The sequence below is a fragment of the Coregonus lavaretus genome (genome assembly GCF_964263955.1).
Source record: "Coregonus lavaretus genome assembly, chromosome: 39".
NCBI classification, from domain to species: Eukaryota; Metazoa; Chordata; class Actinopteri; order Salmoniformes; family Salmonidae; genus Coregonus; species Coregonus lavaretus.
Window position 1 is genome coordinate 29,982,116 of NC_140026.1, and position 129,708 is coordinate 30,111,823.

The 129,708-nt window shown below is 43.1% G+C and overlaps 1 protein-coding gene and 1 pseudogene across 2 annotated transcripts; both read right to left on the reverse strand.

Annotated features, from left to right (window-relative positions):
• Window positions 1-49,352: 49,352 nt before the first annotated feature.
• On the reverse strand, window positions 49,353-75,020 carry LOC311112820 (uncharacterized protein; the record flags this gene model as incomplete). Its single annotated transcript, XM_084155954.1, has 9 exons — window positions 49,353-50,595; window positions 59,216-59,395; window positions 60,113-60,936; window positions 61,133-62,202; window positions 62,309-62,377; window positions 62,671-62,866; window positions 70,943-71,027; window positions 72,609-72,718; window positions 74,929-75,020. The coding sequence occupies 9 exons, from the start codon at window positions 75,018-75,020 to the stop codon at window positions 50,345-50,347; spliced, it is 2,877 nt and encodes a 958-aa protein (XP_084012080.1). The 3' UTR covers window positions 49,353-50,344.
• Window positions 75,021-80,791: 5,771 nt separating this feature from the next.
• On the reverse strand, window positions 80,792-99,285 carry LOC311113012 (annotated as a pseudogene). The gene is made up of 4 exons: window positions 99,259-99,285; window positions 98,454-98,701; window positions 93,523-93,749; window positions 80,792-80,930 (listed from the first exon to the last, which is right to left on the reverse strand). The product of its transcript is annotated as an uncharacterized misc_RNA (transcript).
• Window positions 99,286-129,708: the final 30,423 nt, after the last annotated feature.

The window sequence follows — 129,708 nt, forward strand, 5'->3', positions numbered from 1 at the left end:
GAGATGTATGAGGCAAAAGAGATGGCAAATAGGTCTGGCTGCACAACCAATTGGCAAACGTACTGAAAATTGAGAAATCATGTGACTAAACTGAATAAAAAGAAGAAGAAACTACACTATGAAACAAAGATAATTACACAAAGAATGATATTAAAAAGCTTTGGAGCACCTTAAATTAAATTTTGGGAAAAAAGGCAAACTCCGCTCCATCATTCATTGAATCAGATGGCTCATTCATCACAAAACCCACTGATATTGCCAACTACTTTAATAATTTTTTCATTGGCAAGATTAGCAAACTTCGCTCAACAATGACAAGCCGCCGTGGTCTGACAACTTGGATGGAAAATTATTTAGGATAATAGCGGACGATATTATCACTCCTATTTGCCATATCTTCAATTTAAGCCAACTAGAAAGTGTGTGCCCTCAGGCCTGGAGGGAAGCAAAAGTTATTCCCCTACCTAAGAATAGTAAAGCCCCTTTAACTGGCTCAAATAGCCTACCAATCAGCCAGTTACCAACCCTTAGTAAACTTCTGAAAAAAATTGTTTTGGACCAGATAAAATGAAATTTCACAGTAAACAAATTGACAACAGACTTTCAGCACACTTATAGGGAAGGACATTCAACAAGCACAGCACTTACACAAATGACTGATGATTGACAGAGAAATTGATGATAAAAATATAATGAAATAGTACCCGCAAAACACCAGTCTCAACGTCAACAGTGAAGAGGCGACTCCGGGATGCTGACCTTCTAGGCAGAGTTGCAAAGAAAAAGCCAGATATCAGACTGGCCAATAAAAAGAAAAGATGGGCTGTCTGAGATATGGCTTTTTCTTTGCATCTCTGCCTAGAAGGTCAGCATCCCGGAGTCGCCTCTTCACTGTTGACGTTGAGACTGGTGTTTTGCGGGTACTATTTAATGAAGCTGCCAGTTGAGGACCTGTGAGACGCCTGTTTCTCAAAATAGACACTCTAACGTATTTGTCCTCTTGCTCAGTTGTGCACCGGGGCCTCCCACTCCTCTTTCTATTCTGGTTAGAGCCAGTTCACGCTGTTCTGTGAAGGGAGTAGTACACAGCGTTGTACGAGATTGTTATGATGAGTTTCTAGGGTATCAAGTGATTAAGAATGTAAGGATATATTTAGACACTTTGTAGAAAGTTAATGCAAATGTTTTATTAGTCGGTACCGGGTTCGATACAACAAGGACAGAGCTTTGCCTCTTGCTATTTCGAACTGACTCGAACAAAGATCCACTCTCCCTTATATACCCTCGGTTACCATTTCCTTCACATACATCTGGTAAACCTCCATGGGCACTCCCTTTCTTAGATGTTATTACCCTTTACCCCAAGTCAGTATATCCTGTCCATCAATCATGCTATCATAAACATCAGTAATCTCCTTTGACATAAGGAATGCAGACTTTGTGTCACCAAACCACTTATCTACTAACTCTAACCTGGTCCACACGATGGCATGACATCATTACAGAGATCTTCAGTTACTTGGCAATTTCTCCCATGGAATAGCCCTCATTTCTCAGAACAAGAATAGACTGACGAGTTTCAGAAGAAAGTTATTTGTTTCTGGCCATTTTGAGCCTGTAATCGAACCACAATTACTGATGCTCCAGATACTCAACTAGTCTCAAGAAGGCCAGTTTTATTGCTTCTTTAATCAGCACAACAGTTTTCAGCTGTGCTAACATAATTGCAAAAGGGTTTTCTAATGATCAATTAGCATTTTAAAATGATAAACTTGGATTAGCAAACACAACGTGCCATTGGAACACAGAACTGATGGTTGCTGATAATGGGCCTCTGTACGCCTATGTAGATATTCCATAAAAAACAGCAGTTTCCAGCTACAATAGCCATTTACAACATTAACAATGTCTACACTGTATTTCAGATCAATTTGATGTTATTTTAATGGACAAAAAAAAAAGACATTTCTAAGTGACCCCAAACTTTTGAATGGTGGTGTATATGTGGTAGTAGAGGCCTGAGGGCACACATTTAATATGTTGTGAAATCTGTTATGAATGTATTGTAATGTTTTTGTAATGCCTTAATTTTGCTCGACCCCAGGAAGAGTAGCTGCTGCCTGTTTTTTGTTTTTAATAAATGTGCAATCATTTCTAAAAACCTGCTTTCGCTTTGTCATTATGGGGTATTGTGTGTAGATTGATGAGGAAATAAATTAATTTAATCCATTTTAGAATAAGGCTGTAACGTAACACAATGTGGAAAAGGGAAAACTACTGAATACTTTCTGAATGCACTGTATATCGCTGCGATGTGGCCCTTTCCTGCAGTCAATGACCAAAAGCGCCCTTTTTGGCCTCATGGGTCGATTGTTATTAATATTTTTCATAATTAATAAAGTTTAGTTTTTGTCACAACGAAAATCCAGTTTTTCTATGTCAAACAGTTTTGTTATATTTCATTATTCTGTGATGTATATAAAGTTTAATATTGGGATGCAAATTCAAAATATAATAATTTTCAACTCTTCACTGAGTTTACCAAACATTAGGAACACCTTCCTAATATTGAGTTGCACCCCCACCTTTTGCCCTCAGAACCGCTTCAATTCGTCAGAGCATGGACTTTACAAGGTGCCGAAAGTGTTCCAAAGGGATGCTGGCCCATGTTGACTCCAATGCTTCCCACAGTTGTGTCAAGTACTTTAAAGAAAGTATCACTGCCTCCTTCTCACAAATGATCCAAAAAATATAAAAATTAAATAAAGTTGGTTCAACACAGTGGCGGGTCATTTTGACCCTAGGACAACGGGAGGGTTAAGGCCAGAGACATCTCTACCTCTGGTAAAGCACAAATCTGAATATTACCGGAAATTTTCTCGATCATCTTTGATATTACTGAGGCATTGTGGCATTAGATAGCTAGCAATACATATTATTCTGTATGTAAATCCAAGATACTCCATTTAGTATGATACTTTATGTTATGTTTCATATGATATGTATTAATTTGTGGATGTCCCTCACCCATTTCGTATGATATGTTACGAATTACAATGTGTATTATATGTTACGAATTTGCAAAATGTACAATATTACAAATTTGCAAAACATACAATATGTTATGAATTTGCTAAATGTATGATATGTTACGAATTCTTGCTAGGTGGCTAACATTAGCTAGCTGGCTTAACATTAGCTAGGCTAGGGGTTAGGGTTAGGGTTAAAGTTATGGTTAAGTTTAGGAGTTAGGTTAAAGGGTTATACTTATGAGGAAGGGTTAGCTAACATGCTAAGTAGCTAAAAAGTAGTAAGTAACTGAAAAGTTGCTAATTAGCTAAAATGCTAAAGTTGTCAGTGATGAGATTTGAATTCGCAACATTTGGGTTGCTAGACGTTCTCGTTATACGACCAACCACCCTATTTCAGTTTTTGCCTTAAGTAACCATATGTGTTATGTAATCATACCAAACGTAACATATCATACTAATTTCAGCGATTTTCGTTTACTCTATTACGTTGAGTCTATGAAACCAGGCTGAGCATTACTGGGTTGCTTCTATGCCTAGCATAGCCAGTCAGAAAATACATTGACAGCTTATAGTTGGTTGGCTAGCTAGCTACATTACAGTAACATTATTCCAGAAAACGTGATTATTTATATAACCTTGTGGCTAAATTAGTACAAATGTTACCTTTTCTGTAGCGTCTGTTAAGTGTTGGGGTCCGCCATCTTGACAGAGAAGAGACTATCGATAGTTGATTATAATTCCTGGAGGGGGAAAAGAGTCGTGGTTGATTATTGAAGTCTGGATTAACCAATTCTATGTATATACTGCCCTCTGCTGTATTACTTTGGTGGTGCGATACAGACAGATTCAGACTTTTCAGCTTGGTCAGAGAGAAATACCACCACCTGTGGCTTTATTTTACTGCAATCACCAAGTTTTTAGATTTCCTGCAGTCTGCAGAGCATCAATTATGGATCAGAATGTAAAACATAACTCTGCAGCTGCGGTAAAGTTAGCTTTATATTAAAGATTCAGACTTTGCTCGTCAATACCTCTTCAACAGAACATGCCAGGATGATATAAATGACATATTCTGAAACAGCTGATGATAATGAACCCCTTGTTTTCTGTTTTCCATTCCATTTTCAAAAAGTGACTTTACAGGTATTTCAATGGCAGATTTAACGCGTACTCGCAGTTTAGGGACATTCTTCTAAACTTCAATAGCTTTGCAACCACATGACATAAAACTCTCAAATCACCTGTAATATGTTCAGGGACCTCTTCTCTCGAATCAGGCAATTTCTTTTGTATTTTCTGACTTTGGCGATTTTCTATCAATTTAACTTGACTTTACATTCAAAATACTTCCTAAAAACTTCAATAACTTTAAGACGTTTATGAATACAACCAACTGTTGGTTCAGGGACCTCATCCCACCAATCACTAACTTTTTCAAACAGAAATGTGCATCCTGTAGCACTAACTCCAAAAAGTTTTGGGACACTGTAAAGTCCATGGAGAATAAGAATAAGAGCACCTCCTCCGAGCTGCCCACTGCACTGAGGCTAGGAAACACTATCACCACCGATAAATCTACAATAGTCGAGAATTTCAACAAGCATTTTGCTACAGCTGGCCATGCTTTCCACCTGGATACCACTACCCCGGCCACCAGCTCTGCACCCTCCGCTGCAACTCGATAATAGACAGTACTGTGCAGCCGTCTTCATCGACCTGGCCAAGGCTTTCGACTCTGTCAACCACCGCATTCTTATTGGCAGACTAAATAGCCTTGGTTTCTCAAATGACTGCCTCGCCTGGTTCACCAACTACTTCTCAGATAGAGTTCAATGTGTCAAATCGGAGGGCCTGTTGTCTGGACCTATGGCAGTCTCTATGGGGGTGCCACAGGGTTCAATTCTTGGGCCGACTCTTTTCGCCGTGTATATCAATGATGTCGCTCTTGCTGCTGGTGACTCTCAGATCCACCTCTACGCAGACGACACCATTTTGTATACATCTGGCCCTTCATTGGACACTGTGTTAACAAACCTCCAAACGAGCTTCAATGCCATACAACACTCCTTCAGTAGCCTCCAACTGCTCTTAAATCCTAGTAAAACTAAATGCATGCTCTTCAATCGGACGCTGCTGGCACCCGCCCACCCGACTAGAATCACTACTCTCAACAGGTCTGACCTAGAGTATGTGGACACTACAAATACCTAGGTGTCTGGTTAGACTGTAAACTCTCCTTCGAGACTCACATTAAGAATCTCCAATCCAAAGTTAAATCTAGAATCGGCTTCCTATTTCGCAACAAAGCCTCCTTCACTCATGCTGCCAAACACGCCCTCGTAAAACTGACTATCCTACCGATCCTTGACTTTGGCGATGTCATTTACAAAATAGCCTCCAACACTCTACTCAGCAAATTGGATGTAGTCTATCGCAGTGCCATCCGTTTTGTCACCAAAGCCCCATATACTACCCACCACTGTGACCTGTACGCTCTTGTTGGCTGGTCCTCACTACATATTCGTCGCCAAACCCGCTGGCTCCAGGCCATCTATAAATCACTGCTAGGCAAATCCCGCCTTATCTTAGCTCATTGGTCACCATAGCAACACCCACCCGTAGTATGCGCTCCAGCAGGTATATCTCACTGGTCATCCCCAAAGCCAACACCTCCTTTGGCCGCCATTCCTTCCAGTTCTCTGCTGCCAATGACTGGAACGAATTGCAAAAATCTCTGAAGCTGGAGACTCTTATCTCCCTCACTAACTTTAAGCATCAGTTGTCAGAGCACCTTACCGATCACTGCACCTGTACACAGCCCATCTGAAATTAGCCCACCCAACTACCTCATCCCCATATTGTTATTTATTTTGCTCATTTGCACCCCAGTATCTCTATTTGCACATCATCTCTTGCACATCTATCATTCCAGTGTTAATACTAATTGTAATTATTTTGCACTATAGCCTATTTATTGCCTTACCTCCATAACTTGCTACATTTGCACACACTGTATATATATTTTCTGTTGAATTTTTGACTTTATGTTTTGTTTTATCCCATATGTAACTCTGTGTTGTTGTTTTTATCGCACTGCTTTGCTTTATCTTGGCCAGGTCGCAGTTGTAAATGAGAACTTGTTCTCAACTGGCTTACCTGGTTAAATAAAGGTGAAAAAATAAAATATATATAAATAAATCACTGGATATTAATTTTGTATTTTTTTACTTTGTTTATTTCTTATGAATTTTTATTAATTTAACATAAGTAATACATCCTTAAAACTTAATTAGCTTCAACCCAATATGACTTTCATGAATACAACTAACTGTTATTTGGTTTCAGAGACCTCATCCTTCCAATCCACTGCAATTCCTTTTCGGCTTTTTTACTCTGTGTAGTTTTTATCAATGTTAACTGTATTTACGTGACAAATACTTTCTTAAAACTTCAATTAATTCCATCCTATATCACTTTTATAAATGAACATTTGACAGGGACCAGCTTTTGCTCCACTGGACATTTTAGAGCAGTGTGTGTGTGACCATTACCCAGAACTAAACATCATGAAACTCCTGACAAATTGGTGAAAGCCTATGATCTATCAGTGGGTAAAATAAAAATTCCCCATTATTGAACTTCTAAGTGGTCGGTCTGAGAAATCAGGAAATTGTGTAGGAACACGTCATAGCTACAGTGCCTTCAGAAAGTATTCACACCCCTTGACTTTTTCCACATTTTGTTGTGTTACAGCCTACAATGTCAGTGGAATTATGTTTTTAGAAATGTTTACAAATTAATAAAAAATGAAAAGCTGAAATGTCAATGAGTATTCAACCCTTTTGTTATGGCAAGCCTAAATAAGTTCAGGAGTAAAAATGTGCTTAACAAGTCACATAATAAGTAGCATGGACTCACTCTGTGTGCAATAATAGTGTTTAACATGATTTTGAAATGACTACCCAATCTCTGTATCTCACACATACAATTATCTGTAAGGTCCCTCAGTCGAGCAGTGCATTTCAAGCACAGATTCAACCACAAAGACCAGAGAGGTTTTCCAATGGTTCGCAGAGAAGGGCATCTATTGGTATTTGTATTTTGTATTTATTAAGGATCCCCATTAGCGGCTGCCAAGGCAGCAGCTACTCTTCCTGGGGTCCAGCAACATTAAGGCAGTTATATACAATACAAAATATTACATGACATTACATATCATAACACTTTTCACAAAACATTAAGTGTGTGCCCTAATTTACTACCACATACAGTATCTACAATACAAAATCCATGTATACGTGTGTGTAGAGTACGTGTGTTAGCATGTGTATGCGTGTGTCTGTGCCTGTGTGTGTGTCTTCACAGTACCCGCTGTTCAATAAGGTGTATTTTTATCTTTTTTTTTTTTGTATCTAATTCTACTGCTTGCATCACTTACCTGATGTAGAATAGAGTTCCATGTAGCCATGGCTCTATGTAGTACTGTGCACCTCTCATAGTCTGTTCTGGACTTGGGGATTGTGAAGAGACCTCTGGTGGCATGTCTTGTGGGGTATGCATGAGTGTCCGGTGCATTCAGCATGTCAATACTTCTTCCAAAAATAAGTAGTGATGTAGTCAATCTCTCCTCTACTTTGAGCCATGAGAGATTGACATGGATATTATTAATGTTAGCTCTTCGTGTACATTTTAGGGCCAGCCGTGCTGCCCTGTTCTGAGCCAATTGTAATTTTCCTAAGTCCCTCTTTGTGGCACCTGGTAGATGGGTAAAAAAAAAAAGCAGACAATGAATATCCCTTTGAGCATGGTGCAGTTATTAATTACAATGATACAGGCGCCTTTCCTAACTCAGTTGCTGGAGAGGAAGGAAACCGCTCAGGGATTTCACCATCAGGCCAATGGTGACTTTAAAACAGTTGGAGTTTAATGGCTGTGATAGGAGACAACTGAGGATGGATCAACAACATTATAGTTACTCCACAATACTAACAATAGTATTGTTTGCAATAAGGCACTAAAGTAATTCTGCATATAATTTGGCAAAGAAATAAACGTTTTGTCCTGAGTACAAAGTGTTATGTTTGGGGCAAATTCAACACAACACATCACTGAGTACCACTCTTCATATTTTCAAGCAATGTGGTGGCTGCATCATGTAATGGGTATGCTTGTCATCGGAAAGGACTAGGGAGTTTTTTAGGATCAAAATAAATGGAATAGAGTTAAGCACAGGCAAAATCCTAGAGGAAAACTTGGTTCAGTATGCTTTCCACCAGACAGTGGGAGACACCTTTCAGCAGGATAATTAACTAAAACACAAGACGACATTGAATGTTCCTGAGTGGCATAGTTAGTTTTGACTTAAATTGGCTTGAAAATCTATTACAAGACTTGAAAATGACTGACAAGCAATAATCAACAACCAACTTGACAGAGCTTGAAGAATTTGTTAACGAATAATGGGCAAATCATTACAAGCATTTCGCTACACATTTTTTTACATTTTAGTCATTTAGCAGACGCTCTTATCCAGAGCGACTTACAGTTAGTGAGTGCATACATTTTTCATACACCTGCAATAACATCTGCTAAATATGTGTATGTGACCAATAAAATAATTTGATTTGATGTTGTAAAATCTAGGTGTGCAAAGCTCTTAGAGACTTATCCAGAAAGACTCACAGCTGTAATCGCTGCCAAAGGTGATTCTAACATGTATTGACTACGGTGGTTGAATACTTTTCTAATCAAGATATAGTTGTTTTATTTTCCATCTTTTCTTTTTTTTTTACACATTTTATAATTTTTCTTCAACTTTGACATTAGTGTTTTGTGTAGATCGTTGACAAAAAATGACAATTATATCCATTTTAATCACACTTTGTTACACAACAAAATGTGTAAAAGGTCAAGGGGGGTGAATACTTCCTGAAGGCATTGTACATGGTTCTCGTCACTGGAGATAGGGTATAACACACTATCACATTTCATAACGCTTTTAAAACAATTACCTGCACTCCAAATGGCCAAATCAGCCAAGAGATGGTATGGGCATACTTGTATAGAACACATGCATCTGTTCATATCGTCATGACAAAGTATATATTTAGCTAAAATGTGCTCAATCTAAACAGTGTAGCAAATCATTCAGCTCAGTTTCGCCTTCAAGTACCATCTTGCAATGTGCCCAGTGTGTCTGTTGGAAACGTGGGAAAGGGCCGTTTTTGCCATAGCGAATCACTTTGCACTCGCTCTGGGCAGATATGAACTGCAAGTTGAATTCGTGAGATTGATAGTGCAGTTTGTTTAGGCGATTTTACAGCTAGCTAGCTACTTCACATGCTGATATTGACTTTGGTATTATTGTGTGTAGCTACTGTACATTTGCTAGCTAGCTACCTAGAAAGAGCATTACATTGTGGGTTTTGGTGTCGATTTGAGCTGCAACAGATATCCACAACGAGGTAACACTTTACATTAATTAATATGTAACTAAATAGTAATACATGTATTTCTAACATAGTAGTTACATGTAATTACTATGGAAATACTATGTAATTACACTGTAATTAGGGTTTAGCGATATAGGTTATTACACAAGTGGAACAAGGATATGTAATTACAAATCAGCTTGTTGGAGGTTATTCGTCATGTGTAATTACTCATGATTTATGTAATTACAAGATGTCTTGTTCCAAATGTAACTAACACTTTTGCAGTCTCCTGTGTAGCACCATGTTAACAATGCATCCTATTATGTAACCTTGTTACATGTAACTACATAAATCTCTACCACCAAAATAAGCTAGGCTAGGACTCTGTTAGCTGTTATAACAATGCACACCTTATCATTAACTACAGCTTCAGTTGTCTTATTTCCATATTATTTGGCTTAAAGGATGTACTGAATTAAATGTAAGAGCACTGTATTTACAAGGGATATGCATCTAACTATAATGTACCTACCCAGGAGCAAGCAACTTAATGTAAAGTGAAACACATAATGGTATTTAAGGGTTTATTTATCTGGCTTCAAAGGTGTAATGTAAGTGAAATGTTGTTCAAAATAATATAATGTATAATATTAATGTAGGTCCTCATGAGCAAACAGCTTAAAGTAAAGTGAAACACAGTAGGGTAAACCTTTTTATTACAATCATTGGGAAAATACCCTTCAATGTAGAGGAACTGTTGTTACAGCACCTATAAGTGTAATTACAATGTACGTTCAATGCAATTACATATTTCTCAGGGTATATCAAAATATCAGTTATTACAATGTTGATACAAAGAAAAGTATTGTAACTAAAATGTTTCTACACAGGAACAAGCAACTTAATGTAAAGTGAAACATCATGAATTACTCATGTAATTACTATGTAGTTACTATGTTACAACGATGGCAGACACCCAACACAGTACTTGTAGTTGTGATCAATGGGAATCCATCTCAATCTAGGAAAAACGTTGTTACAGCACCTTAAAAGTGTAATTACTATTTACTTTCAATATTATTAAATATTTCGCTGGGTATATCACAAGTATAAATATTACAATGTTGTTATAAAGAAAAGTATTGTAATTACAATGTTTCTACACAGGAACAAGCAACTTAATGTAAAGTGAAACACATTGTGAATTACTCAAGTAATTACTATGTAGTTACTATGTTACAATGATGGCAGACACCCTGTACGGTACTTGTAGTTATGATCAATGGGAATCCATCTCAATCTAGGAAAAACGTTGTTACAGCACCTTAAAAGTGTAATTACTATTTACTTTCAATATTATTAAATATTTCGCTGGGTATATCACAAGTTTAAATATTACAATGTTGTTATAAAGACAAGTATTTTAGATACAATGTTTTTACGCAGGTACAAGCAACTTAATGTAAATTCTGTGATTATCTTTCGTGGAACGTGTACAGCCGGGTTCTTCAATTCCGGTCCTGGAGGGCAGAAACACCTCTGTTTTTCATCCTCTCCTTCTAATCAGGGGCTAATTCAGACCTGGGACACCAGGTGAGTGCAATTAACTACCAGGTAGAAATAAAAAACAGAAGTGGTGTAAGGCACTGCATCGCAGTGCTAGCTGTGCCACTAGAGATCCTGGTTCGAATACAGACTCTGTCGTAGCCGGCCGTGACCGGGACTGGGGCGGCGCACAATTAGCCAGCGTCGTCCAGGGTAGGGGAGGGAATGGCAGGCAGGGATGTAGCTCAGTTGGTAGAGCATGGCGTTTGCAACGCCAGGGTTGTGGGTTCGATTCCCACGGGGGGCCAGTATGAAAATGTATGCACTCACTGAACTGTAAGTCACTCTGGATAAGAGCATCTGCTAAATGACTAAAATGTAAATGTAAAATAATACGTATGCAGAATAACAAGAGTGTTCTTGCTTTCAGCAAGCACATTAATAAGTACTGTATGCAGAATAACATAAGTGTGCTTGCTTTGAGCAAGCACAATTATTATAATACCTCCATGAGATTACCTAATTTCCTTTCTGCATGAATGCAGCCAAGCCAATCAGGCAGTAGTCTACACAGGCAGCACATTTCTGCCTAAATTTGATCATGAATGAATGCGTTTGCGTACCTGGGCCCGCCCAATCGTGATGTGAAATGACACATTCATGACTAGCTGGGTTCATGTCACATACACAGAGTCATATTTGCGTAATATGGCGTGAACAAAACCAAGACACTTAGGAAGATGTCATAAACCCTGTCTGAGGAAACAAGGTCAGAGGAATGATTTAACAGCTAGTAAGGTTTAGAGACACAGCTCTAGAGTTGAACTTGTAGCTATCATCATTATCATCAACTTAATTACGATCACTCTTATTGTATGTGAAAGTTCTCTGTCCCTTACTTTAAAACAAAACTTTAGATGCCATTAAACAACGCAGAGAAGGGAGAGAGTCTGACCCACTTGTCCTACAGTAAAGGGAGAAATTAAGAGAACATTCAGGCAAATGTCAGCCAACAGATGATTGGTTACAGTCATTATCGGTGACTGTCTGTGATATAAGCCACCTTCTCTTCTTTAATGACAAATTGGGTTGGCTTGACAGCAATTATGTTGGCAAAAACCCAGACATATGGAAACAGACTACTGACATAATCTTACCATACAACTGGTTAACAGTTTTGTGGAAGAAGTCCCGCTCTTCTTCCAAAGCCTCCATCTTGATCTTCATCTTCAGCATCTCAATTTTCATATTTTCAGTTCAGAGGGACTTGATACAGACACCAAAATTCAAACAAAGGGCATTCGTCAGAACTTTATAAGATATTCTACAGAACAATTGTTTAAAGATGTCATTAAACAATGCAAACACACTGACCAACAGAAGAGGCAGGACTTGGTTGTCCTAGGGACGGAGTCTGACCCCCTTGTCCTACAGGGAGAAACAAAGAAAACATTCAGGCTAATGTTAGCCAACAGATTACAGCAGGGATTCCCAACCACTAGGTCATGGACCAGCCTACCCTTTTTATAGTTAATAGCCTGGCTATTAACGATAAAACAGGTCAGATACCCATTATTTCCTCCGCAAAATTCAAAACACAAACAATCAAGATGGATCTAGGCCCTACCTAATAACACGTGTAAAACATGGATGAGCCGTTGGTCTGTATGGGTCGATCTGTGTTCACTGACCCGTAGTCAGTAATGTCCAAGCGCAACAGCACTACTTGTGTGCTGAACAGGTATTTTCCATGAACGGCCCTGCATGCTTATTACCTGTGTCGTAGGTTTAGTATGAATGGGTCTGACATGGGTTAAACCCACTTCAAATATACAGGGTAAAACCCTGGATCTTGGTGTGAAAGGGGTATAAGTATTTGCATGGGCTCCCACCACCCTCTCTGATCAATTCATTGTTGCCGCACTTCTGAACTGAAATATGAACTGAAGCTTACTTACAAAAGGTTCTACCTACTAGCTAGCACTTTGCAGTGTCAATATTACAGACTCGTCACATAAACAATATCAAAGAGCTAACAGAGTCTGGTGCTTTGGTCGGGTCAGAAATGTAACTTTCTCCCCCAAAAAATGGTATTGTTGTTTCTACTGGAAACAAAAATGATGATGAATCAAGCGAAACTTACCATCTATGGGAGGTATATCATCATCTATAGCAACCACAGCCTAACAACCGCTGTCAGCAAACTGGCTTATCCTGCTATGGCAACTATTAACATACCTTTTGCGTCTGTTACATTGTTAGCTAGATAATAACCCAAGTGAAGATAAATTATAATTTGCAAAATACAACTAGCTAGCTACTGTTGTTTCTGTAAACCAGTTAAATTCCAGCTGTGTCAATTAACATTAGCTAGCTGTGTTGCTAACGACAGGCTGGGACTGAGAATGAGATGGTCCCACAAAAGGCGCCTCATTTGCACTAAGATGCGTCACATGAAATCCACCGATTATCAAGACAAATTCAATTCAAAATTGTAACTACATTAATATCTTACTATTTATTTAACTTGGTTGTCCTTGGTCAACGTTGACTGTCATTGCACTTTTGTCCTCGAAGTCGTTCAACAACATGAGAACAAGTGACGTTACTACAATTGCCTGCATGTGGGTATTTCACGACAATTTCTAAAATTTCCAGCTGGATACAAATTTAAACTCTCAAAGCGCGCGCCCAAATCCAATACTATTTTTACCTGACCCAAGGATTTTGAATTGAACATGGCTCGTGTGCTAAGTGATATATTGTCGGCAAAAAACTACAGAAAAACAAAAAATAAGGTTATCAAATACCTCCAGAAGAAAGGCCTGCTTAAGAAATCTGTGAGGTGTCCTGTCTGTGGCCACAAGCAGAAAATTATCCGGCATGTGTGCAAAGATGGATACATATGGTAAGTTAATGTTACAACTGGTATTGTTTGGCCTAGAGAACTTTGGGAAAGTTTGAAATGAGGAGTACTGTACTGTAAGAAAAGTTTGAATATGTAAATGTACAGTGAATCTAACTTTCATCTTGAGCTGGTATGTAGCCTAGTTAGCAAGTCTCATAGGTTCTAGGCATGTACACTGCCAGGCTGGGCTGACATTGACCAGGGGAGGCTGGTGGGAGCAGCTATAGGAGGATGGGCTCATTATAATGGCTGGAATGGAATCAATGGAATGGAGTCAAACGTGGTTTCTTTGTTTGATACCATTGCATTTATTCCATTCCAGCCATTACAATGAGCCCGTCCTCCTATAGCTCCTCCCACCAGCCGACTCTGACATTAACCCATATTTTATTTCACTCTAGCCGGAACACATTTTTTAAAATGTTGCTATGAACATGCATTGAAGAGAATAATCTAAGCTTTCCAGTGGCCAGTGTCCTTCATAATTGTATATGTGCTGCTCGATAAATTTGATTTCCAGTCTTTCTACAAGGGCTAGTGCTCCTCTGTGTCCAGGCTGGATTCCAACTCTGGACACTCTGGACTGCAAGCCCATGTAGAGCGAGTGAAGAGCTTAGAAGGCCCCTACCTTTGGCCTGCAGCCTACCACTCAATACGTTTCATATCTGTCTGGAAAGCTTTTGTTCTCCTATTTCCAACAATGTGGATATATTCCTACTGCTACTGAAAAAGTTAAAATCAAATAAAATTGTATTGGTCACATACACGTGTTTAGCAGATGTTATTGCGGGTGTAGCAAAATGCTTGTGTTTCTAGCTCCAACAGTGCAGTATATCTAACAAGTAATATCTAACAATTTCACAACATATACCCAATACACACAAATCTAAGCAATGGAATTAAGAATATATAAATAAATATATGGACGAGCGATGTCAGAGCGGCATGGACTAAGATACAGTAGAATAGTATAAAATACAGTATATACATACGAGATGAGTAATGCAAGATATGTAAACATTATTAAAGTGACTAGTGTTCCATTTATTAAAGTGGCCAGTGATTTCTAATCTATGTATATAGGCAGCAGCCTCTAATGTGCTAGTGAAGGATATTTAACAGTCTCATGGCCTTGAGATAGAAGCTGTTTTTCAGTCTCTCGGTCCCAGCTTTGATATACCTGTACTGACTTCGCCTTCTGGATGATAGCGGGGTGAACAGGCAGTGGCTCGGGTGGTTGTTGTCCTTGATTATCTTTTTGGCCTTCCTGTGACATCGGGTGCTGTAGGTGTCCTGGAGGGCTGGTAGTTTGCCCCCGGTGATGCGTTGGGCAGACCGCACCACCCTCTGGAGAGTCCTGCGGTTGCGGGGCGGTGCAGTTGCCGTACCAGGCGGTGATACAGCCCGACAGGATGCTCTCAATTGTACATCTGGAAAAGTTTGTGAGGGTTTTAAGGGGCAAGCCACATTTCTTCAGCCTCCTGAGGTTGAAGAGGCGCTGTTGCACCTTCTTCACAACACTGTCTGTGTGGGTGTACCATTTCAGTTTGTCAATGATGTGTACGCCGAGGAACTTGAAGCTTTCTACCTTCTCCACTGCGGTCCCGACGATGTGGATAGGGGGGTGTTCCCTCTGCTGTTTCCTGAAGTCCACAATCATCTCCTTTGTTTTGTTGACGTTGCATGAGAGGTTATTTTCCTTTCTGTAGAAGTTCATAGATAATCATAGTAGAATGTAATTTAATGTAATAGAATTACTTAGCCAACGTTCCGTTTCATTATCACTTAGTGTCAGTCTCTAAAACACGCACCTGTGTCTGAGTCCTTGCAGGATTTGTCAAAAACAAGAGGAGGCATCATCAGACTCCCTCCTGCTCCATCCGGAAGGATTCAATGTTTAGCCATTCTCTGGTTCTACTCACAGATTGGGCAACATTTCTTCATCGGTAGGTTAATGAATTTGACACACTATGAAAGTTTTGGATAATGACAGAGATACTGATATGGATATAAAAAATAGAGTGCTTGCCCATTTCATATAGTGAATTATTTGATAAACACATCTCTGTGCTCTTGGACACAAAATCAGTGATGTTTCCTAGGATCATGTTTCGGGTCTTTCAACATTATACAACTTCACCCATCAGACCTTGGCTTGTGTCATAAGTGACATTATGCTAGTTCCCATGGATTTACTGATTCCATGCCATTCCAAGGCGTGACTAACCACTGGCACTTGTTCCTATCTTTCAGTACAATCGTGGAAGGATGGGGCCAATGTGGAGAAGACAGGGTTGGGTGTTTGAGATGATGGAGGTTAAACACAACAGACGGCGCACAGTTCTTAAAATGGTGGAAAACAGTTCACAGGAAACCTTAATCCCTATCATCAGACGAAATGTGCGAAGAGGTTCCACCATTCTGAGTGACTGCTGGAGAGCATATGACAGGTCTCTGAATAGGCTGGATTACAAATCACCAGACAGTCAACCACAGAAACAACTTTGTGGATCCTCACACAGGATGTCACACACAACACAATGAAAGAGCGTGGCAGACAATAAACGGGAAGGTCTGGAAGCTTAGGGGCAATCGGTCCAAAAAAAGTTGAAAGAAGCATCTCCATTTTATTGAGTGGATGTACTGGTTGGGTAAAGAAAATAAGAAAGGAGTACCTGCTCAACTCTTCAAAGACATCCGATTAGTATATCAGCGGTAAGATTTTCACTCTTAGCACGCACCCCCTAGAGAAAATGGAGCCGGGAGTACCCGGTGCCAGGTACTTTGCCACGTCAATTTAAATAGCGGTCAATAACGGCTCTTTAAATGCACACAACCCCTTCAAGCTCTATTTTGCTGAAAACAACAGAATCTCAACTTTTTATGTATACCAACCAATACGATGTCTTTGGAACTACGATACTACAGCAAATGAATGTGTTTCATTCTTTTGACAGGGTTATAAGGATGTTTTGTTGCTATCAGTGTTTTGTGGGTCACTCCACGTAAAACTGTTTGATATCATATGAAACGGGAGACTCTGGATTCCACTGCTTCCAAACATATCACTGTCTGATTAACAGGCTGTGGACCAACCCTCAAGAAAGTGTATTACCAAACTTCACCTACTACAATCAAAAACACCTTGTAACATAGTAACTACATATTAATTACATGAGTAAACAAAATGCGTTTCACTTTACATTAAGTTGCTTGTTCCTGTGTAGAAACATTGTATTTAGTATACTTTTCTTTATAACGACTTTATAATAATTTAACTTTTGATATACCCTGCAAAATATTTAATAATATTGAAAGTACATAGTAATTACACTTAAAGGTGCTGTAACAAAAATGTACCTAGATTGAGATGGATTCCCATTGATCACAACTACAAGTACTGTATTGGGTGTCTGCCATCCTTGTAACATAGTAACTACAGAGTACATTTACATTCATTTACATTTACATTTTAGTCATTTAGCAGACGCTCTTATCCAGAGCGACTTACAGTTAGTGGATACATATTTTTTTATACTGGCCCCCCGTGGGAATCGAACCCACAACCCTGGCGTTGCAAACGCCATGCTCTATCAACTGAGCTACATCCCTGCCGGCCATTCCCTCCCCTAGACGACGCTGGGCCAATTGTGCGCCGCCCATGAGTCTCCCGGTCGCGGCCGGCTGCGACAGAGCCTGGATTCAAACCAGGATCTCTAGTGGCACAGTTAGCACTGCGATGCAGTGCCTTAGACCACTGCGCCACTCAGGAGTACAAATTACTTGAGTAAATCACAATGTGTTTCACTTTACATTAAGTTGCTTGTTCCTGTGTAGAAACATTGTAATTACAATACTTTTCTTTATAACGACATTGTAAAAACTGAAATTGTATATATACCCTGCCAAATATTTAATAATATTGAAAGTACATAGTAATTACACTTAAAGGTGCTGTAACTACATTCTTCCTAGATTGAGATGGATTCCCATTGATCACAACTACAAGTACTGTATTGGGTGTCTGCCATCGTTGTAACATAGTAATAACTACATAGTAATTTCATGAGTAATTCATGACGTGTTTCACTTTACATTAAGTTGCTTGTTCCTGTGTAGATACATTGTAGTTACAATACTTGTCATTATAACATTGTAATAACTGACATTTTGATATATCCTGTGAAATATGTAATTGCATTGAAAGTACATTGTAATTACACTTATAGGTGCTGTAACAACAGTTCCTCTACATTGAAGGGTATTTTCCCAATGATTGTAATAAAAAGGTTTACCCTACTGTGTTTCACTTTACTTTAAGCTGCTTGCTAATGAGGACCTACATTAACATTATACATTATATTATTTTGAACAACATTTCACTTACATTACACCTTTGAAGCCAGATAAATAAACCCTTTAATACCTTTTCAAAGGCAGGTACATAGTATTTACAAAGGTTATACCATTATGTGTTTCACTTGACATTAAGTTGCTTGCTCCTGGGTAGGTACATTACAGTTACATGCATATCCATTGTAAATACATTGCTCTTACATATAATTCAGTACATCCTTTCAGCCCAATAATATGGAAATAAGCCTTGCTTACTTTGGTGACAGTGACTTATGTTGTTACATGTAACAAGGTTACATAATAGGATGCATTGTTAACATGGTGCTACACAGGAAACTGCAAAAGTGTAATTACAGAACATGTTAGTTACATTTGGAACAAGGCAACTTGTAATTACATACACATAAATCATGAGTAATTACATGTGGAATAACCTCCGACAAGCTGATTTGTAATTACATATCCTTGTTCCACTTGTGTAATAACCTATATCGCTAAACACTTATTACAGTGTAATTACATAGTATGTACATAGTAATTACATGTAACTACTGTGTTATAAATACATCTATTACTATTTAGTTACATATTAATGAATGTACACTTAAGGTAAAGTGTTACCATACACATGTTGCTACCAACCTTGTTATAATGACAAAATTAAAGATTTGTTCACAAACATTATTGTTTTCACATATTAGTGTTATTGAACACTTTTTAACACTGTTAATCATAGGAATTAGTGGTTTGGGGTGGATTATCCCTTTAAGAGACTCATAGTTACTCTCGCCCTTTATCCGTGCTTCATTACATTGAATGAGAGCACTCCAGAGGGCCAGGGAGGCTGGGCAGAGCCCCGGGGATGGGGACCCAATCCCCCCGGTGGCTGCCAGGGGGCTCCACTCCATCCAGCCAGCTCCCTGCCTCAGGGAAAGGGCCAGGGAGCGCTGGGGCCAGTCGTTTGTGGTGACAAGAGGCACGAGGGGTGTTGTACAAAACAAAGTCCCTGCTATGCCAAACAGCTCTGCCCCCCAGAAGGACAGTGTCACTCACCCAGTCACCCAGCCCCAGCTCTAGGCCTCAGCCCACATTTGCCTGGCTACCCAGAGTCCTTGCTCCGCCCAAACGCTACGCCACGCCCAAGGACATTAGTTTCTTCTCCGCAATGAATTTGGATCTGAGTCCCTCCCCTGATTTGGGGCCGTCTGATTGGCCCAGAAACCGATGGGTCGGGCCAGAGCCAAAACACACGTGGATAAAGCAGCGGTTTTAAAATTTGTCATAGGCCAACCTCCACAGAGGCTCCACAGAGGCTTCCTGCTCTGCCACCCTGAAGGCCAGTGTATGTCACTCACTCACCCAGTCAGTCACCGAGCCCCAGCTCTAGACCTCAGCCAGCCCTCCACACACCAGAGGTCCAGTTGGCCAAAAACATTAGGCACAGAGCCGCTAACCTCCACAGAGGCTGCCTGCTCTGCCAACCCTGAAGGACAGTGTCACTCATATACCTACTCACATGGGCCTTCTCCCTGGGTCCTACCTGACCTTCAGGTAGGCCCCCACTGACCTCTCCACCACTCAAGGCACCCCTGTGTCTGGACCTCATTGCTGCCTCACACTCCTTTTCTGGGGTTGGGTCCTTCTCTCTACCCTCTTTTCTCTCTCTTGTATTTTATTTTCTGTCGACGGACTAGGACAGTGCTAGTAACAGTAACAGATATTCCCCTAGTCAACAGACCACGCCGACACCTGAACGACTGGAGACGAAGGAAAGGTAACAGTGGCTTGACCACGGCCTGCCCTGACACCCCAGTCTACAAACCACCCCGGACCCCCCCCCCCCCCCCCCAGCATCCAGTACCAGCACCGTACCAGTTGCCTGAGGAGGAGACGACAGACTGCAGGCCTCAAGGCGAGTAGAAGCGCTGCCGTGGCTAGCCTTTACTCCCTCTATCCCCTGGCCTGTAGCACTCCTCCCCTGCTTCTTTTTCCATCTGCCCTCCTCAGGCCACCACCATACAGACCATGACCAGTGAATCACCAACCATCCGGAGCATTTTCACCAGGAGACACCAGACCAGATCAGATCAGATGCAGAGACCTCCACCACAACCAGGGTGCGGAGGAAGGAACCCCTTTAAAGATACCAACCTACGCCTGGAGCGAGCAGACCACAGAGGAGTGCCTCCATTGACCTCCGGGTCACAGTCTTTGAGGTGTGTCTACTCCCTCTGAGTTTGTCCTTCCTCCCCTGCAGGACTGGAGCAGACCAACGACCAGACAACAACAAGACCAGACCAGAGCCAACACCCTTCCAACCCTCCTTCTCCAAATCCCCCCCCCACCCCCACCTGAAGATGACTGGGATGAACCCAGGAGCGATGCTCCGCTATAACGCGGTGAGGCTGACACTATAGAACTGCCTTAATGTTGCTGGACCCCAGGAAGAGTAGCTGCTGCCTTGGCAGCTTATAATGGGGATCCTTAATAAATACAAATACAAATAATCCCCAATGAGGAGTCTGCCGAAAATGTAGCCACCAATTGCCATGGAGCAGCAGGAGCAGCAACAACAACAGCCAGATCAGAGATCCGCCTGGAATTCAGCAGGGCAGTTCTCCGTCCGACGTAAACTGCCTGGTGAAACCCCCAGGGGCACAGGAATAATACGAAACCATTTTAAAGATCACCCAGTTACTAGAACAGTTTTGTTTAAAATACAAAAATGTTAAAGATAAGGTCCCATTTAACAAGTTCACAGTAATTCCACTCTCAGACACAGAATCAAAAGTAGTTACAGTTCAATTCCACAGTGAAAGCATCCAAGAGTATGACATGTAAATTTGGTTACACCGTTTCGCCACCCTCAAGTCAGCGGCTAGGAGGGTCCTGGACGAAGACAACGTCTGGACTGGGGCATGGAAAGGACTGGTTCAGTTAATACCAGACCCAACAGGAGACCAACATCTCCCCAGTACCATCACGCTGGAGAACAATAGGGGCTCCGTCCACTACTACGGCATGCCCAAACTGTGCAGGAACTGCGGCCAACTGTGGCATCTGTTCGCAGCCTGCACAGTCATCACCTGCAGAATCTGTAAAGGGGACCATCACACCTTGGACTATACTTCCACACGACCCTGCAAACATGTAAAACTTGCCCCAATTCCTTCACCGGCAGGGCAAGGGCCAACGCCACCAACCCCAACCCCACTACCAAAGACGTCCCAGAAACGGCCCCCACCCCTGTCACCACCCAAGATGTTCCAGAAACGGCACCCAATACTGCCAGAGCCTCCAACAGCACCCACTTCCTGGCCACCTCCACCCCCCTCAAACCTCGGGCCAGAGGGGAGCTGGTTCCCAAGCCCACCCGCCGAAAGAACCCCCCCCCACCCCCCACTATCCTCTCACAATTCCTCTACTCCTCTGACAGTCAAGAAAAATAACCACAATGGCCAGAACACACAAAATCCAGACGACAGATGAAAAAATGAAAAACATAAGAATTTTCATGCAAAGTCAATTTAAATTGATAGAACATCACCAAAGTAAAAAAAATATACAAAAGTAATTGTCGTTGATTTGAGGGATGAGGTCCCTGAACTGATAACAGTTGTTTGTATTAAAACAAGTAATATGGGGTGGAAGCTATTGAAGTTTCAAGGATGTATTTTTCATGTAAGGTCAATTACAATTCATTAAAAAATCACCAGTCAAAAAATACTAATGTATTTTGCTGTTGATTGGAGGGATGAGGACCCTGAACCAATAACAGTTGGTTGTATTCATGAAAGTATTATGGGGTGGAAGCTATTGATGTTTTAAGAAAGTATCTTTAATGTATAGTACATTTTAATGGATTGAAAATCGCCAAAGTTAAAAAATACAAAAGTTGTTGGAGCCAGTTTCTATATTTCTTTGGTTATGCAAATATTTGTTTATTAGGTCATATTGCTCAATTTAGAATAACTTCATTTCATTTCTATTTAAGGTGTATACAGTACATTCATTTGGTTATGTGGTCTTATGATTTGAATGAGAACTGGCCAATTACGCCCTCTAGCCAGAATTTGTTAGAAGTACTCGCCCAGATAGGTTAATTGGGCATTTAGAGACAGGAAGGAAGGCCTGCTAGTTATGGCAAATGTTTGGGATACCAGGAAGGCATACATTTCTTTAACCACATACATCTTACCTTGGTCTTTTTAGTTTAAATGGAATATTGAAACCTTTGTTTACCTTGCACTTATCATTTTGGATTCTACAAGTAAAACGTTTTAAGTTTTATTCATCAAGCCATCAGATTCTTGACTTTTTTATGGGATTTTGGATGTGCGTCTCAAATCTTGCAACTGGTTTTCCCACGGCTATTCGAAAGTCGTTACATTTAAGTTAAAAAAATGCCATGGATTTAATGGAATTCCACACTTTATGGATTTATCAAGCCACTTGCTGCAAAGCAGCGCTGCCGACTAAAGAGACCGTGAGTACAATACCGGTATAATGTGCAAGCTAAGCTCTTTTGTGATTACTGGTTTGGAAATGTTTGACGCGTCTGTTTTGGAAACAAATGTCGCAAGCTATTCAACTGTTATTGGGTTTGTTAGGCGCTATTGAAAATGCACTGTTGATATTGAAGTGTGGAATTGAAAATTGTGAATGGAAATGTCGGGCACTCATTCTGAACCTCTGGATGAGAAAAAGTTGTTCAAGTTGATTGGCACCCGACGATGGAAACTCGGCTCGTTAACTAAGATAAATAATGCAATTCAAGAATTGATGGATGGTGGCAAAAATTATGAAGTTGTCAGTAGAAATGTTGTGTTCAATGGTTTATTGGCTGAGTTTATGGACCTGCATGTGGCTGTACATAACATGTTGCCCTTGATATGGAAGAAACACAACTAAAGGCAAAAAGAGAATTCTTGGAAATGGAAGCTGAGCTGGCTGCATCAGCTGCCAAAATGCAAGTTTTAAAGGAATGTGAAAAATCATTTCTTGCACAAGTAAGGAAAAGTTCAGTGGATGACAGTGAAAGAGAATGTGGTCAGCTTCAATCCAAAGTCTGAAGCATTCCATCGACTGTATGCACAAAACTCTCCTTCAACACCACAAGCAATGAGTGGCAAAAGAAACTGGACCGAACTTGACCACAACACCTCTGAGGCATTCATGCAAAGAATGGCATAAATCCCTGCATCAACATCACAGGGTTTACCTACTCCTACTGAGTACAGGATCCCAACAGGGAGACCAAGCCATGGTGCACCAAGGATGCATTCTGCAAGCAACATCATACAAGCGCAGCAGCCACAGCAGCAGTCACTAACACCCACAGATGACGCTAATGTGCAAGCAACTCAAAGTGCAGGTTCCAACCAGGCTAACGCTACTAGCCGACAAGCTGATGCTACCATGGTAATGCTACTAGCAATCAAGATGGTCTCACCAATGCTATCCAAAGACAGAATGACATCACTGAATTTCTGATAAAACAGCAACAGCTCTCTCTACTGCCAACAAGAGCTATACCAGTGTTCGATGGTGACCCACTTCTTTACAAGTCATTCATTAAAGCTTTCCAACAATGCAAAACTGACAACATGCAAGACAGGCTTTATTATTTAGAGCAATATACAACTGGCCAACCAAGAGAACTTGTTCATAGATGTTTTAACATGAATCCAGCAAGGGGATACAATGAAGCAAGGAAACAGCTTGAGTTCAACTTTGGCAATGAAATGAAAATAACTGCCGCCTATATGGAAAAAGCTCTGAGCTGGTCAGTCATTAAACCAGAAGATGGGAAGGCATTGCGTTCTTACGCACTGTTTTTGAGAGGCTGTTCTAACACAATAGAGGACATTAAGCACATGGAGGAGCTGGAAATTGTGTCCAGCTCTGCAACACTGAAAGAGGGGCACTACCACTTTAAGTTGCCCTTTCACATGAAAGATGTGAACATGCCCAACAATCGGCAGATGGCGGAGCATCAATCACTACTTCACCTCTTGAGAAAGTTCACAAAGAATGAAAGGGGGATTAAAGGACCAGGATTTCTCATTAGCCCAGAGTCACAGTGGCCAAAGTCTACAGAGGACATAGGTGTCATGTCTGCTGATGACCCTGAGGTGAGAAAAGATGTCCCTGTTTACAGCACAGTTGTGGATGGAGAGAAAAGCGCTACATGGAAACTCCTTGACCACTTCTCTCTTTGGTATGACCTGAATAGAGCAGTGGCATGGTTGTTAAAAGTGCTTCAAAGACTGTGTCAGGAAAGGAAAATGGCACAAAAGGCACTGTGGACAAGGTGACCACAGCAAGCAACATGTTGGGGATCACATGCATCAGTTTAAAGTAAAGCTGAGCACCCAGTCTCTCAGTGGATGACATGGCCTAGGCAGAGGAAGCAGTCGTACGCTTTATCCAAGAACACAGTTTTCCTGAGGAAATTGCTGCATTCAGCACAGGCACAGTTTGGTTAGACTTCATTGCGTATGTTATGGCTTTACTCCACCTGCTTTATTGTGGATACAGAGTTACCTGTCTAACAGAACACAGAGGGTGTTCTTTAATGGAAGCCTTTCCAACATAATCCAGGTAGAATCAGGAATTCCCCAGGGCAGCTGTCTAGGCCCCTTACTTTTTTCAAACTTTATTAATGACATGCCACTGGCTTTGAGTAAAGCCAGAGTGTCTATGTATGCGGATGACTCAACACTATACATGTCAGCTACTATAGCGACTGAAATGACTGCAACACTTAAAAGACTTGCAGTTAGTTTCAGAATGGGTGGCAAGGAATAAATTAATCCTAAATATTTATAAAACTAAAAGCATTGTATTTGGGACAAATACCTCAACTAAATCTTGTAATAAATAACGTGGATATTTAGCAATTTAAGGAAACTAAACTGCTTGGAGTAACCCTGGATTGTAAACTGTCATGGTCAAAACATATTGATACAACAGTAGCTAAGATGGGGAGAAGTATGTCCATAATAAAGCTCTACCTTCTTAACAGCACTATAATAAATCTCTACCTTCTTAACAGCACTATCAACAAGGCAGGTCCTACAGGCCCTAGTTTTGTCACACCTGGACTACTGTTTAGTCATGTGGTCAGGTGCCACAAAAAAGGACTTAGGAAAATTGCAATTGGCTCAGAACAGGGCAGCACGGCTGGCCCTTGGATGTACACAGAGAGCTAATATTCATAATATGCATGTCGATCTCTCCTGGCTCAAAGTGGAGGAGAGATTGACTTCATCACTACTTGTGTTTACGAGAGGTGTTGACATGTTGGGTGCACCGAGCAGTCTGTTTGAGCTACTGGCGCACAGCTTGGTCACCCATGTATACCCTACAAGACATGCCACCAGAGGTCTCTTCACAGTCCCCAAGTCCAGAACAGACTATGGGAGGCACACAGTACTACATAAAGCAATGACTACATGGAACTCTATTCCACATCAAGTAACTGATGCAAGTAGTAAAATTAGATTTAAAAAACAGATTTAAAAAAACACCTTATGGAACAGCTGGGATATAGGAGCAGACACATGCATACACACATGATAACATACGCACTATACACACACGTACACATGGATTTTTGTACTGTAGATATGTGGTAGTGGTGGAGTAGGGGCCCGAGGGCACACAGTGTGTTGTGAAATCTGTGAATGTATTGGAATGTTTTTTAAATTGTATGAACTGCCTTAATTTTGCTGGACCCCAGGAAGAGTAGCTGCTGCCTTGGCAGCAGCTAATGGGGATCCATAATACATACAAATACAAATACAGTTAAGAGAACCAGCCCCATATACAGACTGGATCCAGTAGGTGGTAGGCTAATCAGGTCTGCCATGCCTGAAGAAACAAAACACCCAGCCATTCTTCCCAAAGACGGCCACGTCTCAAAACTGATCCTTTGTCACATGAGCTGGTTGGCCAAAGAGGGAGAAATCATATGCTCTGCAGGCTGCGGAGCAGATACTGGGTTCTGCGTGCCAACTTTGCAGCAAGAACCATCATCCGAGAATGTCTGTCCTGTAGACGCAAACACGGAAAGGTAGGAGAGCAGAAAATGGCTGATCTTCCTATAGACAGAATTTCTCCAGATGTACCACCTTTCACTCATGTAGGCATCGACCACTTCAGACCTATTGAGGTTAAGAGAGGATAGACTAATGCAAAGAGGTATAGAGTGATATTCAGTGCTCATCGGCAGTTCATTTGTAGGAGAGGACAAGTGAAAGAGATCAGGTCAGACAATGGAACAAATTTTGTCAGCTCTAACCGTGCGCTAAGAGAAGCTCTGAAGGAGCTAAACCAATACAAAATTTGAAAGGCTCTGTTACAGGATGGCATAAAGTGGAGATTTAACCCTCCTCATGGAGCTCACCATAGCGGTGTGTGGGAATGGCTCATCCAGCAGGTAAAGAGTATTTTGCAATCTGTCATGAGTAGGGCTGTTGCGCTGACCATATTACTGCCACACTGGCAGTCATGAGTCATGACCGCAGTAAAATTCCACGTGATCGTTGAGTCACGGTAATCACCTTTTATGCACTCTGGAAATGCTTTGGTAGTACCCAACTTGCTAACTACCATCAGCTCCTAATGGCCTGGTACTCAGGGCTCTATTGTTCCTCTAACCACTTTCTGGTAGTGAGAAGTTCAGGATGCAAGAGTATGTTACACAGATGAAGATTTGATTAATTCCTTATTTAATGGTTACACAATATTGGATTCAATGACAGGGGGTACGGACATAGCCTCCTGCCATCTGAATGACTTCCATACAAAATCTCTGTTTATATAATGCCCTTCCAATCTACTTTTGTCCCACACAGTTGCTAACCATCATTGAGTGTCACTCATCCACCACCATATCATCCACCTACTTGGTATCGTGTGGCACCCTAGCCAGGCCATTCCGTCACGCACCCCTCCTGAGATTAGCAACAGTGGCCCCCAATCTATCTTGGCACACTGATATTCTGTCCCTAACCCGTGACACCAATACCACATGGCGTGACCTTGTCCTCTGTCCACATACAGCTTATGATTTCTACATACATTAATGAATTTTGTATCACAAATCACATTAAACACTTATCAAAACAGTAGGCCTATCTTACTTTTAAAACTCACCTCACTTTGATGATCACTTTGAAGAAAGAAGTTCAACAGCAGGTTGAAACAGTGTGGCTGTTTCAAAGCCTAACGCAACAAAATGGGCAACACTTTCTAAGGTGATGATTAATTCATAACACCAATAGCATACAGTGGGGAAAAAAGTATTTAGTCAGCCACCAATTGTGCAAGTTCTCCCACTTAAAAAGATGAGAGAGGCCTGTAATTTTCATCATAGGTACACGTCAACTATGACAGACAAAATGAGGGAAAAAAATCCAGAAAATCACATTGTAGGATTTTTAATGAATTTATTTGCAAATTATGGTGGAAAATAAGTATTTGGTCAATAACAAAAGTTCCTCAATACTTTGTTATATACCCTTTGTTGGCAATGACACAGGTCAAACTTTTTCTGTAAGTCTTCACAAGGTTTTCACACACTGTTGCTGGTATTTTGGCCCATTCCTCCATGCAGATCTCCTCTAGAGCAGTGATGTTTTGGGGCTGTCGCTGGGCAACACAGACTTTCAACTCCCTCCAAAGATTTTCTATGGGGTTGAGATCTGGGGACTGGCTAGGCCACTCCAGGACCTTGAAATGCTTCTTACGAAGCCACTCCTTCGTTGCCCGTGCGGTGTGTTTGGGATCATTGTCATGCTGAAAGACCCAGCCACGTTTCATCTTCAATGCCCTTGCTGATGGAAGGAGGTTTTCAATCAAAATCTCACGATACATGGCCCCATTCATTCTTTCCTTTACACGGATCAGTCGTTCTGGTCCCATTGCAGAAAAACAGCCCCAAAGCATGATGTTTCCACCCCCATGCTTCACAGTAGGTATGGTGTTCTTTGGATGCAACTCAGCATTCTTTGTCCTCCAAACACGACGAGTTGAGTTTTTACCAAAAAGTTCTATTTTGGTTTCATCTGACCATATGACATTCTCCCAATCCTCTTCTGGATCATCCAAATGCACTCTAGCAAACTTCAGACGGGCCTGGACATGTACTGGCTTAAGCAGGGGGACACGTCTGGCACTGCAGGATTTGAGTCCCTGGCGGCGTAGTGTGTTACTGATGGTAGGCTTTGTTACTTTGGTCCCAGCTCTCTGCAGGTCATTCACTAGGTCCCCCCGTGTGGTTCTGGGATTTTTGCTCACCATTCTTGTGATCATTTTGACCCAACGGGGTGAGATCTTGCGTGGAGCCCCAGATCGAGGGAGATTATCAGTGGTCTTGTATGTCTTCCATTTCCTAATAATTGCTCCCACAGTTGATTTCTTCAAACCAAGCTGCTTACCTATTGCAGATTCAGTCTTCCCAGCCTGGTGCAGGTCTACAATTTCGTTTCTGGTGTCCTTTGACAGCTCTTTGGTCTTGGCCATAGTGGAGTTTGGAGTGTGACTGTTTGAGGTTGTGGACAGGTGTCTTTTATACTGATAACAAGTTCAAACAGGTGCCATTAATACAGGTAACGAGTGGAGGACAGAGGAGCCTCTTAAAGAAGAAGTTACAGGTCTGTGAGAGCCAGAAATCTTGCTTGTTTGTAGGTGACCAAATACTTACTTTCCACCATAATTTGCAAATAAATTCATAAAAAATCCTACAATGTGATTTTCTGGATTTTCTTTTCTCAATTTGTCTGTCATAGTTGACGTGTACCTATGATGAAAATTACAGGCCTCTCTCATCTTTTTAAGTGGGAGAACTTGCACAATTGGTGGCTGACTAAATACTTTTTTCCCCCACTGTATTAGAGTTTATGCATAGGCTTATGAGACCAAGCCAGAAAAAAAAAACTGAATTTAAATTATGATTGTGCTGTTATACAATACATAGCCTACCGCATATTACGCATGGCAGAAAAACATTAAACAAAACTGATGTAAGATGTCTTTGGTACATAATTGGTCTAGCCTATACTCAAAAATTAAACAAATTAGAGTAATCGCATTTGTGTGTGATCTGTATTATTATGCATACTGGATACACTTATGCTATGCTCCAAAATGTATATCCATGAGTCTGGGAGAGAAGTATAGCCCAAGGCGATGCTTTTGGTTCATTGATTGTACAGGGTGACTTAAAGTTAGCCTAGAAATAGTGAATTTGTACAGCACTGACACACACACTTACCCCACCAGACATGCCAACAGGGGTCTTTTCACAGTCCCCAGTTCCAGAACAAATTCAAGGAAACGTACTGTATTATACAGAGCCATATAGTGCAAGTGTACAGCACACCTGGTTTCAAAAAACAAACAAAGCAACACCTCATGGCACAACGCCTCTCCCCCATGTGACCTACTTGTTGTGTATGTACTGACATGTATGTGTAACTGATAGACGCACACACACGCACTACATGTTCATGTTTTTAAATGTATGTAAATTGTGAAGTATTTTGTCTGTAGTGTCTTTTTCGTTATGTGTTGGACCCCAGTAAGACCAGCTATTGCCATTGGCGTCGGCTAATGGGGATCCTAATAAATAAAATCAAAAAATCTAATATGTATTTGACTTTGAATAGCCTAGTAATAGGGATTTGTTTTATTACATTTTACATTTGAGTCATTTAGCAGACGCTCTTATCCAGAGCGACTTACAGTTAGTGAGTGCATACATTTTCATACTGGTCCCCCGTGGGAAACGAACCCACAACCCTGGCGTTGCAAGCGCCATGCTCTACCAACTGAGCTACAGCTGCATCATCGAGAGCATCCTGACTGGTTGCATCACTGCCTGGTATGGCAACTGCTCGGCCTCCGACCCCAAGGCACCACAGAGAGTACCCAGACTATTTGCCCCTCTTTTACGCTGATGCTACTCTCTGTTTATTAACTATTTGTAGTCACTTTAACTCTACCCACATGTACATATTACCTCTTACCTCAACTAACCTGTGCCCCCGCACGTTGACTCTGTACCGGTACCCCCTGTATGTAGCCTCCCTACATTTTATTTTACTGCTCACTTATTTTTATTGAAAGGCTGGTCATGGCTCACATCAACACCATTATCCCAGAAACCCTAGACCCACTCTACTTTGCATACCGCCCCAACAGATCCACAGATGAGGCAATCTCTATTGCACTCCACACTGTCCTTTCTCACCTGGACAAAAGGAACACCTACGTGAGAATGCTAATCATTGACTACAGCTCAGCGTTCAATACCATAGTGTTCTCAAAGCTCATCACCAAGCTAAGGACCCTGGGACTAAACACCTCTCTCTGCAACTGGACTTCCTGACGGGCCGCCCCCAGGTGGTAAGGGTAGGTAACAACACATGCCACGCTGATCATCAACACGGGGGCCCCTCAGGGGTGCGTGCTCAGTCCCCTCCTGTACTCCCTGTTCACCCATGACTGCATGGCCAGGCACGAATCCAACACCATTATTAAGTTTGCCGACGACACAACAGTGGTAGGCCTGATTATCGACAATGATGAGACAGCCTATAGGGAGGTGGTCAGAGACCTGCCCGTGTGGGGCCAGGATAACAACCTCTCCCTCAACGTGATCAAGACAAAGGAGATGATTGTGGGAAAAAAGAGGACCGAGCACACCCCCATTCTCATTGACGGGGCTGTAGTGGAACAGGTTGAGAGCTTCAAGTTCCTTGGTGTCCATATCACCAACAAACTATCATGGTCCAAACACACCAAGACAGTCGTGAAGAGGGCACGACAAAGCCTATTCCCCCTCAGGAGACTGAAAATATTTGGCATGGGTCCTCAGATCCTCAAAAAGTTCTCCAGCTGCACCATCGAGAGCATCCTGACTGGTTGCATCACTATTTTTACTGTTATTTTACTGCTTTTATTTTTTACTTATCTATTGTTTACTTAACACTTATTTCTCTTAAAACTGCATTGTTGGTTAGGTCTTTGTAAGTAAGCATTTCACTGTAAGGTTTACACCGGTTGTATTCGGCGCATGTGACAAATAAAATCTGATCTGATTTGAATGATGGAACACTAGCAATTATTGTAGGATTACATGGATATAGATTTACCACATATGCATTTTTCTACAATTTGACGTTTTCGCTGCACCCGATCCTATAGCTGTACAGCAAATCAGAAATCTGTTTGCTAGCTATTTCAAATCAAATAAAATTTTATTTCCCACATGCGCCGAATACAACCTTACAGTGAAATGCTTACTTACAAGCCCTTAACCAACAATGCAGTTTTAAGAATTCAGTATAGACTTTATTACAAAGTAACAAGCAGAGCTGGTCCATGGAGCAACTGCCCATCCTGACTCGGAGCTCTCCTTTTACATAGTTTCATTCTTACACAACATACATAGTCACTCCTCTTCATGTAAATGATTGACGTCTTTTAGTTCCACGCCACTATTGTTTCCAGAGTGCTTTCTCTCAAGGCGGGGTTTCCCCTCCCCTTGGACTCTTAACTCAGTTATATTGGTGGCGTGATACTAGCAGTATCATAAAAAAATGATGAGTACATTCTTAAAGATGATTAGATTACAGGGTGTGCTGACTGTCGTTACTATCCAGGCATGCTTCTGGATTACAAAGTGTCATTCATGCTTTATTCTGTTTTTCCCTTCTCTCATACAAAAAGGTGTGGTTTCCCTTAAGCCCATAATGATTCTGTTATTCCATCTCAACATTTCATCATATACGTACTGGAAACTACCCATATATTCCCCCCCTTTGGGACTTACTATGTCGCAAATGAATATTTCTCTACTGTAAAAAGCACTCATAACATCATTCTGAATATGACACCCAAGATATGTGGCCCTCCCTCTCTTAACAACTATTTCAGTTTAAGTCTAAAACCTGTTAGAAGATTAAGGTCATGGTCTGTAGACTCTCGTAACCGAAAAACCCTATGTTAAGTATGTATTTAGATTAACAAATACTCAGAAGGTCTATAGTAATTTATAACTTTCTTAGTTCCAATTTATCCCACGACCGGGAGACCCATGGGGCGGCGCACAATTGGCCCAGCGTCGTCCAGGGTAGGGGAGGGAATGGCCGGCAGGGATGTAGCTCAGTTGGTAGAGCATGGTGTTTGCAACGCCAGGGTTGTGGGTTCGATTCCCATGGGGGGTATGAAAAAAGAAATAATAATAAAGTAAAAAAAAAGAAATGAAAATAAATTTGGAGAAAAAATACAATTGTATGCACTCACTAACTGTAAGTCGCTCTGGATAAGAGCATCTGCTAAATGACTTAAATGTAAAAATGTAAATGTAAAGATTAATGTAAGCATGTGCATATACTTATTCCTAGCCTTGTTATTTATTTAGCTCGTCTGGTAGGCTCGTCACTGGGCAGCTCGCGGCTGTTCTTCCCTTTGTAGTCTGTAATAGTTTGCAAGCCCTGCCACATCCGACGAGTGTCGGAGCCGGTGTAGTACGATTCAATCTTAGTCCTGTATTGACTCTTTGGCTGTTTGATGGTTCGTCGGAGGGCATAGCAGGATTTCTTATAAGCATCCTGGTTAGAGTCCCGCACCTTGAAAGCGGCAGCTCTACCCTTTAGCTCAGTGTCGATGTTGCCTGTAATCCATGGCTTCTGGTTGGGGTATGTACGTACGGTCACTGTGGGGACGATGTCATCGATGCACTTATTGATGAAGCCAGTGACTGATTTGGTGTACTCCTCAATGCCATCGTAAGAATCCCTGAACATATTCCAGTCTGTGCTAGCAAAACAGTCCTGTAGCTTAGCATCTACGTCATCTGACCACTTATTAACCGAGTCACTGGTGGTTCCTGCTTTAGTTTTTGCTTGTTAGCAGGAATCAGGAGGATAGAATTATGGTCAGATTTTCCAAATGGAGGGCGAGGGAGAGCTTTGTACGCGTCTCTGTGTGTGGAGTAAAGGTGATCTAGAGTTTTTTTTCCTCTGGTTGCACATTTAACATGCTGGTAGAAATTAGGTGGACCGGATTTAAGTTTCCCTGCATCAAAGTCCACAGGCCGCTAGGAGCACTGCCGCTGGATGAGCTTTTTCTGTTAGCTTAACCTTATACAGCTCATTGAGTGCAGTCTTAGTGCCAGCATCGGTTTGTGGTGGTAAATAGATAACTACGGAAAATATAGATAAACTCTCTTGATAAATAGTGTGGTCTACAGCTTATCATGAGATACTCTACATCAGGCAAGCAAAACCTTGAGACTTCCTTAGCATTAGATTTCGTGAACCAGCTGTTTACAAATATACACAGACCACCACCCCTTGTATTACCGGAGTCAGCCGGTGTAGCGTATATCCTGCCGATGTAGCGTATATCCCGCCAGCTGTATGTTATCCATGTCGTCGTTCAGCCACGACTCAGTGAAACATAAGATATTAGTTTTTAATGTCCCGTTGGTAGGATATCCGTGATCGTAGGGCGTCATTTTGTTTTCAAATGATTGTACGTCGGCTAATAGGACCGATGGCAGAGTACTTGCTCGCCGTAGGATCCTTACAAGGCACCCCGACCTACGTCCACGATATCTCCTTCTCATCCGAATGACGGGGATTTGGGCCTTATCGGGTGTCTGTACAATATCCTTTGCGTCTGACTCGTTGAAGAAAAAATCTTTGTCCAATACGAGGTGAGTATTCGCTGTCCTGATATCCAGAAGCCCTTTTTGGTCATGATGTGGAAAATTATCACTATACTTTATTAAAAATCAAAGTTCTTCCAGAGTTTTTGTAGAATCAAGATATACTTTATTACACAGAGTAACGTAAGCCGAGATGATCTGCAGAGCACCTCCCGTCTCCCTCTCAGCTCTCCGTTTATATAGTAATATTCACACGCATCCTAGTTTAGAGCCCCTCCCTCTGATTCCCCCACCATTATCTTCAGTTTCTCGCTCTCTACCGCTCCGCCCACTTCCTTAGTCTATGATAGCGGCTAAATTTGACTTCCCTTCAATTTAGAAACAATATTATTACAATCAATCAAGCCCTTGTCATTCACAAATAATCATGTTCAGTTTGAAACTCTGTTCAACCCCGGCTCTCCCTGGCTTGACCTAAAGATTGATTGTTGGACATGACAGGTCCACACTTAATCTTTCAAACATACCCAAAACCCACTCCTCTATTCCCTCCTGTCATGCTGTAATTACTCATGATTAGTCTAAACACTGTTCAACTCTGGTGCCGCTCTTTCCACTTTGTTTGAGGAGAGAGGCAAAAGGCCACAGTCTGGTTTCAGTCTCTGATAAGGTAGGACAGCCATGGATTAGGTAAGAGCGATCAATTCGACCCTAGGTCAGATCCCCACTTCACACACACAGTGAAATGAACCAATTCAACAGAGAATTCTGACCATATGTTTGTGATTAACTCCGTTTTATCTCATAGTCCACTAAAAAATTCCCATCAGTCATAAGAGACGGTGGCAGAAACATTATGTACAGAATAAATTACAAATAACAAGAAAAAACACACATAATGGCACAATTGGTTAGGGGGCCGTAAAACTGTGTTCACCCGACCTGTGTTGATTGACATTTTGCTGGTCCTATCAGAGGGCCGAGTGTGCGTTTCCCTAGCCAATCTGTTACATGTTATTTTTGCAAGGGAGACGCTGTGGCTACTCTCTCTGACTGTGTGGAGAGTAATCCATGGAATTTGTGACAAAACATTACAAAACCTAGCCTAATATTTCAAGTCATCAGTCTCAAGTGAAAGTCGAGTCATGAGGCTCCAAGTCAAGTCTCAAGTTATTTTATTTTCCATTGTCGAGTCTCAAGATATCAAAGTCATGTGACTCGAGTCCACAACTCCGGAGTCTGCTAAATAGCTAATCAAATGGGTACCCGGACTACCTGCATTGACCCTTTTTTGCACTGACTCTATGCATACAAACTGGACTCTACCAACACACTCACACATACTGACACCCCAGCACACACATACACCCACACACATAACACACACACACATGCATACTGATGCCACACACACACACTCACACTCAAACACATACACTGCTGCTACTGTCTATTATCTGTCCTGTTGCCTAGTCACTTTACCCCTACTATATGTACATACACTATATATATATATATATATATAGTGTAAGTATGTGGACACCCCTTCAAATTAGTGGATTAGGCTATTTCAGCCACACCCGTTGCTGACAGGTGTATAAAACTGAGCGCACAGCCATGCAATCTCCATAGACAAACATTGGCAGTCGAATGGCCTCACTGAAGATCTAAGTGACTTTCATCGTGGCACTGTCATTGGATGCCACCTTTCCAACAATTCAGTTCAAATTTCTGCCCTGCTAGAGCTGCCCCGGTCAACTGTAAGTGCTGTTATTGTGAAGTGGAAACGTCTAGGAGCAACAACAGCTCAGCCGTGAAGGGGTAGGCCACACAAGCTCACAGAACAGGGGCGCCGAGTGCTGAAGCGCGTAGCGCGTAAAAATTATCTGTTCCAAACTGCCTCTGGAAGCAACGTCAGCACAAGAACTGTTCGTCGGGAGCTTCATGAAATGGGTTCTCATGGCCGAGCAGCCGCACACAAGCCTAAGATCACCATGCGCAATGCCAAGTGTCGGCTGGAGTGGTGTAAAGCTCACTGGCATTGGACTCTGGAGCAGTGGAAATGCATTCTCTGGAGTGATGAATCACTCTTCACCTTCTGGCAGTTTGACAGACTGCCAGAATGGAAATCTTATCGATACAGCATACAATGACATTCTAGACGATTCTGTGCTTCCAATTTTGTGGCAACAGTTTGGGGAAGGCCTTTTCCTGTTTCAGCATGACAATGCCCCCGTGCACAAAGCGAGGTCCATACAGAAATGGTTTGTCGAGATCGGTGTGGAAGAACATGACTGGCCTGCACAGAGCCCTGACTTCAACCCCATCAAACACCTTTAGGATGAATTGGAACGCCAACTGCGAGCCAGGCCTAAAAGCCCAACATCAGTGCCCAACCTCACTAATGCTCTTGTGGCTGAATGGAAGCAAGTCCCCGCAGCTATGTTCCAACATCTAGTGGAAAGCCTTCCCAGAAGAGCGGAGGCTGTTATAGCAGCAAAAGCGGGGACCAACTCCATATTAATGCCCATGATTTTGGAATGAGATGTTCGACGAGCAGGTGTCCACATACTTTTGGTCATGTAGTGTAGCTACCTCAATTACCTCGGACTCCCGCACATCGACTCAGTACTGGTACTTCCTGTATGTCCAGAAAACCTGATTTAACACCATCAGTAAATACAGTGTTCTGTCCTTTAAAAACATTTTCAACCAGCTACACGCAGCCTGGTCCAGGCCAATTGATGAAAGCCTCTGAATAAGTAATGAGTGGTCCAGTGTTGAATGCTTTAGACACTACTGTTTTGATGTGTATATACAGTTGAAATACATCTTAGCCAAATACATTTAAACTCAGTTTTTCACAATTCCTGACATTTAATCCTAGTAAAAATTCCCTGTTTTAGATCAGTTAGGATCACCACTTTATTTTAAGAATGTGAAATGTCAGAATAATAGTAGAGAGAATGATTGATTTATTTAAGCTTTTATTTCTTTCATCAAATTCCCAGCGGGTCAGAAGTTTACAAACTCAATTAGTATATGGTAGCATTGCCTTTAAATTGTTTAACTTGGGTCTAACATTTCGGGTAGCCTTCCACAAGCTTGCCACAATAAGTTGGGTGAATTTTGGCCCATTCCTCCTGACGGAGCTGGTGTAACTGAGTCAGGTTTGTAGGCCTCCTTGCTCACACACACTTTTTCAGTTCTGCCCACACATTTTCTATAGGATTGAGGTCAGGGCTTTGTGATGGCCACTCCAATACCTTGACTTTGTTGTCCTTAAGCCATTTTGCCACAACTTTGGAAGTATGCTTGGGGTCATTGTCTATTTGGAAGATCCATTTGCGACCAAGCTTTTATTTCCTGACTGATGTCTTGAGATGTTGCTTCAATATATCCACATAATCTTCCTTCCTCATGATGCCATCTATTTTGTGAATTGCCCCAGTCCCTCCTGCAGCAAAGCACTCCCACAGCATGATGCTGCCACCCCCGTGCTTCACGGTTGGGATGGTGTTCTTCGGCTTGCAAGCCAACCCCTTTTTCCTCCAAACATAATGATGGTCAGTATGGCCAAACAGTTCTATTTTTGTTTCATCAGACCAGAGGACATTTCTCCAAAAAGTACGATCTTTGTCCCCATGTGCAGTTGCAAACCGTAGTCTGGCTTTTTTATGGCGGTTTTGGAGCAGTGGCTTCTTCCTTGCTGAGCGGCCTTTCAGGTTATGTCGATATAGGACTCGTTTTACTGTGGATATAGACACTTTTGTACCGGTTTCCTCCAGCATCTTCACAAGGTCCTTTGCTGTTGTTCTGGGATTGATTTGCACTTTTCGCACCAAAGTACGTTAATCTCTAGGAGACAGAACGCGTCTCTTTCCTGAGCGGTATGATGGCTGCGTGGTCCCATGGTGTTTATACTTGCGTACTATTGTTTGTACAGATGAACATGATACCTTCAGGCATTTGGAAATTGCTCCCAAGGATGAACCAGACTTGTGGAGGTCTACCATTTTTTTCTGAGGTCTTGTCTGATTTCTTTTGATTTTCCCATGATGTCAAGCAAAGAGGCACTGAGTTTGAAGGTAGGCCTTGAAATACATCCACAGGTACACCTCCAATTGACTCAAATGATGTCAATTAGCCTATCAGAAACTTCTAAAGCCATGACATCATTTTCTGTAATTTTCCAAGCTGTTTAAAGGTACAGTAAACTTAGTGTTTGTAAACTTCTGACCCACTGGAATTGTGATACAGTGAATTATAAGTGAAATAATCTGTAAACAATTGTTGGAAAAATTACTTGTGTCATGCACAAAGTAGATGTCCTAACTGACTTGCCAAAACTATAGTTTGTTAACAAGAAATTTGTGGAGTGGTTGAAAAACGAGTTTTAATGACTCCAACCTAAGTGTATGTAAAATTCCGACTTCAACTGTAGATATGTATAGTGTAATTGTTGTTTATTGATGTGTTGTTTATTGATGTTGGACAGGTCGTCATTGTAAATAAGAATGTGTTCTTAATTGACTTACCTGTATAAATAAAGGTGAAATAAAAAGACAGTTAAAAAAAGCACCGCACAGTCTCTTCTTTTGCAGTCAACTGGATGACCAGGGTCAATTAAATCACCATTTCTGTAAAATAAAAAGCCTGCTGAGATAAAATGCTGATTTAAAAGCATCACTTATCAAATATTTCTCAGTAATGATGCCAGTCTGACACAACTTGCTTAGGCAGGGAAGGAGAGCAATTTCCACGCTTCAGTGTATTAACTGTTTTCCAAGATTTAGACGGATCGACCGCAGAGTTTGAGATAGAACTTAGAAAGTAGCTAGATTTAGCTTTCTTGATTGAGGAAGTGAATATATTTCTCAATTGCCCGAAAACCTGCTAATCATTTACAGCTATTGTGTTCTTTGAAATACATATATTTTCCTATTCTAATGTTGCCCAAGACCTTCATAAACACAACCAAAATAAACATTTTCAGAGAGCATATATTAAATGTATTTTGTTAGATGTTGCAGTCTAAATGGCTGCTCATTGGCATAGTAAATGGGGGTAGCGAGGCCAAGCAGTTTAAGTGTTAAGCAGGGAAGGTTGGTGCGTAATGTCAATGCTTCAATAGATGTTAATATGGACTAGTTGAAGCAAAACTTTCAGGTTATGGGCCCAGCATGATTCTGCTGCGCCACTCTGCTTCCTATGTCTTCTTCGGAGGAAGGAGGCATTAATTGATTTGGCCTCATTTTGTGGCTTGCTCCTCAAGAAATGCTGGCGGCCATGACAGAAGCCCAACGTGAGTTGGCTTGGAGGTGTGGTTTGATGTGGGTGTTCCTTGGGTGTGTCCTTACCACCACCAAGACACACCCATCTGTCAGAACCTTTCCCACAGCCGTTTTCCCCCACTCAATCACAACAAACAAACCTACTGAAGGTTGAGTTCAATAACTACAGGCAGATGTATAGTGAGATGCCGGTGGGAGCTCCACACAGCCCCAGTGGCCTAATGGATAAGCTATCGATCTCCTACACCAGGGATTGTGGGTTAGAGTTCCATCTGGGGTGGCTGATAGCGCAGCAGCAAAAATTACTGCCTCGTCGCTTCTAGTGTTAATACCACCTTACTCTGCAGAAGACATAGGAAACTAGTCCATATCAATTGAAGCATTTTGACATTATGCACCAACCTTCTCTGCTTAATGCCTCCTCCTTCCTCCGCAGAAGACCTGGCAAGCAGCGGAAGCATGCTGGGCCCATAACCCAGAGGTTGTTGATCGAAACCATCCTCTGCTATCCAGTTGGCTTTTAGCTATGAAGTGCAAACAGGGATGAAATATGACTCATTTCATTGGCAGGTCTCAGCCCCTTCAAGTTTCCCTGCTTCTGTCAGTTCATATAGCCGGTCCCTATTTCACACAGGCCTAATGGATAGGGCACTGGCCTCCTAAGACGGGGATTGTGGGTTTGTATCCCATCCGGGGTGGCTGAAAGCAGAGTTTCAACATTCAAAGTTTATTCGCCATGTGCACAGGATAAAACAAAACAGTGACGTTCTTACCTTGTGAGCTCTTTTCTAACAATGCAATAATAATATAATTAAAATAACCACAAAATAACTAAGATATGTTTGGAATACAAGTGTATATACAGGTCAGTGCCAGTACCTTGTTCAGGTGGGTTTATACATAGAAAGTGACTGGTAGTAGGGTAAAAAGGGCTGAAACGTGACTGGTAGCAGGAATATATTAAAACTTATGGTAATGTATACATGTAAACAGGAGTAATAGTGACCCAGTAGCAGGATAAATACTAATGGCAATCAATGCACAGCAGTGTAATAAATCTAATCAATAATAATTTTTGTCGCAGCGTAGGTTGTGTCAAACTCATTTTGCCAGACGCCAGCCTCGGTCGTTTGATGGGGAGACCATAATTGGGTAGGTTTTATCTGACCTGTTCAAACTTCAACATAGTACCTGTTTGTGTGTCAGATATTACCTATCCTAACCGCCATTGGTAACAGAACAGTGACTATGTGTTCACAGAAACATGTATGGCGCCAGCACATGGAGACTTGCTAAATGATGTCCAGACTAACAGACAGGCTTGACAGACGGGCTTGATACTCTAAATGGAGTATGAGGTTAAAGTTAGGAAAAGGTTAGGCTTAGCTAAAATGCTACAGTTGTCAACAATCGACTCGTTGTGCAGCCCAATCAGCCACGCAAAACGGTCTTGAGTGGCAACAAATCTTTAGAAACTGGCTGATTCGCTTTCCAAACACCCACTTCTGTTAATCCTCCCACCATCCTCTGCTATCCAGTTGTCTTTTAGCTATGAAGTACAAACAGGGATGAAAGACTCATTTAATTTCATGCTGAATTTCACACAAGTTTCCCTGATTCTGTCAGTTAATATAGTCTGACTCTAGTTCACACAGCCATAATGGATAATGCACTGGCGCTACTTTATAATAATAATTAAAATATACCATTTAGCAGACGCTTTTATCCAAAGCGACTTAAAGTCTTGTGTGCATAAATTTTTTACGTATGGGTGGTCCCGGGGATCGAACCCACTACCCTGGCGTTACAAGCGCCATGCTCTACCAATTGAGCTACACGTTAGGCTGTCAACCATGTCCAAATCACCATGTCCATGTTTCAAAGCCAATCCTGTACTGTATATCTTCTCATTCATTGGAAGGAGGACACAGCCTATAGCGTAGCACCCCTCCTTCTTTCGAAAGATGGAGGGGTGCAACGCTATTGGTTGACTCAGCCAACCACCTGGAAAGAAAGAGCAACATCCAGAGAGTGCACGAATGAGACAGAACTGTTGCTAGCTAGCTAGCTAGCTAGCCAACCTTCTCCAACTTTCTCCTGGACTATCAGCTTTTCACAATGTTAAAAACATGAATTATACCGCAATGCTGATATTAACCAGAGCCAACTTGTTTTCCAACAGTAGAATTTAAATAGCAACCGCTAACTTGTGGCTATCAATAATTGCTGCTTAGCTTAGCTGCCTGGCAAGCTAGCATGGTAACGGTACAGTGAAGTTACAGTAGCTCTAGCATTCGTTTTCAAACTTTCAAAGTTGGTGAGATCTAAAATATAATGCAATCTACTAATGTTACTAAGGTTAAGTTATAGCCCATTTTAGTAAATGCTAGCTACATTTGTTAAAATAGCAAACATTAGCTAGATAGCTATGTAAACAGCTTGCAGTATGGTCACGCGTATAATTTGGTAACATTATAGCAGCATTCACTTTCAATGGGGGGAGATGTCAGAGTTAGTGTCACCTGATTTTCTTTGGACTTTTTTAGAAAGGTAGCTATATTATTATGCCGAGCTACACGTTAGGCTGTAAGTTAGATAATGCTCTGATATCCAGGGGACGAACTTTGTTATAAACATGTCTAGCCATAGCTAACATTTCCTATATACTGAACAAAAATATAAACAACATGCAACAATTTCAAAGATTTTGCTGAGTTACAGTTCATATAAGGAAATCAGTCAATTGAAATAAATTCATTAGGCCCTAATCTATGGATTTCACATAACTGGGCAGGGGTGCAGCCATGGGTGGGCCTGGGAGGGCATAGGCCCACCCACTTGGGAGCCAGGCCCAGCCAATCAGAATGCGTTTTTCCCTACTAAAGGGTTTTATTACAGACAGAAATACTCCTAAGCAAAGAAGACAGGAACCTTCCCGCTAGCCATTATTGGCTGAGATGAGTTTGGATTGGTCTGCCATGTAGCATGCTTCTGTCTATAACGTGAGCTGTTTGGTATGTGTTGACAGTCCTTTCTACTGCGCCGTTTTTGAAATATATATCGTTAGCCATCGAGAACTACAAAAGTCTAGCTACTTTTCTCAACAACATTGATGCCCTGAATTTAGCAGGCGCAATCGACAGATAAATTGGAAAAAGTGATGGGCTACTTTCTGCACACATCACGGTCAGTGTGAACCGGAGTGACTTGACACAACGCTGGCCTTAACAAGATGTAGCTACAAAAAAAAACTACAACGGGTAAGAGTCTAGCTACATTTTCAAATGTATAAGTTTCTAATTTTGTCAAAAAGTCATTTTTATTGCAAGTTAAAGCGTACTGTTAGCTAGCAAATGTTGGCTCGCTAGTTAACGTTACGTGTATGATCTGTGTAGTAATATTATAGAAATCAGAAATGCATTTGCATTGCTAGTTATAGCCTAATGTTAGCTAGTTAACATTGAACCTAGTTTGTTAGTTTTAGCTTCCTGCAGATTCATACTACAGCTATGACAATGTTTGAATTGGTAGTTTTATGAGTTGGGATTATGCCGGTTCATTGTTTAGCTAGCTAGCTACCTAGCTAGCTAGCTACATTTCTAAACAAAAGACTCCACTTCGGGCCGGATTATTACATGACCCATCAAATTAGTTCAATCTTGGTTTCATCAGACCAGATAATCTTGTTTCTCATGGTCTGAGAGTCTTTAGGTGCCTTTTGGCAAATTCTAAGCGGGCTGTCATGTGTCTTTTACTGAGGAGTGGCTTCTGTCTTGCCACACTACCATAAAGGCCTGATTGGTGGAGTGCTGCAGAGATGGTTTTCCTTCTGGAAGGTTCTCCCATCTCCACAGAGGAGCTCTGTCAGAGTGACCATCGGGTTCTTGGTCACCTCCCTAACAAAGGAAGGCTCCACCGATTGCTCAGTTTGGCTGGACAGCCAGCTCTAGGAAGAGTCTGGGTGGTTCCAAACTTCTTCCATTTAATAATGATGGAGACCACTGTGTTCTTGGGGACCTTCAATGCTGCAGACATTTTTTGGTACCCTTCCCCAGATCTGTGCCTCGACACAATCCTGTCTCGGAGGTCTACGGACAATTCCTTCGACCTCATGGCTTGGTTTTTACTCTGACATGCACTGTCAACTGTGGGACCTTATATAGAAAGGTGTGTGCCTTTCCAAATCATGTACAATCAATTGAATTTACCACAGGTGGACTCCAATCAAGACCAGATAATCTTGTTTCTCATGGTTTGAGAGTCCTTTGGGTGCCTTTTGGCAAACTCCAAGCGGGCTGTCGTGCCTTTTTCTGAGGAGTGGCTTCTGTCTGGCCACTCTACCATAAAGGCCTGATTGGTGGAGTGCTGCAGAAATGGTCTGAGAGTCCTTCTAGAAGGTTGTCCCATCTCCACAGAGAAACTCTGATGAAGCCAAGATTGAACTCTTTGGCCTGAATGCCAAGCGTCACATCTGGATGAAACCTGGCACCATCCCTACGGTGAAGCATGGTGGTGGCAGCATCATGCTGTGGGGATGTCTTTCAGCGGCAGGGACTGGGAGACTAGTCATGATCAAGGGAAAGATGAACGGAGCAAAGTACAGAGATCCTTGATGAAAACCTGCTCCAGAGCACTCAGGACCTCAGACTGGGGCGAAGGTTCACCTTCCAACAGGACAACAACCCTAAGCACACAGCCAAGACAACGCAGGAGTGGCTTTGGGACGAGTCTCTGAATGTCCTTGAGTGGCCCAGCCAGAGCCCAGACTTGAACCCGATCGAACATCTCTGGAGAGACCTGAAAATAGCTGTGGAGTGACGCTCCACATCCAACCTGACAGAGCTTGAGAGGATCTGCAGAGAAGAGTGGGAGAAACTCACCAAATACCGGTGTGCCAAGCTTGTAGCGTCATACCCAAGAAGACTCAAGGCTGTAATCGCTGCCAAAGGTGCTTCAACAAAGTACTGAGTAAAGGGTCTGAATCCTTATGTAAATGTAATTTGTTTTTTTATAAAAATGTGCAAACATTTCTAAAAACCAGTTTTTGCTTGGCCATTATAGGGTATTGTGTGTAGATTGATGAGGGGAAAAAAACAATGTAATCCATTTTAGAATAAGGCTGTAACTTAACACAATGTGGAAAAAGTCAAGGGGTCTGAATACTTTCCGAATGCACTGTATGTTTTATGTTACCATAGCGCAAAATCTCACTTTGCAATTGTGGTTAAGAAAACACTTCAAAATGTGGTACACTTTAATAAGTAGTATTTACAATATGTACAACAAAGCACAATAAGACCAACTTAATAACCACTACTATGTCCAATTGCATTGTTGATTAGTACGTATTTACATTTGTTACTAATAAGACCATATGATATTGTTGAATAAAAGAACAACAAAAAAGTTGTAAAAAAACGCATGATAAAACAATTTCAAGTATGAGTGCCATGTTTCATACTAGTTTGACTAAGACCGGGGTACAAAGGTACATGTGGACAAGTTCACTGGTGCGTCACGGTCCAATACTTTGATCAATACAGTTGACCATGATAGCAATGGTTGGGGTACACGCCAGTCCGTTATCAATATCAAACAGAAACTTTACAGTTCATAGGTGTCCCAGTCCATATTACATGTAGGCTAATTCTAGGGTGGATCTTATGGGTTAAAACCATAATGTTTCTTCCTCCATCTTTGTAAAGACAACCTAACATTCACGTTTCGTCTTCAGCTTTCAGTGGAGGGAGATGCTAGACTTCCATACATTCTCCAAACCTGAACTCACTCACTTTCTCAGTTCTTTCTCTGTCATGTCCCATCGCATTAAAATTGGTTGTTTAAAACTCACACTCTCTCCCGCACTTCTAGGACTTATGTTTCCTAATCCAGGGCCCATATCCATAAAGCGTCGCAGAGTAGAAAATTGGTCTTAAGTGCTGAGAATAGACATTTACACCTACTCTTATGGGGTCGTTCCATATGATTTCAATCACTTTCTGACCCTTTTGATTTGAATGAAACCTTCCATACATGCTTGCCCATGGTAGAAGTGGTCAGAAAGTGACTTTTTAGACCTGAATGCCAAAACATTCTGGAGAGAGGTGCTCAAAGTTGACCCATTCTGCATACCCCTCCATGAGACATTCATGTTATCACTGAAAAACATAAATGGTTGAATTTGATATCATTTGAAAGCTTATAAAAAAGGGTTGTCAAACTAATCATATCTTGAAAAATGTTAATAAAAAGAATGCATTTTTTTACCTTTAACATCAGTCATCTAAAAACACGTAAACTCTAGATTTTTTTCATGTTCATATATGTTGTTTCTTAGACACTATTTCCATCACAGTTGTTTGTGATGTGCCCATCGGTTGAGACCCAGAATGCTCTTGAATACAGGGTGGGTGTCTTGTTTTGCTGATAAAAGAACTAAAATGTCAATAAAATATACATTTAAACCACAAAGATGGTTCAAGGTCCCCACAGAGAATGTTGACTTGACTGGGAATCCTCCATAGGAAACATATTGAAATCATAGAAATATAATATAATAGACGTTGACATTCGACTATGGGTGGATTGGCGGACATCTTTCGGGTAGTAACTTGACCCAGCTAAATTGCAGTGGTCTGAAGGGATAGGTCCATTCTATGAATCCTGTTTATGATTGAAATGACACCCACCCTGTATTCAAGAGAATGATGTGTCTCAACCGATTATGTGCACAACACAAAGACCAAAGACAATGTAACAGGAGGGTCTAAGCTACAACATGTGAAAATTGAAAAAAATTCGGACTTTACCCATTATTAGATAATAGTTTACCCAAAATCCAGAAACTCCCAAGTGATTCCATACATTCAAACTAGTTCAGTGGAGTTTGCCCTTTCCCCTGCTCTCTCCCTGTAGTGCTATACTAAAACAGCGGCAAAAACGGGTCACGTGACTTGTGACGTTGCTGGATGCAGGCCTCGCTCTGCTCTCGGGGGAATCACTGCTACGTAGAAACTGCACGTTATGCCCTTACACAAGATTCTCTGGTCTGATGAAACCAAGATTGAACTCTTTGGCCTGTATACCAAGTGTCACGTCTGGAGGAAACCTGGCACCATCCCTACGGTGAAGCATTGTGGTGGCAGCATCATGCTGTGGGGATGTTTTTTAGCAGCAGGGACTGGGAGACTAGTCAGGATCGAGGCAAAGATGAACGGAGCAAAGTACAGAGAGATCCTTGATAAAAACCTGCTCCAGAGCGCTCAGGACCTCAGACTGGGGCGAAGGTTCATCTTCCAACAGGACAACGACCCTAAGCACACAGCCAAGACAACACAGGAGTGCCAAGCTTGTAGCGTCATACCCAAGACTCGATGCTGTAATCGCTGCCAAAGGTGCTTCAACAAAGTACTGAGTAAAGGGTCTGAATACTTATGAAAATGTCATATTTCAGTTTGTTTTGCAAATGTATTTTTAAAAAATCTATAAACCAGTTTTTGCTTTGTCATTATGGGGTATTGTGTGTAGATTGATGAGGAAACATTTAGAATAAGGCTGTAACGTCACAATGTGGAAAAAGTCAAGGGGTCTGAATACTTTCCAAAGGCACTGTATGATATATATATATATATATAATGATTATTTTTGTATTTACAGTGAGGGAAAAAAGTATTTGATCCCCAGCAGGGGATCAAATACTTTTTTCCCCTCACTGTATTATTTTTCATAATTTTTTTTGTACTCCAGACTCCGACATTGCTCGTCCTAATATTTATATATATTTTTATTACATTATTTTACTTTTTAAATGTGTGTATTGTTAGATATTCCTGCACTGTTTGAGCTAGGAACACAAGCATTTCGCTACACATGCAATAACATCTACCAAATATGTGTATGAAACCAATAAGATTTGATTTGTTATTGCACAGAGTGAGTCCAAGCAACTTATTATGTGACTTGTTGGCACATTTGTACTCCTGAACTTATTTAGGCTTGCCATGACAAAGGGGTTGAATATTTATTGACCCAAGACATTTCAGCTTTTCATTTGTAATTAATTTGTTAAAGCGGAATTATGTTTTAATTCTTTTTGGACATTATAGGGTATTGTGTTTAGGCCAGTAACAAAACATCTAAATGTAATCAATTCTAAATTCAGGCTGTAAAGTAACAACATTTGGAAAAAGTCAAGGGGACTAAATACTTTCTGAATGCACTGTATATATACACCTATATTTTAAGAAATTATCAAATAGTTTGGCAACCCTGTTTGTAAGCTTTCAAATGATATCAAACTCAACCGTTTATCTTTTTCAGTCATGAAGACATGGATGTCTTACGGTAGGGTGGGGTATGCAAAATGGGTCAAGTTTGAGCACCTCTCTCCAGAATGTTTTGGCATTCAGGTCCAAAAAGTAACTTTCTGACCACTTCTACCATGGGCAAACATGTATGGAAGGTTTCGTTCAAATCTAAAGGGGTGCAGAAATTGAATTTACAGTGGGGAGAAAAAGTATTTAGTCAGCCACCAATTGTGCAAGTTCTCCCACTTAAAAATATGAGAGAGGCCTGTAATTTTCATCATAGGTACACGTCAACTATGACAGACAAAATGAGGGAAAAAAATCCAGAAAATCACATTGTAGGATTTTTAATGAATGTTATTTGCAAATTATGGTGGAGAATAAGTATTTGGTCAATAACAAAAGTTTCTCAATACTTTGTTATATACCCTTTGTTGGCAATGACACAGGTCAAACGTTTTCTGTAAGTCTTCACAAGGTTTTCACACACTGTTGCTGGTATTTTGGCCCATTCCTCCATGCAGATCTCCTCTAGAGCAGTGATGTTTTGGGGCTGTCGCTGGGCAACACGGACTTTCAACTCCCTCCAAAGATTTTCTATGGGGTTGAGATCTGGAGACTGGCTAGGCCACTCCAGGACCTTGAATTGCTTCTTACGAAGCCACTCCTTCGTTGCCCGGGCGGTGTGTTTGGGATCATTGTCATGCTGAAAGACCCAGCCACGTTTCACCTTCAATGCCCTTGCTGATGGAAGGAGGTTTTCACTCAAAATCTCACGATACATGGCCCCATTCATTCTTTCCTTTACACGGATCAGTCGTCCTGGTCCCTTTGCAGAAAAACAGCCCCAAAGCATGATGTTTCCACCCCCATGCTTCACAGTAGGTATGGTGTTTTTTGGATGCAACTCAGCATTCTTTGTCCTCCAAACACGACAAGTTGAGTTTTTACCAAAAAGTTCTATTTTGGTTTCATCTGACCATATGACATTCTCCCAATCCTCTTCTGGATCATCCAAATGCACTCTAGCAAACTTCAGACGGGCCTGGACATGTACTGGCTTAAGCAGGGGGACACGTCTGGCACTGCAGGATTTGAGTCCCTGGCGGCGTAGTGTGTTACTGATGGTAGGCTTTGTTACTTTGGTCCCAGCTCTCTGCAGGTCATTCACTAGGTCCCCCCGTGTGGTTCTGGGATTGTTGCTCACCGTTCTTGTGATCATTTTGACCCCACGGGGTGAGATCTTGGTGGAGCCCCAGATCGAGGGAGATTATCAGTGGTCTTGTATGTCTTCCATTTCCTAATAATTGCTCCCACAGTTGATTTCTTCAAACCAAGCTGCTTACATATTGCAGATTCAGTCTTCCCAGCCTGGTGCAGGTCTACAATTTTGTTTCTGGTGTCCTTTGACAGCTCTTTGGTCTTGGCCATAGTGGAGTTTGGAGTGTGACTGTTTTAGGTTGTGGACAGGTGTCTTTTATACTGATAACAAGTTCAAACAGGTGCCATTAATACAGGTAACGAGTGGAGGACAGAGGAGCCTCTTAAAGAAGAAGTTACAGGTCTGTGAGAGCCAGAAATCTTGCTTGTTTGTAGGTGACCAAATACTTATTTTCCACCATAATTTGCAAATAAATTCATAAAAATCCTACAATGTGATTTTCTGGATTTTTTTTTCTAAATTTGTCTGTCATAGTTGACGTGTACCTATGATGAAAATTACAGGCCTCTCTCATCTTTTTAAGTGGGAGAACTTGCACAATTGGTGGCTGACTAAATACTTTTTTCCCCCACTGTCTATGGAACGACCGTATGGGTAAAAATAAAGGCTTTGCATGAAGCCTCTTTTGTTATAAGAGTCCCACTTAGTCGACAGAGGGGGGTCATAATAGTTTGTAGACCAAACCGTTCGGACGTTTGTGAGAAGACAGACTTCCGGGATGTCTCATGGCCTGACAAACACCGCTCTAACTCTGCCACCTTTCACTGCAAATGTGGAAGGGCGACATCGGCGGATGCAGTGGATTGAGACACAGCCTATGCAAAAAAAAACTCTGCTCTTTAGCGTAAAAAACTGACGGAATTTAATGGGTTTTTATTTATTATGCTAATTAATTTTTCAACTACCACCATATTTCATAAAAAATGAAAAAGTTATGCATGCCAACATATAAGGCAATAATTAAGAGAAGGCTGATCGTGTCAGGCGAAAATTATGTCAAACGCTTTTCCATTGCAACATACAGTCACATGTCTGAAGCGTGCTAAAGAGTTCACAGCTGGCAATGCCTCATAACGATTGATTATTCCCCATTATTTGCAACAATGTCAAAAAGCGGCATCACTATCTTTCCTTTGCGGTACCCCAAACTGTCGTGATTACCAGATAAGACACTGAGTTTGACTGAGCAGTGTCTTAACATCATCCTAAATCCTACTCTGAGCTGGGAGCTTTATTTTTCTTAAAATCAGGTTTTAACAGGATTCCTTGGGCCTTTTCTGAGACGCTTTGAGGATACGGCCCTGGGTCACAGGAGACATTTCAACTAATCTCAATTAATTATCTTTTTGACTCTTGATGAAGCCAACACTGCAGATATGGACTGATTATTGAATGCCTAGTCCCAGGTATGAGTCTTAAAAATGAAGTCAGAGGTCAGGTCAATTCAGTCGAAAACCAGTAGACTGCACTTACTTCGCCAGGACCAGAATCAGGTCACTCCAGATCGTAGAAGTCAGTTCTCGACCTCTCCCATATCTCACTCCCTCTCTCTCCCTCTCTAACTAACAGAGTGCCCCTTGTCCTGCACTCTCCTTCCTGCCTTGCTTCTTCAGTAGCTGAATGCGGTTGTGGCAGTAAAACTTGATGGCCCTCCAGTCGCGCTGGTTGCTGACCAGCAGGGGGCAGAGCTGCAAGCAGCGCTCACAGTCTGCCTTGGCTGGCACGCGGAGCTCCATGATGTTCCTCTTCAGGTGCGTCTCCACGGCGACGCGCTCCGCCTCTGACCAGGGCCGCTTCAGCACCCCACGCTTCCCTGGGAACACAGGACAGACTTATAAGTATCAATTACCCAATTCCAAATCCATCCCCAGAGCACCTAACCCCTAACCTATACAGTGCTTTCAGCAAGTATTCACACCCCTTGACTTTTTCCACATTTTGTTGTATTACAGCCTGAATATAAAATTGCTTACATTTAGATTTTTTGTCACTGGCCTAAACACAATACCACATAATGCGGAATTATGTTTTACAAAATGTTTACAAATTAATTACAAATGAAAAGCTGAAATGTCTTGTCAATAAATATTCAACCCCTTAGTTATGGCAAGCCTAAATAAGTTCAGGAGTACAAATGTGCCTAACAAGTCACATAATAAGTTGCATGGACTCACTGTGTGCAATAATAAATCAAATCTTATTGGTCGCATACACATATTTAGCAGATGTTATTGCAGGTGTAGCGAAATGCTTGTGTTCCTGGCTCCAACAGTGCAGGAATATCTAACAATACACACACATCAAAAAAGTAAAATAATGGAATTAAAAAATATTGAAATATTAGGACGAGCAATGTCGGAGTACAAAAAAATTGGAAAAAATGAATACAAAAATAAATAGACATCGGAAAGTATTCAGACCCCTTGACCTTTTGTTACGTTACAGCCTTATTCTAAAATTGATAAAATCGTTTTTTCCCTCAATCTACACACAATACCCCATAATGACAAAGCAAAACCCGTTTTTTAGAATTTTGTTAATTTATTTAAAATAAAGAAATATCACATTTACATAAGTACTCAGACCCTTTACTCAGTACTTTGTTGAAGCACGTTTGACAGCGATTACAGCATCAAGTCTTCTTGGGTATGACGCTACAAGCTTGGCACACCTGTACTTGGGGAGTTTCTCCCATTCTTCTCTGTAGATCCTCTCAAGCTCTGTCAGGTTGGATGGGAAGCATTGCTGCACAGCTATTTTCAGGTCTCTCCAGAGATGTTCGATCTCTCGGTCCCAGCTTTGATGTACCTGTACTGACCTTGCCTTCTGGATGGTGAACAGGCCGTGGCTTGGGTGGCTGAGGTCCTTGATGATCTTCTTGGCCTTCCTGTGACACCGGGTGCTGTAGATATCCTGGAGGGCATTGCCCTCCCGGTGATGCGTTGGGAAGACCGCACAACGCTCTGGGAAGACCGCACCACCCTCTGGAGAGCCCTGCGGTTGCGGACAGTGCAGTTGCCGTACCAGGCGGTGATACAACCCGACAGGATGCTCTCAAATGGTGCATATGTAAAAGTTTGTGAGGGTCTTAGGGGCCAAGCTGAATTTCTTCAGCCTCCTGAGGTTGAAGAGGCGCTGTTGCGCCTTCTTCACCACAATGTCTGTATGGGTGGACCATTTCAGATTGTCAGTGGAAGCTTTTCACCTACTCCACTGAGGCCCGTCGATCAGGCCTACCACTGTGTCGTCTGCAAACTTGATGATTGAGTTGGAGACGTGCATGGCCACGCAGTTATGGGTGAACATAGTAGAGGGGTCTGAGCATGCACCATTGTGGGGCCCCTGTGTTGAGGATCAGCATAGTCCAGGTGTTGTTGCCTACCTTTACCACCTGGGGGCAGCCCGTGAGGAAGTCCAGGATCCAGTTGCACAGAGCGTTGTTAAGAACCTTAATGATGAGCTTGGAGGGTACTATGGTGTACCAAGTGGCGTGGCGAGAAGCTGTCTCCGCACCACGTGCTCTCACCACTGGTGTCCCCCAGGGCTCAGTTCTAGGCCCTCTCCTTTTCTCCCTATACACCAAGTCACTTGGCTCTGTCATATCCTCACATGGCCTCTCCTATCATTGCTACGCTGACGATACACAACTAATCTTCTCCTTTCCCCCTTCTGATAACCAGGTGGCGAATCGCATTTCTGCATGTCTGGCAGACATATCAGTATGGATGACGGATCACCACCTCAAGCTGAACCCTGGCAAGACTGAGCTGCTCTTCCTCCCGGGGAAGGACTGCCCGTTCCATGATCTCGCCATCACGGTTGACAACTCCGTTGTGTCCTCCTCCCAGAGTGCGAAGAGCCTTGGCGTGACCCTGGACAACACCCTGTCGTTCTCCGCTAACATCAAGGCGGTGACCCGATCCTGCAGGTTCATGCTCTACAACATTCGGAGAGTACGACCCTGCCTTACACAGGAAGCGGCACAGGTCCTAATCCAGGCACTTGTCATCTCCCGTCTGGATTACTGCAACTCGCTGTTGGCTGGGCTCCCTGCCTGTGCCATTAAACCCCTACAACTCATCCAGAATGCCGCAGCCCGTCTGGTGTTCAACCTTCCCAAGTTCTCTCACGTCACCCCCCTCCTCCGCACACTCCACTGGCTTCCAGTTGAAGCTCGCATCCGTTACAAGACCATGGTGCTTGCCTATGGAGCAGTGAGGGGAACGGCACCTCCGTACCTTCAGGCTCTGATCAGTCCCTACACCCAAACGAGGGCATTGCGTTCATCCACCTCTGGCCTGCTGGCTCCCCTTCCTCTGCGGAAGCATAGTTCCCGCTCAGCCCAGTCAAAACTGTTCGCTGCTCTGGCACCCCAATGGTGGAACAAGCTCCCTCACGACGCCAGGACAGCGGAGTCACTCACCACCTTCCGGAGACATTTGAAACCCCACCTCTTTAAGGAATACCTGGGATAGGATAAAGTAATCCTTCAACCCCCCCCCCCAAAAAAATAAAAAAATAAATACATAAATTGTAAAGTGGTTATCCCACTGGCTATAGGGTGAATGCACCAATTTGTAAGTCGCTCTGGATAAGAGCGTCTGCTAAATGACGTAAATGTGCCCTTGAGCAAGGCACTTAACCCTAATTGCTCCTGTAAGTCGCTCTGGATAAGAGTGTCTGCTAAATGACTAAAATGTAAATGTAAATGTAAATGTGTTGAAGGCTGAGCTGTAGTCAATTAACAGCATTCTTACATAGGTAGTCCTCTTGTCCAGATGGGATAGGGCACTGCGATGGCGATTGTGACATCCGTGGATCTATTGGGGTGGTATATAGCAGTGGGTCTAGGCTGTCGGGTGAGGGATATGATCCTTAACTAACTTCTCAAAGCACTTCATGATGACAGAAGTGAGTGCTACGGGGCGATAGTCATTTAGTTCAGTTACCTTCACTTTCTTGGAACAGGAACAATTGTGGACATCTTGAATCAAGTGGGGACAACAGACAGGGATGGGGAGAGATGGAATATGTCCGTAAACACTCCAGCCAACTGGTCTGCGCATGCACTGAGGACGCGGCTAGGGATGCCGCCTGGGCCGGCAGGGTTAACACGCTTAAATGTCTTACTCACGTCGGCCACGGAGAACGAGAGGTCACAGTCCACGGGAGCAGTGGTGGCCCGCGTCGGCGGCACTGTTTTCCTCGAAGCAGGTGAATAAGGTGTTTAGCTTGTCCGGGAGCAAGACGTGGCAGGTTTTTCCTTTATAATCTGTGATTGTCTGGAGTCCCTGCCACATACTTCTCGTGACTGAGCCGTTGAATTGTGACTCCACTTTGTCTCTGTACTGATGTTTTGCCTGTTTGATTGCCTTATGAAGGGCATAACTGGACTGTTTGTACTCAACCATATTCTCAGTCACCTTGCCGTAGTTAAATGGGGTGGTTTGCGCTTTCAGTTTTGCGCGAATGCTGCCATCTACCCACAGATTTATGTTTGGATAGGTTTTCATAGTCACAGTGGGAACAACATCCCCTATACACTTCCTGATGAACTCAGTCACTGTGTCAGTGTATACATCAATGTTATTCTCAGAGGCATCCCAGTCCACGTGATCAAAACAATCTTGAAACATGGATTCCGATTGGTCAGACCACCATTGAACAATCCTTATTACGGGTACTTCCTTTTTGAGTTATTGCCTAATAGTGTTTAACATGATTTTTGAATGACTACCTCATCTCTGTAACCCATACATAAAATTATCTGTAAGGTCCCTCAGTCGAGGAAAGATAGTGATGACGCTCCAATGCCTTGCAAAGGAGGGCACCTATTGGTAGATTGGTCTAAATAAAAAAAAAGCTGACATTGAATATCCCTTTGAGCTTGGTGACGTAATTAATTAAACTTTGGATTGTGTGTCAATACACCCAGTCACTACAAAGATACAGGCATCCTTCCTAACTCAGTTGCCAGAGGGGGAAGAAAATGCTCAGGGATTTCACCATGAGGCTAACGTTGACTTTAAAACAGTTACAGTGTTTAATGGCTGTGACAGAAAACTGAGGACGGATCAACAACATTGTAGTTACTTCACAATACAGAATGAAAAGGAAGCCTGTACAGAATACAAATATTCCAAAACATGCATCCTGTTTGCAATAAGGCACTAAAGTAATACAGCAAAAAATGTGTCAAAGCAATTAACTTTTTGTCCTGAATACAAAGTGTTATGTTTGGGGCAAATCCAATACAACACATTACTGAGTACCACTCTCCATATTTTCAAATATAGTGGTGGCTGCATCATGTTATGGGTATGCTTGTACTCATTAAGGACTGGGGAGTTTTTCAGGATAAAAAACTAACGGAATGGAGCACAAAATCCTAGAGGAAAAGCTGGTTCAGTCTGCTTTCCACCAGACACTGAGAGAAGAAAACAACCCAAAACACAAGGCCAAATCTACAATGAAATGTCAATACATTCTCTAAAAACATGTTTTCACTTTGTCATTATGGGGTATTGTGTGTAGATGTGTGAGATTTTGAATTCAGGCTGTAACACAACAAAATATGTAATACACCAACGGGTATGAATACTTTCTGAAGGCACCGTATATAAATATTTTTAAGATCAGGGCCCGTATCCACAAAGCATATCAGAAAAGGTCCTGGGAATCCTGTTAAAACCCAGCTTAGAGTAGTTTCTAGGATGATGTTAAGACCTTGACCAGACAAACTCTGAGCCAGGAGTAAAATCAACTCAGCTGGTAATCAAAACAGTTTGAGGTACCACAAAGGAAAGATAGTGATGACGCTTCATTGACATTGTTGCAAATGATGGGGAATAACCAATCGCAATGAGGCATCGCCAGTTGTGAACTCTATAGCACGCTTCAGACAACCATGGTGAATATGACTGTACATCTTAATGTTGCAATGGTAAAACGTTTGATATACAGTAATTTCGCCTGACGATCACTTTTCTTAATTATCACCTAATACAGTGCCTTCGGAAAGTATTCAGCCCCAATACTTTTTCCACATTTTGTTACATAACAGCCTTATTCTAAAATGGATTAAAAAATAGCAATCTACACACAATACCCCATAATGACAAAGCGAAAGGGTCATTGTTTTGTGCAAAAAAACATAAAACAAAAACAGATACTTTATTTACATAATTATTCAGACCCTTTGCTATGAGACTCGAAATTGAGCTCAGGTGCATCCTGTTTCCATTGATCATCCTTGAGCTGTTTCTACAACTTGATTGGAGTCCACCTGTGGTAAATTCAATTGATTGGACATGATTTGAGAAGGCACACACCTGTCTATATAAGCTCCCACAGTTGACAGTGCAAGTCAGAGCAAAAACCAAGCCATGAGGTCGAAGGAATTGTCCGTAGAGCTCCAAGACAGGATTGTGTCGAGGCACAGATCTGGGGAAGGGTACCAAAACATTTCTGCAGCATTGAAGGCCCGCAATGGAAGAAGTTTGGAGCTACCAAGAGTCTTCCTAGAGCTGGCCGCCCGGCCAAACTAAGCAATCGGGGGAGAAGGGCCTTGGTCAGGGAGGTGACCAAAAACCCGATGATCACTCTGACAGAGCTCTAGAGTTCCTCTGTGGAGATGGGAGAACCGTACAGAAGGAAAATCATCTCGGCAGCACTACACCAATCAGGCCTTTATGGTAGAGTGGCCAGACGGAAGCCACTCCTCAGTAAAAGCCACATGACAGCCCGCTTGGAGTTTACCAAAAGGCACCTAAAGACTCTCAGACCATTAGAAACAAGATTCTCTGGTCTGATGAAACCAAGATTGAACTCTTTGGCCTGAATGCCAAGCATCACGTCTGGAGGAAACCTGGCACCATCCCTACGGTGAAGCATGGTGGTGGCAGCATCATGCTGTAGAGCGTCTGCTAAATGACGTAAATGTGCCCTTGAGCAAGGCACTTAACCCTAATTGCTCCTGTAAGTCGCTCTGGATAAGAGCGTCTGCTAAATGACTAAAATGTAATGTAAATGTAATGTCTTTCAGCGGCAGGGACTGGGAGACTAGACAGGATCGAGGCAAAAGATGAACAGAGCAAAGTACAGAGAGATCCTTGATGAAAACATGCTCCAGAGCGCTCAGGACCTTAGTCTGGGGCGAAGGTTCACCTTCCAACAGGACAATGACACTAAGCACACAGCCAAGACAACGCAGGAGTGGCTTTGGGACAAGTTTATGAATGTCCTTGAGTGTCCCAGCCAGAGCCCGGACTTGAACCCGATCGAACATCTCTGGACAGACCTGAAAATAGCTGTGCAATGACGCTCCCCATCCAACCTGACAGAGCTTGAGAGGATCTGCAGAGAAGAATGGGAGAAACTCCAAATACATTTACATTGACATTTTAGTCATTTAGCAGACGCTCTTATCCAGAGCGACTTACAGTTAGTGAGTACATACATTATTTTTCATAGTGGCCCCCCGTGAGAATTGAACCCACAACCCTGGCGTTGCAAACGCCATGCTCTACCAACTGAGCTACATCCCTGTCGGCCATTCCCTCCCCTACCCTGGACGACGCAGGGCCAATTATGCGCCACCCCATGGGTCTCCCGGTCGCGGCCGGCTACGACAGAGCCTACAGGTGTGCCAAGCTTGAAGCGTCATACCCAAGAAGACTCGAGGCTGTAATCACTGCCAAAGGTGCTTCAACAAAGTACTGAGAAAAGAGTCTGAATACTTATGTAAATGTGATATTTCCGGTAATTGTTTTATAAATTAGCAAAAATGGCTAAAAACCTGTTTTTGCTTTGTCAGTATGGTGTATTGTGTGTAGATATGAGGGGGGAAAAACTAATGTAATCAATTTTAGAATAAGGCTGTAACGTAACAAAATGTAGAAAAAGTCAAGGGGTCTGAATACTTTCCGAATGCACAGTATGTTTGCATGCATCATTTTTTTTTTGTTATGGTTGGTAAAAGCAGAATTTTGACAATATTACTGTTATATAAATTGCCTGATCTAGTCATATTTTTTAACAACGTGATAGTGCCCTCCAAAGGGATAACGTGAAATAACATCATGTAGGTAATTCAATAATTGAAAGAAAAACATGTTTTTTTGTTAGCTTATTTGTTATAAGTATTCAGGCATATCGTGTTAAATAAGCCTTGTGAAATAATTGTGAAAGGCACAAGAGACACTGTTGCATGTAGATTATTTATGGGTTGATCATAGAACAGGCAATATGTAAGTACAGGTCGGGATATAGACAGAGAGGAGTACAGACAGCAATGTTAACTTAGTTAACAATAACTATGATGAAAAATACTCAATCTTTTTCCTGACTAAAACTATTGACGATAACGAGATGCCCTGGGAAAAAAACTATAACTATTACAAAGATGTGAATTCCATGTGAGACTAATGGACATTTAATTTGACATGAAGCTCCTTTTCAATTGTTTTGTCCAACCATAAGCATGCATGCAGAATATTTAATGTAATCCTTTGGCAGAATTTACATCTTTCAGTTGCGTGGTCTGATTGAGCTGATCTGCCCGGCTCTCCCACACAGCTCCCAGGCAGTCACTTCAATCACTCGTCAATCTTTTGAACTGATGCGAAGCCAGGACACTTCACTTGTAACTAACCTCAATTATGTTTACTCTCTCACTTTCATGTAGGCTATTTTTGCTTTAATTACATTTACATTTAATCACATCAGAAGCTCAATTTTCTCATGTGCGCTGTTACTCATTCATCTGTGTTGCCGCTCTCGCACCAAGGTCCTCAAATGCGAGTTGCAGTTGCCTTTTTCCAATTGGAAAAGCGTATGCTATTTGTTGAATATTAGGAGTACAGTAATACTTGGAAAGCTCAAATTCTCCCCTTTTCAAGGAAACCACTTATTTACCCCCCTTGATGGTTATGATGGGGAGAAAATCAGAGCTGTAAATTGTTTAACGTGTAGCCAAGGCTTTATTGTCTATATGTTTAATTATGTCTGGCATGGGTTACAATCTGCCACAATATCAATGTTGCCAGCTAAGGTATACGAGGGGATAGTAGGCCTAGTTGGACAAGGCACATTATGGAATTTAGAGGTTGCCTAAATATTCATTATTTAATACACTATGTGACTAAAATGGCTATGACTAAAACTAGACATAAATTGTCCAGAGTTTTAGTCGACTGATAACAAAAACTAACGAAGGATGAAATGACCAACATTTCTAGATTTGAAAAATCGATAGGTATGAGGAAGTAATCGATTCGCTTGTTGAGTCCCTTGTTTTTCAAACTTGTCTGACGCTAGCACGCACTGGCTTGCACGGATGTAGCGCAATAACGGGCAATTGTGCAAAAACATTCACCCAAATACGCATGAATACATAAAGCGTTGGGTAGGCCAAACAATACAACGGTACATACCTGACTTGGGCTGGATGCTTCTCCTTTTGTGGCCACCAGGGAGCAGAGGGTTGACAGGGGAGGGAGGGGGTCCTTTCTTCTTGCGGGGGGGTCGACCTGGTCGCTTCGTCACCACCTCCACCTTCTCTGCCTCCCCGTTTGAGTCACCTGAGAAGGAGTCTGCAGAGTTCCCTGACATGACTGTTGGATAGGGATAGAAGAGGTAGAGGGCACTATAACACATATACAACATGCTTTGTTAATTCACCATCACCTGCCTTATACAATGCAAAGGGCTTGGTGACTCATGGCAAAGTTTTCCTCTGGCATTTACACACTTGTAATGAGCAAACCGTAACATATCACATAGTCCGTTAGCAATGTCTGTGAGAAGGACAGATTGTTGTACTGCAGGCAATGCAATCACAAGGTGCAGTATTTAGAGCTCCCATCTATTTAAAATGTTATGGTTAGTTTGCTCACAGCAGTATGTCATGGCGAGAGGAGAATCGCCCTTGTGTCACCTCCCTCAGTGTAAAGCCTCCCTTATTCATGCTTTATTAACAACTTACAACTAGTAAACATACCCCTAGTGAGCATGACGAGCATATTCTCCTATTAACAAAGCTATCAATTACTCTACTGCTGATCCATCTCAGAACCTCCTTGTTTCCTCCTCTCCTCCATCATCACAATGAGAGAAAATTGGGGAGATTAATAGTTCCCACCTAAATGCAATTCAACATTTCTCTTGTATTCTCTTCTGAAGGTAACCGGTGCAGGCTTTGCACTGGTGCAAACCCTTAATGAACAGAATGCCCCCAACTTTCTTTGATTAGGGATGGCGTTCTATCATGGATTAGTAGGGAGTGCTAGCTTCGTCATACCAGAGCCGAGTTCCCGGCAGTGTCTCCTTACCATCCAGCTCCAGACAAATGTGCTGCAGGCTCATCCCCCTGAACAGCACGCCCTCCTGCTCCCCATAAAGCACCACCCTGCCCACACGTCCAATCAGCGCAGGGTCTCGGCCTATCGTGGTGCAGCTCTGGGTCACATGGTACTCCCTCTGCAGGAAGTCTTCCAGGCGCTTGCCGGCCGCCCCGCCTGGCTGGCCCTGCCCTTCACCTTCCTCCAGGAGCAGTAGCTGGGTGAGGATGGCCACCTGCCGGCGCACCCGTGTCTGGGTCAGCGCCCCGGGGTTCTTGGCGCCGCTGGCCCGTGCCAGGTTGCGCAGCAGGTCGGTGCCCCGGAGCGGGGTGGCGGGCGAGTGGAAGGGCCGGGAGAAGACGTAGGGGCTGTGGGGGTCCACGCCCACGTTGGCAGAGGTATGAAGGAGCAGCTCCATGCAGGGCTCGCAGTGCGGGGGCAGGATGAGGGGCTGGATGCGCCCCCTTTTGCCCAGCACACCTGCCCGGGGGAGGTGGCAAAGGACCTGGCGCTCGAAGGGGGAGAGGATGGCCTCTAGGCCGGTGGTGGGGTTGTTGGCCAAGTTAGCCTGGGTCGGGCTCGGGGCGGTGGTGCGGTTGTGGTAGTCCTGGGTGGTGAGCTTGGCCACTTCACACTCACGGTGGCGGTTGTAGAGGATAAGTAGCGCCAGGCTGGAGTGGCAAAGGAGGCGCCAGGCCTCGGCCGAACTGGGGGAGCGAGACAGGGACAAGAAGGAGGAGTGCTGTTGCCGGCGGAGGTAGAGCACCAGGCAGGAGAGGGAGGAGAGGAGAGGGGGCATGTGATGTCTGTGGGAGCTAGAGAAAGTAAAAACAATGTCAAAAAATAATATTTTTACTTTGTCTTTATCACAACAATAATAATAATAATAATAATAGAATGGCAGAATATGCTGTCATTTCTCAAGCAGTTTCGATTCAGAACTTAATATTTCACATTTCAGTTAGGCCCGCCTTCTCTTTCCAATGCAGCTGAACCATATCCATCACATACCTAGCCATCTCTGCACTCTTATCCTCAGGACTCTCCTCTTCCCCGGCTACACTCAGCTCCAGCTCCTCACCCGGCTCTTCTTCCTCCGGCTCGGGGGTAGAAGGTGGAGGTATCTCTTCCTCCTTGCTCCTGACACACTCCTCCGTTTTCTGCTGCTCCTCCTCCTTCGCTCTCTTCGGCCTGCGGCCCCTCCTGGGTGGTGTGGGTGTGGGCAGACTTTTCACCGGCGCCACTGCAGGGGCGGAGCCTTGCTTTGGCGTCTGCACCGATAAGCTGGAGCCTTTCTTGGCCACGGCCGACTGAGCAGCCGAGGGCGGGGACAGTGAGAGCGAAAAGGAGACCGCCCCCGAGGAACTTCGAGTGGCCGGCGCATCCCTCTCTCTCTCCCTGGAGAAAAGAGGGGGAGGGGCGGGAACGGAGGATGAGGAGGGCTGGGGGGAGGCGAAGGTGTGGCCATGAGAGGAGCTGGTGGAGGACGGGTGAGGATGGGAGGAGGTAGAGGAGGAGTGTGTGTGGAGTGTGGCTAGATCCATGGCCGCCCTGACCTTTGGCTGGTTGGCATGGTGTTTCTCCAGGTGGCGCGCCAGTGAACGGTAGTGGCGGCCGCAGTAGGAACAGTGCTGCCGTCGGCTGACCGTAGCCCCGCTGGAGCTGCCGATGTTTATGTTGATGTTGTTGTTGATATTGGTGGTGGGGGGCGCCAGGGCCATGGCGGGCTGAGACTGGGTCGGGGAGGAGGTGGCGGCCAGTCGGGAGGAGGAGGACGAGCAGGGGTGGCCGGGTCCGGCCCTGGGGTTGGCAGCGCTGCTCTTCTTGGTGGTGACCGTGACAGCTATCTTGCGCTTCTTTCGGCGGCGGAGCATGCGGCCCCTCAGCTCCTCAATCTCTTCTTCTTCATCGTCGTCATCATCGTCATCGTCGTCGTCTTCCTCCTCATCTTCTTCTCGGTCCGAGTCGCTGGGCTCAGAGTGGGTGAGTGGGGAGGAGGAGGGGGAGAGGGACCAGGAGGGGGTGAGGTAGTCGGAGACGGAGAGAGACAGAGGGTGGGGGTGGGGGCCGGGCTCTTCCTCCTGTTTGGAGACAAACCCCAAAACAAGACAAAAATACCTTTGTAAATACCCTCAGTAACCAATTGATTAAATGAACTTGAGGTAGGGTCACAACCGTTTTGATTACCTTCTTAATGTTATTGTCTGGGTTAAAGCTGCAGTCAAACCCTCGCGAAGACACAGAGCTATGGAATCCCTAGAATATTCATAACACAACCAACAGGCTTCAATATGGATTCAGAGCATTTATATCTGAGTGCCACAACAATTACACTGGGCATTGCAATGTTTTTTTTAGAACAAGGAGACAACATGACATGTAACTAGTAATGCCTACAGATGAACAATGTCAATTTTGATGTGTATAAGGTTGCTGTTAGTCAGACGTCATGACCTCTAACAACACTCATTCACCGAGTATATTTAAGAATGGCTGAAATGGGTTTGCGATGAGGAAAGCTGGTGATGTTATCAGTGAGTCATAATCACCATGGCGTTCTCTCCCCAGTCCGTCAGGCTGTAGTCCACCGTTATCTCCTCCCCTTTGGCGATGTCGTGGATCGCTATAACGACCAGTCGCACCTGGCTTCCACAGTGCACCTCTCGGATTCTGCAGTTGGGCGGGGGGTGGAAGAGCACTGGCCCCCGGACCCCACTCGCCCCCTCCTCGCCCAGCTCCGACACACTGTACCGAGAAACACAATAACATTACATACCATCCACTCACCATTGGATTGGTGGTCACCAAGCCTGGTCCTGGAGAGATACACGGTGTGCCACCTTTTGCTCTACCCCAGCACTGACACACCGCATTTCACTGATCAAGGTCTTGGTGAGTTGTGGGCTATCCTACGTGAGCTTTGACTCAGTTTTTTTCACTTTAAAATGTATGCCAAACAAAAACCATTGATTTCAAAGTTTATCAAAACATACAATTATATGCAAAAGGACTAATTGTGACAATTTCCACAGAACATTTTTCTAAAACGAATTTAGTGGAAGAACTCTTTGGTAATGCAAACTTTGGTAATGGAATTCATGTAAAGTCTCCATCAGGTTTATGCGACCACGTTTCCAAAAACTCTTAAAATATCTGCTCCGAATTAAAATTCTAAGATGTCAGCAATTTTTTTGATCCCCATTAGTTGCTGCCAAGGCACCACACCACTACATATCCACAGCACAAAATGTACAATACTACCATACAATATTAAAATGTACATGTGTAGAGTGTGTGTGCTAGCGTGTGTGTAGGCGTGTGTGTGCCTGTGTGTCTCCTGTGCTGTATTGTACTGTGCTATCCAAACCTGCTCGTTGAACATCTCATTCCATAGGCATTAATATGGAGTTGGTCCCCCCTTTGCTGCTATAACAGCCTCCACTCTTCTGGAAAGGCATTCCACTAGATGTTGGAACATTGCTGCGGGGACTTGTTTCCATTCAGCCACAAGAGCATTAGTGAGGTCAGGCATTAATGTTGGACGATTAGGCCTGGCTCGCAGTCGGCGTTCCAATTCATCCCAAAGGTGTTCGAAGGGGTTTTTGTCAGGGCTCTGTGCAGGCCAGTCAAAATCTTCCACACCCATCTCGACAAACCATTTCTGTATGGATCTCGCTTTGTGCACGGGGGCATTGTCATGCTGAAACAGGAAAGGGCCTTCCCCAAACTGTTGCCACAAAGTTGGAAGCACAGAATCGTGTAGAATGTAATTGTATGCTGTAGCGTTAAGATTTCCCTCCACTGGAACGAAGGGGCCTAGCCACCAAACTTTACATTTGGCACTATGCATTCTGGCAGGTAGCGTTCTCCTGGCATATAGTCCTGTGTAGCTCAGTTGGTAGAGCATGGCGTTTGCAACGCCAGGGTTGTGGGTTCGATTCCCACGGGGGGCCAGTATGAAAATGTATGCACTCACTAACTGTAAGTCGCTCTGGATAAGAGCGTCTGCTAAATGACTAAAAATAAAAATCTGCCAAACCCAGATTTGTACGTCAGACTGCTAGATGGTGAAGCGTGATTAATCACTCCAGAGAATGCGTTTCCACTACTCCAGAGTCCGATGGCGGCGAGCTTTACACCACTCGAGCCGACGCTTGGCATTGCGCATGGTGATCTTAGGCTTGTGTGCGCGGCTGCTCGGCCATGGAAAAAAACATTTAATGAAGCTCCTGACGAACAGTTCTTGTGCTGACGTTGCTTCCAGAGGCAGTTTGGAACTCGGTAGTGAGTTTTGCAACCAAGGACAAACGATTTTTACTCGCTTCAGCACTCACCGATCCTGTTCTGTGAGTTTGTGTGGCCTACCACTTCGCGGCTGAGCCGTTGTTGCTCCTAGACGTTTCCACTTCACAATAACAGCACTTACAGTTGACCAGGGCAGCTCAAGCAGGGCAGAAATTTGACGAACTGACTTGTTGGAAAGGTGGCATCCTATGACGGTGCCACGTTGAAAGTCACTGAGCTCTTCAGTATGGCCATTCTACTGTGAATGTAAATTGACTCTTAGCATTCATTTGACACCCAATTTGATATGCTCCTATGAACTTGACGTTGGTTCTCATGGGTCCTTTGATGGAAATGCCATGTGCTAGTACTGCGCTTGAACAAAAGCTTGCACACCCTTCGAAGACTTAGTGACCACTGCAATAGGTTGAGCCTTACACTGCAGTCTCAATGCAAACAGAGAGCTCTATAAATGTTGTACATATTTTAGAGGCAGGTTGGCTTGTCTGGTTTGGCTAGCTAGCTAGCCAGCCAGCCGGCTAATGTTTACATTTAAAATATGCATCTCAGAACCGGCTGCTTCTTGATCAATGAGAACAGACTATATCATGGAAATGGAAGTTAGCTCGTAGTGAGGATGACTACCACGCTAGACTGGTGTGTGGTGGGGGTTTTTGCGCCATAGCAGCAGCAGCAGCAACAGAGGCATCACACAAGTGTTTGCTACACGTTAGTTGTGGAGGGGTACAAAGTCCAGGCTACAGAGAGGCTGAGCTGAGGACGACATCAGGGCCAGCAAACCAACTCCATCACCTTGCATCACAGGCTACAGAGATGCAGAGGATAACATCAGAGCCGACAAGACACCTGCATCATCACCATCATCTAACTCAGTTTAGGAGCCTGAGATCGCTGATCTACTGAGGGAGTCCTGCTCTATGGCTATGACAATGTCGTCCTTTGTTTTGTTATAATAATAATAATAATAATATGCCATTTAGCAGACGCTTTTATCCAAAGCGACTTACAGTCATGCGTGCATACATTTTTTGTGTATGGGTGGTCCCGGGGATCGAACCCACTACCTTGGCGTTACAAGCGCCGTGCTCTACCAGCTGAGCTACAGAGGACCACATAAGCAGGGGTTGGAACTGAAATACATTTTCAAATAATTTCATTCTGAACAGAACCATTTTTTTTTGTTCATTCCGTTCCACTGTTCCAACCTGCAAAATAAAGTTCTGAACTGGTTCGAACCCAAACAAAACGGTTTATATCATTCCTTTCTGTTCCTTTTTAAACTTCTGAAATATATATATTTTTGTACATTAGCTTGACAAAATAAAATTACTTCACCAATCAGTGTGGATAGAACAGCTTGCTAAGGAGTGGGCAAGCTCTTGTTTACATGCAACAGACAGACCAATGTAGGGCACGAGATGTGACTGCATTTTGCGGGTGGGGAGAGAGCGAGGATGAGGAGACTTGAAGAGCTGGGCATCTTGTTATGATATTCATTATCTAAATTACGCCCACAGAATTATACCTACGGAGGAGCAGCTTCTATGGAGAAACTTTGAATGTCTTTGAACTTCCCAGAGTTGGCTTAACATTGGACCAGAGCTAGCTAGCTAGCTAAAAAGCTTGTGTGTGCAGTGCGGCAACATAATTAAAAACACGTATTACCTTTTTGTAGTTCAGAAAGTATTCATACCCCTTGACTTTTTCCACATTTTGTTGTGTTACAGCCTGAATTCAAAATGGATTAAATCAACAACAAAAAATAGATCACCTCACAGCATGATGCTGCCACCACCATGCTTCACTGTTGGGATGGTGTTCTCTGGGTGATGAGAGGTGTTGGGTTTGCGCCAGACATAGCATTTTCCTTGATGGCCAAAAAGCACAATTATAGTCTCATATGACCAGAGTACCTTCTTCCATATGTTTGGGGAGTCTCCCACATGGCTTTTGGCGAACACCAAAGGTGTTTGCTTATTCTATTCTTTAAGCAATGGCTTTTTTTTGGCCACTCTTCCGTAAAGCCCAGCGGAGTGTACGACTTAAAGTGGTCCTACGAACAGATACTCCAATCTCCGCTGTGGAGCTTTGCAGCTCCTTCTGGGTTATCTTTGGTCTCTTTGTTGCCTCTCTGATTAATGCCCTCCTTGCCTGGTCCGTTGGTTTTGGTGGGCGGCCCTCTCTTGGCAGGTTTGTTGTGATGCCATATTCTTTCCATTGTTTAATAATGGATTTATTGGTGCTCCGTGGGATGTTCAAAGTTTTGGATATTTTTTTTATAACCAAACCCTGATCTGTACTTCTCCACAACTTTGTCCCTGACCTGTTTGGAGAGCTCCTTGGTCTTCATGGTGCCGCTTGCTTGGTGGTGCCCCTTGCTTAGTGGTGCTGCAGACTCTGGGGCCTTTCAGAACAGGTGTATATATACTGAGATCATGTGACAGATCATGTGACATTTAGATTGCACACAGGTGGACTTTATTTAACCAATTATGTGACTTCTGAAGGTAATTGGTTGCACCAGATCGTATTTAGGGGCTTCATAGCAAAGGGGGTGAATACATATGCACGCATCACTTTTCCGCTATTTATTTTTTTGTATGTCCATTACATGAAATCCAAATAAATTTAAAATTTAAATTACAGGTTGTAATGCAACAAAATAGGAAAAACGGCAAGGGGGATGAATACTTTTGCAAGGCACTGTACATGTAAAAATTACCTCGACTAACCTGCACATTGACTCGGTACCCCCTGTAAATAGCCTCGTTATTGTTATTTTATTTTTTACTTTAGTTTATTTAGTAAATATTTTCTTAACTCTATTTCTTGAACTGCATTGTTGGTTACAGGCTTTTAAGAAAGCATTTCACGGTAAGGTAACCTGTTGTATTCAGTGCATGTGACAAAATAAAATGTGATTTGATCTTATTTACATAAGTATTCACACCTCTGAGTCAATACTTTTTAGAAGCACCTTTGGCAGCGATTACAGCTGTTTCTGGGTAAGTCTAAGAGCTCTCCACACCGGATTGTGCAATATTTGGCTATTGTTATCTTCAAAATTCTTTAAGCTCTATCAAATTGGTTGTTGATTATTGCTAGAAAATCATTTTTCAGGTCTTGCCATAGATTTTCAAATACAGTTTTGACTTAAATGCAACTCGGCCACTCAGGAACATTCACTGTCTTTTTTCATAAGCAACTCCAGTGTAGATTTGGCCTTGCGTTTTAGGTTATTGTCCTGCTGAAAGGTGAATTAATCTACACTGTCTGGTGGATGATGCATGATGCAGCCACCGCTGTGCTTGAAAATATGGAGAGTGGTACTCAGTAATGTGTTGTATTGGATTTGCCCCAAACAAGACACTTTGTATTCAGGACAAATTTCATCTGCCAACAGGTGCCCTTCTTTGTGAGCCATTGGAAAACCTCCCTGTTCTTTGTGGTTGAATCTGTGTTGGAAATTCATTGCTCGACTAAGGGACCTTACAGATAATTGTATGTGTGGGGTACAGAGATAAGGTAGTCATCAAAAAAACAATTGTTTAACACTATTGTACACAGAGTGAATCCATGCAACTTACTTGTTAAGCAAATTTGTGCTCCTGACCTTATTTAGGCTTGCCATAATAAATGGGTTGAATACTTATCGACTCAAGACAATTCAGCTTTTAATTTTTTATAAAATTTGTAACAATTTTGAAAAACATTAATTCTACTTTGACATTATGGGGTATTGTGTGGGCAGTGACAAAAAAATCTCAATTTAAAAAACTTGCAATATGCAGAAATCGCTCCGCCATTTCCTGGTTGCTAAAATTCGACTAGTTCGCCTAATGTCAGTTTGTGTGACAAAACAAGCAATGTATAATGTAGAGAAACATTATACCATCTAAACCAGTGTGAAAAACCTTTCAATAACCAAAAATATTGTATTTCAGCTGTTTGAAGCTGGTGTACATTTTACATTTTCCTTTGAGTCATTTAGCAGACGCTCTTATCCAGAGCGACTTACAGTTAGTGAATGCATTATTATTATTAATTTTTTTATACTGGCGCCCTGTGGGAAACGAACCCACATCCCTGCCGGCCAAACCCTCCCCTACCTTGGACAACGCTGGACCAATTGTGCGCCGCCCATGGGTCTCCCGGTCGCGGCCGGCTGCGACAGAGCCTGGACTCGAACCAGGATCTCTAGTGGCACAGCTAGGGCCTTAGACCACTGCGCCACTCGGGAGTACAAAACCAAAAGTAAAAAAGAGGCAAAAACTCAACGCGGTGCATAGAAATAGCGTGCATAGAAAAGATCTACCACATCTTAGACTTGCTTTCAATGAGAATGACAGATCTATCACTCACATTTCTATTACTATGAGAATTTGTTCTGGTTGCCCAAAAAGTGACATATTGCAGCTACATATCCGTTTTTAATTCAGGCTGTAACACAAAATGTGGAAAAAGTCAAGGGGTGTAAATACTTTCTGAAGGCATTTTAATAAATCCAATGTGAAACGTGATAACTATAGTTTCTGTAACTAGCATTGAAAAATAATCCATTCTTCTCTGATTAAAAATCTCTCCCTAATTTCTGACTCACGCTTGTAATGTCAGTAGGCTACAGTAGCCTATGCTTCGGAGGTGGGCGGAGCAGGTAGCCTACACGCACAGACAAAGATTTCCAGCTGGCAGGCAGACACTGGAATAAGTTTGAGTGACAGAGTGAGGGCTTTGCATAGGCGCCTTGTAACGTTTTTTTGTGGGACTGAAAAAAGTCCCAGAACGTCAAATAACGTTATTAACCTGTTCCCATGCTTTTAAAATAACAGTTCTGTTCCGGAACAGTATGGATCACTTTCGTTCCCGGTTCTGATTATGTTCCCCCCCAAAAAAAATACTTACAAAAAATTAACCCCTGGTTATGTGTAACCCAAGTCTGTCTAGTAGGCTAGGTCTACTGTGTAGCCGAGGCCTACTACTGTATGTTTAAGTTTGTTAATTTTTAGAATGTATTTATACTGAACTAAATTATAAAACGCAACATGTAGTGTTCGTTGTTCCCATGTTTATGAGCCTAAATAAAAAATCCCTGAAATCTTCCATACACACAAAAAGCTTATTTCTCTCAAATTTTGTGCACAAATTTGTTTACATCCCTGTTAGTGATCATTTCTCCTTTGCCAAGATAATCCATTCATCTGACAGGTATAGCATATGAAGAAGCTGATTAAACAGCATGATCATTACACAGGTGCACCTTCTGCTGGGGACTGTAGAATGCCACTGTAAAATATGTAGTTTTGTCACACAACACAATGCTACAGATGTCTCAAGTTTTGAGGGAGCGTGCAATTGGCATGCTGACTCCAGGAGTGTCAACCAAAGCTATTGCCAGAGAATTAGCCGAAGTAAAGAAATTTGGCAGTACATCCAACCGGCTTCACAACCGCAGACCACGTGTAACCACGCCAGCCCAGGACCTCCACATCACGTCTGAGACCAGCCACCCGGACAGCTGATGAAATTGTGGGTTTGCACAATTGAACAATTTATGCACAAACTGTCAGAAACCGTCTCAGGGAAGCTCATCTGCATGCTCGTCGTCCTCACCAGGATCTTGATCTGACTACAGTTCGGCGTCGTAACCGACTTCAGTGGGCAAATGCTCACCTTCAATGGCCACTGGCACGCTGGAGAATTGTGCTCTTCGCAGATTAATCCCAGTTTCAACTGTACTGGGCAGATTGCATCGTTTGGGCGAACGGTTTGCTGATGTCAACGTTGTGAACATAGTGCCCCATTGTGGCGGTGAAGTTACAGTAAGGGCAGGCATAAGCTACGGGCAATGAATACAATTGCATTTTATCGATGGCAATTGAATGCACAGAGATACAGTGACGAGATCCTGAGGCCCATTGTCGTGCCATTCATCCACCGCCATCACCTCATGTTTCAGCATGATAATGCATGGCCTGTGTCGAAAGGATCTGTATACAATTCCTGGAAGCTGAAAATATCCAAGTTCTTCCATTGTCTGCATACTCACCAGACATGTCACCCATTGAGCATGTTTAGTATGCTCTGGATCGACATGTAAAACAGCGCGTTCCAGTTCACGCCAATATCCAGCAACTTCGCACAGCCATTGAAGAGGAGTGGGACAACATTCCACAATCAACAGCCTGATCAACACTTTGCGAAGGAGATGTGTCACACTGCATGAGGCAAATGCTGATCACACCAGATACTGACCGTTTTTTTGATCCACGCCCCTACCTTTTTTTAAAGGTATCTGTGACCAACAGATGCATATCTGTATTCCCAGTGGTGAAGTCCATATATTAGGGCCTAATAAATGTATTTAAATTGACTGATTTCCTTATTTGAACTGTAAACTCAGTAAAATCTTTGAAATTGTTGCATGTTGCCTTTATATTTATGTTTGACATTGGCTGTTTGTTTTAGAAGAATACATTTTTTAAAAGTGTAATTCAATAATCCTATTGTCTCTCTCACCAGAGCTGGGAGGGGTCAGCAAGGTAGTAAGGGCTTCCTGGTGGAGGCAGTCTGTCCTCCGCTCCCTCTGGGTACTGCTCACCACCTAGTAGAGTTACACACAGGTAAGAACAGAAGCACACATTTAACCAAATGTATACTTACACATACAGTGCCTTCAGAAAGTATTAATACCCCTTGACTTATCCCACATACTGTTGTGTTACAGCCTGAATTCAAAATTGATTAAAATAGTATTTTTTTCCCCTCACCCACATACCCATCTACACACAATACCCCATAATGACAAAGTGAAAACATGTTTAGACATTTTTGCACATTTATTGAAAATGAAATACAGAAATATCTAATATACATAAGTATTGACACGCCGAGTCAATACTTTGTAGAAGCACCTTTGGCAGCGATTACAGCTGTTAGTCCTTCTGGGTAAGTCTCTAAAAGCATTCCACACCTGGATTGTGCAACATTTGGCAATCATTCTTTTCAAAATTCTTCAAGCTCTGTCAAATTGGTTGTTGATTATTGCTAGACAACCATTGTTCAGGTCTTGCAATAGATTTCCAAGTAGATTTAAGTCAAAACTGTAAATTGGCCACTCAGGAACATTCAATGTATTTTTTGGTAAGCAACTCCAGTGTAGATTTGGCCTTCTGTTTAAGGTTATTGTCTTGTTGAAAGGAACCAGGTTTTCCTCTAGGATTTGGTCTGTGCTTAGCTCCATTCCATTAGTTTTGTATCCTGAAAAACTCCCCAGTGATTACAAGCATACCCATAACATGATGCAAACACCACTATGCTTAAATATATGGAGAGTGGTACTCAGTAATGTGTTGTTTTGGCTTTGCCACATGACTTTAGTGCCTTGTTGCAAACATGATGCATGTTTTGGAATATTTTTATTCTGTACGGGCTTCCTTCTTTTCACTCTGTCAATTAGGTTAGTATTGTGGAGTAACAACAATGTTGTTGATCCATCCCCAGTCTTCTCCTATCACAGCCATTAAACTCTGTAACTGATTTAAAGTCACCAATGGCCTCATGGTGAAATCCCTGAGTGGTTTCCTTCCTCTCCGGCAAATTAGTTAGAAAGGACGCCTGTATATTTGTAGTGACTGGGTGTATTGATACACCGTCCAAAGTGTATTTAATAACTTCACCATGTTCAAAGGGATATTCAATGTCTGCTTTATTTTAACCATCTACCAATATGTGCCCTTATTTGCAAGGCATTGGAAAACCTCCCTGGTCTTTTGGTTGAATCTGTGTTTGAAATTCACTGCTCGACTAAGGGACCTTACAGATAATTGTATGTGTGGGGTACAGAGATGAGGTAGTCATTCAACAATCATGTTAAACACTATTGTTGCACACAGAGTGAGTCCATGCAACTTGTGAAGCAAATGTTTACTCCTGAACGTATTTAGGTTTGCCATAACAAAGGGGTTGAATACTTATTGACTCAAGACATTCCAGCTTTACATTTTGTTATGAGTTTGTAAAAACATAATTCCTCTTTGACATTATGGGGTATTGTGTGTAGGCCAGTGACAAATCCAGGCTATAACACAACAACATTTGGAAAAAGTCAAGGGGTGTGAATACTTTCTGAAGGCACATGATAGGGTGTCTGTGTGTGTGTGTGTGTGTGTGTGTGTGTTTTTACCCGGACTGTAGCTGTGTTCAGACAGACTTTCCTCCTCTTCGTCCTCAGTCACGTAGGCCAGGTCACACACCTTCACGGGCGTACCCTTTCTTTTTCTCCCACACACCCGCCTACAATACACATGAGGGGTTCCTTTAGCCCTTGTTCATGACTTTCAGTTCCATTACACATAAGAGTCATTGGACGAAGGAGTCTTCTGCAAGGGGGAGTTTTGTTAAGTGCCCAAACGCTCAGTCTGAACATTAACACGCATCGCTTGCGGTACAGGTTTTGGGAGCATAAAGGTCCTTATCTTTCATATCAGCAATAAATAATAATAAATAAAGTTGCATTGATACACACCTTTTATAGGGTTAGTGTTCCCACATGGCCATATCTCCATGTTACAGCGCGTGTTTACGGCAGACAGATGGAAGACAGAGGGACCACCTGTGCTAATTAGCTACGTAGCATGCGCTGAACACCTGTGTGTAATGGAATAATGTCCCCAGAAACTTGTTGTCACTGAAAAATACTGTCGGCTGCAGACATTTCTGTTGTGCATGACAAGAATTACATTTCTAGATAAAGGTAGCGTTCTCTCCTGGCATCCGCCAAACCCAGATTCGTCTGTCGGACTGCCAGATGGTGAAGCGTGATTTATCACTCCAGAGAATGCGTTTCCACTGCTCCAGAGTCCAATGGTGGCAAGCTTTACACCACTTCAGCCGAAGCTTGGCAATGTGCATGGTGATCTTAGGCTTGTGTGTGGCTGCTCGGCCATGGAAACCCATTTCATGAAGCTCCTGACGAACAGTACTTGCGCTGACGTTGCTTCCAGAGGCAGTTTGGAACGCGGTAGTGAGTGTTGCAACCGAGGACAGATGATTTTTACGCGCTACACGCTTCAGCGGTCCCGTTCTGTGAGCTTGTGTGGCCTACCACTTCGCGGCTGAGCCGTTGTTGCTCATAGACATTTCCACTTCACAATAACAGCACTTACAGTTCTAGCAGGGCAGAAATGTTAAGAACTGACTTGTTGGAAAGATGGAATCCTGTGACGGTGCCACGTTGAAAGTCACTGAGCTCCTCAGTACGGGCCATTCTACTGACAATGGCTGTGTGCTCGATTTTATACACGTCAGCAACGGGTGTGGCTGAAATAGAGGAATCCACTACTTTGAAGGAGTGTCCACATACATTTGGCCATGTAAAGTAACTTGCATTTACATCTGCCACATTATGAATAGGCCATTTATTGCTATCAAACAACCCCAAGTAGGCCTACAGCCACTACCGTATCGAATAATTTAAATCACAGCAATGTTATTCTAATATTGTTTCTAAAGTTATATTCAAAAGGGCAATGAAATAGATATGGCATTAACAATTGGGGTGACAGACAAATGTTGAAATTATATTATATTGGATACTATCAACAAATTGAATCAAATCCATAAATGATCTAAATAATCTGATATCAAAGACAGAAAATAATAGCTTTATAATTATAATATATATATATATATATATATATTTGGAACAATGTTAAGATAGTGAAATAATTTACATTTTTTAAATAAATATTTGACAAACCCTAATAGCAGACCTATATAAATGCGCCCCACTCCACACACACCTGAGATACACATTTGCATCCCTCATTCGCTCTCTCTGATACAGTAGACAACAAGTCAGTCAGATCATCAACACAGTGAAAGTGATGCCTGAATGTAACTGGGGCTTTTCCCCAACATCAGTTTGAATAGAAATGATCTAGCTAGCTACCAAAACATCTGGTATGCAGATGTTGTTTTAATTATTAAATATGCACAAATAATAAGCCATCAAGGAATAATGCATCTCGCTAGTTAGCTAACATTAGTTATCAGAATCATGTAAGGCTATCCTAAATACAATTAAATCTAGTTAGCTAGTCAGTTATCTAAGACTAACGTTACTGTTCTGCCGATGTAACTAACGCGTTAGCTGGCCAGACAAGCTAAGATGGCTAGCTAGCTGGTTATTTAAATAAAAGACAGCGCATTACAGCTTCCAAATGAAAGAGCAAAATCATAGGGCTAATCGGCGTTAAGTGAAGTGGGTGACAGACTGTGCAAGCTTGCACAATTACGAAACTAGCTAGCGATCCCGAAACGAAAAAGCACTTTTGCTGTGTGTCATTTTTGTCAGCAGAATCATCACGCGGATGGAAGCCTGGAACTAAACAAATACACGCTCATGCAGGGCTTGCGTTCTACTTCACTTTCAAACAAAGTAACGTTAGCAAGTGATCAGATACACAACAAAAATGTATTCCCCGTTAAGCTATTTATCTCACCCTCGGGGCGGCGGAGGCTTGCTCCCATCCCCGTCGCTGTCGAGGGTTGGTGGCTCCCGGTAGTCAAAAGGCGACCGTACGTTCTCCGCCATTAGGACTGCTCCTCTACCCTACCTCGCGATCCGGTAGATTGCCCAACGCGCATGTGCGAGTATGCAGAGGTTTAGTTATGGCAAAATGGGGGAGAATAGCAAAATTACAAAAAGAAGGGATGTGATTCCAAATTGACAAGGCTTTACATCAGTATAACATAAATCAAGAATTTAATTATTGGGAATTTATTGACGTGCCATAGTAACCAGTAGATTCGCACATGGAGGAAAATGGGGGATGGTCATGCTTTTTCAATTTCAGTCAAAGGCAGGGTTTAGTATTTTTTTTAAATCTAGTCCAGGGGAGGGTCATGTAATTTGTAATTGATGAAATTTCGATATTTCTCAGTGTTTTAGAAGTAGTTGTTTATTAGGCTATATAACCATGTTTGCCCGATGCCGCCTCTCATCTCTGTTTCTCTGTTGGCCACACAATATCAAGTGCAGCCTATAGTGTGGTCTCAATTAAATTATCCATAGCCTATAGTGGAGATGTCATAATACCCATGAAACCTAGCGGACAAACATGGAAATGGTTCCAATCGTTTTTCCACCATTCATTTTTCCCATAGGGAATTTTAGAAACACTTAAAATCAGGGCTGTATTTTGTGTAGGCTTGCCCAGGCATGACGTTTTGATAACCATGTAAATCACTCTCGGACAAGGTGAATTTTATCAATATATTCGGTTCTATTTACTCTCAGATTCGAAAATGGTAATAAGCATCAAAGTAGACATCATGCAAGACTACAAATCCCTGCAAGCTCCTGCATGTCATCTCTAGCTGACACCGTTGCTAACAGGTATTGTGTCAATTTAAAACTTGCACTAGACAGTTCACAGAATTGTCCATTTAAAGAAATTGAGCCAATTTATGCATGACTAAATGTAGCTAACATTAGATAGTTAATTCTGAGATTCTTACCTTTGCCTCGGTTCGGCAGTCTCGTCCAGATCATCATGGCATTTGTAGTTCTTTATGATAGCCACATTAGCAGCTAAGTTTATTAAAAAAAATTTTTTTGGGGGGGGTAAATACAGGTGAATATATTGATAAAAGTCACCTTGTCCTAGAGAGATTTACACGGTTATCAAAACGTCACGCCAGGATAAGCCTACACGAAACACAGACATTATGTTCAGTGTTTCTAAAGTCCCCTATGGGAAAAATGAATGGTGGTAAAACAACTGGAATCATTTCCTTGTTTGACTGCTAGGTTTTAGTGGCATTATGACTCATGTTGTGGTACTCTGTAGGCCATAGGCTACTAAGTGCATTCTAGGAGGAGCACAGAGCAAAGTTATATTTCTAAGATAGCTGCTGGGATGGTGTAAATACAACTAGGCTGCATTACATACTGCAATGGATATTCCAACCCTGAGCCCCAGCCTGCTCTGCTCATTCTGATCAAAAACGTTTTGGTGTGTGCTGCCTAACCAATGGCTGTGCTGTGTAGGCCTACGGTGGCCGTTCAGGAGGAGAATCAAAGGCTTCTTCCACATTTTTTATTTATTAAGCCTAGTCCCAAAAATGCTTACGGACTAGCCTATAGCCTATGTTCTGTTCAGTTTGAGAAGGAGAGCTCAAAGATGAGAAGGGGGACCAGAGGTCAACTTTGATAGCTTGATACTATATAGTTGATTTTATTAAAAACTATATGTTTCTTGCTCATGAGGTATTTATCAGAGTAATTGACCTCACAATAAGCCAGATTCCAGGCACAATCAATCGGAAATGGACAGCTCATGGTGCTGAAAATAGGCAAATTCGAGTAGGCATAATTCATTTCAACCGTCTTCATTAGCTTTACTAACTACAAGAGGGCCTTGTGTTTGATCCTATTTCTTCCTATTTAAGAGGTAGGTCTACCTGTTTGACAGACGAAATTAGGCTATGGGCTGCTATATCCATAGATTTGGCGGTCAATTCCTCCACCCACCATGCACTCTTAAATAGCCTATCTCCATGCCAGTGAAGGGCTGTTAAGTTAAAACCAAGACTCGAATTGAGGGGGTATGAGACGGTATACCATAAGCCTACCTTTTATTAAAGAAATAGGCAAAAAGTACAGGCCTTGTTAGCTTAAGATTTAAGAAAATAAAATGGATCCGATTATGCTAGAAAAAACCTGTAAAATAAACGGAAATTATATATTATCATAATATTCAGTCAGTGTTTGGAAGCTGTGTCAGACATTCAACTGAGAAGGAGTTGGGTAAAGAGGGTGTGACAGTTTTGGCTACACACACATTCAGTTTGCTACTGAGCAATATTAGCTAAAATGTAACGGTCAATAAGTGAAAACCATTTAGCAGCATTTTCAAGTATGTAGAATATACAATTAGTTAGCCTACTGTAAGTGAATAGCCACATGACCAGTACAATAACAACATGCAGCAACTCTTGACTCGTCACAGTTTCTTTTCTAAACATGCCTGACCGAAAAAAGATAAGCAAAACCTCAGTATGTCAGGTACATGATCATATCCTCATGTTTGTTGGAATTGCTTTTCTCATATGATAATTTTGAATTTATTAGGGATGCCCATTAGCTGCTCTTCCTGGGGTCCAAACACATTAATGGACATCACACAAAAATAAATAAAACAGTACATCATATAACATCATTACACCACTACATATCTAGAACCCAAAATGTATAATACCACCATACAACAACATTACAATGTACGTGTGTGTAGAGTGCGTGTGCCTGTGTGTCTCTAGTTTTATCTGTTTTTTAAATCTGATTTTACTGCTTGCATGAGTTACTTGATGTGGAATAAGGTTCCATGTATTCATGGCGCTGTGTACTACTGTGCATTTCCCGGAGTCTGTTCTGGACTTGGGGACTGTGAAGAGGCCTTTGGTGGCATGTCTTGTGGGGTATGCATGAGTGTCTGAGCTGTGTGCTAGTCGTTTGAACAGAAAGCTTGGTGCGTTGAACATGTCAATACCTCTCACAAAGACAAGTAGTGATGAAGTCAATCTCTCCTCTACTTTGAGCCATGAGATATTGACATGCATGTCATTGATGTTAGCGCTCTGTGTACATTTAAGGGCCAGCCATGCTGCTCTGTTCTGAGCCAACTATAATTATCTGACTCCCGAGTGGCGCAGTGGTCTAAGGCACTGCATCGCAGTGCTAGCTGTGCCACTAGAGATCCTGGTTCGAGTCCAGGCTCTGTTGCAGCCGGCCGCGACCGGGAGACCCATGGGCGGCGCACAATTGGTCTAGCGTCGTCAAAGGTAGGGGAGGGTTTGGCCGGCAGGGATGTGGGTTAGTTTCCCACGGAGGGGGGGCAGTATGAAAAAATAAATAAAATAAAAATGTATGCATTCACTAACTGTAAGCCGCTCTGGATAAGAGCGTCTGCTAAATGACTAAAATGTAAATGTATAATTAGCCTATGTCCCTCTTTCTGGCACTTGACCATATGACTGGGCAGTAGTCCAGCACAGGTTGGTGGCATCTTAATTGTGAGGACCGGCTCGTTGTAATGTCTGGAGCGGAATATGTGTGGAATGGGATCAAATACATCAGATGCCATTCTATTCGCTCCATTCTGGCCATTATTATGAGTCTTCCCCAGCAACCTCATGTGTAGTCCAGGTGCGACAAAACTAGGGCCTGTAGGATGTTTTTTTGTTGTTGATAGCATCGTAAAGAAAGCAGTGTAACACATTATTACGGACAGACCTCGCCCCATCTTAGCTACTGTTGCATCAATATGTTTTGACCATGACAGTTTACAATCCAGGGTTACACCAAGCAGTTTAGTCTCCTCAACTTGCTCAATTTCCATATTATTCATTACAAGATTTAGTTGAGCTTTAGGGCATCGGGAAGTGGTTCAGCTTCAATAAATAGACTATAACTAAATGTGTCATCCATGGTACGACCATTTGCACAATCTTTGTGACAAAGGAATGCCACTGCAACAAGTGTTACTGGTGCACCTCAACATAGTGAATACAATAATCTGGTTAAAGTTATTTATTTAATTTTTTTCACAAAAGGAGCTTAGCTGTGATTTTAGTAAATCTTTCCAGCATTTGGGGGAGTATACAGTGGGGGAAAAAAGTATTTAGTCAGCCACCAATTGTGCAAGTTCTCCCACTTAAAAAGATGAGAGAGGCCTGTAATTTTCATCATAGGTACACGTCAACTATGACAGACAAATTGAGAAAATAAAATCCAGAAAATCACATTGTAGGATTTTTAATGAATTTATTTGCAAATTATGGTGGAAAATAAGTATTTGGTCACCTACAAACAAGCAAGATTTCTGGCTCTCACAGACCTGTAACTTCTTCTTTAAGAGGCTCCTCTGTCCTCCACTCGTTACCTGTATTAATGGCACCTGTTTGAACTTGTTATCAGTATAAAAGACACCTGTCCACAACCTCAAACAGTCACACTCCAAACTCCACTATGGCCAAGACCAAAGAGCTGTCAAAGGACACCAGAAACGAAATTGTAGACCTGCACCAGGCTGGGAAGACTGAATCTGCAATAGGTAAGCAGCTTGGTTTGAAGAAATCAACTGTGGGAGCAATTATTAGGAAATGGAAGACATACAAGACCATTGATAATCTCCCTCAATCTGGGGCTCCACGCAAGATCTCACCCCGTGGGGTCAAAATGATCACAAGAACGGTGAGCAACAATCCCAGAACCACATGGGGGGACCTAGTGAATGACCTGCAGAAAGCTGGGACCAAAGTAACAAAGCCTACCATCAGTTACACACTACGCCACCAGGGACTCAAATCCTGCAGTGCCAGACGTGTCCCCCTGCGTGTCCCCCTGTAGGCCCGTCTGAAGTTTGCTAGAGTGCATTTGGATGATCCAGAAGAGGATTGGGAGAATGTCATATGGTCAGATGAAATCCCAAATTTTTTTGGGGTAAAAACTAAACTCGTCGTGTTTGGAGGACAAAGAATGCTGAGTTGCATCCAAAGAACACCATACCTACTGTGAAGCATGGGGGTGGAAACATCATGCTTTGGGGCTGTTTTTCTGCAAAGGGACCAGGACGACTGATCCGTGTAAAGGAAAGAATGAATGGGGCCATGTATCGTGAGATTTTGAGTGAAAACCTCCTTCCATCAGCAAGGGCATTGAAGATGAAACGTGGCTGGGTCTTTCAGCATGACAATGATCCCAAACACACCGCCCGGCAACGAAGGAGTGGCTTCGTAAGAAGCATTTCAAGGTCCTGGAGTGGCCTAGCCAGTCTCCAGATCTCAACCCCATAGAAAATCTTTGGAGGGAGTTGAAAGTCTGTGTTGCCCAGCGACAGCCCCAAAACATCACTGCTCTAGAGGAGATCTGCATGGAGGACTGGGCCAAAATACCAGCAACAGTGTGTGAAAACCTTGTGAAGACTTACAGAAAACGTTTGACCTGTGTCATTGCCAACAAAGGGTATATAACAAAGTATTGAGAAACTTTTGTTATTGACCAAATACTTATTTTCCACCATAATTTGCAAATAAATTCATTAAAAATCCTACAATGTGATTTTCTGGATTTTTTTTCCTCATTATGTCTGCCATAGTTGATGTGTACCTATGATGAAAATTACAGGCCTCTCTCATCTTTTTAAGTGGGAGAACTTGCACAATTGGTGGCTGACTAAATACATTTTTTCCCCATTGTATGTTATACTACCTTTTGGATTTCCTTAGTAATATGTCTGCTATTGAAAGCTGGCTGATCTTGGACTTTTTGACAGTTCAGAGCTGTTGGAACACAATAGACCTCTAGATTTCTTGCGTCCCTTCCCTCTCTGAGTGGAGGACGTAAAGGGTCTGCGAGGCAGTCTGCCCAATGGATCAGCTCTAGCAGTACCCGATAGGTCCACATTTTTGCCCCAAAATTGCCCAGAACTCCATCAACCTCCTAAAAGAGAAGAGAGAAAAGTTGGTAGTTACAAAAAGGTCATGGCTTTCTCACAAGCCTTAAAAAGAACAAGAATGAAGAAGAACAACAACAACAACACCGCTTATCAACAGGCAACGGGTCTGGGGCCGTATCCACAAAGCGTCTCAGAATAGGTCATAGGAATCCTGTTAGAACCTGTTTTAAGACACAAAAAAAACTCCCAGCTCAGAGTAGGACTATGATGTTAAGACACTGCTCAGACAAACTCTGAGCCAGGTGTAAAATCAATTCATAAAAGTTTCTCAGCTGGCAATCATGATTGTTTGAGTGTAACAAGTGTTGAATTTCATGTTGTATTATTACACAAAATCTGAATAGTTCCCATGCCTGATATTACTGTACATTCCTTTTGTTGTTGCATGTGCCATTTTTGATGTCCCACACTTCCTTCTCCATTCCCCCTCAAACATCCCCTGACCCCCATTTCAAGAGAAACTGCCCAAAAGCATCTCAGCCTCCGGTGACATCAGCGCTCCCCTCCGACATCAACCTGTTTTTAAACTAGCCAGCCCATGCAGTGCGAGCATGGGCAAAGATAAAGTGACCCTCACAGGAAAGCCAGACCTGCAGTCCATCTATGTAAATAGCTGTAGGCTACTGTCAGACGACCAGAAAGCCATTTTTGTCGGATCACAGAGACTGGAAGGGGCTAGTGAGCTGTTTTATGCCCCAGTACTAGTTAGTGGCCAGTTAACGTTGAATGGAATGTTGGACTCAGGCTCTATGTCATGCAAAATCAGTGAAGAGGGAGAGTTGAGAGTTGGTGTTCTTACTTGTTCTCAGCTAGCCCCCAGCAATGTGGTACTCGTCGGTTGTGGTGGTCTGACTACGAAGCCCAAATGTAAATATGACCTGGAAATCGAAGTTTATGAATCAAAGTTCATTGTGCCAACCCTGTATGTCCTTGGCCAACGAGATGAGTTTATCGTCGGAACAAACATGATCAAGTCTGTCCAGAAGATGAAGTCTAACAAGAAGTACTGGGAAGCCATCTCCTCCACTTACATTGACCCCGAGTGTGAGCAGTTCCTCGAGCAGGGCAGGCCCCAAGTCGACAAACAAGATTGTCACGGTAAGGCTTAGGCCAGCTGTTACTCTCCTTTCACAGAAGGAGTACTTTGTATGGGGGAAGTTGCAAAGCGGTGCTCGTCTGTCACCTGGGAGCACTGTCATTGTTGAGCCCACCTCCGCCAGCTCAGCCGCAAATAATATTCTGGTAGGGAAAGTCATAACACCCATGTGGGGAGATCACTGGGTCCCAAAGAAAGTCCTGAACTCATCACTGAACCCGCTCACACTGCGCCGCAACAGCAAGCTAGCGGATGTCTCTCCTTGCCTAGCAGTGGAGAACCTGCCATTCACTCAGGGGCTGCAATGTCAGTGTGACACCCCAAGTCCTGCCACTTCTCCACAAGAGTCAGCTGACCCCACACATCTGCTGAAGGACTGTGGTTTGAGCGATGTGGATATCGAGGCATGTGAAGTATCTCCTGATTGGAAAGCTAAGCTGGCCGAGATCTTAGTGAAGTACCAAGATGTCTTCTTGAAGGACAAGCTGGAATGTGGAGAGGCGAAGGACTTTGTGCACCGCATCCACCTTACCGACGACCGCCCCTTCAGGCTTCCCTACCGCCACGTCCCTCTGCCGCAGTCAAGCTAACTACCCTGCACACAGATTGTAGTTCCTGGCCCTCTAGTGGTCTTTGTGTGACACCTTTAGTCATTGGCTCAAAGGTCACAAGTTCACAGTGTGTACTGATAACAACCCTCTCACATACATCATGACCAAGCCCAAGCTTGATGCATGTGAGCAGCGCTGGGTCTCCAAGCTTGCGCCATACTGCTTCGAGATCAAGCACATTCCAGGGAAACTGAATGTTGTAGCCGACACGCTGAGCAAGGACCCGTTCGTGAAGCCACTGAGTCAGACTCTTGTCTGAGACATATTTGGAGCTGCTTAGGAAAGTGTGTGATGTGGAAGATGGATGTGTGCAGGATGCATTCTGCTTGACGTGTCAGCCGCAAGTCCTAGATAACGCCTCCCTGTGTGTGTCAGCGGATGTGTCCATGTCTGAGGATAAACAGCTTGATCATTACACAGGTACACCTTGTGCTGGGGACAATACAATTCCACTCTAAAATGTTTTGTCACACAACACAATGCCACAGATCGTGGAGCGTGCAATTGGCATGCTGAGTGCAGGAATGTCCACCAGAGCTGTTGCCAGAGAATTCAATGTTCATTTAGCTACCATAAGCCGCCTCCAACGTTGTTTTAGAGAATTTGGCATTATGTCCGAACGGCCTCACAACCGCAGACCAGGTGTAACCACGCCAGCCCAGGACCCCCTCATCCGGCTTGTTCATTGTCTGAGACCAGCCACACGGACAGCCTGTAATAAAGCCCTTTTGTGGGGAAAAACTCATTCTGATTGGCTGGGCCTGGCTCCCCAGTGGGTGGGCCTGGCTCCCAAGTGGCTCCACCCATCGCTCCACCCCTGCCCAGTCATGTGAAATCCATAGATTATGGCCTAATGAATTTATTTCAGTTGACTGATGTCCTTATATGAACTGTAACTCAGTAAAATCGTTGAAATTGTTGCATGTTGCGTTTATATTTTTGTTCAGTATATTTCAAGACCTGTCAAAGGTGTGTCCTAAGCAAGACCCCAGAGCCCACAGCAAGAGCCCCACTGGAGAGTATCAAGACCTCTGCCCCACTGGAACTTGTATGCATCGACTTCTGGTCTGCTGAAGACAACAAGAACAAGTCTTTGATTTTCCTAGTTATTACTGATCACTTCACCAAGTTGGCACATGCATTCCACTGCCGGGACCAGACAGCGAAGAAAGTGGCAAAGAAGCTTTGGGACAACTTCTTCTGTGTCTACGGATTTCCTACTACCCGTCTCCACTCGGATCAGGGAGCGAATTTCCAAAGTGAACTCATCGCCAAACTCCTGGAGTTGGCCGGTGTCGAGAAGTCTTCAGGACACTAGGCAACATGCTGAGATCCTTGACCCCAAAGTCAAAGCAGAAATGGCCCCAGATGATCCCGAACATGACCTTTGTGTACAATTGTACTGCTCATGAGACCACTGGCTTCACACCCTTCTACTTGATGTTTGGTAGAGTACCCAGGCTGCCTGTTGACCTCATGTTCAATAACATCTTCCAGGATGAGACTGTCAGTGGCTACGATGTCTATCTGAAGTCCCTTGTGAAGCTCAGAAGAACTCTGCAGTGGAACAGAGACACCAGTCTGACCTGTAAAACAAGTTAAGGGCCAGTCTCTTTCCATTGGCAACCAAGTTCTCGTGGCTAACAAGGGATGCAGAGGAAAACGCAAGCTCACTGACAAGTGGGAATCAGATGTGTACACTGTCATGGCTCCCAAAGCTGCACTCAACATCTACAAGATCCGGGGTCGTGCTGGAAATGAGAGGGTGGTGCACAGAAACCTTCTGCTCCACTAAGCAAGGGGCACCACCAAGTAAGTGGCACCATGAAGACCAAGGAGCTCTCCAAACAGGTCAGGGACAAAGTTGTGGAGAAGTAAAGATCAGGGTTGGGTTATAAAAAAATATCCAAAACTTTGAACATCCCACGGAGCACCATTAAATCCATTATTAAAAAATGGAAAGAATATGGCACCACAACAAACCTGCCAAGAGAGGGCCACCCTCCAAAACTCACGGACCAGGCAAGGAGGGCATTAATCAGAGAGGCAACAAAGAGACCAAAGATAACCCTGAAGGAGCTGCAAAGCTCCACAGCGGAGATTGGAGTATCTGTCCATAGGACCACTTTAAGCCGTACGCTCCACAGAGCTGGGCTTTACGTACGAGTGGCCAGAAAAAAGCCATTGCTTAAAGAAAAAAATTAGCAAACACGTTTGGTGCATAGTTATGCATGCTCATGTTTTCTGTTTTTTTGTGTTATTTCTTGTTTGTTTCACAATAAAAAATATTTTGCATTTTCAAAGAGGTAGGTATGTTGTGTAAATCAAATGATAGAAACCCCCCAAAAATCTATTTTAATTCCAGGTTGTAAGGCAACAAAATAGGAAAAATGCCAAGGGGGGTGAATACTTTCGCAAGCAACTGTATCTATGACACAAAATCCATGTGTACATGTGTGTATAGTAAGTATGTTATCGTGAGTTTGTACGCATGTGTCTATGTTTGTGTTGCTTCACAGTCCCTGCTGTTCCATAAAGTATATTTTTATCTGTTAATTAAATCTACTTTTACTGCTGGCATGAGTTACTTGATGTGGAATAGAGTTACATGTAGTCATGGCTCTATGTAGTACTGTGCGCCTCCCATAGTCTGTTCTTGACTTGGGGACTGTGAAGAGACCTCTGGTGGCATGTATTGTGGGGTATGCATGGGTGTCTGAGCTGTGTGCCAGTAGTTCAAACAGACAGCTCGGTGCATTCAACATGTCAATACCTCTCACAAATACAAGTAGTGATGAAGTCAATCTATCCTTCACTTTGAGCCAGGAGAGATTGACATGCATATTATTAATGTTAGATCTCCGTGTACATCCAAGGGCCAGCCGTGCTGCCCTGTTCTGAGCCAATTGCAATTTTCCTACAGTGAGGGAAAAAGGTATTTAATCCCCTGCTGATTTTGTACGTTTGCCCACTGACAAAGACATGATCAGTCTATAATTTTAATGGTAGGCTTATTTTAAATAGTGAGAGACAGAATAACAACAAAAAAATCCAGAAAAACGCATGTCAAAAATGTCATAAATTGATTTGCATTTTAATGAGGGAAATAAGTATTTCTTGGTGGCAAATATAGTACTTGGTGGCAAAACCCTTATTGGCAATCACAGAGGTCAGATGTGTCTTGTAGTTGCCCACCAGGTTTGCACACATCTCAGGAGGGATTTTGTCCCACTCCTCTTTGCAGATCTTCTCCAAGTCATTAAGGTTTCGAGGCTGACGTTTGGCAACTCGAACCTTCAGCTCCCTCCACAGATTTTCTATGGGATTAAGGTCTGGAGACTGGCTAGGCCACTCCAGGACCTTAATGTGCTTCTTCTTGAGCCACTCCTTTGTTGCCTTGGCCGTGTGTTTTGGGTCATTGTCATGCTGGAATACCCATCCACAACCCATTTTCAATGCCCTGGCTGAGGGAAGGAGGTTCTCACCCAAGATTTGACGGCATAATGTTTCCACCTCCATGTTTGATGGTGGGGATGGTGTTCTTGGGGTCATAGGCAGCATTCCTCCTCCTCCAAACACGGCGAGTTGAGTTGATGCCAAAGAGCTCGATTTTGGTCTCATCTGACCACAACACTTTCACCCAGTTCTCCTCTGAATCATTCAGATGTTCATTGGCAAACTTCAGACGGGCCTGTATATGTGCTTTCTTGAGCAAGGGGACCTTGCGGGCGCTGCAGGATTTCAGTCCTTCATGGCGTAGTGTGTTACCAATTGTTTTCTTGGTGACTATGGTCCCAGCTGCCTTTAGATCATTGACAATATCCTTCCGTGTAGTTCTGGGCTGATTCCTCACCGTTCTCGTGATCATTGCAACTCCACGAGGTGAGAACTTGCATGGAGCCCCAGGCCGAGGGAGATTGACAGTTATTTTGTGTTTCTTCCATTTGCGAATAATCGCACCAACTGTTGTCACCTTCTCACCAAGCTGCTTGGCGACTGTCTTGTAGCCCATTCCAGCCTCGTGTAGGTCTACAATCTTGTCCCTGACATCCTTGGAGAGCTCTTTGGTCTTGGCCATGGTGGAGAGTTTGGAATCTGATTGATTGATTGCTTCTGTGGACAGGTGTCTTTTATACAGGTAATAAACTGAGATTAGGAGCACTCCCTTTAAGAGTGTGCTCCTAATCTCAGCTCGTTACCTGTATGAAAGACACCTGGGAGCCAGAAATCTTTCTGATTGAGGGGGGGTAAAATACTTATTTCCCTCATTAAAATACAAATCAAATTTATAACATTTTTGACATGTGTTTTCTGCATTTTTGTTGTTGTTATTCTGTCTCTCACTGTTCAAATAAACCTACTATTAAAATTATAGACTGATCCTTTCTTTGTCAGTGGGCAAACGTACAAAATCAGCAGGTGATCAAATACTTTTTTCCCTCACTGTAAGTCCCTCTTTTTGGCACCTGACCACACGACTGAACAGTAGTCCAGGTTATAGACAGATTTCTCCCAATCCTAGCTACTGTTGTATCAATATGTTTTGACCATGACAGTTTACAATCCAGGGTTACTCCAAACAATTTAGTCTCCTCAACTTGTCAATTTCCACATTATTCATTACAAGATTTAGTTGAGGTTTAGGGTTTAGTGAATGATTTGTTCCAAATATAATGCTTTTAGTTTTTGAAATATGTAGGACTAACTTATTCCTTGCCATCCATTCTGAAACTAACTGCAGCTCTTTGTTAAGTGTTGCTGTCATTTCAGTCATTGTGGTAGCTGACGTGTATAATGTTGAGTCATCTGCATACATAGACACTCTGGCTTTACTCAAAGACAGTGGCATGTCGTTAGTAAAGATTGAAATAAGTAAGGGGCCTAGACAGCTGCCCTGGGGAATTCCTGATTCTACCTGGATTTTCATGGAGAGGCTTTCATTAAAGAACACCCTCTGCGTTCTGTTAGACAGGTAACTCTTTATCCACAATATAGTAGGGTGTGTAAAGCCATAACACATACGTTCTTCCAGCAACAGACTATGATCGATAATGTCAAAAGCCGCACTGAAGTCTAACAAAACAGCCCCCACAATATTTTTATCATCAATTTCTCTCAGCCAATCATCAGTCATTTGTGTAAGTGCTTGTTGAATGTCATTCCCTATAAGCGTGCTGAAAGTCTGTTGTCAATTTGTTTACTGTAAAATATCATTTTATCTGGCCAAACACCATTTTTTCTAAAATTTTACTAAGGGTTGATAACAGGCTGATTGGTTGGCTATTTGAGCCAGTTAAGGGGGCTTTACTCGTCTTAGGTAGGGGAATAACTTTTGCTTCACTCCAGGACTGAGGGCACACCCTTTCTAGTAGGCTTAAATTGAAGATATGGCAAATAGGAGTGGAAATATTGTCCGCTATTATCCTCAGTAATTTTCCATCCAAGTTGTCAGACCCCGGTGGCTTGTCATTGTTGATAGACAATAATACTTTTTTCACCTCTTCCACATGTACTTTAATGCTTGTCTGTCATAATTTGGTCAGGTATATATATATATATATATATATATTTTTTTTTTTTTTAATTTTCATTTTTAGCAGACGCTCTTATCCAGAGCGAGTTACTTGAGCAATTAGGGTTAAGTGCCTTTCTTAAGGGCACAGACAGATTTTTCACCTAGTCGGCTCGGGGATTAGAACCAGCAACCTTTCGGTTACTGGCACAACGCTCTTACCCACTAAGCTACCTGCCTACACTTGATGTGTAGTGTCAGTGTTTGTTGCTGGCATGTCATGCCTAAATTTGCTAATCTTGCCAATGAAAAAATCATTAAAGTAGTTGGCAATATCAGCGGGATTTGTGATTAAAGCCATCTGATTCAATGAATGATGGAGCTGAGTTAGCCTTTTTGCCCAAAATATCATTTAAGGTGCTCCAAAGCTTTTTACTGTCATTCTTTGTCATTTATCCTTGTTTCATAGTGTAGTTTCTTCTTCTTTTTATTCAGTTTAGTCACATGATTTCTCAAATTTGCAGTACATTTGCCAATCGGTTGTACAGCCAGACCTATTTGCCATCTCTTTTGCCTCATCCCTCTCAACCATAAACATGTTCAATTCCTCATCAATCCACAGGGATTTAACATTTTTTATAGTCATTTTCTTCATGGGGTGCGTTCTTATTAGTAACTGGGATAAGCAATTTCATAAATGTGTCAAGTGCAACGTCTGTTTACTCCTACCACGGACCAACAAATATTCTTTACATCAACAACATAGGAATCACTACAAAACGTATTGCATGACCTCTTATATACTATATTAGGCCCAGTCTTTGGAACTTTGGTTTTCCTAGATATGGCTACTATATTGCGATGACTGCGTCTGATGGCTCTGGATACTGCTTTCAAGCACATTTCTGCAGCATTAGTAAAGATGTGATCAACACATGTACAGTATCAGTCAAAAGTTTGGACACACCTACTCATTCAAGGTTTTTTCTTTATTTGTTCTATTTTTTACATTGTAGAATAATAATGAAGACATACAAACAATGAAATAACACATATGGAATCATGTAGTAAACAAAAAAAAGTGTTAAACAAATCAAAATATATTTTATATTTGAGATTATTCAAATAGCTACCCTTTGCCTTGATAGCTTTGCACACTCTTGGCATTCTCTCAACCAGCTTCACTTGGAATGCTTTTCCAACAGTCTTGAAGGAGTTCCCACATATGCTGAGCACTTGTTGGCTGCTTTTTCTTCAATCATTGTGGAGGCCAGGTCATCTGATGCATCTGATGCAGCACTCCATCACTCTCCTTCTTGGTAAAATAGCCCTTACACAGCCTGGAGGTGTGTTGGGTCATTGTCCTGTTGAAAAACAAATGATAGTCCCACTATGCCCAAACCAGATGGGATGGCGTATTGCTGCAGAATGATGTGGTAGCCATGCTGGTTAAGTGTGCCTTGAATTCTAAATAAATCAGAGACAGTGTCACCAGCAAAGCACCCCCACAACATAACACCTCCTCCTCCATGCTTAATGGGGGGAAATACACATGCAGAGATCATTCGTTCAGCCACACCGCGTCTCACAAAGACACGGCAGTTGGAACCAAAACTCTCCAATTTGGACTCCTGACGAAAGGACAAATTTCCACCGGTCTAATGTCCAATGCTCGTGTTTCTTGGCCCAAGCACAGTGGCGGCTCCTGAAAAAATTCTCAGGAGGGGCAATTTTTCTGATGATTTAGGTGACCTACACACATTTTAAAAAAGATATGTCCAGCAACAACATGAAGACAGGGGCAGCATATAAGTCAATACCAGAAGCATTTATTGACTGATCTGGGGAGATGGATTCCAGTTTCTGTGACAGATTATAAATAATCTCTGATGCCTTTGTTATATTAGCTTTTGGTTGAATGTACTGTCGTAGTAAATATATAATGTTATAGCTTGGTCTGACTAAAATCTTGTGCATGACCCATTTTGTGTTGGGCGTTTGTTTTCAATCAATGCTGTTCCTATCCTATAACAATGGACAAAAGAGTCCTATCTTGTCAGCCTTGTCAGCAGGTGGCCAAGGACAACACCCACGCCATAGGTCTCTCAGTTCTTCCAACTCACGAGTTCTTGCTCTGAGGACACACACACACACACACACACACACACACACACACACACACATCATCACTGATAACACACACACACACACACATCATCACTGTTAAACACACACACACACAAAAATCCCCTCTCTTTAGGCTGAACATTTGAAGACAGAGAACCCGACTCAGAGCCAATGCAACAGTGGAGGGGACCTCGCCCAACTCATCAGGACCAATCAGAAGATCAGAACTACTAGATTCAACCTACATCATTTATTGTATAAAATGTCTGCACACAATGTTTTCGGGGCTCTCTTCAGATAGCTCCCTAAGAGTTTGACGAACGAGTCCGTGCACGCGATTCCAGATATCTTTACCTCTGAATAAACTGCCTTTATTATACCATATCCACCCTGTCCAAAGTCTCTACTTGGTCTCAGTTCTCCAGTAAACTTGTGATTATCAACAGTACACAACGGTAACAAACAATTGGGGGAACTCACAGGGCAGATAGTAAGGTCGCAGTGACACAGAAAGCAGTTCAATGTCGGGGGTACAGAGTCGCTCTCTTACCAGGATCGATTTTCCCTGTGACTGTCAGATCGCGGTCCGCTCTGACCAGGGTGAAGCCGGCCGGCTCCACTTCTCTGTCCGGGACTCTGTCATCCAGCCAAGTCTCCCAGCTGTATTGGATTCCGCTGCCAGCAGCGTTTTCATTATTTAGTCCGTTCGTAGCGGGTATGTACACGATCAACAAGATCAGTCCAAAACCCACCACTGGAAATCCATGGTTGGCAGAATGTTTGTAAACTAAGTGTACAAATTAAAAACATAAAATAACGCCACTAAGTGTACAAATTAAAAACATAAGATAACGCCACACTGCAGGTCGCAACAGAGACGCTGCTAGCCGCTATTTTCTTAGTTACGTTCATGGTTACGTCACGTATGACGAAAGCGCGTAAGTGCAAGCCCACAGACACCCATAGAGATTGTATTGAAAGCTTTGAAATTTGAAAAAAATAGATTTTACATGGGAGTCTATGACAGACTTCTGGGCGATTTTCAACATGACTGAAATCACCCCAAAAACGGGAGGGGCCATTTGAAGCACGACTTTAGCCTGATTTGACATTTAGTGGCAGTCAGATCAGATTAGAACACTGATAACTACTGTTGCCGTGATATAATTGATTAGAAAAAAAATCCCTTCCTTTTCCCGTTTGGCAGTGCGTCGCCCATATCGCCCTATTGAACACACCGCCCCTGCCCAAGCAGGTCTCTTCTTCTTATTGGTGTCCTTTAGTAGTGGTTTCTTTGCACATAGTCCCCTCTGAACAGTTCATGTTGAGATGTGTCTGTGACTTGAACTCTGTTAAGCATTTATTTGGGCTGCAATTTCTGAGGCTGGTAACTCTAATGAACTTATCCTCTGCAGGAGAGGTAACTCTGGGTCTTCCATTCCTGTGGTGGTCCTCATGAGAGCCAGTTTCATAATAGCGCTTGATGGTTTTTGCGACTGCACTTGAAGAAACTTTCAAAGTTCTTGACATTTTCCGTGTTGACTGACCTTCATGTCTTAAAGTAATGATGGACTGTCGTTTCTCTTTGCTTATTTGAGCTGTTCTTGCAATAATATGGACTTGGTCTTTTACCAAATAGGGCCATCTTCTGTATACCCCCCTCCCCCCCTTTTTTTGGTTACTACATGATTCCATATGTGCTATTTCATAGTTTTTATGTATTCACTATTATTCTACAATATAGAAAATAGTTTTAAAAAAATGTTTTACCTGGAATGAGTAGGTGTGTCCAAACTTTGGACTGGTACTGTATGTAACCCCTGGCTGTTATTGAGAAAGCCTAGGCCTATAGGCTATACTGTATATTTCTCTTTCATAATGTATTACATTTTTATATCCCCTGTCTACTGTATCCATGTGGAAGCTGTCTACTGTATCCATGTGGAATAGAGGAGTTTGGCGTATTAGGGCAGCACAGTATTTATTATCAGAGAATAAAAGATCAACACCAACCCTGATCCTTTGGTAATTTGTAAGCCGATCAAAACACAACGCAACCGGTCACGTGAGGTACCGCAAAGGAAGGATTGTGGTAACGCTCATTGACATTGTTGCAAACTATGGGGAATAACCAATCGCGGTGAGGCATTTATAGCACGCTTCAGACAACCAGGGTGAATGACTGTAGCCTATAGAAAATGTTGCAATCGTAAAACGTATTATATAATTTTAACCTGACACGATCACTTTATCTATTCTTGCCTAATATGTTGGCATGCATAACCTTTGTTTAACCAATTATAATATAATGTGATAGGCATATTGCACTGAATCATACAGTATAGGCATTGTCAAAAGCAGAATTAGGATAATATTGCCGTTATATCAACACTCGTCACTACCATTCAACAATTCTAAATCACTTTTGCACAGTAGGCATCAAGTCACTTGCCAGTGATGTTGCATAAAACGTTTGATAGGTCTATCATTTTTACCGAACACAATCAACGTTAACATACTGTAGATGCCTTCAATTGCCCATCTTACAGGCATGCCCAATTTAGGCATCTGTTTTTAACTGCGTGATATTGGACTGCAAAGGATAAATTAAAATAAGATGATTAGGTTAATTTAATAATCTAAATAAATATGTGATTATTTATTAGCATAGTGGTTCTAAGTATTTAGGCATATCGTGTGAAATAGGCCTCGTGAAATCATTGTCAAAAGCGCAGGGATAATGTTGCATGTAAGCCTATATTATTTATTGATTGATAATACAGAAATATCAAAACATTCTTTCAACAACTCCAAATCAATTGCCTGTCTATGCCGTGGGAACCACTGACTCGCTGCCTTTCTCTATTATCAAGACATCTGCTGGCAAACCTTAACTGGTTAGGCCAGCTCATGAGGTCTCCTAAATATCTGTTGACTAGGTGGGACTCTTATGACTAAAGAGGCTTCATGCATAGCTTTTATTTTTACCCATAAGAGTAGGAGTAAAATGTATATTCTCAGCACTTACAACCAATTTTCTACTCTGAGACACTTTGTGGATATGGCCCCTGGTATCTACCTGACTGCTGCAAATAATTTGCATTGGTAGCATATCAGTTTGTGGTTTAGAAAAATTAGGCCATTGATATTTCTTTGGACCTCTGAGAAATAAATGGAAGATGGAAGACAGCCCATGATCATCATAATTTGCCTGTATCATGCATTGTTACCTCATTGCACTGATGACCTGGGGTGACGTCCTCCTCAATCCAGAATGCTCTTTCTCAACGTCTCGTACTCGCCCTCTAGCTCACCCTTCTCCTCCTCCTTCCGCAGGGCTGAGTGTAGGAGCCGAACCTGCCCGTCAGAGCTGAGGTCTGGCGAGGACAGAGGGAGAGACACGATGCGGTCCCCCGCTGGGGTGTGTTCTGACAAGAGGCTCTCCCTCCCTCTCCCTCTGAGAAGATAGGAGGAGTATGAGGAGAGGGTGGGTGGGTGGGGTGGGCCAGGAAAAGTTAAAGCAAGGTAGTATAAGCATGAAAACTCTGAATTATTTTTTTTTACTAAGGAGTAACATACTCTACTACAAAAAAGATGTGCACCAACAGTAAACCACCTGCCAATGTTTTTTGGAGAAATGTCCTTTGTTTTCAGTGAAAAGTAAAAAATAAAATGTTAGCTACTTTGTGAAAGGCATTGGCTTTAGCTATTCATACCCAAAGAATCATAATATCTAAACAATTAAAACATAACATATGTATAATATCTATACAATTATTTCACTTTAATTAATGTTACTCTAATAGCATATATTGGTTATCCTTGTAGATGTGTTTTTTTCTACGGGGGCCAGCAGCCAAATTGCTTAAAAATGCATGACTCAATCCATTAGGGTGGTTCACAGTTTAATGGATTGGGTTGGGAAAGGGGATACCTAGTCAGTTGCACAACTTAATGCATTCAACTGAAATGTGTCTTCCGCATTTAACCCTTCTGAATCAGATAGGTACGGGGGGCTGCCTTAATCGACATCATCAGCGCCCAGGGAGCAATTGTTGTGGGGGTTAACTGCCTTGCTCAAAGGCAGAACGGCAGATTTTTTCCACCTTGCCGGCTCGGGGGTTTGGAACAATCTTTAGGTTACTGTCCCAAAGCTCTAATCACTAGGATTCCTGCCGCCCTACGAGAAGAAAAAAAAGTTGATTCAATTAGGAACTGCAGTAGCATTACATCTTTTGAAAGATAAGTGGACTGAACTCTTTCTATTCACATACTATATGTTGTAAGGTAGGCAAATTGACCAGCTGGCTACAGATATACAGTATCTCACAAAAGTGAGTACACCCCTCACATTTTTGTAAATATTTGAGTATATCTTTTCATGTGACAACACTGAAGAAATGACACTTTTCTACAATGTAAAGTAGTGAGTGTACAGCTTGTATAACAGCGTAAATTTGCTGTCCCCTCAAAATAACACAACACACAGCCATTAATGTCTAAACCGCTGGCAACAAAAGTGAGTACACCCCTAAGTGAAAATGTCCAAATTGGGCCCAAAGTGTCAATATTTTGTGTGGCCACCATCATTTTCCAGCACTGCCTTAACCCTCTTGGGCATGGAGTTCACCAGAGCTTCACAGGTTGCCACTGGAGTCCTCTTCCACTCCTCCATGACGACATCACGGAGCTGGTGGATGTTAGAGACCTTGCACTCCTCCACCTTCCGTTTGAGGATGCCCCAAAGATGCTCAATAGGGTTTAGGTCTGGAGACATGCTTGGCCAGTCCATCACCTTTACCCTCAGCTTTTTTAGCAAGGCAGTGGTCGTCTTGGAGGTGTGTTTGGGGTCGTTATCATGTTGGAATACTGCCCTGTGGCCCAGTCTCCGAAGGGAGGGGATCATGCTCTGCTTCAGTATGTCACAGTACATGTTGGCATTCATGGTTCCCTCAATGAACTGTAGCTCCCCAGTGCCGGCAGCACTCATGCAGCCCCAGACTATGACACTCCCACCACCATGCTTGACTGTAGGCAAGACACACTTGTCTTTGTACTCCTCACCTGGTTGCCGCCACACACGCTTGACACCATCTGAACCAAATAAGTTAATCTTGGTCTCATCAGATCACAGGACATGGTTCCAGTAATCCATGTCCTTAGCCTGCTTGTCTTCAGCAAACTGTTTGGGGGCTTTCTTCTGCATCATCTTTAGAAGAGGCTTCCTTCTGGGATGACAGCCATGCAGACCAATTTGATGCAGTGTGCGGCGTATGGTCTGAGCACTGACAGGCTGATCCCCCCACCCCTTCAACCGCTGCAGCACTCATACGTCTATTTCCCAAAGACAACCTCTGGATATGACGCTGAGCACGTGCACTCATCTTCTTTGGTTGACCATGGCAAGGCCTGTTCTGAGTGGAACCTGTCCTGTTAAACCGCTGTATGGTCTTGGCCACCGTGCTGCAGCTCAGTTTCAGGGTCTTGGCAATCTTCTTATAGCCTAGGCCTCTTTATGTAGAGCAACAATTCTTATTTTCAGATCCTCAGAGAGTTCTTTGCCATAAGGTGCCATGTTGAACTTCCAGTGACCAGTATGAGGAAGTGTGAGAGCGATGACACCAAATTTAACACACCTGCTCCCCATTCACACCTGAGACCTTGTAACACTAACGAGTCACATGACACCGGGGAGGGAAAATGGCTAATTGGGCCCAATTTGGACATTTTCACATAGGGGTGTACTCACTTTTGTTGCCAGCGGTTTAGACATTAATGGCTGTGTGTTGAGTTATTTTAAGGGGACAGCAAATGTACACTGTTATACAAGCGGTACACCCACTACTTTACATTATAGCAATGTGTCATTTCTTCAGTGTTGTCATATGAAAAGATATACTCAAATATTTACAAAAATGTGAGGGGTGTGCTCTTTTGTGAGATACTGTATCTTGAAACCAGCTCTTAAAACGACATTTGATCTAAATGTATTTTGTTGTTTTACTCTACATTTTCTCATAATTAGGCATAATAAGTAAAAACACATTGTATTTACAGCACACTAATCCATCACAGAATACAAAATGAACATTTTCCTTTTCAAATACAATTATTTCCTATTTATATACAGGGGTAGTAACGGATTGCATGTAATGTGTAGGCCTAATCAAGTTACAAAAATGAACAACAATTATTTAATTTTTACAGTAAATTACTGGCAGCACAGTAATTTACTGTAGATTTACAAGACCTTTACTGTGACACAAATGTACACTATATTACTGGAACACCTGACTACAGTAACATGCTGTATTTCTAGAATTTAAGGTGCATTACAGGAAGCACAGTGGTTAGTAAACTGTTGCAGATTTACAGTGCAGGTAGCTAGTGCCAACGGCAGGAAGTATTTCTGTTAAATGTGTTTGATGTAGGTATTTCAATACTTTCAATACCTATAGTATTTTGTCATTTGTATTTCACTGGCCCAAACTACAATTCATGTAGCCTATTGTGTAACAGTTTCATTAGAATACATGTATTTTCAAATACAAATATAGACTTGCAAGTAGCCCGCTTAACTACAACATTCTCTGTAACGGTAACATAATATTTTGACTTGCGATGACTGTGGAGTATTCTTGTTTACCTTAGTTTAATACACTGACTGTAAGTCACTCTGGATAAGAGCGTCTGCTAAATGACCAAAATGTAAATGTAAAAATGAAAATGTGTAAAGCACATTGCTGGGCATTATTCTAATTACCTCTGCCCACAAACAAGGCCAAATTTGATCAAAATACAAATAGTTTGAAGGCGGAGCTCTTTCGAATAACACCCAGCAGTGTGCTTTACAAATGCTAATTTTTAACATTTACATTTTGGCAATTTAGCAGACGCTCTTGTCCAGAGCGACTTACAGTCAGTGCATTAATCTAAGGTTGATTAAAAAAACACATATCACAGTCATAGCAAGTAAAACGTTTCTGTAACTGTTACTGGGAATGTTGTTGTAGTTAAGGATACATTGCTCTTCAAAATATCCTGTATTTGTAACAAGATACTTTTTGGATGTATCTTTTCCCATCTCTGGCTGGTGCAAAGTACGTCACTGTAATATTTACAGTAACTTGCCACCAGCTTCCTGTAAGTTACTGTAAAATGCAGAGCAATGCTGTGCAATTAGCTTACTATACCATAAGAAAGTAAATGCCACTGTAATCATGTTGGTATTTACAGTATTTACTATAATTACATGGGATTAGTGCAAACAGGTTGGCTGCTAGGTATTTGTACATTACAGCATATTTATGAATATTTTGTGTCGTATATCACTTCCTTAGGCCTAACCAAATGTTTCCAAACTGGCTGTAATTAAAGGACACGGCTTAATATTCAACCAGTAGAGGTTTAAGACCCACTGACACTCTATACTGTTCCCTTTGTATACATTACATTTTTAGGGCACTACTACGACATTTCAGTTCAATTAGTACAGCATTCTTACTAACGGGTGCAACAAATATAGCCACTTACAAGGCACACCTCAAAATATGTTAATGAGACAGCAATTCTTTCCCCGCCCACAACATTTTTCCACAATGCGTCATCATTTACAGAACGCTGCAGTAAATATACAGCAAAACAGTACTTTATTGTTAAATTGTATTGTAATAAAATTACAGCAATTGCTAACAGTGAATATGTAATTATATATTACAGCATACCAATGAATATTTTGTGTTTTATATCACTTGCACTTGTAGAGGCCTTAACAAAGGCTTCTAAATTGGCAGTGACTACAGGGCAAAACAGATCAAAACGACATGGCTAAACACTAAACCATTAAAGGTCATTTTATTTGGTTATTCCAAAATTCATTACAGTTTAAAATGTTCAACAAGTTCAAATTCAATCCATCATTACTTTAAAATTCCAAATAATAAAAAATTCACACAATAAGTCATCAATTCAAATGAGGCAAAAACAAATGGTCATCCAATCAAATAAAAACAAAACAGAAGCAATCAATTAATACAAAAATTATCCGAAAAATCTTTCAGTCCATTCAGTCAGTCAATCAGTCAGTCATTCAGACATTCAGTCAGTCAGTCAGTCCACAATGTGTCTGTGTCTTTTGTTGGGGGAGGGGAAGGGGTGGGGCCTGGGCTGGCAGTTGCTGAAAGGAATTTTCAGTTGTGGTTGTTCGGTGCTGTGTCCAGATTTGGTGCTGGTGTTGTGGCTTGGACCGGGAAAACCTGGGTTGGTGCTGGTGTTGGTGCCAGGACTGGAAGTCGTGCTGGGACTGGGACTGGAGGCCACAGGTTGGTGCTGGGTCTGGTGCTGGGAACCGGGAAAAAAAACAGGAACCGGGAACTGGGGCTGCTGCAGGTGCTGGGTCGGGATCTGGGTCTGTAGAGGGGAGGAAGGACAACCTGAGGAGCAACCAGACACACAAAGGAGGCCTGTTCGCTCCGGGTGAAGGTGTGATCTTTGGTCCCTCCTCCGCGCATCGTCTGGTGGTCTGATGCTAAAAATAGTACTCCCACAAACCTGCTATTATCCACAGCATTGAGCCACTGGTAAGTCATGTCAACCAATGCAGTGGTAGTGGAATGGTTTTTGAGATACGCATGCTGATTGGCTGTGTTCAGATCATTATTTTCCATGTACTCCCATATTTCCCTACTCACAATACCCTCCAATATCTTACTGAGTGAAGGGAGTAGACTGATTGCTCAACTATTGGCAGGAGTAAGGGGTTCTTTGCTGTCTTCATGGATTAGACACAGTTTATCATGCTTCCACACATTGCCCCTTTTCCAGTGACCAATTAAATATGTATTTCAGTGGAGCTGCAATCTGGGGAGCAGCATAGCGAAGTAAATAATTGTCCATAAGATCATAACGTGTAGATTTACCATTGGGTAATGACTTCAATATGACTTTCTCTTGACCACAATCCTTACGGGTTTCTTTGGGACCTTGGTATTCATGGTTATGGTCACAATATTATGGTCTGTCCAGCCCACTGGCATTGATCTGGCCTTTAAGCATTACAATGCTATATTACAGAAGATCAGATCAATGCACGTGTATGAACGGTGACCCAACTTAGTTGATGATCTAGTAGTGTCATTAACCATTTGTTTCCAACCACAGCTCTCAATAATTGAGTTATATTTGAATTATTCTGATCCTTCAAATTTATATTAAAATCACCCAAGATAAATACATCTCTGTTACTATCTGTGGCCTGGTCAAACCTAGTGCATAAGTCATCCAGATAAGACACCTTAGAGCTAGGAGGTCTGTACATACATCCTACCAATATGGGAGCCTGGTGAGGCAGATGTACTTGAGGCTATAGTGCCTCTACTTGACATAAATTAAGGTCATTCCTCCTCTTGAAAGGTATATGATTCTGAATGTGCAATGCTACACCACCACCATTCCTATTCCTGTCTCAATTGTTTTGTAGGTTATTTTGTGTGATTATTTTACCCCCTTTTTTCTCCCCAATTTCGTGGTATCCAATTGGTAGTTACAGTCTTGTACCATCGCTGCAACTCCGGTACGGACTTGGGAGAGGCGAAGGTTGAGAGTGCGTCCTCCGAAACACAACCCAGCCGAGCCACACTGCTTCTTGACGCAATGCCTGCTTAACCCAGAAGCCAGCCGCACCAATGTGTCGGAGGAAACACCGTACACCTGGCGACCGTGTCAGCGTGCACTGCGCCTGCTCACCACAGGAGTCGCTAGTGCGCGATGGGACAAGAATATCCCTGCCGGCCAAACCCTCCCCTAACCTGGACGACGCAGGGCCAATTGTGTGCCGCCCCATGGGTCTACCAGTCAGGATGCATCCAAATGCATTTCGGTTCAAGCTAAAAATGTATATTATTTATGTTTGTATTTGTATTTATATTTATTATGGATCCCCATTAGCTGCTGCCAAGTCAGCAGCTTCTCTTCCTGGGGTCCAGCAAAATTAAGGCAGTTCATACAATTTTAAAAACATTACAATTCATTCACAGATTACACAACACACTGTGTGCCCTTAGGACCATACTCCACCACTACCACATACAGTACAAAATCCATGTGTACAAGTGTGTATAGTGTGTATGTTATTGTGTCTGTGTGCATTTGTCTGTGCCGATGTTTGTGTTGCTTCATAGTCCCCACTGTTCCATAAGGTGTATTTTTATCAGTTTTTTCAATCTAATTTTACTACTTGCATCAGTTACTTGATGTGGAATTGAGTTCCATGTAGTCATGGCTCTATGTAGTACTGTGCACCTCCCATAGTCTGTTCTGGACTTGGGGACTGTGAAGAGACCTCTGGTGGCATGTCTTGTGGGGTATGCATGGGTGTCTGAGCTGTGCGCTAGTCGTTTAAACAGACAGCTTGGTGCTTTCAACATGTTAATACCTCTCACAAATACAAGTAGTGATGAAGTCAATCTCTCCTCCACTTTGAGCCAGGAGAGATTTACATGCATATTATTAATATTAGCTCTCTGTGTACATCCACGGGCCAGCCGTGCTGCCCTGTTCTGAGCCAATTGCAATTTTCCTAAGTCCTTTGTGGCACCTGACCACACGACTGAACAGTAGTCCAGGTGTGACAAAACTAGAGCCTGTAGGACCTGCCTTGTTGATAGTGCTGTTAAGAAGGTAGAGCAGCGCTTTATTATGGACATACTTATCCCCATCTTAGCTACTGTTGTATCAATATGTTTTGACCATGACAGTTTACAATCCAGGGTTACTCCAAGCAGTTTAGTCACCTCAAATTGCTCAATTTCCAAATTATTTATTACAATATTTAGTTGAGGTTTATGGTTTAGTGAATGATTTGTCCCAAATACAATGCTTTTAGTTTTAGAAATATTTAGGACTAACTTATTCCTTGCCAACCACTCTGAAACTAACTGCAACTCTTTGTTAAGCGTTGCAGTCATTTCAGTCGCTGCAGTAGCTGACATGTATAGTGTTAAGTCATCCGCATACATAGACACTCTGGCTTTACTCAAAGAGAGTGGCATGTCATTAGTAAAGATTGAAAAAAGTAATGGGCCTAGACAGCTGCCCTGGGGAATTTCTGATACTACCTGGATTATGTTGGAGAGGCTTCCATTAAAGAACGCCCTCTGTGTTCTGTTAGACAGGTAACTCTGTATCCACAATATAGCAGGGGGAGTAAAGCCATAACACATACGTTTTTCCAGCAGCAGACTATGATCGATAATGTCAAAAGCCGCACTGAAGTCTAACAAAACAGCCCCCACAATCTTATCATCAAGTTCTCTCAGCCAATCATCAGTCATTTGTGTAAGTTCTGTGCTTGTTGAATGTCCTTCTCTATAAGCATGCTGAAAGATTGTTGTCAATTTGTTTACTGTAAAATAGCATTGTATCTGGTCAAACACCATTTTGTCCAATAGTTTACTAAGGGTTGGTAACAGGCTGATTGGTCAGTTATTTGAGCCAGTAAAGGGGGCTTTACTATTCTTAGGTAGCGGAATGACTTTTGCTTCCCTCCAAGCCTGGGGGCACACACATTCTAGTAGGCTTAAATTGAAAATATGGCAAATAGAAGTGGCAATATCGTCCACTTTTATCCTCAGTAATTTTCCATCCAAGTTGTCAGACCCCAGTGGCTTGTCAATCATTTTTTCACCTCTTCCACACTCACTTTACGGAATTCAAAATTACAATGCTTGTCTTTCATAATTTGGTCAGATATACTTGGATGTGTAGTGTCAGCAATTGTTGCTGGCATGTCATGCCTAAGTTTTCTAATCTTGTCAATGAAAAAATCATTAAAGTAGTTGGCAATATCAGTTGGTTTTGTGATGAATGAGCCATCTGATTCAATGAATGATGGAGCTGAGTTTGCCTTTTTTCCAAAAATGTCATTTTACGTGCTCCAAAGCTTTTTACTATCATTCGTTGTGTCATTTATCTTTGTTTCATAGTGTAGTTTCTTCTTTTTATTCAGTTTAGTCCCATTATTTCTCAATTTGCAATACGTTTGCCAATCGGTTGTGCAGCCAGACTTATTTGCCATTCCTTTTGACTCATCCCTCTCAACCATACAATTTTTCTATTCCTCATCAATCCACGGGAATTTAACAGTTTTTACAGTCATTTTCCTAATGGGTGCATGCTTACTAGTAACTGGGATAAGCAATTTTATTAATGTGTCAAGTGCAGTGTCTGTTTGCTCCTCATCACACACCACAGACCAACATATATTCTTTACATCAACAACATAGGAATCACTACAAAACGTATTGTATGACCTCTTATACACAATATTAGGCCCAGCCTTTGGAACTTTGGTTTTCATAGATATGGCTACTATATTGTGATCACTACATCCAATGCTCTGCAGCATTAGCAAAGATATGATCATTACATAATGATTATTTAATTCCTGTACTATTTGTAGCTACCCTGGTAGGTTGACTGATAACTTGAACCAGGTTGCAGACACTGGTTACAGTTTGAAGCTTTCTCTTGAGTGGGCAGCCTGATGAAAGCCAGTCAATATTTAAATCACACAGAAAGTATACCTCTCTATTGATGTCACATACATTTTCAAGCATTTCACACGTTATCCAGATACTGACTGTTAGCACTTGGTGGTCTATAGAAGCTTCCCACCAGAATGGGCTTTAAGTGAGGCAGATGAACCTGTAGCCATATTACTTCAACAGGATTTAACATGAGATCCTCTCTAGGAATGTGGTTCTGAATATAAACAGCAACATCTCCACCATTGGCATTTTTATATTTTTTGTAAATGTTATAACCTTGTATTGCTTCCACTGTATCATCAAAGGTATTATCTAAGTGAGTTTCAGAGATTGTCAGATAATGAATGTCATCTGTTACTAGCAAATTATTGATTTCATGAACCTTGTTTCTTAAGCTACTGTGACGAGGTGTGAATGAAGGAGTCAGGCGCAGGAGATAAAACACTGAAGTCCAGAGTTTAATCCGTTTACATAAATAAAACGCACCCAGTGTCAAAACAAAATTATCACAAGGGAAATATTCCACCTTGGCAATAACAAATGGAAGAGTAGCTCAACTGAGCTACTCGCTCTCACAATGAAACAATCACTCACAAAGACAAGGGGAACAGAGGGAACATTTATACACATACTGTACTAATTAGGGGAATGAGCACCAGGTGTGTGTGATTTACAAGACAAGACATGACAAGTGGAGTGATGAGAATGGGATCGGCAGTAGCTAGTAAGCCGGTGACGACAAACGCCGAAACCTGCCCGAACAAGGAGGGGAGGCAGCCTCGGCGGAAGTCGTGACAGCTACATATGTTAACGTGGGCTATTTTGAGCACTTTTCTTCTGGGATGCTTACTTGTTTTCATTGCTTTACTGGGAAGCTTAGCAGCAGTAGATGTGCTCATGTTCTTTATGTTAGTGCAGGGTGAGCTGCACACAGTGGACTTCCTCCTAGGACACACTGGCTCAGTGCTAACAGTATAAATCTGGTTATTAGGCACATAATTACTGCATACAATAGCTGTAGGATCAGCAGAGGCATTCCGGGCAGTTAGAGGGACATACATTAGGTTACTTATATTGTGTCTACTGACACCCCTGGTGTAATGTACATTTGCTGAAGAATTATGACAACTCTGCGTCACAATTGTAGGGATTAGCTGAGCTGGGCTTGGGTCATTGATAAGTTATTGTCTCAACGCAGCCTTATAATGCTGTGAAAGTATCCAGGAACCCAAATGATTTGGGTGGATCCCATCCTCCTTATAAAACGTGTTTTGTTTCCAAAAGGTATCCTAATTGTCAACAAAAGTTACACCCATTGAGCTGCAAAAATCACGTAGCCGGTTGTGAAGAGCAAGAATCCTGCTAAAGCGTTCAATGCCAAGATTCAGAGAGGGCACAGGGCCAGATATGATGGGGTTTTTGTTAGTGTCTAGCAGAGAGTCAATCAGCTCTTTAAAATCCAGTTTCAACTGTTCAGAGCTGCCCTTCATAATGTCATGAAAACCCACATGGACTATGATAGAATCGATTTCCATGTCCTGACATAGTACATTCGGGAGCAGCTTAGTAAGGTCTTTTACTCGAGCTCTGGGATAAGACATTGTTTTTGCATCATGAACGGTCACATTTCTTACCATGGAGCTGCCCAAAATCACGGCTGGCGAGAAGGACGAGGAAATCCGCCCACTCCCACGCTTCACAGGATTCGGAGAACACTTTATGGACGGGCGAGAGGCAGGATAACTTGAGCCCATTGCTTCCGGTGCAGGCCTCCGACAGATGGAGAAGCCCCACTCAATCCAGAGCAGGGACGGAAGGTTGCCGACGTCGACATCGTAGTGGTAGGCACTGCGGCCGCAGACACAGGCACCACCATGCAACAAAGTTGCAGGAAGATCAGGCTCCAGGACGGCGAAAATATTCGTTGTTTGTATCCGCTCTGGGCCTCTCTTTGGAAGTGTAGACTGCTTTGCGGAAGATCGCTTGGCTTCCACGGCTCGTGACATGCGACCATCGTTGATTGCCTTTCTCCTCATGCTGTGCTCCTTCGACTCCGCTATCATATGGGGGAGCTCCGGGCAACACCGGCCAGTCGGATAATGACAAACGACAAGGTGGAGATTTTACATTTACATCATTTACATTTTTTAAAATGTTTTAGTCATTTAGCAGACACTCTTATCCAGAGCGACTTACATTATCTATTATTCATACTGGTCCCCCGTGGGAATTGAACCCACAACCCTAGCGTTGCAAACGCCATGCTCTACCAACTGAGCTACATCCCTGCCGGCCATTCCCTCCCCTACCCTGGACGACGCTGGGCCAATTGTGAGCCGCCCCATGGGTCTCCAGATCGCAGCCGGCTACGACAGATCCTGGATTTAGACACTCTTATCCAGAGCGACTTACATTATCTATTTTTCATACTGGCCCCCCGTGGGAATCGAACCCACAACCCTAGCGTTGCAAACGCCATGCTCTACCAACTGAGCTACATCCCTGCCGGCCATTCCCTCCCCTACCCTGGACGACGCTGGGCCAATTGTGAGCCGCCCCATGGGTCTCCCGGTCGCAGCCGGCTACGACAGAGCCTGGATTTAGACGCTCTTATCCAGAGCGACTTACAAATTGGTGCATTCAACTTATGATAGCCTTAAAGAGGTAGGGTTTCAAGTGTCTCCGGAAGGTGGTCAGTGACTCCACTGTCCTGGCGTCGTGGGGGAGCTTGTTCCACCATTGGGGTGCCAGAGCAGCAAATAGCTTTGATTGGGCTGAGCGGGAACTGTGCTTCCGTAGAGGTAGGGGAGCTAGCAGGCCAGAGGTGGATGAACGTAGTGCCCTCGTTTGGGTGTAGGGTCTGATCAGAGCCTGAAGGTAAGGAGGTGCCGTTCCCCTCACAGATCCGTAGGCAAGCACCATGGTCTTGTAGTAGATGCGAGCCTCAACTGGAAGCCAGTGGAGTGTGCGGAGGAGCGGGGTGACATGAGAGAACTTGGGAAGGTTGAACACCAGACGGGCTGCAGCGTTCTGGATAAGTTGAAGGGGTTTAATGGCACAGGCAGGGAGCCCAGCCAACAGCGAGTTGCAGTAATCCAGTCGGGAGATGACAAGTGGCTGGATTTGGACCTGTGTAAGGTAGGGTCGTACTCTGCGAATGTTGTAGAGCATGAACCTGCAGGATCGGGACACCGCTTTGATGTTAGCGGAGAACGACAGGGTATTGTCCAGGGTCACGCCAAGGTTCTTTGCACTCTGGGAGGAGGACACAATGGAGTTGTCAACCGTGATGGCAAGATCATGGAGCGGGCAGTCCTTCCCCGGGAAGAAGAGCAGCTCCGTCTTGCCGAGGTTCAGCTTGAGGTGGTGATCCGACATCCACACTGAAATGTCTGCCAGACATGCAGAGATGCGATTCGCCACCTGGTTATCAGAAGGGGGAAAGGAGAAAATTAATTGTGTGTCGTCTATGTAGCAATGATAGGAGAGACCATGTGAGGATATGACAGAGCCAAGTTACTTGGTGTATAGAGAGAATAGGAGAGGGCCTAGAACTGAGCCCTGGGGGACACCAGTGGTGAGAGCACGTGGTGCGGAGACAGATTCTCGCCACGCCACCTGGTAGAAGCGACCTGTCAGGTAGGACACAATCCAAGAGTGAGCAGTGCCAGAGATGCCCAACTCGGATAGGGTGGAGAGGAGGATCTGATGGTTCACAGTATCAGAGTCAGCGGATAGGTCTAGAAGGATAAGAGCAGAGGAGATAGAGTTAGCTTTAGCAGTGCGGAGAGCCTCCGTCACACAGAGAAGAGCAGTCTCAGTTGAATGACCAGTCTTGAAACCTGACTGGTTTGGATCAAGAAGCTAATTCTGAGAGAGATAGCAGGAGAGTTGGCTAGAGACGGCACGGTCAAGAGTTTTGGAGAGAAAAGAAGGAAGGGATACTGGTCTGTAGTTGATGACATCGGAGGGATCGAGTGTAGGTTTTTTGAGGAGGGTTGCAACTCTCGCTCTCTTGAAGACGGAAGGATGAGTTGATGAGCGAGGTGAGGTAAGGGAGAAGGTCTCCGGAAATGGTGTGGAGATGAGGAGGGCATAGGGTCAAGTGGGCAGGTTGTTGAGCGGCCGGCCATCACAAGTCGCAATATTTCATCTGGAGAGAGAGGGGAGAAAGAAGTCATAGCATATGGTAGGGCAGTGTGAGCAGGACCAGCGGTGTCATTTGACTTAATAAATGAGGATGGGATGTCATCAACCTTCTTTTCAAAATGGTTGATGAAGTCATCCACAGAGAGGGATGAGGGAGGGGGAGGAGGAAGGGGATTCAGCAGGGAGGAGAAGGTGGCACAGTGCTTCCTAGGGTTAGAGGCAGAGGCTTGAAATTTAGAGTGGTAGAAAGTGGCTTTAGCAGCGGAAACAGAGGAAGAGAATGTAGAGAGGAGGGAGTGAAAAAATGACAGGTCCACAGGGAGTCTAGTTTTCCTCCATTTCCACTCGGCTGCCCGGAGCCCTCTTCTGTGAGCTCGCAATGAGTCGTCAAGCCACGGACTAGGAGGGGAGGACCGAGCCAGCCGGGAGGATAGGGGACATAGAGTCAAAAGATGCAGAAAGGGAGGAGAGGAGGGTTGAGGAGGCAGAATCAGGAGATCGGAGGGAGAAGGATTTAGCAGAGGGAAGAGATGATAGGATGGAAGAGGAGAGAGTAGCGGGAGAGAGAGAGAGAGCGAAGGTTGCGACGGCACATTACCATCGGAGTAGGGGCAGAGTGAGTAGTGTTGGAGGAGAGCGAGAGAGAAAAGGATACAAAGTAGTGGTCGGAGACTTGGAGGGGAGTTGCAGTGAGATTAGTAGAAGAACAGCATCTAGTAAAGATGAGGTCAAGCGTATTGCCTGCCTTGTGAGTAGGGGGGACAGTGAGAGGGTGAGGTCAAAAGAGGAAAGGAGTGGAAAGAAGGAGGCAGAGAGAAATGAGCAAAGGCCGACGTAGGGAGGTTAAAGTCACCCAGAACTGTGAGGGGTGAGCCATCCTCAGGAAAGGAACTTATCAAGGCATCAAGATCATTGATGAACTCTACAAGGGAACCTGGAAGGCGATAAATGACAAGGATGTTAAGCTTGAATGGGCTAGTGACTGTGACAGCATGGAATTCAAATGAGGAGATAGACAGATGGGTCAGGGGAAAAAGAGAGAATGTCCACTTGGGTGAGATGAGGATTCCTGTGCCACCACCGCGCTGACCAGATGCTCTCGGGGTATGCGAGAACACATGGTCAGACGAGGAAAGAGTAGGAGTAGCAGTGTTTTCTGTGGTAATCCATGTTTCCGTCAGCGCCAAAAGGTCGAGGGACTGGAGGGTAGCATAGGCTGAGATGAACTCTGCCTTGTTGGCCGCAGAACGGCAGTTCCAGAGGCTTCACTGAAACACTAAAATGTAACTCTCCTAACTTCCACTTTAGAAATTATAATTGTTGTAAACTACAGCGGTTCAATGTTTTCTAGGAATAGACTCTAACTTAGTTTATTCAGCAAGCTAACTTGGTACAGTATTCTTCCGTGAAAACCATCCAGGGCATTGAATCCTATGACGCCATAGCCAACTAGCATGCCAGCCTCCAATAACACGGTTTAGCACCAATACTCGGTTACAACAAACCAGTGTGTTAACACGCCAAACAGATCATTCGTGTCCGTGTCTAACATTGTGTAAAGTTTTGGGTTAGTTTTGACAGTTTGAGTGAGTATGTCGTCAACTTATTCAGCCAGTTAGTTAGCTAGAATAGTTAGCATACTAGCTAGCCATTGCTCTCTGCCAACTAACCACCCCTCCTCCAACGGCACGAAACACACAGAGAGAGCCAAGCTAACGTTAACTAGTCACCCATGTCCCGAATTCCCTTGAATGACTCTTGTTACCAGTATGTAAAAACAAAACAAAAATAAATGTATGTTATAACTTACCCTTAGTAGCTTCTGTTAGCCAGTTAAGTGCAAAGCTAGCCACTGAATCGATTCAGCCAGTTCGCGTCTGTCCCAACGGAGAGAAAGTGTCTACAAATATTAAAGCTAGGTCGTTCCAGCTATTGTTTAGTTAGCTATCCAGGTAGCAACAAGCTAGCTACATTTCGAGTACAGTAGCTACTAACTACCAAACGTTAACGCTTCAGTTAATGAGGTTAGAAAACAGCTGAATGGTAGGTAGCTAGCTAGCATAATTACAGGTACTCTTAAGCGAGAAATAACATTGGAGATGCATCCAACAAGTGCGAACGCCGTCCAGCCACCGGCGTAGAAATATTTTACATTCCACTCCATGTTTTCCCCAGTTTCTTACAGTAAATTATTGTCAGCACAGTAACCAGCAAATTACTGTAAAATGTCAGGAAAAGGTTTTTAGATTCCAAAAATACAGTATGGTACTGTATTCTGTGGTGTGGTACTGAATTACAGTAAATTATAGCTGCCTCACAGGCTGGTGTATAATTAAAGTCTCTTCGCAGGCTGGTAAGGATAACTATGTGCCTCGCAGGCTAGTGTATAATAAAAGGCTCCTTGTAGGCTTGTGTATATTAAAGCTCCTTGCAGGCTGGTATATCATTAAAGGCTCCTCACAGGCTGGTAAGGATAAATAGCTGCCTCACAGGCTGGTGTATAATTAAAGGCTCCTCGCAGGCTTGTGTATAATTAAAGGCTCCTCGCAGGCTGGTCAATGTAAATAGGGGCCTCACAGGCTAGTGTATAATTAAAGGCTCCTCACAGGCTGGTCAATGTAAATAGGGGCCTCGAAGGCTAGTGTATAACAAAGGCTCTTTGCAGGCTGGTCAAATAAAATAAAATTGTATTGGTCACATGCACCGAATACAACAGGTGTAGACTTACAGTGAAATGCTAACTTACGAGCCCATTCCCAACAGTGCGGAGTTAAAAGGTAAGACAAAAATTAGCTAAGTAAAAAAGGAAATAGTAACACAATAAAAACAATAATGAGGCTATATACAAGGAGTACCAGTACCGAGTCAATGTGCAGGGGTACGAGATAGTTGAGGTAATTTAAGTAATACAGTATGTACATGTGGGTAGGGGTAAAAGTGACTAGGCAATCAGGATATATAATAAACAGAGTAGGAGCAGTTTGTGTGTGAAGTGTGAAAGTGTGTGTGTGTGTGGCATCAATATGCATGTGTGTGTTTGGTGTGTGTGAGCATATATAGTGTGTGTGTGTGTGTGTGTTGGAATGTCTGTGTAGTATGTGTGAGTGTGAGAGTAGAGTCTAGTGAGTGTGCATAGAGCCAGAGCAAAACAATTCAGATTTTTAAAAATAATAATAAAGGGAGTCAATGTAAATTGCCGCAGCTACTCTACTCTATTGTTGATTGTTTTGAATACCAGGACAGAAATAATGTACCTCATACTGTACTTATGTTGAAAAGCCAGGTCTAAGAAATCTCTTGGCAGGGGTTAGAGAGGATGATCCCCCCTACAGTCACAGCAAACCATAGCAGCAAACAGTATATCTAACATCATTCCTAATATTGGTTTGACATCGCTCCTAATATCACTCCTATTGGTTTGATATCACTCACAATGTCATTGGCTCTATACATAGCTAACTACATAATATTGTTGTGAGCCTCTTTACGGAATCCTGGAGTTGGTACTACCTGGCACTGTGTTATGCATTGTCACATAAAACATGATAGCCCTGGCCTATTTCTGCACGATGATAGCCTTTTGGTATTACGTTGTATATGATGATGAGATGATTACGATAACAACTAGTCTGGTTATACAAGTCAACTTTACTTGAAATATGCAGACAGACTTTAGACTATAAAAAATATGGACAAAGCCATCGATGACATCACCCCATTGTTTCCTATGTGAACGCTCAGTGGCACATTTGAAGACCAGGAAGTGTCGTTGATGCACGTCGCCCATTGAATTATTAATGTTATTATTCATTAGTTTTGGGCAAGAGAAGATATGTCCAACACAAGCCATGAATAGCTTACCTTGATAAATGGCTACAAGCACTAACTTCTCATTTTCGTATGTATCGTTGTGATTGCGTTGACAGACAATTCAAAATCTGCATAAACAATTACCTTTCGTATCGCTAGAGTGATTGCGCGTGATATCCTCTCCCCAACTGGTAGTGGCACAGTCTGAGTAGTGTGTGCAGGTTTTAAAAGTGATAGGTGCTGGAGATGGGGGTGTGAGCAGGTGGGTCTGGGCAGTGGGGATGTTGTGGATGTTTGTGTGCATCTGCATGTTGTCGTTTGTATGCGTATGTTTTGTATTGTTAAAAAAATATATACAGTACCAGTCAAAAGGTTGAACACACCTACTCATTCAAGGGTTTTTCTTTATTTTTTACATTGTAGAATAATAGTGAAGACATCAAAACTATGAAATAACACATATGGAATCATGTAGTAACCAAAAGTGTTAAACAAATCAAAATATATTTCAAAGTAGCCAACCTGTGCCTTGATGACAGCTTTGCACACTCTTGGCATTCTCTCAACCAGCTTCATAAAGTAGTCACCTGGAATGCATTTCAATTAACAGGTGTGCCTTGTTAAAAGTTAATTTGTGGAATTTCTTTCCTTCTTAATGCATTTGAGCCAATCAGTTGTGTTGTGACAAGGTAGGGGTGGTATATAGAAGATAGTCTTTTACCAAATAGTGCTAAGTCCATATTATGGCAAGAATGGCTCAAATAAGCAAAGAGAAACGACAGTCCATCATTACTTTAAGACATGAAGGTCAGTCAATACGGGACATTTCAAGAACTTTGAACGTTTCTTCAAGTGCAGTCGCAAAAACCATCAAGCGCTATGATGAAACTGGCTCTCATGAGGACCGCCACAGGAATTGAAGACCCAGAGTTACCTCTGCTGCAGAGGATAAGTTCTTTAGAGTTACCAGCCTCAGAAATTGCAGCCCAAATAAATGCTTCACAGAGTTAAAAAAAAAAGACACCTCAACATCAACTGTTCAGAGGGGACTGTGTGAATCAGGCCTTCATGGTCGAATTGCTGAAAAGAAACCATTACTAAAGGACACCAATAATAAGAAGAGACCTGCTTGGGCCAAGAAACACGAGCAATGGACATTAGACCGGTGGAAATCTGTCCTTTTTTTGGTTCCAACCGAAGTGTCTTTGTGAGACGCAGAGTAGGTGAACGGATGATCTCCGCATGTGTGGTTCCCACCGTAAAGCATGGAGGAGGTGGTGTTATGGTGTGGGGGTGCTTTTCTGGTGACACTGTCTGTGATTTATTTAGAATTCAAGGCACACTTAACCAGCATGGCTACCACAGCATTCTGCAGCGATACACCATCCCATCTGGTTTGGGCTTAGTGGGACTATAATTTGTTTTTCAACAGGACAATGACCCAACACACCTCCAGGCTGTGTACGGGCTATTTTACCAAGAAGGAGAGTGATGGAGTGCTACATCAGATGACCTGGCATCCACAATCCCCCAACCTCAACCCAATTGAGATGGTTTGGGATGAGTTGGACGGCAGAGTGAAGGAAAAGCGGCCAATAGTGCTCAGCATACGTGGGAACTCCTTCAAGACTGTTGGAAAAGCATTCCAGGTGAAGCTGGTTGAGAGAATGCCAAGAGTGTGCAAAGCTGTCATCAAGGCAAAGGGAGGCTATTTGAAGAATCTCAAATGTAAAATATATTTCGAATTTTTTAACACTTTTTTGGTTACTACATGATTCCGTGTGTTATTTCATAGTTTTGACGTCTTCACTATTATTCTACAATGTAAAAAATAGTAAAAATAAAGAAAAACCCTTGAATGAGTAGGTGTGTCAAAAATTTGACTGGTACTGTATGTTTAGGCTACTGTTAAAGCGCTCACATAGGCTACTTCTCTGCCAGAGCACATGAGATAACTAGTCCTACTGGTAAGTGCGGTCTAAGCGATTCCCTTTTGATATCATGTGACCTCCCTACATTGATTCTATTGATGGAAAGGCATTGTTTACCTCGTGTCGCACAAATTTAATTCAACATTTCATTCTAGCTCACAACCAAGGATGGCTTTGTATTCCCTCCAGCAGTGGTCAAATATAAATCCTATGGCTATGTAGCCTTGTGACACTATCCTACTGGACTTTGTGCTGGTCCCAACAAAATGATAATAGAGTACTATGGTATGTTGGAATCTCATTATCTTCCTGCAGATGGCAGTATTGAGTCACTCTTTCAGGTCATGAGTCAATATTGTCATCTGCAGGATTATAATGACACCCTGCAGGTCACGCCCAGTGCACTGATGGAATAAACTACCAAAAAGGAATAACCCATTTTTGTTTACTGTACTAATAGGATATAGTAAGATATCACATTCAAACTGATCCCGAACACACAAAGTAAATAGCCGCTGGTGTTATAGAGTCCAGGGAAAGTGGCAGTGTTCAGTGGTAATGTGCTGTACGTACGCTGTATGTTCTAATGAGGTCTTTTAGACCGAAAGCTGTCTGCTAAATGACTAAAATGTCAAATGTAATTGATTCTGTGTGCCAAGCCTCTTTCTTTGAAGTGAGCAGGGCGTACCAAATTTCATCTTATCAAATTGCTGCAATACAGTGGTGTAAAATAGCTGTGACATGATAATAACATGAGATTAGAGTATTAGCCTACATCAAATTACATCCAGATGGTTTGCTTGTTAAAACTGCACTGACGACAGACAATAGCAAAAACACACCTTTAGTAAAGTGTCAGAACATAAATCTCTCCATCCTCATATGCCTTTATCAAGAAGAACGTCCAATGCACAGAGATTCTTTTTAAATTAATAAAGAAAAGGAATTACCTCTTAACTGTTTGAGACTGCAATGACAACAGACACTAGCAAAAACACAACTTTACAAAAGTGTTGGAACAAACATGTCTTTACATGCTTGCATAACGTTATGAAGAAGAATGTCCACTGCACATAGAGGTTGTTATTAAATTAATTTAAAAAAGTGACTACCTCCTAACTATACTGGCATATTCAGACACAATCTTTCAACATTGACAGTGCTCGAAACCTGGATTTTAACAGTTTTCCTGGTTTAGCCTCCATCACTGTAACTTAATATGCATTCATATAGGATGTGCATTCATATAGGAAGAATAATAGTGCCAGTCAGCTAAATTATCAAAATGTTAAAGAAAATAGCCCACATGTAGGGCTTGTTGCTATGCCTGTGGGAGAGCAATGTCAAGTCATTACGCCAACAGAATGTTTAGTGCCAGGCATTGTCCATCAAGGACGTTGCAGAACTCACGGCGGAACGCTGTGTAGTTTATGTAGATACTTGGCACTTGCAGGAGTGGCCCACTAGTATGGGCCACAGGGCCTCTCTGAAGTCCCTTCAGGTCCATGAATTCAACAAGGATCTTGTTGACACACCACATCTGAGCCAGTGACAAAGTGCAACATTTTTGTCAGCCTCTCACTGTCCAGTGATCTGACATACAGCTTCAGAAACTGCATAAAGCGATTTTGAGCTGCATCTTTTACGTTAGCAGAGAGTAAGTCGACCACATTCTTGTTGGTGGGCTTTTTCACTGCATACATGTGTTGTATGTCAGCTACACTTGAAAGAGTGGTCTTCATGGTGGTTCGGGCTGTGGTGGCCATCATGTCCAGGGCACACTTGGGTTCTTGGATCAGCTGCTTATGGGCCACCTAGAGTATGGCTTCTTTCATGTTTCACTCAGTTGGGATGGAATGGCTGCCCATTCTCGAAAGAACATCTAGCAGTTAATCTTCATCATACACAGCAGCAGAAATGGTGTCTCTCTCAAAGTGAGTGAAGCACCTTTTGAAAAAAGAGCATTACGATTTTGAAAGCCATAACAATGAAGGAACATAAGCATTATAGAACTGAACAAGAGGTGTATTGTTACTTTTCAGGTTGTATGGTTGAATGTAGGGATGAAAGGATGTGTATGGGGGGGGGGGGGGGGGACTCCATCATCTCTGGAGTTACATGAGCCTTTCCATGTATGAGAGCTACCATGAAAGACAGATGAACGGGGAAGTAGATGACTTCAAGGAATCCTTTCACTAGTATGAGGCCAACAGCTTCCCACTGCTCACGTCCATTGTCAGGACACAGCGATGGAACTTTATCTATCTAGCCCTCTGAACAGTTCTGCAAACAGGCTGCAAATGCATCTCTGGTGACGCCTGATGCATCCACTCCGCTCTGGTCAATAAACCTCACCACCAGAAGACTGTTCACTAGTTTTGGATTTTGGAATTCATTAAGTTTGTCTTTCAGTATGTTGACCATTCGTCATTTCAGAACTATGGTTTCAGGGTGTTTCTCTTTAACACTCTGGGATGGTGGCCTTTCCATAGCTTCCATCTCTGACTCTTCACTGTCTGTAACATCTGGAGATACAAGTGATCACACGGGTACTGTCTTGGTCCTGCACTACTGAGTACCTGGGAATGTCTGGAGGAGAATTGTTACTTGTGTTAACAGTGGTTTTGGAGGTGTAATCACCATCAGTTACAGGACCAAACTGTACCTCATCATATGCACCATCATCATCAGATATTACATATGGTTCAGAAGATATGGGACCTGCAGAAGCCTCCTCTCCACCCGCAGTAACCTCTTCATCTGCAGAAGCCTCTTCTACAGAAGCGTCCTATGTAAAATATTAATTTACCCATTTTTGTTGCCTCATATACATCACCAACATTCTTGCCAAGAAGCATCTATTTTCTTTGAAGTCCCAGACATTGAAGGAGAAGTAGCTTTCTGGCCCTTTAATGGAATGGCTGTCGTGGAAAAACAACTCTTTACCAATTTTTTAAACCCCATCTTTGTTCCTCCACCACTTCTGGTCCTAACCTGTTTGCCGTTATGGATCCATCACAAATCAATGGCTCGAGTGCTCCTGACTACATTCTTGTTTCCCACACTTAGTCTTCTGCTTCATTCTGGTTCCACTTGTTCATCTTCGCTGGAGTCCTCTCTAGACTTTTCTTTGGTCCGTATTATCATTTTCTTCCTAAGTACCTCCAAGAGGTCCATCTTTCTTTTTCTACTTTCTTGCTGTGTTCTTGTGATCTCACAGTGCCTACAACATAGGGCCAACACTGTCACCAAGGGAAGGAAAATGGCTGGCTAAAGCTTTGTCATCCAATTACATTATGGTTTCTGCATCAATTTGTCAAGTACAGTGCCTTCGGAAAGTATTCAGACCCCTTGACTTTTTCCACATTTTGTTACGTTACAGCCTTATTCTAAAATTGATTAAATAAAACATTTTCCTCAGCAATCTACACACAATAACCCATAATGACAAAGCGAAAACAGGGTTTTAGATTTTTGCAAATGTATTACAAATAAAAAAACAGAAATACCTTTTTACATAAATATTCAGACCATTTGCTATGAGACTCGAAATTGAGCTTAGGTACATCCTGTTTCCATTGATCATCCTTGAGATGTTTCTACAACTTGATTGGAGTCCATCTGTGGTAAATTCAATTGTTGGACATGATTTGGAAAGGCACACACTTGTCTATATAAGGTCCCACAGTTGACAGGCATGATGACACCTTGCTGTCCCCAGTCCGCCTGGCCCTGCTGCTATTCCAGTTTCAACTGTTCTGCCTGCGGCTACGAAACCCCTACCTGTCCCAGACCTGCTGTTTTCAACTCTTTAATGATCGGCTATGAAAAGCCAACTGAGAGACCTGAGCCCTAGGACCATACGTCGGGACTACCGGCCGTGGTGACTCCTTGCTGTCCCCAGTCCGCCTGGCCTTGCTGCTATTCCAGTTTCAACTGTTCTGCCTGCGGTTATGGAACCCCTACCTGTCCCAGACCTGCTGTTTTCAACTCTTAATGATCGGCTATGAAAAGCCAACTGAGATTTATTCCTGATTATTATTTGACCATGCTTGTCACTTATGAACATTTTTGAACATCTTGGCATGGTTCTGTTATAATCTCCACCCGGCACAGCCAGAAGAGGACTGGCCACCCCTCATAGCCTGGTTCCTCTCTAGGTTTCTTCCTAGGTTTTCGCCTTTCTAGGGAGTTTTTCCTAGCCACCGTGCTTCTACACCTGCATTACTAGCTGTTTGGGGTTTTAGGCTGGGTTTCTGTACAGCACTTCGAGATATTAGCTGATGTAAGAAGGGCTATATAAAATACAATTGATTGATTGATTGATGTCAGAGAAAATACCAAACCATGAGGTCGAAGGAATTGTCCAGAGAGCTCCGAGACAGTATTGTGTTGAGGCACAGATATGGGGAAGGGTACCAAAAAATGTCTGCAGCACTGAAGGTCCACAAGAACACAGTGGCCTCCATCATTCTTAAATGGATGAAGTTTGGAACCACCAAGACTCTTCCTAGAGCTGGCCGCCCGGCCAAACTGAGCAATCGGGGGAGAAGGGCCATGGTCAGGGAGGTGACAAAGAACCAGATGGTCACTCTGATAGAGCTCTAGAGTTCCTCTGTGGAGATGGGGGAACCTTCCAGAAGAACAACCATCTCTGCAGCACTCCACCAATCAGGCCTTCATGGTTGAGTGGCCAGACAGAAGTCACTCCTCAGTAAAAGGCACGACAGCCCAAAAGGCACCTAAAGGACTCTCAGACCATGAGAAACAAGATTCTCTGGTCTGATGAAACCAAGATTGAACTCTTTGGCCTGAATGCCAAGCGTCACGTCTGGTGGAAACCTGGCACCATCCCTACGGTGAAGCATGGTGGTGGCAGCATCATGCTGTGGGGATGTTTTTCAGCTCAGGGACTGGGAGACTAGTCAGGATCGAGGGAAAGATGAACGGAGCAAAGTACAGAGAGATCCTTGATGAAAACCTGCTCCAGAGCGCTCAGGACCTCAGCCTGGGGTGAAGGTTCACCTTCCAACAGGACAACGACCCTAAGCACAGCCAAGACAATGCAGGAGTGGCTTCGGGACAAGTCTCTAAATGTCCTTGAGTGGCCCAGCCAGATCCCGGACTTGAACCCGATCGAACATCTCTGGAGAGACCTGAAAATAGCTGTGCAGCAACGCTCCCCATCCATCCTGACAGAGCTTGAGGAATGAGGGAGGAATGAGAGAAACTCCCCAAATACAGGTGTGCCAAGTTTGTAGCGTCATACCCAAGAAGACTCGAGGCTGTAATCGCAGCCAAAGGTGCTTCAACAAAGTACTGAGTAAAGGGTCTGAATACTTGTGTAAATGTACTTTTTTTTGGAAAAAAATTCTAAAAACCTGTTTTTGCTTTGTCGTCATGGGGTATTGTGTGTAGATTGATAAGGAAAAAAACATTTTAATACATTTTGGAATGAGGTTGTAACGTAACATTGGCAGTGCTAAGTTCTCAGCATGGGATCATTATATGCAGCAACACTTTACACAATGTAATGAGAAGAAACCTTCTATACTGGAGAAAACACGTACTATTCCGACGTAGTGGATGTCGCATGCTATATACTGGGGGCAATTGAGGCCTCAGGTCAAATGCTTGGCTCCAGAATGATGCATCTTAAATGTATTCAGCTTGGATTTGTCATGAAGAGGGAAACGTTGATGCTACTACTAAACATTCTTGACCCAGTCGGTGTGGCCTATCGCAGAGCAAGACGGCTACTCCGACGAAAATACACTAATCCATGTCCGAATTTCCTTTGGCATGTTGACGGCTATGACAAATTGAAAAATGTACGGACTTTGATTAAATGGATGAATCGATGGATTTTCTTGCAATATAATTTGGCTGAAGGTGTATTCTACCAACAGTAACCCCAAGGTAATTGCTTCATATTTCATTGCAGCTGTGAAAAGTTGACGTGGGTGTTCAAGAAGAATCCGATTTGGCTGTGGAACAGAAAATGTTGCGGTGGATCAAATGGAAAAGTTTTTACAGAGGAATGAATGGCACTGATGAATTTGCCTTTCATGGAAGTGTTTTGTATAGATCAAGCAATAACAAATCAAAGAATATAACGTTTCTGGGGTATCCTTCACAGGAGAAGGAGAATGTACAGTTTTGGATACATTTATTTGAGGTGCTTAAAGAGGATGGATATTCTTCGGAGGATTTTCTTGATCGGTCACTCAAAGTTCTGCTCATGCAAATAGTCCAGGTCAGTATGCACTGTTATGGCGTGTCTGTGTCTGTGTGTTCTGCTGTTAGAATCAAAGTCTGTTTGCGTATTATAAAATGTCTCTAGAGTCTGGAGTCATTAGCTTATAGGCCTATTTATTGTTGTTAGTGATTTTGCCACAGCCTGTCTCTTGCTCCAAAACGTACAGCATCTTCTTTGTTATATACAGTGCCTTGCAAAAGTATTCATCCCCCTTGGCGTTTTCCCTATCTTGTTACATTACAACCTGTAATTTAAATGGATATTTATTTGGATTGCATGTAATGGACATACACAAAATAGTCCAAATTGGTGAAGTGAAATGAAAAAGAATAACTTGTTTCAAAAAATTCAAAAAAATTAATAACTGAAAAGTGGTGCGTGTGTATATAAAACCCCTTTGCTATGAAGCCCCTAAATAAGATCTGGTGCAACCAATTACTTTCAGAAGTCACATAATTAGCTAAATAAAGTCCACCTGTGTGCAATCTAAATGTCACATGATCTGTCACATGATCTCAGTATATATACACCTGTTCTGAAAGGCCCCAGAGTCTGCAACACCACTAAGCAAGGGGCAACCACCAAGCAAGCGGCACCATGAAGACCAAGGAGCTCTCCAAACAGGTCAGGGACAAAGTTGTGGAGAAGTACAGATCAGGGTTGAGTTATAAAAAAATATCAGAAACTTTGAACATCCCACGGAGCACCATTAAATCCATTATAAAAAAATGAAAGAATATGGCACCACAACAAACCTGACAAGAGAGGGCCGCCCACCAAAACTCACGGACCAGGCAAGGAGGGCATTAATCAGAGAGGCAACAAAGAGCCCAAAGATAACCCTGAAGGAGCTGCAAAGCTCCACAGCAGAGATTGGAGTATTTGTCCACAGGACCACTTTAAGCCGTATACTCCACAGAGCTGGGCTTTACGGAAGAGTGGCCAGAAAAAAACCATTGCTTAAAGAAAAAAATAAGCAAACACATTTGGTGTTTGCCAAAAGCCATGTGGGAGACTCCCCCAACATATGGAAGAAGGCACTCTGGTCAGATGAGAATAAAATTGAGCTTTTTGGCCATCAAGGAAAACGCTATGTCTGGCGCAAACCCAACACCTCTCATCACCCCGAGAACACCATCCACTTGGTAATGGAACCGTCCCTCACGGAAACTGGAGTCCAACAGGTCCCTCACCGCATATGCCGGACTCCCGTCAATGTCCAGGGGCGGGATCCACCAGAGGACCAGGAACCACCGGCCTGAGGAGAGACACATGAGAAGTCGGCTGGTACCCCAGGATGCACTGGAAGGGAGTGAGCCCCGTGGAGGAGTGAACGAGGGAGTTCTGGGCATATTCTGCCCAGGGAAGAAACCTCACCCACTCACCCTGCCGGTCCAGACAGTAGCAACGAAGAAACCTCCCCAGCTCCTGGTTCATGCGTTCCACATGCCCATTCGACTGAGGCCTATGCCCGGAAGTGAGGCTGGTCGTGGCCCTGATCTTCTCCAGGAAAACCTTCCACACTCAGGAGGTGAATTGGGGGCCACGGTCCGAGACGATGTCCTCCGGAAGTCCATAATGACAGAAGACCTGTTGGAACAGGACCTCAGCGACCTTGAGAGCAGAAGGAAGACCAGTTAGTAGCAAAAAAACTGCATAATTTGGAGAACCGATCTACGACCACCATGACTGTGGTGAAGCCGTCAGAACGTGGAAGGTCAGTGACAAAGTCTATGGACAGGTGTGACCAAGGTCGCTGAGGCACTGGGAGAGGAACTAGCTTGCCTGCCGGGGCGTTCCGAGGTGGCTTCGTTTGGGCACATATGGAACAGGGGTTGACATAGCGGGAGACATCAGAAGCCAAGGTGGGCCACCAGTATTTTTGTGTTAGAGAATGCAGGGTGCTCGGAATACCAGTGTGCCCTGCCGTAAGGGTAGTGTGCGCCCAGATCAGCAGGCGGTCACTGACACTGGTGGGTACATACAGCGCCCCGGAGGGGCATTGGCAGGCACTGGGTCCTCCTGAGCCGCCAGGCGGATGTCTTCGTCCACATCCCAAACGACAGGTGCAACGATGAGAGACGAGGGCAGGATAGGATCCCCCAGATCCTTCCTTTCTCCGGTATGGTGCATCCTGGAGAGTGCGTCGGCCTTCACATTCTGGGATCCTGGGCGGTAGGACAGAATTAATTGGAAGTGAGTGAGAAATTGGGCCCACCGGGCTTGACGAGAGTTCATCCATTTCGCTGCCCGTATGTGCTCCAAATTCCGGTGGTCAGTAAGAATCCGGAATGGATGGACTGCGCCCTCCAGCTAGTGTCTCCATTCCTCCAGAGTGAGGACCACCGCTAACAGCTCCCTGTCTCCAACTCTGGAGACAGGGAGCTGCGGGGTAACTTACTGCGGGTTAAGCTTTTTAGAGAAAAAGGCACAGGGATACATTTTCTCTGGCTTACTGTGCCGCTGGGAGAGGACCGCACCCACACTCTCCTCCGATGCGTCCACCTCCAGGATGAAAGGACGAGATGGATCTGGGTGTTTTAGGATGGGCGCTGTGGTGAACCTCTCCTTCAGCCTCTTGAAGGCAGCGTCAGCCTCAGGATTCCAGGCCAGCTTCTGAGGCCCACCCTTAAGGACAGAGGTGAGTGGGGCGGCTATGGAGCTGAAGGACCTGATGAAACGCCGGTAGAAATTAGTGAAGCCCAGGAAGCTCTGTAGGCCCTTGATGGTGGTGGGAACTGGCAATGACCTGACGGTGTCCATCTTCACTCCTTCCATGAACACCCCCTGAGGACTGATCCTGTATCCCAGGAAGGAGATGGCCTGTTGGTGGAATTCACATTTCTCCCCCTTCACCAGCAGGATGTGTTCCCGGAGGCAGAGTAGGACCACTCTGATGTCCCTGACGTGCTCCTCGAACGTAGCTGAGTAGATCAGGATATCATCGATGTACACCACCACCACCTGTCTACTCAGCATGTCCCGGAACACGTCATTGACGAAGGACTGGAACACAGAAGGTGCGTTGGCGAGGCCGTAGGGCATGACGCAGTATTCATAGTGGCCTGAGATAGTGCTGAATGCCGTCTTCCACTTGTCTCCTTCCTGGATTCGGATCAGGTTGTAGGCACTCCTCAGGTCCAACTTGATAGAGTACTGGGACCCTTGTAGCTGCTCGATGGCCGACGGAACCAGAGGGAGGGGGTACCGGTACTTGGTGGTAACTGCGTTCAGCCCCCTGTAGTCAATGCATGGTCTCAGTCCTCCGTCTTTTTTGGCCATGAAGAAGAAGCTGGCGGAGGCAGGAGAGGTAGAGCATCTGATGAACCCTTGTTTCAGGGTCTCCGCCACATACTTCTCCATGGCCTCAGTCTCCGCCATCCCCCTTCTGATAACCAGGTGGCGAATCGCATCTCTGCATGTCTGGCAGACATATCAGTATGGATGACGGATCACCACCTCAAGCTGAACCCTGGCAAGACGGAGCTGCTCTTCCTCCCGGGGAAGGACTGCCCGTTCCATGATCTCGCCATCACGGTTGACAACTCCGTTGTGTCCTCCTCCCAGAGTGCGAAGAGCCTTGGCGTGACCCTGGACAACACCCTGTCGTTCTCCGCTAACATCAAGGCGGTGACCCGATCCTGCAGGTTCATGCTCTACAACATTCGGAGAGTACGACCCTGCCTTACACAGGAAGCGGCACAGGTCCTAATCCAGGCACTTGTCATCTCCCGTCTGGATTACTGCAACTCGCTGTTGGCTGGCCTCCCTGCCTGTGCCATTAAACCCCTAAAACTCATCCAGAATGCCGCAGCCCGTCTGGTGTTCAACCTTCCCAAGTTCTCTCACGTCACCCCCCTCCTCCGCACACTCCACTGGCTTCCAGTTGAAGCTCGCATCCGTTACAAGACCATGGTGCTTGCCTATGGAGCAGTGAGGGGAACGGCACCTCCGTACCTTCAGGCTCTGATCAGTCCCTACACCCAAACGAGGGCATTGCGTTCATCCACCTCTGGCCTGCTGGCTCCCCTTCCTCTGCGGAAGCATAGTTCCCACTCAGCCCAGTCAAAACTGTTCGCTGCTCTGGCACCCCAATGGTGGAACAAGCTCCCTCACGACGCCAGGACAGCGGAGTCACTCACCACCTTCCGGAGACATTTGAAACCCCACCTCTTTAAGGAATACCTGGGATAGGATAAATTAATCCTTCTACCACTTTACAAAATAAATTGTAAAGTGGTTATCCCACTGGCTATAGGGTGAATGCACCAATTTGTGGGTCGCTCTGGATAAGAGCGTCTGCTAAATGACGTAAATGTGCCCTTGAGCAAGGCACTTAACCCTAATTGCTCCTGTAAGTCGCTCTGGATAAGAGCGTCTGCTAAATGACTAAAATGTAAATGTAAATGAAAGGGGGTAAATGAGACTCTTCGGGGGGTGTTGTCCCTCCAGCAGTCCCAGGGCCTGTGAGGAGGGAGACACGTAGCCTTTAATGAAGAGAAGACATCGGAGAGATCTGCGTACTCACGTGGAATGTTAGGCTGGAGGGCGGACTCCAGACTCTCCACTGACGTGGAACAAGAAATCACCGGCAAGGAATGTATTCCGGCATGAGGTAGACCAGGCTGTGATCCTCTTGGTGCTCCAATTGATGGTGGTGTTGTGTAGTCTGAGCCAGGGAAATCCCAAGACGATCCGGTGAAGGGGTGACATGACGATGTGGAATGACAGCTCCTTGTGGTGCTTCGGTAGTGTGGGAATGGTGATGGTGATGGGGAGAGTGACGTGCGTAATGGTGCCTGATCCAAGGGGTTTATTGTCCAGTGAGGTGACGTGTAGCGGAGATGGCAGTGGCATGGTGGGCAACCCCCATTCAGAGACCAGCTCCCTATCTACAGTGAGGGAAAAAAGTATTTGATCCCCTGCTGATTTTGTACGTTTGCCAACTGACAAAGTAATGATCAGTCTATAATTTTAATGGTAGGTTTATTTGAACAGTGAGAGACAGAGTAACAATAAAAAAATCCAGAAAAACACATGTAAAAAATGTTATAAATTGATTTGCATTTTAATGAGGGAAATAAGTATTTGACCCCCTCTCAATCAGAAATATGTCTGGCTCCCAGGTGTCTTTTATACAGGTAACGAGCTGAGATTAGGAGCACACTCTTAAAGGGAGTGCTCCTAATCTCAGCTTGTTACCTGTATAAAAGACACCTGTCCACAGAAGCAATCAATCAGATTCCAAACTCTCCACCGATTATTCGCAAATGGAAGAAACACAAAATAACTGTCAATCTCCCTCGGCCTTGGGCTCCATGCAAGATCTCACCTCGTGGAGTTGCAATGATCATGAGAACGGTGAGGAATCAGCCCAGAACTACACGGGAGGATCTTGTCAATGATCTCAAGGCAGCTGGGACCATAGTCACCAAGAAAACAATTGGTAACACACTACACCATGAAGGACTGAAATCCTGCAGCGCCCGCAAGGTCCCCCTGCTCAAGAAAGCACATTTACATGCCCGTCTGAAGTTTGCCAATGAACATCTGAATGATTCAGAGGAGAACTGGGTGAAAATGTTGTGGTAAAATGAGACCAAAATGGAGTCTTTGGCATCAACTCAACTCGCCATGTTTGGAGGAGGAGGAATGCTGCATATGACCCCAAGAAGACCATACCCACTGTCAAACATGGAGGTGGAAACATTATGCTTTGGGGGTGTTTTTCTGCTAAGGGGACGGGACAACTTCACCGCATGAAAGGGACGATGGACGGGGCTATGTACCGTCAAATCTTGGGTGAGAACCTCCTTCCCTCAGCCAGGGCATTGAAAATGGGTTGTGGATGGGTATTCCAGCATGACAATGACCCAAAACACACAGCCAAGGCAACAATAAGTGGCTCAAGAAGAAGCACATTAAGGTCCTGGAGTGGCCTAGCCAGTCTCCAGACCTTAATCCCATAGAAAATCAGTGGAGGGAGCTGAAGGTTCGAGTTGACAAACGTCAGCCTCGAAACCTTAATGACTTGGAAAGATCTGCAAAGAGGAGTGGAACATAATCCCTCCTGAGATGTGTGCAAACCTGGTGGCCAACTACAAGAAACGTCTGACCTCTGTGATTGCCAACAAGGGTTTTGCCACCAAGTACTAAGACATGTTTTGCAGAGGGGTCAAATAATTATTTCCCTCATTAAAATGCAAATCAATTTATAACATTTTTGACATGCGTTTTTCTGGATTTTTTTGGTGTTATTCTGTCTCTCACTGTTCAAATAAACCTACCATTAAAATTATAAACTCATAATTTCTTTGTCAGTGGGCAAACGTACAAAATCAGCAGGGGATCAAATACTTTATTCCCTCACTGTATGTATATACAGTGGGGGAAAAAAGTATTTAGTCAGCCACCAATTGTGCAAGTTCTCCCACTTAAAAAGATGACAGAGGCCTGTAATTTTCATCATAGGTACACGTCAACTATGACAGACAAAATAAGAAAAATAAATCCTTAAAATCTCATTGTAGATTATGGTGGAAAATAAGTATTTGGTCAATAACAAAAGTTTCTCAATACTTTGTTATATACCCTTTATTGGCAATGACACAGGTCAAACGTTTTCTGTAAGTCTTCACATGGTTTTCACACACTGTTGCTGGTATTTTGGCCCATTCCTCCATGCAGATCTCCTCTAGAGCAGTGATGTTTTGGGACTGTCGCTGGGCAACACAGACTTTCAACTCCCTCCAAAGATTTTCTATGGGGTTGAGATCTGGCAACTGGCTAGGCCACTCCAGGACCTTGAAATGCTTCTTGCGAAGCCACTCCTTCGTTGCCCGGCCGGTGTGTTTGGGATCATTGTCATGCTGAAAGACCCAGCCACGTTTCATCTTCAATGCCCTTACTGATGGAAGGAGGTTTTCACTCAAAATCTCACGATACATGGCCCCATTCATTCTTTCCTTTACACGGATCAGTCGTCCTGGTCCCTTTGCAGAAAAACAGCCCTTAAGCATGATGTTTCCACCCCAATGCTTCACAGTAGGTATGGTGTTCTTAGGATGCAACTCAGCATTCTTTGTCCTCCAAACACGACGAGTTGAGTTTTTACCAAAAAGTTATATTTTGGTTTCATCTGACCATATGACATTCTCCCAAACCTCTTCTGGATCATCCAAATGCACTCTAGCAAACTTCAGACGGGCCTGGACATGTACTGGCTTAAGCAGGGGGACACGTCTGGCACTGCAGGATTTGAGTCCCTGGCGGCGTAGTGTTTTACTGATGGTAGGCTTTGTTACTTTGGTCCCAGCTCTCTGCAGGTCATTCACTAGGTCTCCCCGTGTGGTTCTGGGATTTTTGCTCACCGTTCTTGTGATCATTTAGACCCCACGGGGTGAGATCTTGCGTGGAGCCCCAGATCGAGAGAGATTATCTGTGGTCTTGTATGTCTTCCATTTCCTAATAATTGCTCCCACAGTTGATTTCTTCAAACCTAGCTGCTTACCTATTGCAGATTCAGTCTTCCCAGCCTGGTGCAGGTCTACAATTTTGTTTCTGGTGTCCTTTGACAGCTCTTTGATCTTGGCCATAGTGGAGTTTGGAGTGTGACTGTTTGAGGTTGTGGACAGGTGTCTTTTATACTGATAACAAGTTCAAACAGGTGCCATTAATACAGGTAGCGAGTGGAGGACAGAGGAGCCTCTTAAAGAAGAAGATACAGGTCTGTGAGAGCCAGAAATCTTGCTTGTTTGTAGGTGACCAAATACTTATTTTCCACCATAATTTGCAAATAAATTCATTAAAAATCCTACAATGTGATTTTCTGGAATTTATTTTCTCAATTTGTCTGTCATAGTTGACGTGTACCTATGATGAAAATTACAGGCCTCTCTCATCTTTTTAAGTGGGAGAACTTGCACAATTGGTGGCTGACTAAATACTTTTTTTCCCCACTGTATGTATATTTATATATACAGTTGAAGTCGGAAGTTTACATACACCTTAGCCAAATACATTTAAACTCAGTTTTTCACAATTCCTGACATTTAATCCTAGTACAAATTCCCTGTCTTTGGTCAGTTAGGATCACCACTTTATTTTAAGAATGTGATATGTCAGAATAATAGTAGAGAGAATTATTTATTTCATCTTTTATTTATTTCATCACATTCCCAGTGGGTCAGAAGTTTACATACACTCAATTAGTATTGAGTCAGGTTTGTAGGCCTCCTTGCTCGCACACACTTCAGTTCTGCCCACACATTTTCTATAGGATTGAAGTCAGGGCTTTGTGATGGCCACTCCAATACCTCGACTTTGTTGTCCTTAAGTGATAAAGAAATGTGTGAGTAAGATATGACTAAAATGTCACACCCTCAGTTAAACTAATAATGTATGACTATTAGAAGACTAGAGCTTAGAGTGTTAATCATATGTGTTCATATAAGATGCATATTTGCCCAGCAACAGAGTATTTGTGTCTTGTAATTAGGCAAGCAGAAGTGCAAACGTTGAAACCAATAACAGGAGACCGGTTTCAAAAACAGATGTCCCCACACAGGGAGGGGGAGTGAGAGGCTTGCAGAATATTGTGAGAACAGCGATAACTATGTATGGGAATAGAGAAAAAATGCAGCCTGCCTGAGCAAGGAGTAGGCTATGATAAGAACGTGTGTGTGTGTTTATGTGAGTATAAAAAGACTGTGTGCCCATTTTGGGGCAGAGCGCTCTCTGAATAAAAACTGATCATTGTATGCTGATTCATTGAACTGGAGCTTTACAACCTTCAGGACTCAGACAGAGATATAAAATAGTTCAGTTTGAATATTGAGATAGAAATTCTCGTAACATTAAGCCATTTTGCCTTTGGAAGTATGCTTGGGGTAATTGTCCATTTGGAATACCCATTTGCGACCAAGCTTTAACTTCCTGACTGATGTCTTGAGATGTTGCTTCAATATATCCTCATAATTTTCCTTCCTCAAGATGCCATCTATTTTGTGAAGTGCACCAGTCCCTCCTGCAGCAAAGCATCCCCACAGCATGATGCTGCCACCCTCATGCTTCACGGTTGGGATGGTGTTCTTCGGCTTGCAAGACACCCCATTTTTCCTCCAAACATAGCGATGGTCATTATGGCCAAACAGTTCTATTTTTGTTTCATCAGACCAGAGGACATTTCTCAAAAAAGTATGATCTTTGTCCCCATGTGCAGTTGCAAACCGTAGTCTGGCTTTTTTATGGTGGTTTTGGAGCAGTGGCTTCTTCCTTGCTGAGCGGCCTTTCAGATTATGTCGATATAGAGATGAACGTACTTCTTCCAGCATCTTCACAAGGTCCTTTGCTGTTGTTCTGGGATTGATTTGCACTTTTCGCACCAAAGTACGTTAATCTCTAGGAGACAGAACATGTCTCCTTCCTGAGCGGTATGACGGCTGCGTGGTCCCATGGCATTTATACTTGCATACTATTGTTTGTACAGATGAATGTGGTACCTTCAGGCGTTTTGGAAATTGCTCCCAAGGTTGAACCAGACTTGTGGAGGTCTACAATTTTTTTTCTGAGGTCTTGGCTGATCTCTTTAGATTTTCCTATGATGTCAAGCAAAGAGGCACTCAGTTTGAAGGTAGGCCTTGAAATACATTCACAGGTAAACCTCCAATTGACTCAAATGATGTCAATTAGCCTATCAGAAGCTTCTAAAGCTATGACATCATTTTCTGGAATTTTCCAAGCTGTTTAAAGGCACAGTCAACTTAGTGTATGTAAACTTCTGACCCACTGGAATTGTGATACAGTGAATTATAAGTGAAATAAACAATTGTTGGAAAAATTACTTGCGTCATGCACAAAGTAGATGTCCTAACCGACTTGCCAAAACTATAGTTTGTTAACAAGACATTTGTGGAGTGGTTGAAAAACGAGTTTTAATGACTCCAACCTAAGTGTATGTAAACTTCCGACTTCAACTGTACATAGGGCAGCAGCTTCTAAGGTGAAGGGTTGAGTAACCAGGTGGTAGCCGGCTAGTGACAGTGATTAAGTTCAGGGCAGGGTACTGGGTGGAGGCCGTCTAGTGATGGCTATTTAACAGTCTGATGGCCTTGAGATAGAAGATGTTTTTCAGTCTCTCGGTCCCAGCTTTGATGCACCTCTACTGACCTCGCCTTCTGGATGATAGCGGGGTGAACAGGCCGTGGCTCGGGTGGTTGATATTCTTGATGATCTTTTTGGCCTTCCTGTGACATCGAGTTCTGTGGGTTTCCTGGAGGGCAGGCAATATGCCCCTGGTGATGCGTTGGACTGATCGCACCACCCTCTGGAGACCCTTGTGGTTGCGGGCGGCGCAGTTGCCATACCAGGCGGTGATAAAACCCAACAGGATGCTCTCAATGGTGCATCTGTAAAAGTTTGAGGGTCTTAGGGGCCAAGCCAAATTTCTTCAGCCTCCTGAGGTTGAAGAGGCGCTGTTGCACCTTCTCCACCTCACTGTCTGTGTGGGTGGACCACTTCAGATTGTCGGTGATGTGTACTTCGAGGAACTTGAAGCTTCTCACCTTCTCCAATGCGGCCCTGTCGTGCTCCCTCTGCTGAAGTCCACGATCAGTTTCTTCATTTTGTTGACATTAAGGAGAGGTTATTTTCCTGGCACTGCTCCGGCAGGGCCCTCACCTCCTCCCTGTAGGCTGTCTCGTCATTGTTGGTAATCAGGCCTAC